Raw genomic sequence first — 144,179 nt, 5'->3', positions numbered from 1 at the left:
TTGGCTTGAATGATTAAATTTAAGAAAAAACTGATATATTCTATTTTTAACCTTTTTAATGATTAATAAATATAAATAAACGAAGATATGTGGGCTAATATTGTAATTTTCTATTAATGATATGATTGATGAGATAAATAATTAATAATTTGATTGATGTAGGATATATAATTAATGAAACCAAACATAAGATGAGATTGAATTAATCCAATGTCGCACCTCAAACACAAATAAGATTTTCATTCCAATGGACAACACGGATTTGGGCATGAAAGTGAGTCCAATGAGCAACTCAGTTATAAACCTGGATTATATGATTCATATGAACAATGTGACTTGGTCCGAAAATGTGAATTCACTTTGGCTAATAAAATGATTGATTGCACGAATCTCATTTGAGAACGTGGGAAAAAAAAATGCCAAATTAAATGTTATAGTGAGCCCATGTCTTTATTCCATAATATTCACTTCAAAGTCCTGAACATTCAGTGCATTATATTTAACACGATATTTTATGACATATGCTACATTGTTACATATCATCATATTGGAACACTACAATGATATATTACCATTTGACTTTATAAATATATAAGCACATGTATTCCTCCACTACGTCCCTGAAAATTTAACCTTTATTTTCTTTCAATTTTTTTGTAAATTTTAGATTCAGTATTACAGGACTATGAATAGGGAGAAAATCATGGAAATTGAAATGTTGGCACAGCAAAACCGTGACGTTACGAAATCCTACTATTATATTAATAATTTTGTTAATTTTTGTACAGATCAAGGATTGTGCAAGGTTCCACTACTATGAGTTAAATGATCCATAGAACCGAGCGTTTGTCGCTTGATCAAAAACTATAGCTGATGATAATGATGCAACTCAAATCTTTTTAAATCGTACAGCAGCCCAAGTGCCAGCAAGTACACCCTAACAATATAGTTTATTGTACGTTATGTTATATATTACCTGCGATATTTTTGAAAGGGGCATAAATTCTTCATGCAAAAATATCTATAGGCAATGTAGCATCGAACAAGGGATAAACAAGAAACTCCTCAATCGGATCCCACAATTTAAAAGATATCATTTATAAAATTTATAATTTAATATATTTGTGTTTAAAGTTATCAAAATGAAAAAATCAAAATAGACATAAATTACATTCAATATAAAATAAAAGAATAATCTTTTGATCTTTAATTTTAGTATATTTTGTATTTTGTCTCAAGCTTTAACAAATTTTTTTTGGGTAAATCAAAGTTTTACGATCCCAATGTATTTTGTGAAAAAACTGACTAAATATTTTGTATAAAATTGGAGAATGACATTAAATTTATTTTAAGAATAAAATAATGGTTTTTGGGTATTTGATATTTTAAAGCTCTTGTTGAAAAACAAAAATAAGTAGAGGATATAATATTGATTCACAAATAGCAATCCTATCCCTTCAAACACTCTCGACCACCACCCGCTCCACCACCACCATCAGCATCCCTCCTCCGCTTCTGCTAATCTGCCAGGTGATTTCACGTTCTGTTTCTTGTGGGCTCAGTGAAGCTGACTTCATCTCAATATGCGAACCAATTTACATTTTTTTTAGTTAAAATCAAGAAAATAAATGAATTGAACTTCTGCCGATTATGACCGGACTTCAGCTCAATATTTGTATGGTTTCTTGCCACCATTTTTAGATGAATTGTGATGTATGTAGTTAGTTTCTCTGCTCCATTGTGCCTAATTATGCCTTTTTCTCAATTTTACTAAGTGGTAGCGTAATTTTATCATCAAAGTGCTAGTGTGATCCTTAAATGTTCCTAATCTCCTTGAATCTTAGTTCTTTGCCAAAATATTTTTTGAAACCTTCCATAAATCCTGGCGCTTGTGTTAATCTTCCAGGTGATGAAGAAGTTGGTGAATGAGTTGTAGTTGGTCATTGGTTCCCTATCCACTTCAACTCAAATGGCTCCGGTACTTCCAAATTCCATCAATATTTCCCTTACAACCGGGAATACCTTTATAACCAAGAGGAACAACTTTATACCCAGATGCAACATCCCTAGAAACAATAGCAGACAATTATTACCGGCTCAAAACTACATTTTGCCTTTATCAACATCTTTGAGATTATTTCCCCAGTTTCGAATTGGGTTTAGATCTCCAATCAAGATTAGAACATGTATTGCATGCGCTACTGGGACTGATGTTGCGGTTGAGGAGGCAGAGTTATCTACTGCTGATAGTGATGCAGCAGAAGTAAGTGGAGAATCTTCTGCCAAATCAAATGTCCTTCCTGCTCAATCCAAGCGTGCAAGACCTGTTAGAAAGAGTGAGGTGCCTCCTGTGAAGAATGAACAACTTATTCCTGGAGCAACTTTTACTGGAAAAGTTAGGTCTATCCAGCCGTTTGGTGCTTTTGTCGATTTTGGAGCTTATACAGATGGGCTTGTACATGTTTCAAATCTGAGTGATAGCTATGTGAAGGATGTAGCTAGTGTAGTTACCGTTGGTCAGGAGGTGACAGTAAGACTAGTTGAATCAAACATGGAGACGGGGCGAATATCTTTGTCCATGCGCGAAAATGATGATGGGAAGCAACAGAAAGATAATTCTAGACCTACTAAAAAGACCGGTCAAAAATCTAATGATAGGAAAGATGATGCGAAGAAAAAGTCAAAGTTTGTGAAGGGACAAGATCTTGCAGGGACTGTAAAAAATCTAACTAGATCTGGGGCTTTCATTTCTCTTCCTGAAGGGGAGGAAGGGTTCCTGCCTACATCAGAGGAACCGGATGAAGGGTTTGGAAGCCTAATGGGTGGTGGTTCTTCGTTGGAAATTGGTCAAGAAGTTAATGTTCGAGTATTGCGCATCAGTAGAGGACAGGTAACATTGACAATGAAAAAGGAAGAAGATGCCGCGGAGTTGGATACCAAGCTCAGCAAGGGTGGTGTAGTACATACAGCAACTAACCCTTTTGTGTTAGCTTTCCGTAGTAACAAAGCCATCTCTGAATTTTTGGATGAAATGAAAATTGAGGATGGACCAGTTGTCAGTGCTAAGCAGGATTCCACAGATACTTTGGACAAGGAAGAGGAGCTAGAAACAGTCCCTGATACTTCTACAAGTGCTGAAATAAAAACTGAAACCTTCAAAGAATTTGAGGCTAGCTCTGTTGCACCAAGCGATGATGGAAGCCTGTCTCCTGAAGATCAGATAACTGAGGAACCGACACCAATAGAAACAAAAGAAAGTAATGAAGAAGTGGAGATATCTGGAAACATTGCTGATGGCACGTTGTCGTCAGAGATTGTTCAAGAATCTGCAGACGAAGAAGCTGATGATACCATTGTGAAAGGTGAAGGACAAAGTCCTTATGACATATTGTCGTCAGAGATTGTTCAAGAATCTGCAGTCAAAGAAGCTGATGATACCATTGTGAAAGGTGAAGGGCAAAGTCCAGATCCAGACACTTCAGTTCCTTCAGCCACACAAGAAGAATCAGAATCATCTAGTGAAATAACTGCACAGACCTTGTTATCCGAGAATACGGGTGTGGAGAAGGACACGGATGATGTGACAGCAATAAATGAAGATTCTGGTGAGAAACCAGAACACACTGCACCTTTGACCGCACAAGAGGAAGAAGAGAATGGTGAACCTAGCCCCGAGGAAAATTTCACATCTACAGGTCTGCAATTAAACTATGTTTGAATTCCAGTTGATTTGTATTTGGAGAATGCTCAGTTGAATCTATGCTTGTTAAATGTATTCTATACAATCAGCTGAGTTTATTTTCCTAAGAGTACACAGATAAATCCTTCCTGGAGAAAAAAATTCAACATCACCTTGTTCATGTTATCTTGCAGTATGAAGGCATTTATGATGATCTCGATGAATAATTAGCATGATGTGGTTCATGTTATCTGGGTGAAGTTCATTTTGAAATTTTCATGTTAGCTAGAAGTTTGCGCTCTAATAAATGTTCTAATTGTCATGTTTTGTATGCAGAAAGTCAGGTTACTACAGAAGTTACTGAAAAACTGGGAGATGATATAACCGCGACTGAAGTGCAATCACATACTTCTGCTGGCAAAGAGGAAGATGCGGAAGCTGGCCGTCAGCAAATTGAAAATGTCTCTATTTCTAGTGGCCCAACTGACGCTTCTGAAAATGGAACAACGAAAGGTCATTGCTTCCTTTTTAATTCATTCGCAAAGACTTTTTTTTATTCATTTTAGGATGGGGTATGTGATTTGATGTATGATCTCTCTCGCATTGGGAGTGACCGATATCTATAAACCTTAGTCGTTAGTGGTTGTTCATTCACGTGTAGTCAAGTGCTTCTATTAATCTGCATTGGCATTACACACAGCAGCAAATAAGAAACTCATTGACTTCAGGTCTCGAGCATGATGCAACATGATAAAATAATGAAAATGTGTATCTGGTGTGCGTGCTAAGCCTACTTAATTAATTCATGAGTTTCCGAGTAGAACTAGAGGAGATTTGTAGTTTGATGTTTTGTCAGGAGTTGTCACATTGCGTTGCTTACCAACTGGAGATGTTATTTAGCACTCGGCATTCAGTAGTTTCTTATTGCTTCGGTTTCTCCCTCCACTCCTACTAAGATCTATTTATGCCTTGTTGCAGCTGCTATATCCCCAGCTCTAGTCAAGCAATTACGTGAGGAAACAGGAGCTGGAATGATGGAATGTAAGAAAGCTCTAGCAGAAACTGGAGGAGACATGGTTAGAGCTCAGGAATACTTGCGGAAGAAAGGTTTAGCAAGTGCAGATAAGAAAGCTAGTAGGGCCACAGCAGAAGGAAGAATTGGTTCATATATCCATGATAGCAGGATTGGTGTCCTGATAGAGGTAAACTGTGAGACAGATTTTGTTGCTCGAGGTGACATTTTCAAGGAATTGGTTGAGGACTTGGCCATGCAAGTGGCTGCATGCCCTCAAGTACAATATCTCAACACTGAAGATGTTCCAAAAGAGATTGTTCATAATGAGAGAGAATTAGAAATGCAGAGGGAAGATCTGTTATCAAAGCCGGAGCAGATTAGATCCAAGATTGTTGATGGGAGGATAAAGAAGAGACTGGAGGATATGGCCTTACTGGAGCAACCTTTTATCAAAGATGATAAGGTAGTGGTGAAGGATTGGGTGAAGCAAACCGTTTCAACGATTGGAGAGAATATAAAAGTGAAGAGATTTGTGCGCTACAACCTGGGTGAAGGATTGGAAAAGAAAAGCCAAGATTTTGCTGCGGAGGTTGCTGCTCAAACTGCAGCAAAACCTGCAACCACATCCATAAAGCAAGAGCCTGCTGCTGCTTCTGAAACTATTGAAACCACTGAAACGTAAGCAGATGTGAAATATAAATGTTATTCCTAAATTCTTCGTGCGATTTATTTGTTATGATCGAGCATGAAATAAGATGGAAACTTCATAGAGGCCATGATGACTAGCCAGCTGTGGGTAATAACGAGTGCGTGTTTACCCCCTTTGCTTCTTAATCTGCATGTTGATCCTACAACATACCATTAAACTACTTATTCCTTGATTACATGCTTGATTGGACCATCAAGAAGTTCATTCCCTTACCCAGTTTGACTTATGTATAAATCGGTTTTTTATTTTTCTATCAAAACGATATTCATGGACTGCAAAATTCAAACATATTTAGTTCAATGGAAAATGTTATATAATCTATGGGTCTCCTCTCTCCTTTTCGTTTCCTTTACTGATACTGTATCTAAGGACAGGGTTTGTGATTTATGGGACGAACAAAAGGAATTAATGTTCTGTTAAAAGGATGATATCAGAGTTTGCTGCTTGAATGCTATTTGCCAAACATGATCAAGTGTGCTAATCATGTAGCTATGATTCGAGCTGCTAATTTCTGACCACTTGGTAAAATCCATGAGTATTTGTTAATTGCGCCCAGAAAATGATGCTGTTTTTCGTCGTTTTATAGTCAAAATTACATGTTTTCTAACAGTGTATATTGGTTTATATGCCTCAAATTACATGTTTTCTGACGGTGTATATTGGTTTATATGCCTAATTGTACATACAGGCCCCCGAAAGCAGTGGTTTCAGCTGCACTTGTGAAACAACTGCGAGAAGAATCTGGAGCTGGAATGATGGATTGCAAGAAAGCTCTAGCCGAAACTGGAGGAGACCTCGAGAAGGCAGTAGAGTACCTTAGAAAGAAGGGTCTTTCAACTGCAGACAAAAAATCTAGCCGACTTGCAGCTGAGGGAAGAATTGGGTCTTATATTCATGATTCTCGCATTGGTGTTTTAATTGAAGTAAATTGTGAAACCGACTTTGTGGGTAGAAGTCAGAACTTCAAAGAACTGGTTGATGATCTCGCAATGCAAGTTGTGGCTTCTCCACAAGTACAATACGTATCCATTGAAGATATCCCAGAAAGCATTGTTAATAACGAGAAGCAATTGGAGATGCAAAGGGAAGATCTTCAGTCTAAGCCCGAGAACATAAGAGAGAAGATTGTTGAGGGAAGAGTCCTAAAAAGGCTTGGGGAGCTTGCTCTTTTAGAGCAGCCCTTCATAAAAAATGATAGTTTGTTTGTGAAGGACTTGGTAAAGCAGACTGTTGCTGCCCTCGGGGAGAACATTAAGGTCAGGCGGTTTATCCGTTTCACTCTGGGTGAGGTAAGTGCCACAAAGTCGGTAGATGAAACTGAAGCTACAGTCGAAAACACAGTTGCATAAAGATTAGGACGTGGCTAAGTGGCATGACTGTTTTTACAATGAAGAGATGCATGATTTTATATTGGAATGTTCCAACATGAAGCAATCAGTGTGATTATTAAGGTACTTCAGATTCTGACGTTCGAGAAAAAGTCTCTGAGTTCGATACTTGTGTACGATTATTAACAACAAATTTTGTGGAAATCACACTTGTTTTTATCAGGTTTTACTAATTGAACACTCCAACTAAATTTTGTAAGTTGATTCATGTTTTCTAATATTTCTTTTTGTCCTTGTGTTGTTTTAATGTGTTTTTATTTGTTTTGGTCAAAAATTGAAGCCGGTAATCTCTGTTACAATTAGGGGTGGTTTTTCGGTATACCTTACTATAAATATTGGTATGAAAAAAATTCATATCGATATTAAAATTCCAAAATTTTGGTTCGAAAAAAATCCATATTGAAACCATATAGATACCGAAAAAAAATTCGGTATACCGAAAAAATGTCTGTATATCGAAAAAATTTCGGTACGATATGTCAAAATTCCGGTATTTCGGTACGATATGCCAGCCCTAGTTACAATGTAGTTGAAATTCATTGAATTTAATAAATTTCAAATCAATAAAAAATGAAATAAATTAAATAATGTATTTAAAACATATCATTTCCAATTCATCAATTTAAATATATCCAAAGATTTTTTAATCAGCATTTCAAAAGGTCTTGATTAGTTTCTTTTATTAGTTTCTGCACTCGTCAATTCTTCATCTCTTCCTCTATACTATCCTTAGGTAATAATCACCGCTTTCTGTGGAGGATAAGTGGATAACACATGATTGATAAGTCATTATTGCTTTGTTGATCAATGTTTGGCTTAAGTTATTTTTATAATTAGTGTCATACACCATTATTTTATCTAAGTATATTGATTTATCAACTTTATATTCAGGTTCCATTCAAACTAAATTCTCATGAGAGCTAAACTATCTAATTCAAGCAAAAAAAAAAAAAAAAAAAAACTCCAGGAGTCTATATATCTATTTATACTATAAAAGTATGAATGTAGATGTAAAATTTTTTCATTGTCTGAATACATGTTTACCGTTTTATTCTATAGAAATAAGATAGTAATGGGGGTTATATAAGTAAAATTACAAAAATTCTATTTTTACTATAAAATATCAATGTAGAGGTATATTTTTCCATTGTCTATATGCATGTTTACCTTTTTATTCTATATGAATGAGAAAGTAATTAGAGTTATATAAGTAAAATTCAAAAAAGGGACAAAGAAGGAAGAATGAACAAAACAATGGGGTGTAATAATTTGTCACATATAGCTTTCATTTGAATGAAGTCTATTTTCATTCTACAACTTCGACACTTTCTTCTTACGATCAATTGTGTCAAATTGTCACAAATATTGTTATACATAGATTTCATATGTTATATGATTTTTTTTCATTTCATCTATGTATTTGCAATATTCCAATATATAATTTTGAAATACATTACGTAATCATAAACATAAATAAAATCGTAACTTTATCATTGAAACGTAAATCTTACAGGCATGGAGGCAAACTCATTTGAGTTTAGGGTAGGGGTCTTCATTCGGTTTGAACCGAACCGAACTGAAATTTCGGTTAACCGAACCAAAATTCACCGAAAACCCAAACCAAAAACCGAACCGAATTTAACAGTTCGGTTCGGTTAAAAACCGAAATTTTTTCGGTTTTTTGGTTCGGTTTTCGGATTAACCGAATTTATATATTTTTTAATTATTTTATTTATTTTATATTTATTTATTAATAAAAAAAATAAAAAATTAATTAAAATATTTAAAAATACTCCTCCCCATCTCAATTATATATTCAACGTTTCTTTTTTTGTTTATCCAAAAAATATAGTCATATACCATATTTAGTAATATTTTTTTACACTTATTTACTAATATACCCCTATTAACTACACCTTGAAAATTGTGCAATCATTTTTTAATACATTAAATAGGGATAAAATAGGAAGTTTGTATAAAATTTATTTTCTCAATAATTTTTTCTTAATCTGTGTGAAAAAAAGCAAGACTATGTATTTCATACGGAGGGAGTAATAAAAAAAATCAAAAAAATCGGTTTTCGATCGGTTCAATGAACCGATCGAAAAAAACCGAACCGAACCGAAAACCAAAAATCCAAAAATCCAAAAACCGAAAACCGAATCGAATTTTCGGTTCAAACCGAATTTTCGGTTTAGGCTCGGTTCGGACGGTTAACCAAACCGTGAACACCCCTATTTGAGTCCTTGGCGAGATTACATGCATGTACTGTCCACAGAACCAACCTCTCTGAATACTAGGGGTGTCAAAAATGAACTCAACCCGTCAACTCGACACAAGTAGACCGAAAAAATATCGGGTTAGGATTGAGAGTTTTTGGGTTCGGGTCGAATCTGGTTGACTCGAAAGCTAACCCAAAAAATTAATCTGGTTCCGATTGGGTTCGGGTCAACCCGGATTGACCCGAGATAACCTGAAACTTTTTATTACTATTATTTTATATAAAATTAAGAAATATTTGCTAAATTTTTATATTTTGTATGTTTGAAAAAAAAATTATTTTATATGAATATAATATATTTAGTCATTTAATGTTTATTTTCTACGATTTTGATTTTTTAAAAGTATTTTTTATTTTTTGTAGTAAGTATATTTTAAATTTTCTACAACTAGACTTTCAAATTTAAATTATATATAAGCTTAGATTTTTTTATTATGTGTTTAAATTAGATATTACCATTATTATTGTGTGTTTTGAATTTTTATTTAATTATTTTTCAAAAAAATAAAAAAAATCGGGTTGGTTCGGGTAGATCGAGTTAGTCGAGTTAGCCGGGTTCGGATTGAGAAATTTTTAAATAATATTTTCGCCAACTTGACCCGAATCCACCGGAATTGATACTCATATATGATACCAACTGTGATGTGCCATATTTCTCAAACATGCTTAAAATTGCAAAATGCTTTTTTTTTTTTAAACATGCATCATACTTGTAGGCAAAAAATACCAAACGTAAAATTAAGTTCAATCAAGCGACTCAAAATCTCATGACTCAAAATTTGTATAAAACTTCCTCAATCATGAAAATTTTGAAATTATAAAATATGCGATCTTAAAATAACGTATTTAAAACATGATTTGATCTTAAAATGACATACTAAAACATGAGTTCAAATAATCATGCATAGCATTAATAAAAATGCATAAACTTTCGTGGACATGCTTGACATAAGGTTCTCGGACATCCGTGCCATGCAAATCCTTCTCGCCTCCTCGACTACTCAGCCCCATGATCAACTTTTAAATCATTAACTTCTTCATGTTCATTTGCAACATCCAAGCATAGTGAGTTTAAAGACTCAACAATATAATTATTAATAATGTATATATGATAACATCTTGTAACATGCATAGGACATGACTAACAAAAAAAATATGCATATAACATAAAATCAACTACTTCATTTTGAGGTGATGAAATATGTGTGGGTCATATCTTGCAATAAAATCAATATATCAAATTTATAGTAGCGGACAAATGTGCTCAAAATACTAATACAATCACATAAACTCGTGTCATCACGGAACCAACATTTCACTTTCCATAATTTTGTTCTTACCCGAGGTCATGTATCCTATAGATGTAAGTTATAATAAATAGAATAAAATAGATATTAAATCTTTAAAGACTTAGTGAGAGAATAAACTGGCTTTACACATTTATAACAAGACAAATGATATCAGTACGAAGTATCCAATCAAGTGAAATGCATTGACTATTCAGGATTCTGAAGTGAATAGCGTAGGCTAAATAGGTGGCTCCCACAAACATTCGGTGTAGAAGTTTTCTCACATACTCAAGTAAGATCCGTACAATCGATCATTTATGAGCCATGGTGAACTCATATTTCCAGACCGAAGTCACGTTGTTCATTGGACTAGCAATCCGGTACAAAGACCGTTGTCCAGGCACAATTGTGTTGTACAAAAATTTCCATTGTATCATTCACTCCGTTGGCTACTTCTCCCGCTCACGGTGAAAATCCGTCTAAAATTTTCTGGTGCCGACTTCAAACTTTGGCAGCAAAAGATGCTCTTCTATTTGACCACACCGAGTTTGTCCATATTCCCGAAGGAGGATCCCCTTGTTTTCATAGAAGGCGATTCTGACACCCAACGAAGGACTGCTGTTGATTTTGGGAACCACATTCTGAATGGAATTGATGATACAATGTATAGTGTCTACTGCTCTGTCAAAACTACCAAGTAATTGTGGGATTATTTGGAAAATAAGTACAAGATAGAGGACACAGGCATTAAGAAGTTTGTTGTCGAAAAGTTTCTGAACTTCAAGATGCTTGAAACCAAACAATAATGAACCAGGTGCAAGAAATGCAGATTATTCTTCATGACTTACTGGCCAAGAATGGAATTCAATGAACCTAATTTCAAAGTCGAATTCATCATTGAAAAATTCTCTCCTTTGTGGAAAAACTTCAAGAACTACCTCAAACACAAGCGAAAGGAATTAAAACTCGAGGACCTCATCGTCAGACTTTGAATTGAGGAAGACAACCGAAATACCAAAGCCAAAACATACAAAAAGGTAATGGAGGCTGAGGCCAAAGTCAATCTAGCAGAATCAAGCACTAGTCACACGAGAAAGCGCCCTTACCATGGAAATCAACAAGGGAAGGACAAGAAATTCAAAGGATACTTCTAAAACTATGGCGAGCCGAACAACATGGCTAAGGATTGTCGTCTTCCAAAGAGAGACAATAAAGTACATGGAAGAAATTTTTATTCCTTGAAATTCTCTGTCTTGTGAATATGGCATATTATTTGATTTTGATTTGTAGACAAGTTAAAAGATTTGGTAAATATATTTTGTATAATTTGAAATCTATGAGATTTATATTTACCATGTTCAAATATATCTTGATAAGGAAATTTATAGATATGTTCTTATATGATATTATCAAGATATGATTTGATATGATTAATAGAGTTTTATTCCTACTTACAATTGTTTTCTTATTCATGTAGGACTCTATTTATGGAAACCAACCTTTCTTGGATTCTAGTCTATAAAAGAGGATTTCCACGCACAAGTTAGACATGACTTCAGACGACAACTCATAGAGCATTCATTGAAGAATTCCGGTTGAAGAGTTGAAGGTTTCTGAAGATGATTTTTCAATCATTGTTATTGCATGTCCCCGTATTATCATTGGTGTTAAAGACATCGGAGACAACACTGTGGGAATAGTTTTGTTCGAAGATCTTTTTTGTATCTTCAAATTTAGGCTACGGGAGTTGCATCTATTTGTTTTACTCTGATTTATTTAGGATGCAAATTTGATTTCTCAACTTTTTGAGAAATTTAGGATTTATTGGCTTTTGGTAAAATCACTAGTATTGCTTTGTAAGATTGATCTTATCTTTTCTAGTGATATTTAGCCATAAGGCACCCGCACGAGTGTTTATACTCGTGCAAAATTATTTAATTGTGTTATTTATTTACGCTTTAATTTTCGCTGCACTGTGTTGTCTTTGGTGTTGTAACACCAAGTGCAACACTGACTGTTTTACATAACAAACTGCGTACAAAGCTTCTTTCACGTGGCATCAGAGACACCACTTGAATTTACTAAGTGAGTTCCTGGTTTTTTATGAATACTCCGTACTCCAATGTTGCAATTCGTCCACCAATCTTGGATGGGACAAATTACGGTCCATGGAAACTGAAGATGAGCATATACATACAATCTATTGATTTCAGGGCGTGAAAACATGTTCTCGATGGTTGGTCACCAGCAATGAGAGATGAAGAAGGGGGTGGACCCAAACCAAGAGCACAATGGACAGCCAATGAAATTTCCTATGCTAATTTTAATGTTAAAGCTATTAATGTTATTTTTACCTCTGTTGACATGAATATGTTTAATCTGATTTGTACTTGTGTTTCTGCTCAGGATGATTGGGACAAACTTTAGACTTATTGTGAGGGCTCGTCAAGTGTTAAGAAGAAAAGGATGTGTCTCTTAACTTCAAAGTTTGAGAAATTCAGAATGGAGGAAAATGAGACCATCATGCAATGCAATGCTAGATTGAAAAGTCTTGCTAATGAAGCATCTGTTCTCGGTGATCTTATCTCCAATGAACGACTTGTGTGCAAATTGTTTCGTTTTGTTCCAAAAGGTTCCATACTAAAGTTTGCGCTATAGATGAATCCAAAGATACATCTATAATGGGTTTGGATGAGTTAATAAGTTTTTTTTGCATATATGAGATGGAGATGGAAGTAGAAAATGAATATAAAGGTAAGTCCATTGCTTTTCAAGTGTCTAAAGATTCTTACAATGATTTTTTTAAGATGAAGCAGGAAGTAGTTGAATTTGATCTTGGAGATGATTCTATTGCCTTGATCACAAAGAAATTTGGTGATTATCTTAAGGTGATGAGAGAAAAAGAAGAAAAGTGAGAAAGGTGCACAACCTTCAAAATTTCCTAGTCTACCTAAATCAGAGAAGCCTCAAAAACCAGCTACTACTCGAGGACCTCGTCCAAAGTATGAGAGTAAGAATTAGTCCTCCAATAAGAATTTTGATAATATTCAATGCAGGGAATGTTGTGGATATGGACATTATGCATATGAATGTGTCAATAGACTTAGAAAAGGTATGAATGTCTCCCTGAGTGATGAGGATTCTAAGGAAGAACAGGAAAAAGGGTGAACAAGTAGATCTTATATCTTTTACTGTTTTGTCGAAAGGTAAAAAAAATTTTCAGATCAATCAACTCGGCATTGGCTCCATTGTTGCAACACCTAGGTGCAACACAGTTCAAAAATTTTTATGTTTTGTGGCTTCTAATTTTGATAATTCCAGTAATCATGAAGAATAGATAGCTGAAGAGTTTACTCTGGAAGGTGTCCATAAACTTTATGAGGAGTTGTTTACTGACTGGATCAAGAGGAACAAGTTGAATACAACTCTCTCTAAAGAGAATGCTGAACTACAAGCTGTTGTGGCTAGGCTGGAAGATCTCATGAGAAAGAAAGAACTGGAATTGGGGTTGATGAACAGTGAACTTGAAAAAGAAAAAACAACTCTTGCCCGATATAATTCAATTTCAACCAAACTTGATTCTATTTTGACTATGGATAAATATGATAAGTTTGGACTTGGTTTTAAAAACAGTGTGTTTGAAATTGTTGAATCTTCTAAATCACCAGTGTTTGTGAAGGAAGGTAGCAATACTTTGAACCATCCTTCAGTTGTTTTTCAAGGTAAGAAACCTATTTCTGAGAAAACTGTTCATGTCCCAAAGACAAAACAATGGAATCTTCCTTTTGTTTTTCATTACTGTCTCAAATCTGGTCACATCAGGTCATATTTTCGTAAGCTCAAAAGTGACTATCTTATGTGGGAGTCTAAGCAGATGCCCCCCCCCCTCCCATGCGTGTTGCACAACACCAACAAAAAAGGACCCACAACAAATAAAATTTGAGTACCAAAGTCTGATTCTAAGTGTTTTGTTATTTATATTTCCTTGAAAGCTAACACTTCAGAAAATTGGTATTTTGATAGTGGAAGCTCCCGTCACATGACAGGTTTGAAAGATCACCTCACGGACTACGTTGAACAAATAGGTGGTAGAGTGACCTATGGAGGTAGCGCAAAAGGAAGAATTGTTGGCAGGGTTTCCAAGGATTCACAATGTGTTGCATGTAGAAAGACTTAATGCGAATTTAATTTCGATTAGTCAGTTGTGCGTTGATGACTTGCATGTGAAGTTTGATAAGAATACATGTGAAGTTTTTGATAATGCTAACAGATGTATTCTTACAGGTACAAGATCAGCAGATAATTGCTACCAACTCGGTGAGGAATTGGCCTGTAGACACTAAAAAACCGATGATTTTATTTTATGGCACCAAAAGCTTGGCCATGTGAATTTCAAGACTTTAAATAATTTGTGTAAGTTTGAGGCTATTAGAAAGACTTCCAAATTTAAAGTCTGGTGTTCCATACATCTATGGTGCATGCAAAAAAGGTAAGCAAACCTGTTTGTCGCACCCCGTGTTACAACACTGTGGGACAACACGGTGTCTTGAACTTGTACATATGGACTTAATGGGTCCTATGGATATTGAAATCTATGGATGTAAGAAATATTATTTGGTATGTGTTGATGATTCTCGTTTTACATGGGTAAAATTTATTAGAGAAAAGTGAGATACCTTTGATGTTTTTAAGAAGTTGTTTAATGATATCACTAACTTGCATACCTCGACAGTAGCAAGGATCAGAACTGATCATAGAAAGGAATTTGAGAACTCATCTTTTTCGTCTTTGTGTGACAAGAAGGGCATATCTCAAGAGTTCTCTGCTCCAAAAAATCCTCAACAGAACGACATAGCTGAGAGAAAGAATAGGATGTTGCAGGAGATGGCTAGGGTGATGATGAGCTCAAAGAATATCTCCAAGAGATTTTGGGCAGAAGCACTAAACACAGCTTGCCATATTTCTAACCATGTTTATTTGAGAAATGGTTATACTATGACTTCCTATGAGATTCTTATGGGAAAGAGGCCAAATATCAATTACTTTCATGTTTTTGGCTGCGTGTTATGTTTTGAATAATAGAAATCATCTAGCAAAATTTGATTCCAAAAGTGATAAGTGTTTGGTCCTTGGTTATTCTACTAATAGTCATGCATATAGGATGTATAACCTAAGAACCAAAATAATTATGGAATCTATTAATGTTGTTTTTGATGATTTTGCAGATTTCAAGGGAAAAACTGCCGAAAATGATGTTGAAGGCTTGCTGGAAGTTACTGTCAAAGAACCTAGTGTTGTCCCTGATGTTACAACATCAAGAATAACACCAGTTCCACCAGAAACTGATAATGATAATAATCATCAAAGTGATAAGGAAACTGATTTAATTATTGAAAAGGGCATTCCAAGCAAGATACAGGAAAATCATCCTTCATCACAGATCATTGGAGATGTTCATGGAACTAGGCAAACTCGAGCTAAGGATAAGGTGAACTACCGCAAGATGGTTGGGTTAGTATACATGAGTTCTGTGTATTCACAGGTAATGCATTCTTGTTTTGTTTCCAATGTTGAACCTAAGAATGTCAATGATGCTTTAGAGGATGAGTTTTGGATAAATTCCATGCATGAGAAACTTGAGCAATTTGTCCGAAATGATGTGTGGTTTTTAGTTCCACCTTAAGATCATGGGAATGTCATTGGTACAAAATGGATTTTCAAAAACAAAACCGATGAATCAGGAAACATCATTAGAAACAAAGCAAGGTTGGTTGCTCAAGGGTATACACAAGTTGAGGGGGTTGATTTTGATGAGACCTTCGCTCCTGTTTCCTGCATTGAGTCAGTCCGACTATTGCTTGATATTGCATGTCATATGGGTATAAACTTTACCAAATGGATGTGAAAAGTTCTTTTTTAAATGGGATTTTAAGTGAGGAAGTGTACGTGAATCAACCCAAAGGCTTTGAGGATCCACACCGCTTGGATCATGTTTACAAGTTGAAGAAGACACTTTATGATTTGAAGCAAGCTCTACGAGCATGGTATGGTAGATTGACTGAATATTTGCTTGAAATTGGCTTCAAACGAGGTGAGGTTTACAAAAATATTTTTATTCAAAAGTCCAAAGGTGAAATTCTTATTTGTCAAGTTTATGTGGATGACATAATATTTGATGCTTCTTCTCAAAAGCATGTTGATAGTTTTGTTGAATGTATGTCTTCTACTTTTGAAATGAGCATGGTAGGAGAATTAACTTATTTTATTGGATTGCAAGTTAAGCAATTAAGTGATGATATTTTTCTTTGTCAAAGCAAGTATGCAAAGAATTTAGTGAACATTTTTTTGCAAAGAGAATGTTAAGGATATGAAAACTCCAATGGGTTCAAGTGAAAAATTGGGAAAAGACAGTGTTGCGGCTGGTGTTGACAACACCATGTATAACAACATGATAGAGAGTCTTTTGTATTTGACTGCTAGTCGTCTTGATATCATGTTCAGTGTGTGTTTATGTGCGAGGTATCAATCTGATCCAAAGGTAACTCATTTAAATGTTGTTATGCGTATTTTGAAATATGTTTTGGGTACAATGGAATTGAGATTGTGGTATACAAAAGAAAAAAACACTAATCTTGTGGGTTTTAGTGTTGTTGATTGGGCTGGTGATGTGAATGATAGGAAGAGCACTACTGGTGGGTGTTTTTATCTTGATAATAATTTGGTGTCATGGTACAGTCGTAAGAAAAATTGTGTGTCACTGTCGACTGCTGAATCTGAATATGTGGCAGCCTAAAGTTGTTGTTCACAACTTCTTTGGATGAACTAAATGATTGAAGATAACGGTTTTAAGAGTGAACCCTCCATTGTTTATTGTGATAATTCGAGTGCAATTGATATATCAAAGAATTCAGTTCAACACTCTCGTACAAAACACATTGACATTTGTCATCACTTTAATTGAGATTTAGTAGAGAAAGATGTGATTCGAATGGAATTTGTTGGAACCAATAACCAACTGGCAGACATATTTACTAAAGCCTTAGATTTTGAGAGATTCTCTACTATTCGGAGGTTTCTCATCATATGTGCATTATAATCCTTTAATGGTGTTGTCTCCAGTGTTACAACACCATAGACAACACTGTTATTTTTTTCATGCATTTTTAGGATTTTATGCATTTTGCATTTTTGTGCTATCTGTACTATTTAATCTATGTTATACCGATCCAGATGGCACTAAGTTTTTCTACAAAAAGTTTTTTTTAAACACACTGGTCCTTGTGTTTTTAAACTCTGACTAAACCACCAAGTAGTTGAGGAATGTACGTGTATTCCATGTTTTTATTTCATGTGAAACGTGGTTTCGCAAGTTCAGTGTTTGAAATTTTGAAAAGTTTGATGACCAATGTCATATGTACAAACTTGATAAAGAGCCGGAATAAAATGGAAAAAGCTACCTATTTGAGTCCAATGAATACTGTTCATTTAGTGTGCAGACTACCAATTCTGGATGTTTTTAATAACTGGTTCAAGGGTAATCAAGTGTGTAAAGTTCAAATATTTTGAAAAACTTAGGTGTTGCTGGTGATGTTGCAACACGAGAGGCAATACTACACTCGTGAACATATCATGTGCATGTGATTGCATTTTTTATTTTATGTTACATTCTATTTTAGGCATAAAATAGGACATGCATATGCATTTTTATATTATAAGGATCCGTTTTTGGGTAAGGTTTCAAATAGACAAAATTCGATGAATTACCCTATTTACTGAAAATCGAATTTTTGTGATTGATTTTGTTTCAGTGGAGTTAAGCCAAAGTGGAGTTAATTCTTGAAAATTTGGGCTGATATCTATCTCGGATTGTTGTTATATTTATGGGATTTTATTTCTTTTTCCCAAAATTTTTCGGCCGTTAGGAAAAGTTACCGTTAGTAACTTGGTGAGATAAGCAAATTAGGGTAATAATGAGTTTGTTAGGAAAGGATATTACTGTTTGTGATTTTATATCATATATATATATATATATATATATATATATTTCCTTTAATATCGGGTTTTATCATCTTCTCCAAAATTTTGATAATCCTGATTGTGATTTCTGCAAACCCTACCCTTCTTTCACTCTCAAATTTTACTTTCAATGGCAGGCTTTGATCTCCAAGATATCCGAAGCGATATGGGCTACAAAGAACCCGATGTTGCCATCAGTGTTGCAACACCGGAAATCCCATCTTCTTCTTCATCTCTGCCAATCGTTCCAGTGCCAGAAGAACCAATCCCACTCGCTGTGGTTGCACCTGGTGAACCTGGAAACGAGATCGATGTAGAGAATCTTCTTGATTTCTCTGTTTTAAACCGGGTCCATCCTGCTCCACCTATTTCCCAAAGATCGAAAAAACAAGCAAGGTACAATCCCAATTTTACACCTTCCAAGAGGTTTTACAAAGGCCCTTGTCTCTCCTTGGCCGATGATGATCACACCTCTGGTGATGATTAAGAAGATGATGATTACGAGTTTGTGGCGAGGAAGAAACCCGTCTCCACTGTTCCATCTGCCTCCGCCTCTGCTGCTGATCCTGAATGAAGTGATTAAAGTAATTTTCGCACATTTACAGAGTTTTTTCCTGCTGATACTTCTGAAAATACCTCCCATGAAGGTCTTGCCTTTTCTGATGAGGATGCTACCCTGACTCAAATTCTAGAGAGCCTCAAGCAAGGGAAGGCTGCTTCCTCTGTTCCTCCTACTGTTCATCACTCTGATGATGAATTTGATGCTGAGATGATGGAAGAATTTTTTGTTGTCCGCAATCCTCCATCTAATAGTTCATCCTCTTCTACTGCCTCTGAGGGGAGTTCCACTGATAAAAGTGCTGATATTGGTGATGAAGAAGATTCTGAAGATGTTTCCAACATGGATGCTGATGAAGAACCTCTTGAGAAAGAAGTTATTTCTGCTGCTGAAACCAGTGTTGCAGGTGATGTTGCCAACACCACAGGCAACACTGCTGATGATGGGTATGACGTTGATGCTGCTCGTTCCCTTCAATTTTTCTCTAGAGATGCTGTTGTTGTTTGTTCCCTCTATGTGCACAGAGGGATGATTGATGAAAAGAACATAGACGTGGATGCCTACGGCAGGTACAACTTTATTGAATTTTTGAAACTTTGCAAGCTATATTCTACTATTGTTGCTGTCATGCCATACTGCAAAAGAGCAGTCCTGGAGTTTTATGCAAATATCACAACAAGCATTGAAGATCCAGACACGGCGAAGTATGGATTGGTGTACCTTCGGGGAAGGCTGTTTGAAATTTCTCTAGCCCTTATCAATTCTATGTATGCCATAGGGACTGGGAGTCCTTGAAATTTTGGGAAAATGGCGTTTCGGACAGTACTCCAATTGGCTGATGGAGGCTTAAAGTCCACAAAGTTGCACTTCCTATCTCTGATCTATGGTGTTTTGGAGTCTCAAGGGTTCATTCGCAATATCACTGAAGATTTTACTGACCAACCTGAGATTCTAAAGATAGTAGCTGGACTACTCAAAGGGAATCGAATTCTTGATTTGCCCTGGAATGCCGCTCCTACTCCTGCTACTAATCCTGATGTTGTACCCCGTGTTCCCAACACGGGTGACAACACTGACGAAACTGTGCCTACACCTTCTCCTCTGGAATTCTCCATGACTACTATCCAGCTGTTGACGAACCATGCTGAAGAAAAGATTGCTCAAGCACAGGAAGATATTGCCTTTTACAGCACGTTTCTCACTGATTTTAGGAGTCAACTTGGCCTTTCTGGCCAAAAAAGGGGAGATCATAGTGCACAAGCTGAAGCTGGTCCATCTGGGACAAACGATGATGAAGATGAAGCTGCTGATCAAGAGGGATCTGATAGTGATCAGTTTTAATTTTTTTTGTTTCTTCTCTCATCTTTGTTTGTCTTCGCTTTTATGATTAATATATCTGTTTTTGGTTTTGTTCTAGTTATGTGCTTTAATTTCTTATATATGGTCTAACTAGACTAACCTCTTCTACCCCACTTATGCTCTGATATATAAATTATAGAATCCCTAAGTGGTAATGTTCATGTTGTCCTTGGTGTTTCCAACACGAGAAACAACACCTTCAAAGGGAAACTTACAATTCTGGGGGAGAAATATTTTAAACTCAGGGGGAGTTTATGTTTATTCTTACTTGTGCTATGTTTTGTCCAGAAAGCAAAAAAAAAAAGGGAGATTGAAAGGAATTTTTATTCCTTGAAATTCTCGGTCTTGTGAATATCGCATATTATTTGATTTTTCTTTCTAGAAAAGTTAAAAAATTTGGTAAATATATTTTGTATAATTCGAAATCTATGAGATTTATATTTACCATGTTCAAATATATCTATATAAGGAAATTTATAGATATGTCCTTATATGATATTATCAAGATATGATTTGATATGATTAATAGAGTTTTATTCCTACTTAAAATTGTGTGAGGACCTCAGTTCTAATCGAAATTAATCATACAATAAACCAAAAAAATAATAATCAATAAAGATTTTTTTTTTAAAAAGGAACAATTTCTCGCTCGACAATTAAAAGTCTAAACATGCTTTCAAATATACAACAAGTTCAAAAAGCTATTCAACTTCTAAACCGACGCCCCACTTCTATCATTCGATCCCGAGCCATTCATGCCTTCTCTAACTAGCTCCTGCCCCACCTGTTACCATGCACACATACAAAGCAAAGCAATAGCCGGGTAACTCCGGTGAGAATAAAATCCCAATATAAACAAAAATATCAAATAATATATCAATATCATGATATAATGACAACATATTCAATGCTAATAAGAATGAAATGCATGTATTTAAAACAGGGATATCAACTCTGATAAACGAAGGAATTTATGTTATTCTTTTGGGATCCCAAGGATGAATCACGTAATTAAATCACCGACTTTGGTGTGACTATAAGGATGAATTTACGTATATTCATCCTCTAGACTTTGGTGTGACTATAAGGAGTATGCTGACACTAGGTAAACTTCTACAACCTAGGCCACTCATGTGAGACCCCGATTCTAAACTCGAAATAATTAAACATAATCGAACACGGTAAGTCGCGGGAACAAATCAAAATTTTTTTTTTTTTTTTTAAAAGACAAGCCTCGCGCCCGCGCGAGCTATCGCCTCGCGCGTGCGCAGGAAAAAGGGCCAGTGGCCTCGAGGGAAGCTCGCGCCCGCGCCAGGAAGGGGCTCGCGCGCGCGTGGGCAAAAGTACCCGAGCCACTCCAGGCAGCTCGCGCGCGCGCGAGGACAAGCCTCGCCCGCGCGCAGGCCAAACGAACAGAAAACAGGGAAACCTGGAGAAAATCAAGCCAAACACGAATCAAATCAAATCCAAGCTCCAACATACAATACAACACGAAATCAGAACATACCACAAGTTCTAAATCCTTCCCACAATACAAAACAAGTCGAGTTCTAAAATCAGAGTTCCAACGACTCAACAAAACTAATACAAGTTCAAAAGACTCGACCCTACGACGCGGAGTCTCACTTCTATCCATCTCACCCCAAGCTAACCAAGACGACTCGGTCCAGCTCCTGATCCTCCTGTTGCCAAGTTACACATACAAAACAAAGAAAACAGCCGGAATAATCCGGTTAAAAATATAATTTCTAAGTAAAAGAGACAAGCATGCAATATCAAATAAACACCTCGTATCAAAATCCACAAACATCAACAACTTCAAAGAAAAGGGATGTATGCATGACTTTAAAACTCGGGACTATCAAATCAGATAATCGAAATGTCAATCGATACTCGGTTGGGATCCCGGGGCTAAGTATTCACAACAACTCACCGACACACCCATTCGGGGTGGATGTCGCTTAACTCAACCCCTAGACTTCAGAGCAACTATAAGAAGTATTCTGGTACTTAGAAAAACTCGAAATCTAAGCCCACTTCAATATAGCTCTCTAAATCGTCTAAATTCAAACGAATTGAATAATCGGCTCAATATGAATGCAAGTGTAACAAGATAATCAAACAAGTTCACACAAGCAAATAAACATGTAGTATGTGATTTTCGGGGCTCGAGAATCAATCGAACTCGAGTATTCAACCCCATTCAATTCAAAGTCATCTTTTACCTTTCGAGTCCGTCGAAGATTCAAATCTGAAAATAATAACGAACTCAAATAAATAATCAATCGAATCACAAAACTTCATAACAAGGAAATTCAATCAATATACCGTCTTCAATTCTCGACACGACTCAACTTCCAAGTTCAATCCAATTCCAAGACTCCAATCCAAATCTGAAAATGAAGAATATACGGATTCGGTAACAATCTACCAATTCAATCAAACCCGGAAGTCAAACCGAAACAAAACAACCAATAATCCAAACTCGATTCCGACGGCATAACGGCTATAATCGGTCAAACCAAAAATCTCCGATAACAACCAACAATCCCAAATCATCAAAAACAACTCCTAAATCAACAAAACAAATCAAAACCATCAAAATCCAACAAAATCTCACAACCCCATTTTCGAATTTAACTCCAAAAATCATATAAAATCCAAACTTTGTTCTTTTTCCGATTCGACTTCGAATACACGATCTATGCTAGCTCAAGAACAACATACTCCAAGATTATCAAATTCTAACAACCCAACAAAAACGAAGTTCAAGAGATCGTAGCAAAACTTACGTCCAAATGAAGTTCTCGTTGCGGTGATCGTGAAACTCAACTCGGAAAAGAAATCTAACGGTCGGATCGTGCGAATCGAACAGAAAGAAAGCTTGAAGAAACAGTTTCCATGGCTTCCGGGAGAGAGAGGAATCGAGAGAGAGAGTAGGGGAGGAAGAGAGTATGGGGGGTATGGGCTTAGTCAACTAGGAGGGATAAAGTAGTATAAAAAATCCATTTTTTGCATTTTGGTCCCTGAAACTCCCAATTAAATCAATTCAGTCCCGGCTCAAATAAATCTCCAAAATAAAAAAATAATCAATTTTGCTAATCCGCAATAAATAATTTCAGGGCCTTACAATTCTCCTCCTCTAAGATTCGATTTCGTCCTCGAAATCTGACAGATCAAAACTGAAACAAGTAAGAACAAACTGAAGACGGACTCACCTCAATCGAACAACTCGGGAAAACGTAGCCTCATCTCGGATTCGGTCTCCCAGGTTGCTTCTTCAACTCCGTGATGACTCCACTGAATCTTCACCAACAGAATTGACTTGTTTCTGAGCTGCTTTTCTTTTCTGTCAAGGATCTGAATCGGTCTCTCGAAGTAACTCAGAGTCTCATCCAACTCGGCCTCATCTGGCTGAAGAACGTGGGACGGATCCGGATGATATTTACGAAGCATGGAAACATGAAACACGTCGTGGATTCCGGACAAAGAAGGGGGAAGAGCCAATCTGTAGGCAAGATCGCCTAACTTCTCCAGAATCTCATAAGGACCAATAAAACGAGGCGACAACTTCCCTCGTTTCCCGAATCTGACAGTACCTCGAAAAGGAGAGATCTTTTAGAAAACTCGGTCTCCTATTTCAAAACTCAGAGGTCGACGTCGAACATTCGCATACTTGGCCTGCCGATCCTGGGCTGTCTTCATCCTCATCTGAATAATCTTCACCTGATCGGCCATGTCACGAATCATATCGGGACCTAACTCAGGTGACTCTGAAATCTCATCCCAGAACAACGGAGATCTGCACTTTTTCCCGTACAAAGCTTCAAACGGTGCCATCCCAATACTCGTCTGAAAACTGTTATTGTACGAAAACTCTACTAAAGGCAAAGAATCCTGCCATCCTGAGCCAAAATCAAGTACCACGGCTCGAAGCATATCCTCCAAAGTCTGGATCGTACGCTCGGACTGACCGTCGGTTTGAGGGTGATACGCTGTTCTCAAGTGCAAACGAGTACCCAATGCCGCCTGAAGACTGTGCCAAAAGTGAGAAGTGAACCTCGGATCTCTGTCTGATACGATCGACTTCGGCACACCGTGCAATCTCACCACCTCTCTAACATACAACTCGGCCATCTGGTCGTGGCGGTACGTCATGCGGTACGGAATGAAACAAGCAGACTTCGTCAACCGGTCAACCACTACCCAAACTGCATCACAACCTCTGAATGAACGTGGTAGCTTCGTGACGAAGTCCATAGCGATGTGATCCCACTTCCATTCCGGAACAGGCAAACTGTGCAATAATCCTCCGGGCTTCTTCCTCTCGGCTTTCACCTGTTGACAATTCAGACAACGGGACACAAACCTCGTGACGGCTTCCTTCAACTGCTTCCACCAAAACTGAGTCTTCAAGTCGTTATACATCTTTCGGCCTCTAGGATGAACACTGAACCGACTGCAATGCGCCTCTCGAAGAATACTTGTCTCAACTCAGAAACATCGGGCACAACAATACAGCTATTCACAAATAGAACATCATCCCTGACCTGAAACTCGGACTGGTGGCCTGATCGGACTCTCTCTATCGAACTCTGAATACTCGGATCTGACCTCTGTGCCTCTCTGATCAACTGAAACAACTCCGGCTCGGCCTGAATCGCAAAAACTCTGATGGATCTCTTATCGGTCTCAAACTCCAACCCAGAAGTACAACAATCTTCAATCAGACGAGAGACACCAATCGTAGAAAGAGATAAAGAACAAAGCTTCCTACTAAGAGCGTCTGCAGCTGCATTCGATTTTCCAGGATAATACTTGATCTCACAGTCAAAATCCTTCAGCAGATCCATCCATCGCCTCTGTCTCATGTTCAGCTCGGACTGGGAAAACAAGTACTTGAGGCTCTTATGATCAGAAAATATCTCAAACGACTCGCCATACAGATAATGGCGCCAAGTCTTCAAAGCAAACACGATTGCAGCTAGCTCAAGATCGTGGATTGGATAACGAGTCTCGTGAGGCTTCAGCTGCCTTGACGCATAAGCTATGACGTGCTTCCTCTGCATCAGAATGCATCCAAGACCACGGTGAGAAGCATCGCAATACATGGAGAAACCTCCAATACCTGATGGAATAGACAAGATCGGAGCGCTGGTCAATCTCTTCTTCAGCTCAATGAAACTGGCCTCACACTGCTCGGACCAAACAAACGGTGCATTCTTCTGGGTCAACTGGGTAATCGGATTTGCAATGGAAGAGAAGCCCTCGATAAATCGACGGTAATACCCTGCTAAACCCATGAAACTGCGAATCTCTGGCACTGATGTCGGTCTCGGCCAATTCATAACTGCCTCGATCTTGCTGGGGTCAACAGATATTCCCTCTCCTGATACAATGTGGCCTAGAAAGACGACTCGGTCCAACCAAAACTCGCACTTTGATAACTTTGTATACAACTGCTCGGATCTCAAAATCTGCAACACAGTCCTCAAATGCTCGGCATGATCTGAACGGTTCTTCGAATAGACCAGAATATCGTCGATAAAGACAATGACGAACTCATCTAGATACCGCTGGAAGACACGGTTCATCAAATCCATAAAAACCGCTGGAGCGTTCGTCAAACCGAAAGGCATGACTAAGAACTCAAAATGCCCATATCTGGTTCTGAAAGCTGTCTTAGGCACATCCTCGTCGCGAACTCTCAGCTGATGATACCCTGATCTCAGATCTATCTTCGAGTACACTGCAGAACCCTGTAACTGGTTAAAAAGATCATCAATTCGAGGGAGAGGATATCTGTTCTTAACGGTAGCCTAATTCAACTGGCGATAATCGATACAAAGTCGCATAGAACCGTCTTTCTTCCTCACAAAAAGGACTGGGGCACCCCAAGGTGATACGCTAGGTCGGATGTATCCCTTGGAAATCAGATCCTCCAACTGTTCCTTCAACTCTTTCAATTCTAAAGGAGCCATTCGGTAAGGTGCCTTGGAAATAGGCTGAGTACCTGATGCAAGCTCAATGCTGAATTCGATCTCTCGAATCGGCGGCAATCCGGGAATCTCTTCTGGAAAGACATCAGGAAACTCGCTAACCACTGGTATCTCTGTCAACTCAGGGCTAGACCTCATAACATCCACTGCATAGATCAAATATCCCTCTGCTCCTTTCTGTAACAAACGAGTCATGGACAAAGCAGAAATAAAAGGGATTCGGGATCGAGAACCCTTACCGAAAAACTTCCACTCATCTGCCATAACAGGTCTGAATCGGACTACTTTTTGAAAGCAATCTACCGTTGCCCTGTACTTGGTCAGTGCGTCAATCCCAATGATACAGTCAAAATCAGATTACTCAAGTACAATGCAGTCAATCTCAATCGAATTCCCCTCGGATTCTAAGACGCAGTTACGGACTAATCTCACCGAAACAATTCCTCCACCCAAAGGTGAAGTAATAGAAACAACATCATATAAAGGCTCAGCAAATAAATCATGCATCAAGACAAACCTTTCAAAAATGAAACAGTGAGAAGCTCCCCTATCAATCAACACAAACACAGGATAACCAAAAATCGAACAGTTACCTGCTATCACGTCATTCGGGGCTGCATTGGCTTGATCCTCTGTCAATGCAAACACTCTCGCCTATTGTCGAGGAGGTTGGTTCTGATTCTGATTACCTCCCTGACGAGTCTGCTGCTGGGGCTGAAAGGAATGAACTGCAAAAGATGACCTCTCGGGCTGAGCGGACGGTCGAGAAGAACTACCGCTCTGAGCTCTATCGGATCCCCGCTGAGGACATACTCTAGAAAAATGACCCGGTTGCTGGCAGATATTGCAACTACCAAACACACCACGGCACTGATCCGATGGATGGCGTCCTCCACACTTGCTGCATGATACTCCAGAGAACCCTGAACTCTGCCCAGAACTGAACTGTCTAGAACCACTGGAACTCGAGGAACTGTTCCCAGACTTCTTAAAAGTCTTCCCCTTCGGTCGATACTGATCTCGCCGGTTTCTGCCACTGTTGCCTCCATCAACCCTCTGAGACTGATTCGGTTGCGGAGAAGGTTGGTACTGATATTGAGACTGTTGAGACTGAAACTGAATAGGCAGATTCTGAAAAGATCTCTGTTGCAGCTGAGGAGCTGCCTGATTTCCTCGTTGCATCAAAATCCCAGCTTCGGCTCCCTTCGCCTGATCCATGGCATCTGCAAAGTTGTTGGGTCTCCCGGTATTGACTAAGGTAAAGATCTCCGGGTTCAAGCCATTAATGAAATGGTCGGCTTTGGCTTCCTCGTTATTGGCGACATGAGGTGCGAACCTCAAAAGGCTGTCAAACTTGCTCACATAGTCCTCGATGCTCAAATTTCCTTGCTTCAGATTCAAAAATTCGGCACCTTTCTCCTTACGATACGAGACAGGGAAGAACCGCTTGTAGAACTCAGTCTTGAATACACCCCAAGTAATCACGGTGCCTCGGTTCTCGTTCGCCCTCTTGGTCGTAGTCCACCATTTCTTGGCAACACCCTGCAACTGATGACTGACTAACCTGATTCTGCGGTCATCGTTGTAGTCAAGAGAATCGAAGAGTTCATCCATGTCATCTAGCCAACTCTCACAGTCGATGGAGTTCTCGGTACCAGTCAAGGTAGGCGGTCGAAACGATCGGAATCTTTTCAAAAGAGTCTCCATCGGGGTTGCAGTAGCATCAAACTCATCCATTCCTGTACTGTCCTGATCATTCGGAGGAGTTATCACTGGCGGCGGATTCTCAGTCGAAGGAGGAGTCAAAGGTGGTTGGTTCCTTCTCAAAGATCGTCGAGGTGCCATCTGATACCAAAGGGTTAGGACACAAAATCTCAAACACAATCTCAAACACATAACCTTGGTGTCCAAAACTCTGCTCTGAGTACCCAAGAATCTCAACAATATTCGGAAACGGATAATAGCACACGGACAAATATATCTCACGAAATTCATGCTTTATAACTTAAATCACAACTCATGTAATTTTAATTAATTCAAGAATCGATAAAGCATGCTCGCACGTATTTAAAATAATCATTTAAATAAATCAAACACATGCGAGAATTCAATTCATGCAGACTCGATCTACCCCGCTCACTCTAGTTCGACTCCAAGAATCTTATGGCTCTGATACTACTTAATGTGAGACCCCGATTCTAAACTCGAAATAATTAAACATAATCGAACACGGTAAGTCGCGGGAACAAATCAAAATTTTTTTTTTTTTTTTTTTAAAAGACAAGCCTCGCGCCCGCGCGAGCTATCGCCTAGGAAAAAGGGTCAGTGGCCTCGAGGGAAGCTCGCGCGCGCGGGCAAAAGTACCCGAGCCACTCCAGGCAGCTCGAGCGCGCGCGAGGACAAGGCTCGCCCGCGCGCAGGCCAAACGAACATAAAACAGGGAAACCTGGAGAAAATCAAGCCAAACACGAATCAAATCAAACCCAAGCTCCAACATACAATACAACACGAAATCAGAACATACCACAAGTTCTAAATCCTTCCCACAATACAAAACAAGTCGAGTTCTAAAATCAGAGTTCCAACGACTCAACAAAACTAATACAAGTTCAAAAGACTCGACCCTACGACGCGGAGTCTCACTTCTATCGATCTCACCCCAAGCTAACCAAGACGACTCGGTCCAGCTCCTGATACTCCTGTTGCCAAGTTACACATACAAAACAAAGACAACAGCCGGAATAATCCGGTTAGAAATATAATTTCTAAGTAAAAGAGACAAGCATGCAATATCAAATAAACACCTCGTATCAAAATCCACAAACATGAACAAATTCAAAGAAAAGGGATGTATGCATGACTTTAAAACTCGGGACTATCAAATCAGATAATCGAAATGTCAATCGATACTCGGTTGGGATCCCGGGGCTAAGTATTCACAACAACTCACCGACACACCCATTCGGGGTGGATGTCGCTCAACTCAACCCCTAGACTTCAGAGCAACTATAAGAAGTATTCTGGTACTTAGAAAAACTCGAAATCTAAGCCCACTTCAATATAGCTCTCTAAATCGTCTAAATTCAAACGAATTGAATAATCGGCTCAATATGAATGCAAGTGTAACAAGATACTCAAACAAGTTCACACAAGCAAATAAACATGTAGTATGTGATTTTCGGGGCTCGAGAATCAATCGAACTCGAGTATTCAACCCCATTCAATTCAAAGTCATCTTTTACCTTTCGAGTCCGTTGAAGATTCAAATCTGAAAATAATAACGAACTCAAATAAATAATCAATCGAATCACAAAACTTCATAACAAGGAAATTCAATCAATATACCGTCTTCAATTCTCGATACGACTCAACTTCCAAGTTCAATCCAATTCCAAGACTCCAATCCAAATCTGAAAATGAAGAATATACGGATTCGGTAACAATCTACCAATTCAATCAAACCCGGAAGTCAAACCGAACAAAACAACCAATAATCCAAACTCGATTCCGACGGCATAACGGCTATAATCGGTCAAACCAAAAATCTCCGATAACAACCAACAATCCCAAATCATCCAAAACAACTCCTCAATCAACAAAACAAATCAAAACCATCAAAATCCAACAAAATCTCACAACCCCATTTTCGAATTTAACTCCAAAAATCATATAAAATCCAAACTTCGTTCTTTTTCCGATTCGACTTCGAATACACGATCTATGCTATCTCAAGAACAACATACTCCAAGATTATCAAATTCTAACAACCCAACAAAAACGAAGTTCAAGAGATCGTAGCAAAACTTACATCCAAATGAAGCTCTCGTTGCGGTGATCGTGAAACTCAACTCGGAAAAAAAATCTAACGGTCGGATCGTGCGAATCGAACGGAAAGAAAGCTTGAAGAAACGGTTTCCATGGCTTCCGGGAGAGAGAGGAATCGAGAGAGAGAGTAGGGGAGGAAGAGAGTATGGGGGGTATGGGCTTAGTCAACTAGGAGGGATAAAGTAGTATAAAAAATCCACTTTTTGCATTTTGGTCCCTGAAACTCCCAATTAAATCAATTCAGTCCCGGCTCAAATAAATCTCCAAAATAAAAAAATAATCAATTTTGCTAATCCGCAATAAATAATTTCAGGGCCTTACAACTCTCTTATAGCCCCCAAAACGTCTAAAACAACTGGGACATCTGCCCTCTGAAATCAAGAGTATAGGCTCAATATGAATGCATATGATGCAAATGCAATTGAACAAAATCAAAATCATACATATGTTTTCTTAGACATCAAAATATCATAGATGTCGTCTCATTCAACTCGTATATTCAAAATCATGAATATAATCGATAATCATCGAACAATTCAAATAAACAAACTCATGCTTTTTCAATCAAGTATACGCATCAATACTTCAATCAAATTCATATAGACAGACTCATGTCTTTCAAATAATATCGAAATTCAAACAATTCAAATAATATCACATAATAATACAAGTATGTGATTTTAACGGGAACTCGAGAATCTCAATCTCTCTTGAGTATTCATTCCCTTTGAAATCAAGTTCATACCTCAATTTTTCAAATCTGGAAAAGCTCAAATATCTAGACTGCTGATTTCTACATCTAATATCATAAACTGGCTTTCGATATGCGAAAATCACATAATATACAAAAGTCAACCTTAGTCAACTCTGGTCAAACTTTGACCGATAAATTGCAAACTTTATTGCGTTCTCACCTCTTCACGACTTTGAATCTCGAATCGAAACTTGGATATTTGAATCTATCACGTCGAGACGATCAATAATGGTTACCAAAGCCACAACCGGAAGAGAGCTCAGACGCGCCGTAGATCGAAGAAAAACCAGACGGCGGTGGTGGACTTACAAGCTTCGATCTGCACAATATACGCCGGAAAAAGCTACCAAAAGCTTAGAAAATGCTCTACACAACTCAAAGAATCATTTTCTAGCTTTAAAACCAACAAAAACGAGCTCGAATCGCGAAATTTCCGATGAAGAAGACGATGAATAGTTCCTGCGCAGAAACCGTCTGTTCTTACTCACTTTCCCGGTGATCCAACCGTCCGATATTTGATTTCTTGGTACCAATAGACTCGTCTTGATCTTGGCTACAAGTAAATTGTTCGAATTTTTTATCGGAGCTCTGGTGAACGGCCGGCGAAGGCAAACGTCGCAGCTGCTATAGTAAATTCAAAAATTCCGAAAAAAGGGGCAAAAATCTTTGATCTGAGTTTTCTTAGCGCGACTTGCTATTTATAGTAACTCGATATTTTTGGGTCCTGAACTAATTTATTTGATATCCAAATGGTAAAATTAGTCTCTAATCTGATATTTTTCCGGTACACATCCAATATCTATTAACATCATTTTCTAAAATTATTGACTTTGACCGGTCAATTGGACTCATAATTTCCAAATTAATTACTAAGTCCAACTTAGACTTTGACCAGTCAACTCGGTCATATATTCTTTCAAATTAATTTATCTGGTATAAATAATTATCTTTATTTCAATATCTCAATAATACCAGATATCCAAAAATAGTCAAATTCATTGATTAACTGGCACGTGTATTTTGTAAATACACTCTGTAACTCATTAGCAATAATAATTATTTTATCAACTAAATAATTATTTTAATTTTCAATTAATATAGTAATTAATTTTTGGGGAGTTAAAATTTTCCCCCTCTAAGAAATGATTTCGTTCTCGAAATCATATGAAATCTGAGCACATTATAAATTATTTGAAAGATTCTGTACTCAAAAATATCTCAATAAGGATATTCGGATATCTCTATCTCTTATCTTGTTCTAGCTTTCAGATGACTTCATCAACTCTGATCTATGTCACCATACTGTAATAACTAGAATAGACTTGTTCTTGAGCTACTTCTCTTTCTGGTACTTAATCTGTATTGGCTATTGGTCTCTCGAAGTAGTTCAAAGTCTAATTCAGTTCGGCCTTATCTAACTGAAGTACAAAATAACGAATCTTGCTCATATATCAAAGTCTGAATCTAGACTTACAATTCTGACATATCTGTCTCGCACTGTTCTGATTCTATTCTAAATAATATTCACTTTCTCTAACATCTTTGACCATATAAGGTCAAATTTAGTTCTACAACTAATACAATCAGAAAAATCATTTCCGAAACAAGAAATTTTGCATTTTTTATCGTATATCGCTTCGAAAAGAGTCATCTCTAAACTCTTCCGGTATTTGTTCAAATCAGAACATTCAACAAAAGATCATCAATCATGCCGATTTGAACATTCAACAAAAGATCATCAATCATGCCAACTAGAGCCATAATCTAGCACTACGGCTCGTAGCATATTCTCTAAATTCTGGATATTCTGCTATGGCTATCCGTCAGTTTGATGATTGTATATTGAACTCAACTGAAATCAAGTATCAAGAGCTACTTGAAGACACATCTCTGACAAAGATTTCGGTCATCTGATCACATCTGTCGGTCAGCTGAAAAGGTAACAACCAAGAGTACTTCAAAAATCTCTAATGAGTCAACAATTTAATCTTCAATCAATTAATCTTTATCTAAACCCTATACAAAGTTTAGAATTCAAAGGAAACTTACGTCAATCAGACAGTTCCTAAACTTTCAAACTCATATACCGAGTCAATATCAAACAAATCATCATTCATCCAATGTCCTTTTAGTCAAATTCGATCAATCAACATTTCGCACAATCTGAAAATTCGATATCAGAAAGTTCTTTATGCGCTGTCATTTCATAAGATCACACAATCATCTGCGAGTCAAAATCTATTCCCACAATCAAGAGACAATCACAATAAAAAATTCAAAAATTCTCATCGAAGTCTTCCAACCTAAATCAAATAATCAATCAGACAGGCAAAACCCAATGCCAAAGTCTCTCATCCAATCATAAATCGAAAACAACATCGAATTAATATCATCAATTGGAAGAACAATACTCAGGTATTCCTCTGCCTGCTCTGGAACTTATTCATTACCAGTTTAGTGATTCAAGTATCTTCTTTTTATTCCACTCTTTCTGTTCCCAAGTGTTAGCAATTCACTCAATCGGATTTGAATGCCACAAACGAGATTCAAAAATCTCTACTAATAATGAAATTTCAATCTTATTTCTAAACTCAAAATTCTGCTCTTAGTCTAACATGGAAAATTTACCGCAAAATTCCATAAAATTCCCGAAACAATCGTCACAAAATCCAAAGATTCAAAGGACTAAAACAGTTCACATCACACTACATCTATTCAAAACGACTGCAATCCTGTTTCAAAATCTCATCCCAAAATACCAAAAAAAAATTGAACTATCTTCGTACTTAATCTTTATCTGAATCGGTCAACCATTAAATTTTAATCGTGCTATCAATCTCTATCAGTTACGAGCCAACCAAATCACATATATCGAAGATATACATCAAATAATCAATGACTCTCAAAGTCAGAATCAAATTAATATCAAAGAAACTCGCTCAAATCATGATTATCAAATAGAAGAAATTCTGGACAACAATCTCTGCTAAGTGAAAACAACTCACTTGCATTTTACAACCAAGGGCGAGTGAATCAAATTAGGGCTCCATGCGAGCCAATCAATCAATATCAAATCAGGTGATTACTCATCAATAGGTACGAAAACATGCACATCATCAAGACAACCCAAAATCATGGCTATCAACGTGGCCTCACTCACGAGGAATCCGCACGCACTCATCGATTAGGACTTAGTCCTAAGGCATATTCAAATGTCGCAACAAAGAAATCTAGATTCACCCTGAAATAAAATAATCAAAACTCTCTCGAATCAATATCAATGTCCAGAATTAAAAATTCAAGTTCTCAAGAATTACGAATTTCTGAAATTCAAACTCGAAATGCCAATCGATGCCGAATGGCAAGAATCATCGAAGTCAATGTCATAAGAATTAAGAATGCATAACTACAATAAGATTCAAGTGTTTCAAGATTAATCGAAAGAAAGGCTCAACTGTAACTGAATTCGGTGTCAACCCAAAGACACTAATTTCAATCTCTTATTCTAAAGGAAAAGAGTTTCCCCTCAATATTTCTCAAATTCATATCTTTTCCACAATTTCAACCACAATAACTCCTCGAATCAATTCAAAGCATAAATTCATACATGCCCTCTTAGGACCCAATAAAAACATCATTATCGCAAGAACAGTATCGGATCAATTAATCAATTCTCGATCCCAACGATTTGGATCTAATAGATTGTCAAAATATTCAATTAATCATACTCATCCCAAAAGTTTAGCATAATAGTGTTGATATTCTTACATTCACAAACAACTTTAAAAAAAATAGCATACTTAGATCAATTCCCGATAATTTAATCTATTATCAAAATCTAAGCACAATAGATCCAAGAAATCTGATACAATCTGTTCATTCATTAACAATCTCATAATGTTATAAACATAAACATCAACTCAAAAGACATAATCAACTTAATTTCCTTACTGAGTACATCAGGATCTCAATTCATTTCTACTCAACAATCAAAATAGACTTCATCTAATCATACTCTAGATCATCTCATCTCTCATCATTACTGGTTCTCAATTTCTTGATCATACATTCTCTGCTCAACAGGGAGATATAGCTGCTAATGACAATGATATAACAATTCAGAATATCATAATTAAAATCTCACCTGCAATCATAACTGTTCAACAATTCGAGAACATCTATCTCTTTTCACAACTTCAATTCTCAAGACCGTGCAATCTTTCATCATAATCAAATCTGTTGCTTGATTTCTCAATCCTATCGGCTTTCACATAATAATCTCAAATAGTCACATAAATAAAAAATAAAAAAAAATCAAAATCATCAATTCTATTTCGATCGTCATCCGATCATCATAATCATGTAGTCACATGAGCGTTCAAATTCTCATCTCGAATCGGTTCTGATTCTCTATTCATATCATGCATGCTTTAAAATCAATTCACATAATCATAAGGACATAATTCTGAATCAGTAAATCAAGCTCGCATGTAATTCATGTAATCAAACAATGAAATCAATCACATGAAAAAGAATAAATCAAGCAGACTCGATTTACCCCCGCTCACTCATTTCTATTTCAGTCCAAAAATCTAATCACTCTGATACCACTTAATGTGAGGACCTCAGTTGTAATCGAAAGTAAATCATACAATAAACCAAGACAATAATAGTCACTAAAGATTTTTTTTAAAAGGAACAATTCCTTGCTCGACAATTAAAAGTCTAAACATGCTTTCAAATATACAAGAAGTTCAAAAATCTATTCAACTTTTAAACCGACGCCTCACTTCTATCATTCAATCCCGAGCCATTCATGCCTTCTCTGACTAGCTCCTGTCCCACTTGTTACCATGCACACATACAAAGCAAAACAACAGCCGGATAACTCCGGTGAGAATAAAATCCCAAAATAAACGACGTAAACATGCAATATCAAATAATATATCAATATCATGATATAATGACAAGTTATTCAATGATAATAAGAATGAAATGCATGTCTTTAAAACAGGGATATCAACTCTAATAAACGAAGGAACTTTTGTTATTCTTTTGGTATCCCGAGGATGAATCACGTAATCAACTCACCGACTATCCCGATCGAGGTGGTGTTACGTATCTCCATTCTCTAGACTTTTGTGTGACTATAATGAGTATGCTGACACTAGGTGAACTTCTACAACCTAGGCCACTCGCTTATAGCCCCCCAAAACGTATAAAACAACTGGGACATCTGCCCTCTGAAATCAAGAGTATAGGCTCAATATGAATGCATATGATGCAAATGCAATTGAACCAAATCAAAATCATACATATGTTTTCTTAGACATCAAAATATCATAGATGTCGTCTCATTCAACTCGTATATTCAAAATCAAGAATATAATCGATAATCATCGAACAATTCAAATAAACAAACTCATGCTTCTTCAATCAAGTATATGCATCAATACTTCAATCAAATTCATATAGACAGACTTATGTCTTTAAAATAATATCGAAATTCAAACAATTCAAATAATATCACATAATCATACAAGTATGTGATTTTAACGAGAACTCGAGAATCTAAATTTCTTTCGAGTATTCATTCCCTTCGAAATCAACATCAGTTCATACCTCAATTTTCCAAATATGGAAAAGCTCAAATCTCTGTACTGCTAATTTATGCCTCTAATATCCTCAACTGGCTTCCGATCTGCGAAAATCACATAATATACAAAAGTCAACCTTAGTCAAGTCTGGTCAAACTTTGACCGATCAATTGCAAACTTTATTGCGTTCTCACCGTTTCACGACTTTGAATCTAGACTCGAAACTTGGATATTTGAATCTATCACCTCGAGATGATCAATAATGGTTAACACGTCGGAGGTCGGTGGCTCGCCGGAGAAGATGGCAGCGGCGCGGCGGTGGTGGCGATGCAAAACTTCTCCAAAAATTTTGAAATTTGGCAGGATTGTAGAGCTCGACGAGACAATTCCAACCACCTAAGCCACGACCGGAACAGAGCTCGACGCGCCGTAGATCAGAGAAAAAATAGACGGCGGTGGTGGACTTTAAAAGCTTCGATCTGCACAATATATGCCGGAAAAAGCTACCAAAAGCTTAGGAAATGCTCTACACAACTCAAAGAATCGTTTACTAGCTTTAAAACCAACAAAAACGAGTTCGAATCGCGAAATTTTTGACGAAGAAGATGATGAATAGTTCCTGCACAAAACCCGTTGGTTCTTACTCACTTTTCTGATGATCCAACCATCCGATCTTTGATTTCTTGGTACCAATATACTTTTCTTGATCTTGGCTACAAGATGACCGTTCGGATTTTTGAGCGGAGCTCTGGTGAACGGCCGGCAAAGGCAAATGTCGCAGCTGCTATAGTAAATTCAAAAATTCCGAAAAAGGAGCAAAAATCTTTGATCTGAGTTTTCTTAGCGCGACTTGCTATTTATAGTAGCTAGATATTTTCGGGTCCCGAACTAATTTATTTGATACCCAAATGGTAAAATTAGTCTCTAATCTGATATTTTTTCGGTACACACCCAATATCTATTAACATCATTTTCTAAAATTATTGACTTTGACCGGTCAATTGAACTCATAATTTCCAAATTAATTACTATGTCCAACTTAGACTCTGACCAGTCAACTCGGTCAAACATTCTTCCAAATTAATTTATTTGGTATAAATAATTATCTTTATTTCAATATCTCAATAATACCAGATATCCAGAAATAGTCAAATTCATTGATTAACTGACACGTGTATTTTGTAAATACACTTTGTAACTAATTAGCAATAATAATTATTTTATCAACTCAATAATTATTTTAATTATCAATTAATTTAGTAATTAATTTTTGGGGCATTACATAAGTACTGCTTATCATCCTCAGACTGACGGACAGTCAGAACAAATGATTCAATATCTTGAGGATATGCTAAGAGCTGTAGTACTTGATTTGAGTATAAACTGGCAAGTTTCTTTACCACTTGTGGAGTTCTCGTACAACAACAATTATCAGACTAGTATTGAGATGGCTCCATTCGAAGCATTGTGTGATAGGAAGTGCAGATATACTTGAGATTGGTCCTGATATGATTAGAGAGATGACTGACAAAGTGAAACTCATCCAGAAACGAATGAAGACAGCTCAAGACAGACAGACAAAGTATGCAAATGTGAGATGTCGATCTTTGAGTTTTGAGCAGGAAGACAGAGTATTCTTGAAGATTTCACCTTTCAGGAGTGTTGTTCGATTTGACAAGCGAGGGAAGTTGTCTCCACGTTTTATTGGACCGTATGAGATTCTGGAAAATATAAGCGATCTAGCTTATCAACTTTCATTGCCTCCAGCTTTATCTGGTATCCACGACGTATTCCATGTTTCGATGCTGAGGAAATATCAGTCTGACTTATCCAATATTATCCAAGTTGATGAAGCTGAACTCGATGACACTCTTAGCTATTTTGAGAAGCCAATACGGATACTTGATCGAAAAGAAAAACAACTCCGAACCAAAACCATTCCATTGGTGAAGATTCAATGGAGTCGGCATGGAGTTGAAGAAGCAACATGGGAAACTGAAGACGACATGAGACAGAGATTTTCCTATCTATTCCATTGATGTGAGTTCTTATTCAGTTTCTGTTATTTTTTTTATCTTATGTGTCTATACAAACTTATGAATTCGAGGACGAACTCATGTCTTAGAGGGAGAGAAATGTAAAGCCCAGAATTATTTGATTTAATCCGAGATTATTTAATTTTAATCCGTAAATATTTAATTTGAGAATTTTTAGAGTTTAGATTTAAATTCTAATATTCTTAAATTATTTAGGATTGAAATTGAATTTAAATAAGGGCTGAGGACCGAATTGCAAATTATGAAGAATTGAGGGGTTAAAGTGCAAATTTTGGTTTTGGTGGATTACACTTGTCCATACAATGTTATAAGCTGCATAATTAAGTGAATCACCATTATTTAACAGCCAAGGAACCGAGAAGCTTCAGAAATAGATTTCCAAGTTTCATTTCATTCTTCAAAGTTTGATATCTTCTAATCCGTCCGACCGATTTTTGATCTGAGCTTAGTTTCGGAATCCTTGCGGAAATAGCTTCAATTTGATGTAAGTATCTCTTTAATCCAACTGGTTTTAAAATTATGTTGGGGCAAATAATAATTCACTTATGAATTAGTGTCCTTGAGCTTATATGTATTGGATATTCGAAACCGGATCGAAGAACGGTCAACGTATGAATTTATTATGAAATTTCAGCTTATGTTCGAAATTATCTCTACTGAATTATGCTGGTTTTCAATGGCTTATTGATGATATGAGTTGGTTAGGAGTTTTATATGATTGTTAGAATGGATTTGATATAGTTTCGGTTACCTGTTTTCAGCCGTTACGCCACGGGTTTATGATTTGAAGCCGTTTTGTTATTTTTTGAATAAGATGAATCTCATATGATGCTATTGCTGATTTCTATGGTGTATGATCACTTCATTTTCAGCTTGATTAAGAGGTTGACGAACTCGAGAAATCCGTATTAGAATCGACAAAGAAGGGAAGAAGGTTTGAAGTCGATTTGGTTATGAAGATTGAATGATACTTGAGTTAGTATTGAATTGAATTGTGATATGAGTTCTTGGTGCTAAATTTTAGATTGAAGTCGTCAAGAACCGAGAAGGAAATAAGAAGGTATAAGACAACATCGAGAGTCAGGAATTCAATACTCCAGAATGACGCTTCTTGAGTTATTCCGCAAAAACCACATATTTGTTTATCGTTTGTGTTTATATTATTGACGTTGTTGATCCATTTCGGGTAGTGGATCTTTATTTGATATGATATGATATGAGATATGAATTGATTCTTATGCCAAGGTCAGATGAACCTTATTTTCAAGTCTGATGAGACGACGATAGATGGATATCCATGTCAAGATCATATACGAATCTTGATGACAAAGAGTGTGATAGGAATCAATTATTTATATATGAGTTTACTCTATTCTTGAGTCGAAATGTTTAGAATCGATATGAATTTGTTTTAACACATGTATATATTGATTATACTGAGGATTATATTCTTACCGGACGTTTTCGGCTGTTGTCTTGTTTTGTATGTGTTTATGACAACAGATGGGGCAGGAGCTAGACAGGGACGACGAAGGTAGCTCAAGAGAGAGTCTAGAAGTGTGGACTCGGGTTGTGGTAGCTGATGTGAAGTTCTTAGATGTTTGGCAAGCAGGATAGAATATTTATATCATGTTGTAGTTGATTTGAGATACACTTTGGACATGTTTGTAATTCATGCTTTTCGCTAGACTTTGAACTTGTAGTTTGTTGTAAAGGCTAGAATCTTGTGCTTAAACTTGACATCTATGTATATACCTGTGTTGGTATTGAGTTAGCAAGATTTGTTATTGATTTGTAATGAAAAAACATGATTTGTATAACCTTTGACAGCAAAAGAATTCTGCTGATTTTTCGAGCAGAGTGTGCTCGCTTGATCGGTAGAGTTTGACCGATCGAGCGAGGCTTGGCAAATTCCAAACATAAAGTTGTAATGTTTTTGCTCACTCGATCGGTAGAGATTGACCGATCGAGCGAGACCATGTTTGCTCAAACCCGAGAATTGTTAAGTTCTGCTCGCTCGATCGGTTAATGTTGACGGATCGAACGAGATGCCTACTTTAAAAAAAAATTAGTTGTTTGAATAATCTTGATTTATTTATTTAAGATTCTATTTATTGCCCTAATTTGAGAGTAGCAACCCGAGGCCCCACACACAACATGAGAACAAAATATGTTAGAATTATTGTTGTGTAAATACTATTGACTTGGGTTATATAAACTGTTGATTAGTTCAAGACATCATGTTACTAAGCAACTAGTAAATCCGATAGTATATAACTAAGGTAATTGGAAAGTCACAAGGTACCTATACTGATACAATAATAATTCACAAGAACATTCAAGTGAGTCTGTATACATACATTAATTTCATTTTTGTGGGTATTATTGGACAAAATTGAATGAAAATGGGATATGAAGTTGTCCCACAATGGAAGATTTACATATCAAGTTTGCCGAAATCAAGTGATTTGTTGTGCTGCTATATCTTGATCATAGTCTCTATATATTAGGGACGATTTCCAACATAAAACACTATAATACGGGTAATTTCGTCTTGCGGACAAAAGATCTCATCCTTGCCCCGATTATATCAAACTTTGTTGCTACACTGTTCCAGAATCATGATGATATTATCTTAATAATAGTTACTAGTGTCAGCCATGATGAATTGAATGTCAGCAACAATGATCGGAGAAATTTTTTTTTTTATGCAGTTAACATGAACAATAAGAAAAAATACCGAGCTTTCAACCTATGAACAGTGACAAGAGACACACTGAGACTTGTCGCAGAGACAGGAGAAGTCTGTGTTTGGTTTTATTTACAGCGTTATTAAAGAAAAGTTTACCTTTGCAATTTTGGTGCCTCGAAATTGAGTATTAGTCTTCAATTTTTTTTTTTCATTTTTTTTTAAAAATTTTAATCATTGATATTTTTGTTTTGCAATTTTATTATTTTTGTACGGAAATGCTTTCAAGGAAATAGTTAGATGTTACCTTAAAAGTATATCTAGTATATCTAAGTGACTTTTTTTTTTGTAATTATAAAAAATAATTGATATTTTGTTTTGCAAATTTATTTACAATTTTCCAGTGAAGCTCACATCTAAGATGCATCATTAATATATAATATATTATATCTAAACGTAGCAGCAAGTTTTTCGTTGACATCATATAAACGTCATATCAATGTTACATGAAAAAAAATACTAGATTTTTCATTAAAAAAATTCAAAAATAACGAAGTAAAATTGAAATTTCCAACCTAGAAAACCAATTTTTTTTTTTAAAAATAAGCATAAGGGGCTAAAAGTGAAATTGTTTTCTAAATATATTAGAATAAAGGTACGTCTGCAGGTTTTGATTTTTCGAAAAAGAGAATTTTAGATACGCTAAATCCTTTTTTCGAAATACAGAGAATTTTCGATACGGGCCGAATCTTTTATATATTTTTTGGACTCAGTTAATAATACGTGGAACAATTAAATATTTTAAAATATCTTGTTAACTTCATATTATTATTCTTTATATTTATTTAATGAAAAATCTATCATTCTTAATAACAAGTAAAATTTATTTTGGTATACGAAATATTAAATGAATATATGCATGAACTATTGAAAATGATTTAATTATTACATTATCAAGTTATGAAATCAATTTTACCTTTTATTAAAATTATTTTAAAATTCAATATTTTTGTTAAATTCAAATAGATATTTTATTTTTCAAAATAGTTTTATTGATTACAGTTATAAGCATAAATTTATATTTATTTAAATTTTATACTATAAAAAATAGACTGTACTCATTATACGAAAACATTATAGATATTTAATTAATACCCATGTATATGCATATAAAACCTAATAAATTATATATGTATATTCAAAAATATATATATTAAAAAATATGTATAAATATATAATAAAATGATGTTTTTATCTTTATCTATGTTATAATATTATCATTTATATTAATAAAATTAAAATTCATTAACAAACCACAATATACATAACTAAAATATAATTTATTATATTTATAAAAATATTTTAAAATAATATTTTTTATATTTAAATATTTAATTAAACATACAATTAAAACCTTATAATTTTTCAGAAATTTGTAAACCAAGTACAAAAATTTTCAGCAATCATAATCGTACAAATCGAAATAATAAGCAAGATCCACATGATTTTGTGTTGTTGTTTCGACCTCCATAGACTACTGATTTATTTCCAATGATATATGTGTGTGTGTGTGTGTGTGTGTGTTTTTTTTTTTTTTTTGCATTTATGAATACAAATTTCACATTGAACACTTTTCGGATGCATGATATACAATTTTTTTTATAGTAGAGTAAATATGAATTTTTTTTTACAATTTTCATCAATAAAATAATTTAATAAGCGAAATATGTATCTAATTGAATTTAATAATAATATTAGATTTAAAAGTAATTTAAATAAAGGATAAAATTGACTTTCGAGTTTGATCATATATCAATTAAATCATTTTCAATAATTCATGTACCAATTTGACATTTTATGAATAGTTCATGTACTAAAATAATCTTTACTCCTTAATAAGTAAATTTTAATTAATTTGGTGAAGTCTAAAATAAATTTATATTAATGTTTAGTATTTGATATTTTTCCCTTTTACCCAAAAAAATTGAAGTAATTTCTCCATTGATAATTTGAAACTTATTTTCTTCTAAAACATTATTATTATTTTTTTTAATTTTTTAGACTATTTTTATCTATATTTTAAAAGTATGTTTCATGTGAGACGGTTTAACGACAAATGCTTATTCGTGATACTGGTAACTAATCAGTATTTTTGACATAAACAGTAATAATTTTAATGGACAAGTAGAATAGGAGATCCGTACACAGAAATAATATAACTCAAGACAGTCTCAAAAGAATTTTGTTATTTTCAAATTCAATAATTTTTTTTTATCTATATGTTTTAATATTTGTTAGATAGTTCATTTTATAAATTTTAAATCAGATAGTTTATCATTTCTAATAAAAAAATCACTAACTTGAAAATAAAAAATATCACTGTTGAATAAATATTTGAGATATATTAGTCTTACCTCATATCTAATATTTGAATAAAAAATTGAAGACTAATACTAGCAAAAAGTCACTAGTATAGTAAACAACTACCATCCAATCAATTTAACAAGGGTTAAGTTGAAAACTATTATTTGGAAAGTCTTACCTCATATATATGCCAAATGAAAAGTGTTTTCAGAATGAATATGTTTATTAGAGTGACTGCAAATTTAGACTCTCGACTTGCCGAGCTTGCGTTCGAAGAGACTTTGAAGGAGGAAAACTTGGAGCAGACTAGCGCCAACAAGTATAACCGATTCCAAAATTGCTTTATGGGCTGCTCTTTTACCCATTGCTTCATTAACTGCATCATAAATATAATAGAATGATTTAAAAATAACGACGTCTCAATATATGTATGGATTGATTAGCTTAAAATTTAATCTACAATTATGTATTTTGGAAAATAACAATAAAATTGTTTACTTTTAACTATCAAATAAATTAGTTGATATTTAAATCGATAAAATGGACAAATATCCTATTACTAATAAAGTATAAGTTAAACATGATTAAGACATTATTAATTAAATAAATTTAATTAGGTTTATGTCAATTATTGAGATTACCAAAGACATGCATGTTCGGAACCACCAAAAGCGCGCAGTTCGGATCTTATGACGGTAGATTGGAACTTCCGAAGCTAGTGCAGACCTTCCGAACTCAACCAGCCAACAAGACATCTACGTGTTAAATTTCGTTAAAAAATAGCACTTCGGACCTCCCGAATCGAAGATTAGAGGAACCATGTGTCAAATTACGCAACAAATGGAGTATGACATGTTCGTTGCATGCACAATTTATATCATCTGAACGGGAGTTCGGACCATCCGAACTTTCCTTTAAATAGATCAACATAAATTTAGAATTTGGCATGAATTTCAAGGATTTTCTCTCTTTACATCTTATATTAGAGATTTTTTAAGTCATATCTATCGGTCAGAACAGTTAAAAAGTTCTTATAGATGCGACAACAACATCTGGAGTAACAAGTGAAGTTATTCTCCAAACACTAACGAAGGACAAAGTATAACCTATAGCCCTAGTTATAGTTGGGGATAATATAGATTATTATAAATGAATTATGACTATTTAGTAATACTATCATGTTTGATTATGGTGTCTAGCACTGGAACTTAGGTATTTCCTAGACTAGTGTTAGAGGTATGTAACGTATTAACTGAGATGTCCAATGTAATGTATAATCTTGGGTTAATTGCATTCACACCCCCTGTGAAAAGTCTAAAAGACATAAAACCCCCTGTATAAAATTAATAGCATGTTAGACTCTATGTTTTAAAAAAATTAGCATAAAAACCCCTATGAGAGGGTATAAATGTGCCCGAAGTTGTATAACATAGGGGTGAAATGTGCTACATTTTAAAAAACTGAGGGATGCATTAGCCTATTAATATTTCTTAAGGGGTTTTATGCCTTTTACACTTTTCACAGGGGGTGTGGATGCAATTATCCCGTATAATCTATTATGTTTATTTAACTTGTCATATGAACACATGCTTATTTCATATTTTATCACATATCACGTTGACCTTTGTATCCTTGGCATAGGTGCATAGCCATGTTGAGTAGGGCTGCTCAGCCATGTTGAGTATGGCTTTGTGGACATTGGTACCGAGAGTTACAGTCTTTGACAGGACGAGCAGCTTGTAACAAGAACATTCCAAGTCCACTTGATGAGAGTGTGTTGGTGATGGCTTATTGTAGCAATTACACATTTCATGTATCTCTAGATTGAGCATAAGATTCCATATTTGATCTCTAAGTAACAGAGCATACATGTACATGCATTTGAATATAGGTTTTTATCCTCATGCTTTATGGCGATTTACCACTCATATGCTTGATTTCATCTTAGAAAGCCCATTCTACTGGACAGGTCTCAAATTGGATGGGCAAAACAGACACGATAGTGGCTAGGTGAGATCGGTTGGGATTAGGAGGTGGTTTTTTCAATTTTTATTTGTTTTTATGATGTTATTTTTAAGTTTATTATTGTTTATACTTTTCTATGGGGTTTTCCAACAACTTGAGTCAATTGATATTTCACTATTTATTCGATGTATTGTTTAATTAAGTTTATCATTCTTGCATTTAGTATAATTTTAGGCAACCCGATAAGGTCCATACATCCAAGTGTTATTAGAAAATGAAAATATTTTTGGGATATAGTAATTATTTTGAGGGCTTAGAAATTTTGTTCAGTTTCCTTTCAAATGCAGAAGGAAATCATGGTGAAAGGAGCAGCCATGGTAGTGTTGAACAAAGTCGTCGCGATGAAGACTTGAGGCAGGATTCCCGTCGTGAGGACCATGGCGAGAGATAACATAAGAATCATGGCAACATGATGGATTTTATAAAGAGTAAACCTTCACCGCTAGCGGGAGAAGAGAGTGACAATACAACTAAATCATGGGTAGAACACATCGAACAGTGTTTTAGGGTCTTCCATTATGATGAGGATAACATAAGAAGGTTGACGATTTCATGATTCAAGGAAAAACTTGGAAATGGTGGAAATCCACATTTGCTATTCCAATTCATGAGTAGCATAGATATTTCCTATAGGAGAATTTCCGCCAGGCTTCATGCATAATTTTCTACAAGTTCTCTGCCAAGCGAAGGAGATGGAACTTCTGACTATTAAACAGGGAGATTCTGATATCGAGTAGTATCAGAGGTGTTATATAGATCTGTTTCATAAGCACCACACATCAGCGAGAGCTTTGCAGCTAAGTATTCACATTTTTCGAATGGTTTGATCAAGAAATTTTTGACCGAGTATTTGTGTCTGATGATCCAACCTTGTATGAAGGAGTAGTTACGTAGTGACCCGAATCATCTACTAACCAAAAACTTAAATATGAAATTAACTTAATGAAATAAAATCAGTTTAAACAACGGTCTAATGGTAACCTCTTATCCCAGGCACTGATCACTGACTGGTCACTAATCCAAATCCTAAGCTCCTTGAATTGTTCGGTCGAATAGGGGTCCATGATAGAACTAGGGACATGAGACATGAGCGACACACACCCGGTACATAATGTATGAGAATACAAGGCTATGCAAGCATGCAACACAAATGATTTGTTAAAAAGGGATCAAACTCTGGAATATCATGCTAGAATGAAGGCATCACCAATATACGCACGTTGCCCTTGAGGATCTTGGACTAACAATGTCTTGGGTAATCGCACACATTGTCCCATCGATCCATTTGGTATCACATGGTACACGATTGTACAAGGAAAACTTAGGTTGAGCGACCTTATACAACTGGCTATCTCCAAAGGATAACATTCCTAACAATATGGTATGAAAATTCCGCATAAATAGCATGACTGTAGTAGCCCGACTCTTAATTAAGCTAATCTACTGCCTAAAAATGATTAAGGAGTTAAAATCAGATTCAGAATGATCAAAAATGGTTCCGAGGGTTTCAAATGTTGGGACAGTTTGGAAGCTCCAAAGAGTAGTTTGGAAGCACCGAACTGCTTCGGAAGACAGAGTTGGTGAGCGCACCAAACTGGAGATCGGAAGCTCCGATCTCGGGTTAATCAGACAGGGTATGGGTTTTTGATTAGGTGATTAGACTTGAGATAGTTCGGAAGCTCCGAACTAGAGTTCGATAGATCCGAACTGTGTCGGCAACAATGTGTTGTCCAATCAGAGACATCGATCGGTAGAGGAAGCTCGGAAGGACGATCGAAAGTTTCGAAGTACGTTCAGAAGCTCCGAACTAGGGATCGAACGTTCCGATCGATGGCTATATGTAGGGGCCGAGAGCTTCATTTTCTTCACTCATTACCACAATTTTCTCTCGATTCTAGCTAGCTTTTATGGCTTTTCGGGCGTCTTATTCAAGGGCTAGGCGGTGACGAAGAGCTATCGGGATCGTAGCAGTGTTGTGCCTTGAGTATAGGTCAATCATCATCAAAGGACTGACTACGGATGCAGGTATATTGCTAGACTATGATTAGCTTCGGCGAGTAGCTGTTAGTCTAGTTAAGGATTTTAGTAAAAGTTTTGTGATACGGTGATTGTATGTTTATAGGCTTGGACTAGGGAGTTAGTATCGCTAGGTTGCTTATTCTGAGGTATGAACGAGCTATCTGAGATACCCTGGTTGAGTATGCATGTTCTATGTTTTCATGGTTTATATGACATAACTTAAGTGCATGTATTATGTCACGATTATTATGTTTCATGCATTATCATGTTGGGCCAACACTTTGATATTACCTGTAGAGGGGATGCTCAGCCTAGAGGTTTTGTGGATGAATTTCATGGATTTGGGTTCTGATATTCCACTTATTTCTTATGGTATAGGAATACCTCCTGATGTGACGGCCTAGTGTGCTACATACCATGGTGCCATTTGTTGATCAAGAGTTTCTACTGTGATAGGTTTCCAGTACTCGTTTATTTGCATTTAGCATTCATAGCATGTGTATATTCGTACTTTCGTACTGGGCGTTGTTAGCTCACGTTCTCGTTTTGGTTCTGGACATCCCATTCTACGTGACAGGACTTAGGTTGGACGGACACCATACTTGGCCTCCCGATGATTATGATAGGTGATGATCACCGACAGTACTCACCATAGGTACGTGCGTTGTCTTTGTTTTTATTGTTTTACTGTACACTGAGGACAATGCATGGTTTTGGAGTTTTGGGGGGTTATTCTATTTTAGTTGTTAGTTGATTTCCAGAAATACTGGTACATTTGTTCAAACTTTTACTTGATTTTAGTTCAGTACTGTTTGTGACATTTCTTCGTTTCAAAATGAAAAAAGGAAAATTTTTGTAGCTTATTGAGACTTCCTGTGAGAAAACTGTTCTTAGTCATGTCAAGTCATGAAAGAATCAATTGTCGTGGCTAATGATGAAAATTGTGATTTCCTGTGAGAAAATTTTAAATAAACTAAGCAACTTACTCTGGTGTTTATTCGCATTTTCTCTTGAGTTTTATCAAAATTTGATGTACTTAAAGCCACGATAACTAATACTCTCGATGTTTAGAGACCTTTATGTGACTTTGTGATGCAGAATGGATAAATAGATTCTATAACTCTAGTTATTTCCACGTCATGTTGAGATGAATGTTAATGAGCATTGAGATTATTTAGGTATTTATTGAATCTATCTGGACTTGTTTTCATTGGTTAAAGTAATCCATTTGAAACAATTTTGAGCCTATTTATGAAAAAAAATGAGATATGTTTAAATTATATTAATCTTTTTAGAAGGCCATTCATTTTTTTAGACACACTTGAGCACAATGTTCAATTTGTACAGTTTGATTGTGAACTGAGAATAGTCTAGAACTTTTTTTAGTACCTTACGAGGCAAAATATATATATAATATATGAGTTAGGAGTGATATAGACAATTTTTTAATCCGTTTGATTCCAATCCAAATGAGATCATTTATTCATTAGTCACCCCATTTGAGCTTATCGAAAACAAATGACATATGCGAAATCATAAGAAAGTTTAAATACTAGTGATAAATTCAAATTAAAAAAGGAAGTTAAATTTTAAAAAGAAAGAAGGTTAAATAGTTAATACTATGGACACTTGAGATAAACTTTTAATGGGTATAGATCTTGATCAAATTACAAATAAACATCTCGATGATTCATAAAAACTTATGGTAAACTTGTCTTCAGTGAGTTATTGAACTGAATGTCTACCCAAAAAAATCCTTTTGATAAGTGTGAATAAAGATTAATTTTAGTGAGTTGTGGTCTGAAAAATAAGGAGTCTATAAGCACGTTTGTGAAGTTCATTGGTAGCATAAATCTATCAGTACTGTATATTAGGTTGGTTTTACGAAACTGGTAAAAAACACACACACACACATGAGAGCTCTTGAGTATTATGTGTCAAGCACTTGGCTTGAAAAAATTTCATGTTTAATCCATGAGATCTAATAAAATTAAACAACTTTAGGATTTAGAATCTTTATTTTTCGTTATTCTTTTCTTTATTTTTATCGTTTCTTTTCATTTATCTCATTCTATTTTGTTCGAGACTAGCACGGTTGAAGCAAATTTTGTCACAGAAGGCAAGTAATGTGTTGGAGTTACATTATCTATCAAACTGAAAAATAAAAAACGGAGTACTGGTGTTAACACACTTTTTTTTACAATATAAATAACAGTTTCCTTGAAAATATAAATGAATTGGTTGAGATTTGTCCCAAATTAGAAAAGAAATGAATAGAAATCTTTATTTTATTGTAGATAGAGCTAAAACTCATATTTTCAAATCAAGTATGTCCATGCCAACCAAGAGTGTGACAGATGAAACACACCTACCGAGCCTATGCCTGGTTGAGGCTGAGCCATGCTCATGCACGAATGCGGAGTTCGCAAAGGGTGCAATTGATTGATAATTTGTCACGATCAACAATGTGAAGTCTTTCATTATATAAAATTGAAATCAGTCTCGTACGTTGACATGACATGTACAATCATGTCACGTGCAGAGGACTCAGATGATGTGGTAGGTGATTAGGAATTGGTTAGACGCACAAGATTGAGGGTATTTAAGAGCTGTTGTATTGCATTGGATGCATTGGTTCATGATCAGGACCCTTGGATAACGAATGGGTAGATCGCAATCCGAAGTGAACGTGCGCATACAAAGGAATGTACACCATTGTGAGGGATGCGATTAGGAATACCAAATTCAAATAAGATATATATCTATTATGCCTTAAATAGTTGTTATCATACGTAATAGGTGCGATCTAGATCATTTTTTAAGATGAAAACACGAAATTCAATATGATGAAAGGATGTGATTCAATTGTCGTAGCCCAATAATTGAATCTAAGGAAAGAGACATGATCGTGAAAAGCGTCTCGGGTTTGGCCAATAGGACGGGTCTAGACCTGCCTAAACGGATTCAAGGAGCGTCTCGGGTTTGGTCAAACCCGCCCCGCCAAACTATATATATATATAAGTTTAAAATATATATGTATATATATAAATTTAAAAAATATATATATAATATTAATAATATATAATTATATTTTTATACTAAATAATTAATATATTATTCATAATTTGAGTGTATAATATTATTGGATTGAAATGAATTTATTTTATTATGATAGTTTATTATAAAAATGTATCATTATAAAGTTTTTTGGCTAATAATTATTAATTAATAACAAATTGATAAATTTAACTTGTGAGAATATTTTTTTTGTCTTAAATATTATCAATATATATTTGAAATTAAATTTAATGATTTTTATTAATTTTTAAACTTTTAAAATTTTAAATTTAATAATTTAAAATTTATTTAATTTCTGGCGGGTCCAATGGGTCTAACCCAGATTGGACCCGCTGGGTTCACAGGACGGGACGGGGCGAGTTTCGGGTTTATCCAAACCCGCCCCGTTGCCATCCCTCATCTCTAGTTGAATGGAGGAGAGCATCAGGTATTCTTAATGATTGTAAGATCCTTTTTGCATCCCTAGACCCCAATAATCTCTATTATATTGATTGTATGTAGTGACCAAATATCATTTTATGTGATTAAAATTTTATGCGATATTAAAGGGTAATTAATTAATTAAATCAAGTGATTACATAGTTCGGAACCTTCGAAGAATTCGGATCCAACAAATTGAGTTCTGATAAGTGCATTTTATGTACTTAATTTATATATTATTTGACTTGGCTTTTGTGATGTATCGAGTGGATATTATGCATATTTGTTGTTGTTGTTGTTGTTGTGAGATGCAAGGATTGGAGAAAAATTACCAAGAAGAAGAGGAAAGATGAAATACGAAGCAACAACTTCAGAAATTACTGGGAATTTTTCATACAATCAAATCCGATCTCACCGTTCATAATAAATTTTAGCATGTTTTAAAGCTGCTGTCAAAATTTCATCTCGATCCGACGGTTATATTGTGAATTATGATTTTTTGAAATTTTCCGCCAGAAAAAATCAGAGAAGAATGCGCGGGCGCCCCTATCTGACTGAGCGCCCGCGCTGTCGCGATTATCAGATTTCAAAGTTTGATTTTGGAAGGAAACTTTGGGTTTTCTTTGGGCTTTTCTTGGATGATTTTAGAGGAATATAAAAGGTGATTTTTATACATAATTAAGGAGAGCCGCCGCACAATACAACAATAATTAAGATAGAAAAAATAGTGAGAATTGAGAGCTTGATTGTGCTAAAGAAGTGAAGAACAAAGAGAACAAAGACGAGAGTCAATCAACCGGAAACGGAAGAGCGACCACGGCTTTGTTATTCTACTCTAAATTTTCTTTTTGATTGTTGAATGATGTTTGGATTTTTAAGCATGTTTTGGTTTTATTCAAGTTTGATCACGAACTAAACTTTTATTAGTCTAGAGGGATGATGGAACTTGGTGTAAACACTTCTACGAATATTTGATTTTATTGTATTGAATTCCCCTAGATTAATTGTTTTTCTAGTATTGATTGTTTTTTCAATTAATTGATCACTAATTGATTTGTCATAGTTATTTGAAATCATTGCTCGGGAAAGGGATTTTGAATAGGACCAATAGAAATTATACCGTTAATTGTTTATATAACTTGGGAGAGTGTATAACGTTAATGGAGCTTTAGGAAGAACATTGTTTTACACATATCACTAAGACTAAATTTTTAATAGGGATATTGAAATTGAATCTTAGTTGATACATATTATTTGTTGCTCGGAAGACGAAAATAATACACTTAAGTGTTTTTGACTATTAATTGAATGGAATTCATGAAAATAAGTTAATTAAGAATAGTTGTTGTCGAAACCAGGTGAAATCTGAACCTCTATACCATTATTTTCACATTGATATTTATTTGAAATTGTGTGCGTGCTAGCTATAGTTTCTTGCTTATTTAATTTTTCTACAAATCTCTCAAACTTTGATTTTCTAAATAAAGTTCGGACTATTTTAATTACACGTACTAAGTAATTTTCAATATTACTCCTCGTGGGAACGATACTCTACTCAAACTTTATTAAAACTTGACACTGTATACTTGCGGGCACAAAAATACGCAATAAGTTTTTGACGTCGTTGTCGGGGAGTAATTTGTTGATTTTATTTTAGTCTTGTTACCAATTAATCTAGATTTTAATTTATAATTTTAATTTATTTTTATTTTTGTTACTAATTGATTTTTAATTCTTCTTACGTGCAGTGTATGCGAATGATAAGTGTATTTTATACACTTAATTTATATATGATTTTAATTATTAATTGTTTGTTTCGAGTAGATTTATGTGGGTATTTTGTTGTATTTGTGTTTACAGTGAATTATGGAATTTTGTGGAGAAAAAAAAAATTATTGAATTTATTTGGAATTTAGAAGAGGAAAGAATAAAAGAAAGGAAAAAAAAAAAAGAAGGAAAGAAACGTACAGAGAAGAGAAGAAAAGAAAATAATTGGAACAGAGTTGGGATTTCACAATTGGGCCTAGAGATTAGCGCTTCCCTTTAGTGCTTCAAGAAGTGCTATCGCGCTGCTGCTATTTTTCTGAAGATTGGAATTTCGAGATTAAGGCGCGCCCGCCTCGTTGGTGTTTGGAAAGTTTTATTATTCGGGCAATTATTTTTATGGGCTTTTGAGTGGGCTTTTGAAGACAGTATAAAAGGGAATTTTTCATCTGACTTGGAAAGGGGAGCCGCCACAATCACACACATATCAGAGAGAACAGATTTTGATCGTGAAGATTTCTGGAAGGAGATTTTGGAGCTTAACTTGAAGAACGAAGACGGAGTTCGATAGACCGGACACGGCGTCAACGACGGATTTGTTTCTTTTATCTTTTATTTATTTAATTCTGAATATGTTTGGATTTTTTAACATGTTTTGTTTTATTCAGAATTTTATTATGAACTAAATTTTTAGAGTCTAGAGGTCGGATGGAACCTGGTGTAGACACTTTGATGAATTCTTGATTTTATTGAATTGAGTTTCTTCTAGATTAATTGTTTTTTTTAGAATTGACTGTCTTTTCAATTATCTGATCAATAATTGATTTGTTATATTTATTTGAAATCATTGCTCGGGAGAGAGGATTTTGAATAGGACCATTGAAAAATACACTGTTAATTATTTATACAGCTCGGGAGAGTGTATAATTTTAACAGAGCTTTTAAAGAGAACATTGTTTTGTGATAGATCACTGCGATAAATTCTTAATAGGGATATTGGAATTGAATTGTAGTTGATAAACATTATTTGTTGCTCGGGAGAGGGAAATAATAAACTTAAGTGTTCTTGGCTATTAATTGACTAAAATTCATGAAGATTAATTAATTAGGATTGATTGTTGTTGAAACCAGGTGAAATATATACCTCTAGACCATCTTTTTCTGATTGATTTTTATCTGAAAATTGTGTGCGTGCTAATCAAAATTCCATTGATATTTTATTTTTCTGCAAAAATTCTGAAATATTTATTTTCTAGATAAAGTTTAGACTATTTTAATTACAAGTACTGATTATTTTCAATTTACTTCCTGTGGGATCGACACTTGATTCATTCACTATATTAAAACTTGACACTCGTACGCTTGCGAGAAATTTTCACAACAAGTTTTTTGCGTCGTTGCCGGGGAGTAAATTTTGATTATTTTTTAGTCTTGTTACCAATTAGTCTACATTTTAATTTAGAGTTTTTATTTTATTTTATTTTAAGTTACTAATTAATTTCTTCTTATTTTTAATTGTAGTCTATGCGGCGATCTCAAAGTGTTAATTCTCTACTGTTTGATCAAGAGATCGAGCGCACTGCACGTGCTTTAAGAAGAGCTAGAAGAGAAGAAATTGAAAGAATGGCTGAAGAAGTAAATCAAGCTCCCTTGGTTCCAATTAGAGATCACTTCAGGCCGACGATCCAAACTCACTATTCTGGAATCGCTCTATTAACTATCAATGCCAACAATTTTGAGCTGAAACCTGCTTTGATCAACATGGTTCAACAGAACCAATTTAATGGGAGCGCCACTGCTGATCCTCACCTACACCTACGCACCTTCTTGGAGATAACTGATACGGTAAAAATTAATGGTGTGTCTGAGGATATTATTCGCTTACGCTTGTTTCCTTTTTCTCTCAGGAATTAAGCCAGAAGTTGGTTGCAATCACTGCCGCTAGGAAGCATCACTACTTGGGAGAGAATGGCAGAAAAATTTCTTGCGAAATATTTTCCACCTGCCAAATTCACCCAACTGAAGATAGAGATCAGCACATTTCGGCAGTTGGACACTGAACAGCTATACGAGGCGTGGGAAAGGTACAAAGAATTACTTAGAAATTGTCCTAACCACAATTTTGCAGATTGGGAACAGATCGAGTGGCTTTACAACGGACTGAATGCGCCTACAAGGATGAGCGTGGATTCTGCTTCTGGAGGAACTATTTTTGCAAAGGACCCCGTACAGGCCTACGATATGCTGGAACAGATGATGGTTAATAGTTTTCAATGGCCATCTGAGCGTATGGGAGTCAAGAAGCCGGCTGGAGTGTATGCAGTGGATCCTCTCACATCCATCACCGCTCAATTATCTGCACTGACTACACAGGTAGCTTCTTTGAATAAGATTAATGTTGCAGATTCAACTGGAGTTTAAGGATCACACGCCATAGAGGAAGTTAATTATATCACTCCTAATGGTTACCGAGGTTATGGAGCTTACAGAGGTAACCCTTGAAAGAGTGGGTGCCCGGTTAGCCAACTTGTGGCTAAGGGCTTTTATGACTCTATGTATAAACAATCTTTGTTTAATATAATTTACATTCATTAATGGCATTTTCTTTGTCTTTCTTCATATTGTTATATTGTGATATACTATTGATGTTTTGATAAAGACCTTGAATATACTATAGTGTAAGTAAGATGAGATAGTGAATAAAGAGAGATCACTATTATGAAACACATCTTATAGTCACTGTATATTCTAAACAGTTCCTAGTCAATTGAGCCGTCCGCTAATAAGGATAAGGATCGCTCGAGATTGAGACTAGCATTTGTGATGCCAAGTACCACGTTTCATTGGTAATGGACATGGAGATGTTCAAAGCATGCAAATGGATATTCATATGATGAATGATCGAACTACCCTATTCGGACTTTCTAAGTTGTTATCACTTATCGAGTGGATAAAGTCCGCGGTTTTGGTTGTACACCATTAGTCCTTACTACTTGAAACATCATTGAGACTCTATATGCTAGTACTGTACTTTGACTCGTTTACCGACTCTATTGGGGTCATCAGGTGTTGGGATTGGGTACAGTTACGACACATATAGGAGTCGATGCTTTGTTGTCAAAGATTCACCACATACTTGCGAGTGTGGATATCCTATGCAATCTGAGGAGATATTAGTGTGACGAATCTCTGGCCAGAGTACATGATGTGTTTTAGGTTACTCGGTTTTCCTAGTAACACATGCGATGTCACTATTTGATCTCCAAGATGTAATGCATAGTTATCGAATCTCGAACGACTCTCGATGCACCAATGGTTGTTGATTCGATCGGGATATATGGATGAAGGGACCGTACTGTACGCTAACCAAAATCTACTGGTTCTTGCAGGCACTATCACTGATACCTAGGGAATCATGGGGCGATGTTGCTAGGCGCTCTTACCATGATTCGATGGGTAAGTCGAAAATTATTGTTCCCAGTCACAAGGAGTTGTGAGCCCACGGCTAGCTGTATCCCTGAACCATTGAGGGTCACACAAGTAATGGATTACTAAACCCCGTTGAGATAGTTAAATTTAAAGAGTTAAATTTAATGAAAGAGAAGTTGGACTTCTTAACTAAAAGGGAGTGGAATTTCCTAAAATAACATAGGGATGGGCATTTTTGGAAATCACTATATTCGGATTCAGAAAAATTATCTTGACTTTAAAAGATGCAGAAATGGTTTCTGTGCACATTGGTAAAATCAGTTTATCAATCGGAGTCACGATAAATTTTATATTAATTTCTATAATAACAGGCTTGGCTTGTTGGGCTTAAGTTATGGATTGTGGGCCCTAAGGAGTTAGAGTCCTAATACAATTACAACTTAATCTAGTCTAGAAATTATCTATAAATACATGTGTAGTGTTCGAAAATCATAAGCTTTCAGTCTTGCAATTTTCGAATTACACACATATATTTTCAAGAGGAATTTTCGAAAATCCTCTGCTCCTTTTTGAGATAATTCAGTCTGTAATTTTTGTGAAAAATTACATTCTGAATTGACAGATCAAATTTGTTTATTCTCTTCGATAAACATCTGATTGATTTCTAATGCAATCAATCAGAGGGTTTTAGTTTTCTATTCGTGGACTTAATTCCGGAGGTTGATCGTGATAGTCATTGGTTCCCAGGATTTACAAGAAGAGCAGATTAAATTCTGTTGGAGTCCATAATCAAGCCTTTGCTTGAATAGGTAAAATATTTAATTATTTATATATTTTACTTGCAACAATTTTAATCGTTAGGATTTGATACCCACGATATGGAATCGTTCCATATCGAAAAATAAAATTTTTAAACTTCCGCTGCTTCGGGTATCACATCCGTGTGATCAGAGAACGCGTGTTCCAACAGTGGTATCAAATACAGGTCGTAATCTTTGATCAAACGATTAAAATTAATCGATTGTACAAAATTTTTAGCCTCGGTTTTTGAAAAACAAAACGAAAATCTTAAACGATAATTAAATTTGAAACAAGGGCAATAGGGCAGCGATTGTCGCTGCCCACCTCCATGTGGGCAGCCCTGTCCAACGTGGAGGAGGGGCTGCCCGGGAATGTCCCGGGCAGTCCGAAAATTTTAAAATTTGATTTTTTGGATTTTTTGAAATTTGAAATTTTAGTTTTTGGTCCGATCGAAAATTATTTTTGATTGGTCCACGAGGAATCGGATCAAATTGTTTGAGTACGAAATTTTTAAAATTGATTTTTGGATAAATTTGAATTTTTGGAAAATTTATAAATTTTATCCGTTAAATTAGATTTTATAAAATTAATTATTTTGGTACAATTGATGATAAGATATGATCTTATGAAAGGATAAAATTTGATTTCATATTTTTAATTATGACGTCATTTCATGTTATCTAATTATTTAATTGTTGAATTAATTATTGGATAAAAGGATGATCGATTGTCATTACCAATATTATAGGTGTATGTTAGGTTGTTTACATTTGGTTTTATTGTTTTTGGGTTTTATTAATGGGCTTGGTTTATGGTCCAATTTGAATTGTCATTTGTAATAAAAGTGGGCCTGGTTTATGGCCCGTTTCCACCCTTAAAAATGTATCCCCTACTTGTCATCGAAATTTATTGTAAATTTATTAGACGTAGTGGGAGATAAAGATTTGAAGACAAAGGTGGGCCCAGCAGACAATAAAGACCGAAGAAATGTAAATTGGAAGCTCAATGTAATAGGATTGCATTGCATACTTGCATATCACCTAGGATTGGACTTAGACTCGTGATTGGCAACCACGGGTCGATTATTGATTGGGATCGATCATCCTTTAAATAATATATGATATTATTGTTGTATGCATGTTTAGACTAAATTATATGAATCCCGCAAGCATACAAATATTGCATGATGAGACAATTTTCAAAATTAAAAATCCCTCATTTTAAATATGATTTAAAATTGATATCAAGATAAACAAAAGGGAATTTAAATATTGTTTAAATGTTCCTACCTTCCATCAACGATCAATGTATGAGATGCTACTCGCGGGCACGGTCCGGCTCATATTATTGGGGGGGGGGCCCATTCGTCGGAAAGCTGTACATTGGATCGACACATGTTGTAAGTTGGGTGGAACTCCCATGGGATTGACTCATATTATTGGGGATCCACATGACGACCGTCCATCACAACTTAATATTGATGGGTCATCTTGACATGTCACATTAAACGGCGTCATATTATTGGGCCCTTATTGGACATGAGGTAAAAACATGGGGGTTGCTTTGGAAGCAATTGGGCTCTACCTTTTGAAAATTATGGTTGGCTGATATTATTCGGGACTATAGTTTGTCAATTGGACTCCATGTTCCCACTAAGAAAACAAGTTTCCCGTTTTCATTAGAGGGTAGTGAAATCGTTAAAATAGTGGGAGTGAAATTCATAAAATTAAATCTCGCCATATTTTATGTCTTAGTATGATGGAATTGAGTAGGGGACTTCCTTACTGAGCTAACGAAATTAATTAAACAATCACTGATTATTGTCTGTTTCTTTTCAGTATTTCATTACAATGAATTCGCGAAATCCACTATACTCAATTCTCGAACAAAACAAATTGATTGGCGCAAACTATACGGAATGGTTCCGTAAATTAAATATTGTTCTAAACTCGGAGAAAATTTTCTACGTGTTAGAAAAGAATCCTCCAAAGGAAGCACCGGCTAATATAATTCCGGAAGAATTCACAAAACTTGATCAATGGTGGGACCATGATATCAAGGCTAAATGCTATATGCAAGCTTCAATGTCTGATGAACTCCAGAGGCGATTTGAGGATGCCGTGAATGCTGCTGACATACACATGCACCTCAAGGAATTTTTTGGAGCTTAGTCAAGGTCGGAGAGGTATGTCACCGTCAAAAAGCTGACATGCCGCATGCGAGATGGGACTTCGGTCCGTGAGCATGGGGTACACATGATTGGGCTCATTGAAAAATTGGTAACACTCGATTTGACTTTGGAGCATGAACTAAACGCGGACTTGTTACTTCTTTCTCTTCCTTTGTCGTTTGATGAATTTGTGGTGAACTTCAATATGAACGAGATAGAGGCCACCCTTGAAGAGATGGTCAATATGCTTGTGTCTTATGAGGCCACATTAAAGAAGGATAAACCGGTACTCTTGGTTGGCTCCTCTTCTTACTCCAAGAAAGGGCCAAGTGGAAAGGGTAAGAAACGTTCTGCCCCACCCAAGAAAATTGTACCACAGAAGAATGGCAAGACAAAAGCTTCAAATGTGAACATATCTGGAGATGTTTGCCATTACTGCAAGAAACCCGATCATTGGAAACGTAACTGCAAGGAATACCTCGAGCAGTTACGAACTGCAAAGGGTATGTTTTACATTGAAATAAATGTTTCACTTAATAATACTTCTTGGGTATTGGATACCGGATGTGGATCTCACATTTGCAATGATTTGCAGGTGATGACAAAAAGTCGTAAGCTTAGGATGGGTGAGACCCAGCTGAGGCTCGGAAATGGTTTCGGAGTTGAAGCCAAAGCAGTGGGAGACGTTTATTTAGTTTTGCAGAACAATTTTAAGTTATTATTGAGAGATGTTTTATTTGTGCCAGATTTAGTTAAAAACATTATTTCTGTTTCTATGCTTGATAGAGATGGTTTTTCTTGTAATTTTGTAAATGAGATTTGCAATATTTACAAGAATGAATGTTTGATTGGAAATGGACAACTTGAAAACGATCTATATAACTTAAAATTAAAAGACGTTCCAATTAATTATGTTGATAAACCGGTAACAACAAATAAAAGGAAAAATGATAGTCAAAACCCGGCAAACCTTTGGCATGCTAGGCTAGGTCATTTTTCCTCATGGAGGATGAACAAGCTAGTGGGAGAGGGCATGTTTGATATGTCTGATATTAACTCTCTACCTACTTGTGAGTCCTACCTAAAAGGAAAAATGACTAAATCTCCTTTCAAAGGGAAGCCTGAGCGTAGTCAAAATCTGTTGGATTTGATCCATACAGATGTTTGCGGACCATTTAGTATCGGTACTAAATTTGGTCACACCTACTTCATTACCTTTACTGATGATTATTCTAGGTATGGGTATTTATATTTAATTAAATATAAGTCTGAATCATTTGAAAAGTTCAAAGAATTCAAGGCTGAAGTAGAAAACAAACAAGGTAGAAGTATTAAAGCACTTCGATCGGATCGAGATGGAGAATACTTAAGTACCGAGTTTTTGAGCTATCTAAAAGAGAATGAGATTCTCTCTCAGTGGACTCCTCCTATGACACCTCAGCTGAATGGTGTCTCGGAGCGTCGCAATCGAACTTTGTTGGACATGGTTCGATCTATGATGAGCTTCACTGAGCTCCCTCCTTCGTTTTGGGTCTATGCACTTGAAACGGCGGTGTTGTTGTTGAACAATGTTCACACCAAAGCAGTGAATAAAACTCCATACGAGTTATGGAATGGAAAAGCTCCTAAGTATTCGTACTTGAGGATTTGGGGATGTCCTGCTTACGTGATGCAGACAGAGGGAGATAAGTTGGATAGTCGATCCACCTTATGTTATTTTGTAGGATATCCGAAGAATTCAATCGGATATTATTTCTATCAACCCACTGAAACAAAAGTGTTTGTTTCGAGGAATGCCACCTTCATGGAGAAGGAGTTTTTATTAGATAAGAAAGGCAAGATGATGGAACTCGAAGAAATTCGAGAAGAACCTGAGATACAAAATAACGATCCCACACCTCAAGAACCTTCAGTGGACACGCCTACATCTAGGAGATCCGAGAGGACTTCTAGACCTCCTATTTGATATGATCTTCTTCTTGAAGGGGATCAAAGTGAACCCGACATTGTATGTGATCCAAAAAACTTCAAAGAAGCAATTTCTGATGCGGATTCGAATTTATGGCTTGATGCTATGCAGTCGGAAATAGACTCGATGCATACAAACCAAGTTTGGTCTTTAGTAGATCCTCCCGATGGAATTGTTTCAATAGGGTGTAAATGGATCTACAAGAGAAAACTTGGGCCTGATGGCAAGGTACTAACTTACAAGGCACGATTGGTAGCAAAAGGTTATACTCAAAGACAAGGAGTTGACTATGATGAAACCTTTTCACCAGTCGCAATGTTCAAGTCCATAAGAATCCTTATTGCCATAGCAACATGGTATGACTATGAGATATGGCAAATGGATGTGAAGACTGCATTTCTTAATGGAAACATTAAGGAAGAAATCTATATGATGCAGCCCGAGGGATTCACATCCATGGGAAGCGAGCATAAGGTATGCAAGCTTCAGAGATCAATTTATGGTCTCAAACAAGCATCAAGAAGTTGGAACCAGAAATTTGATGAAACAATAAAGGACTTTGGTTTCATCAAAAATCCGGAGGAACCGTGCGTGTACAAGAAAGTAGTTAAGGATGCGGTGACGTTCTTAGTGCTTTATGTTGATGACATCCTAATCATTGGAAATGACGTAGGGATGTTGTAGTCAACAAAGATATGGTTATCAGGTAGATTCTCGATGAAGGATTTGGGTGAAGCCTCCTATATTCTAGAGATACAGATCTATAGAGATAGATCTAAGAGAATGATAGGACTCACTCAAGCAACCTACATCGACACCATATTGAAAAGGTTTTCTATGGATGAGTCCAAGAGAGGACATCTACCTATGTGTCATGGAGTTTCTCTATCTAAGTCTATGTGTCCCAAGACTGACGAAGAGATAGAGAAAATGACACACATACCATATGCGTCAGCCATAGGTAGTATTATGTATGGGATGATATCTACCAGACCGGATGTAGCCTTTGCTCTAAGTGTCACGAGCAGATATCAGGCCAACCCCGGTCAAATGCATTGAAAAGCCGTGAAGGATATTCTTAAGTACTTGAGAAGGACAAAGAATATATTCATGGTTTATGGAGAAAGAAAATTGAAATTGGAAGGCTATACCGACTCTAGCTTCCAAAGCGACGTGGATGACTCGAAGTCAACTTTTGGATTTGTATTCATGCTCAATGGCGGTGCTGTCTCTTGGAAGAGTTCCAAGCAGGACACCACAGCGGATTCCACCACTGAGGCAGAATACATTGCAGCATCAGCTGCTGCTAAAGAGGCCGTTTGGATGAGGAATTTCGTCCAAGAGTTGGGCGTAATTCCTAAAGCTGTTGGTCCAGTTCCGGTGTACTGCGACAACATTGGTGCCTTTGCTCAGGAAAAGGAACCAAGGTCTCATCAAAGATCCAAACACGTACTGAGGAAATACCACATCATCCAGGAGATTGTGGAAAGAGGAGACATCACTGTCGAGAGAGTGACCTCTACAGACAATATCGCTGATCCACTTACTAAGCCCTTGCCAGGACCATTGTTTGACAAACATCGCGAAGCAATGGGATTGCGTAGTATGACTAGTTGGCTTTAGGGAAAGTGGGAGATTGAAAGAGTGGGTGCCCGGTTAGCCAACTTGTGGCTAAGGGCTTTTATGACTCTATGTATAAACAATCTTTGTTTAATATAATTTACATTAATTAATGGCATTTTCTTTGTCTTTCTTCATATTGTTATATTGTGATATACTATTGATGTTTTGATAAAGACCTTGAATATACTATAGTGTAAGTAAGATGAGATAGTGAATAAAGAGAGATCACTATTATGAAACACATCTTATAGTCACTGTATATTCTAAACAGTTCCTAGTCAATTGAGCCGTCCGCTAATAAGGATAAGGATCGCTTGAGATTGAGACTAGTATTTATGATGCCAAGTACCACGTTTCATTGGTAATGGACATGGAGATGTTCAAAGCATGCAAATGGATATTCATATGATGAATGATCGAACTACCCTATTCGAACTTTCCAAGTGGTTATCACTTATCGAGTGAATAAAGTCCGCGGTTTTGATTGTACACCATTAGTCTTTACTACTTGAAACATCATTGAGACTCTATATGCTAGTACTGTACTTTGACTCGTTTACCGACTCTATTGGGGTCATCAGGTGTCGGGATTGGGTACAGTTATGACACATATAGGAGTCGATGCTTTGTTGTCAAGGATTCACCACATACTTGCGAGTGTGGATATCCTATGCGATCTGAGGAGATATTAGTGTGACGAATCTCTGGCCAGAGTACATGATGTGTTTTAGGTTACTCGGTTTTCCTAGTAACACATGCGATGTCACTATTTGATCTCCAAGATGTAATGCATAGTTATCGAATCTCGAACGACTCTCGATGCACCAATTGTTGTTGATTCGATCGGGATATATGGATGAAGGGACCGTACTGTACGCTAACCAAAATCTACTGGTTCTTTGCAGGAACTATCAGTGATACCTAGGGAATCATGGGGCGATGTTGGTAGGCGCTCTTACCATGATTCGATGGGTAAGTCGGAAATTGTTGTTCCGAGTCACAAGGAGTTGTGAGCCCATGGCTAGCTGTATCCCTGAACCATTGAGAGTCACACAAGTAATGGATTACTAAACCCCATTGAGATAGTTAAATTTAAAGAGTTAAATTTAATGAAAGAAAAGTTGGACTTCTTAACTAAAAGGGAGTGGAATTTCCTAAAATAACATAGGGATGGACATTTTTGAAAATCACTGAATTCGGATTCAAAAAAATTATCTTGACTTTAAAAGATGCAGAAATGGTTTCTGTGCACATTGGTAAAATCAGTTTATCAATCGGAGTCACGATGAATTTTATATTAATTTTTATAATAACAGGCTTGGCTTGTTGGGCTTAAGTTATAGATTGTGGGCCCTAAGGAGTTAGAGTCCTAATACAATTATAACTTAATCTAGTCTAGAAATTATCTATAAATACATGTGTAGTGTTCGAAAATCATAAGCTTTCAGTCTTGCAATTTTTGAATTACACACATATATTTTCAAGAGGAATTTTCGAAAATCCTCTGCTCCTTTTTGAGATAATTCAGTCTGTAATTTTTGTGAAAAATTACATTCTGAATTGACAGATCAAATTTGTTTATTCTCTTCGATAAACATCTGATTGATTTCTAGTGCAATCAATCAGAGGATTTTAGTTTTCTATTCGTGGACTTAATTCCGGAGGTTGATCGTGATAGTCATCGGTTCCCGGGATTTACAAGAAGAGCAGATTAAATTCTGTTGGAGTCCATAATCAAGCCTTTGCTTGAATAGGTAAAATATTTAATTATTTATATATTTTACTTGCAACAATTTTAATCGTTAGGATTTGATACCCACGATATGGAATCGTTCCATATCGAAAAATAAAATTTTTAAACTTCCGCTGCTCCGGGTATCACATCCGTGTGATCAAAGAACGCGTGTTCCAACAACCCGTTTTTTGGATGGGGCTTTGGAGTTGGGAGACATGAAATCGACTAAGATTTCATTGCAATTGGCGGATCGGAGCATTACATATCCACTAGGAATTGTTGAAGATGTTCTAGTCAAGGTGGATAAATTTATCTTCTCAGCGGATTTCATGATTTTGGATATTGAAGCGGATCATGGTGCTCCGCTGATTTTTGGACGCCCGTTTTTTGCTATTGTTGATGCCAAAATAGATGTCAAGAAGGGTGAATTATCGATGGGTGTGAAGTACGAACGAGTGGTCTTCAACTTATTTACGAAAGCACCCACTTCACCCATTGAAGAATTGTGCTTAATTGAACCGGTTGTGAAGTTGGAGAGCTGTCCAAGAGCTAATGTTGAGGTTGAATCAAAGAGTAAAGCGCCAAATTTATCGACGAATAAAACCGCGAAGAAGAAGAAAGAAAAATTTAATAGGCGGTTCGTGGAATTTATTTGGCGAGTGAAAGAGAAAGGGAAGAATTAATCCGGTGAAAGTCAGGCTGACGACTATAAACCAAGCGCTACTTGGGAGGCAACCCAAGCATTTTTTTTATTTTATTTTATTTGCTTTTATTTTCAGTTTATTTAATTTTTGTTATTTATTTATTTTTTAAGTATTTTGTTATCAATTTTTGAAGCCTAATTTTTCTTAATTTTCAAAAAAAAAAAATCAGGCTCCAGAAATCTCAAATTCGAGCAAGCGGCGCGCGCGCCTCATTTATCAGAGCTCCCGCGCCTTACCTGGACGAAATTGGCGATGCTTTGCGAATTAAAGGCGCGCCCGCGCCTCCTCACTGCATGAATCTTATCCATTAGCGCATCTTCTTTGCGCAATCGCGCAACAACCAGCGCAATCGCGCATCTTCCCATTCCTCAGCCCTCTGCGCAAACAAATCTCCCCAAGAGCGCTTAAGCTTGCGCTATCGCGCTACCAGCATTCCCATCTGCGCTAGTTACCAGCACAATCACGCTCAAACAACCACCATCAGCGCTAGAAAATGCGCAAACGCGCTACCCTATTTTGCACTAACAAGCCTCCTCCATCCGCGCCTACTTCAGCGCAAACGTGCATCCAAGATTCATCCTTGCGCAAACAAGCAGTCAACAGTTCGTACTCATGTGCACTTGAAAGTTACAGCAGCAGCACCTCTCCTGTGCAAACGAGCTTAAGCATACACCATCAGCGCTTCCTCCACTCATGCGGAATTTGCTTCATCTACAGCTGCTCCTTTATGCGCACTTTCAATCCACAGCAGCAACACTCCGAGAGCAAACAAGCTTCTCAAAGAGCTGTCTCAAACCATGCAAGATCGAACATATGAAGCGCATGATGCCTCGCATTTTTTCCTTAAATTCACATACATTAAGCGAGTTATATTGTCTTGTTTGTTTCGGAATTCAATTTTGTATACTATCTTATCGTGTGCATGTGCTCTTTTCAGGTTAAATTGGATGCTAAGTCGTATATCTCCACCACCTTCTCTAATAGTTGCGGTTGCGAATTATTTTCCATGAAATTTATAATGCCGAGTCCTGATGCTCGGTGTCGAAGGTATGAGTCTCTTGTTCGTTCTCTTTGTTTTTAATCATTAAGGACAATTATTATATTAAGTTTGGGGGGGTGAATCAGTGTATGATATTGTTGATTGGTTGAGTGTTGTTTGGTTGAATATTATGTGTGCTTCATAGATAAAATTTTTTGTTGAGTTTAGTAGTGTTAGTTGAGTTGAGTTGAAAAGAAGTTGAGAAAGAAATGGATGCATGGTCAATGATGCAAAAAAAAAAATTTGTGCTATAACTGAAATCCATGATTGTCCACCTATCTGAAAAATATTTTTGAAAAAAAAAAATGGAACCAAGTGAATGAACAATTTCTTATATACTCTGTGATTAATACTTGAATCTGATTTTTGAGACATACAGACATAGATATGATTGAGGCATTGTTTGGATTTTTTGGGCCTGATTTTCATTGAATTAATTTATCCCTAGTTGCCCATTTGAGCCTACACGTATATTAGTACATTGAGGTGCGAAAATCTGAAATTTGTGAAAATCATCGTTTACTGCTGATGATTATTCTTTTCTGCACTGATTGAGATTCGTATGATTTAATTGTGGATTGAGACTTGTCTAGAACTAGTTCGAACACTCTTCGAGGTGAAATACGGGAAATACTGTGATTAGGAATGATTTAGGCGATTTTTCTGAATTCGTTTGAGCCTTTCAAGCTACCTATTAATTTATTTTATCCCTAGTACCTTGTTTGAGCTTTATTGAAAATCGAATGACATGCGTGTAAACGTGTGATTAAACCCCCATTCATCATTATTTCAAGGTCCTACATTGATTACCTGAATAGCCTAAACACTAATTCCTACCTTTAAGGGAGTAATTTGAATGCTAAAATGTTTTATGCTCCTAGTTTTATTAGTGAAGAATGGAATGGTGTGGTGAATGAATTGAAAATGATGAAAAGAGGTAGTAGAAAAAAAAAAGAGTTGAAAATTGTGGTTGAAAAAGTTGTGAAAGAAAGAAAAAAAAAATTTGTGAAAAACAATTTGTGAAAGAAGTTGTGAAAGGAGTTGAAATTAGAGTTTAAGTGAATTGAGAAAATAAAGTGTGAATTTGTGAAAGAAAAGGAGTCGTAATTAGAGCATAAATAAATTACTACTTATTTTGAATTTTTATCCTTTATTTGTAGCCATAAGCCAGGCCTTACACTATAAGCTGATCAAGTCCTATTGACCGAGTCTCAGTTGCCCAATATACTAGTGGAGAAAAGTTGCGAGAATTTAGCCTATGGACTATTGATTGAAGCTTTTAATGATTATGAATTTTGATCTAAACAAGGACACACTATTATTCTTTGCATTTACCTAATTGTGAGTGTTTTTGATATCTTTTATATTTGATCCCTTGTTACATTGAAAAGTCCTCATGATCTATGAAGTTTTGAATTGAACTTGGATAATGGTGTTTTGAAAGTGAGTTGCGGAGATTGTAAGTTTATGCGGTTATTTTGTTATGACTGAAAATTTTCAAGTGTTAGTTGGGTGTGATATGATTGGATTTGAAATTTTTTGAAATCATTGCCGAGTCCATTGCTCCATAATATTTCTTGGCTATTCGTATGGGTTGAGAGATTGAGTTTTTGGAATTTATTGGTTTTAATAGTTTTGCTCGGGACTAGCAAAAGTCTAAGTTTGGGGGTATTTGATAAGTGCATTTTATACACTTAATTTATATATGATTTTAATTATTAATTATTTGTTTCGAGCAGATTTATGTGGGTATTTTGTTGTATTTGTGTTTACAGTGAATTATGGAATTTTGTGGAGAAAAGAAGAATTATTGAATTTATTTGGAATTTAGAAGAGGAAAGAATAAAAGAAAGGAAAAAAGAAAAGAAGGAAAGAAACGTACAGAGAAGAGAAGAGAAGAAAAGAATTGGAACAGAGTTGGGCTTTCACAATTGGGCCTAGAGATTAGCGCTTCCCTTTAGCGCTTCAAGAAGTGCTATCGCGCTGCTGCTATTTTTCTGAAGATTGGAATTTCGAGATTAAGGCGCGCCCGCGCCGTCACTAGCGCGCCCGCCCCGTTGGTGTTTGGAAAGTTTTATTATTCGGGCAATTATTTTTATGGGCTTTTGAGTGGACTTTTGAAGACAGTATAAAAGGGAATTTTTCATCTGATTTGGAAAGGGGAGCCGCCACAATCACACACATATCAGAGAGAACAGATTTTGATCGTGAAGATTTCTGGAAGGAGATTTTGGAGCTTAGCTTGAAGAACGAAGACGGAGTTCGATAGACCGGATACAGCGTCGACGACGGATTTGTTTCTTTTATTTTTTATTTATTTAATTCTGAATATGTTTGGATTTTTTAACATGTTTTGTTTTATTCAGAATTTTATTATGAACTAAATTTTTAGACTCTAGAGGTCGGATGGAACCTGGCGTAGACACTTTCATGAATTCTTGATTTTATTGAATTGAGTTTCTTCTAGATTAATTATTTTTTCTAGAATTGATTGTCTTTTCAATTATCTGATCAATAATTGATTTGTTATATTTATTTGAAATCATTGCTCGGGAGAGGGGATTTTGAATAGGACCATTGGAAAATACACTGTTAGTTATTTATACAGCTCGAGAGAGTGTATAATTTTAACAGAGCTTTTAAAGAGAACATTGTTTTGTGATAGATCACTGTGATAAATTCTTAATAGGGATATTGGAATTGAATTGTAGTTGATAAAAATTATTTGTTACTCGGGAGAGGGAAATAATAAACTTAAGTGTTTTTGGCTATTAATTGACTAAAATTCATGAAGATTAATTAATTAGGATTGATTGTTGTTGAAACCAGGTGAAATCTATACATCTAGACCATCTTTCTCTGATTGATTTTTATCTGAAAGTTGTGTGCGTGCTAATCAAAATTCCATTGATATTTTATTTTTCTGCAAAAATTCTGAAATATTGATTTTCTAGATAAAGTTTAGACTATTTTAATTACAAGCACTGATTATTTTCAATTTACTCCCTGTGGGATCGACACTTGATTCATTCACTATATTGAAACTTGACACTCGTACGCTTGCGAACAATTTTCACGACAGCGAAGATCTCAATACTCTAATCCTTTACTGTTTGATCCGGAGATTGAACGCAGTGCAAAAGCTTTGAGAAGATTGAGGCGAGAAGAATTTAATAGGATGGCTGAAGAAAATGCACAACAAGCTCCCTTGGTGCGTATCAAAGATCACTTCCGGCCTACTGTCCAGGCTCACAACTCTGGAATTGCTCGAGGAACCATAAATGCTAATAATTTTGAGCTGAAGCCGACATTGATCAATATGGTTCAACAGAACCAATTTAATGGGAGCGCTACTTCTGATCCCCACTTACATATTAGAACTTTCTTAGAAATTACTGACACATTAAAAATGAATGGTGTTCCTGAAGATATTATTCTCTTACGTTTATATCCGTTTTCTCTTAGGGACCAGGCGAGGAGGTGGCTACAATCACTGCCGTTGGGAAACATAACTACATGGGAGGACATGACAGTCAAATTTCTTGCGAAGTATTTTCCACCTACTAAGTCTACCCAAGTGAAGATCGAGATCACCACCTTTCGGCAGATGGATTCTGGGCAATTATATGAAGCGTGGGAAAGGTACAAAGATTTATTGAGACGTTGTCCTAACCATAATTTTGAAGATTTGGAGCAAATAGAGTTATTATACAATGGGTTGAACACACCAACAAGGATGTCAGTGGACTCTGTGGCCTGAGGAACCATTTTTTCTAAAGATCCCATTCAGGCCTATGATATGCTGGAACAGATGACCATCAATAGTTTTCAATGGTCGTCAGAACATATGGGATTCAAGAAAGCTGTATATGCAATGGATCCTCTCACCTCTATATCGGCTCAGTTATCTTCTTTGAGTACACAAGTGGCTGCATTGAACAAGGTGAATGTCGCAGATTCAGCAGGTGTGTCGGTCGCCATCGAGGAATCTCATCCTCTTGAACAAGCTCAGTACATCAACCAAAGAGGTTATGGAGGCTATCGAGGTAACTCCTTTCCAAATTCTTATCATCCTGAATTGCGTAACCATGAAAATTTTTCTTATGCAAATAAGTGAGAAGGGAAGCCTTCTTTGGAGGACGTGGTTAGTACTTTTGTGCAGGATCTGGTAAGAGGATGGCGAGAACTGAGTCTCGCCTTGATAGTTTGGAAACGCATGTGGTCAATATGGGTGACATGATGAAATCTATGGAGACTCAAATTGGGCAGCTGACGAATGCATTGAAAGACAACAACAGAGGTTAGTTTGCAAGTAATACCGAAGTGAATCCCATGAAACATTGCAAGGCGATAGAGTTGCGGAGCGGGAAACAAGTAGGTACTAAAGAAAGAAAACTGGAGAGTGAGACATCTGAGAGGACTAAAAATGCTATAGTTGAAGAGAAGAAAGTGGAGGAAGAGGTTGAGGTGAAGCAAAGTGAACCTGAGCCTAAACCGATGTATAAACCACCAGTTCCATATCTGCAGAGATTCAAGAAGAAGGCATTGTATGAGCAGTTCCCAAAATTTCTTGAGATCTTCAAGAAACTTCACATCAATATTCCGTTTGCGATGCTTTGTTGCAAATGCCGAATTATGCTATATTCTTGAAGGATGTGATGTCGAGGAAGCGGAAGTTGGAAGAATTTGAGACAGTGAACCTGACTGAAGAGTGCAGTGCTTTACTACAAAAGAAACTACCACAAAAATTAAAAGATCCAAGGAGTTTTACTATTCCTTGCACTATTGGTTCTTCTAATTTTAATAATGCACTTTGTGATTTAGGAGCTAGTATTAATTTGATGTTTTTGTCTGTTTTCAGGAGCATAGGACTGGTGAGGTGAAGCCCGCAACAATCATGTTGCAGCTAGCTGATCGATCTATCACATATCCGCGTGGAATAATCGAGGATGTTCTGGTAAAAATAGATAAATTTATATTTTCTGCGAATTTTGTTGTGCTAGATATGGAGGAGTATGGAAATATACCATTGATTTTGGGGAGACCGTTTTTACTACTGAAGCCAAGATTGATGTAAAGAAAGGTGAGTTGTCGATGGGATTTGATGGTGAGAAAGACAATTTTAATGTGTTTAAGAAAGCTGGAAATCCATCCACGGAAAAAGTTTTCAGGATTGAAAAATCAAAGAAGATGAAATGTTGCTGCAAAGTTGTTAGTTCTGTAGAATTGCCAAGAGAGAATGATCCGAAGGTGGAAATGAAGAATAAGAGAAAGAAAGCAAAATTTAAGAAGATTGTTGAGTATGTTTGGAGGGTAAAAGAGAAGGGAAATACCTCCAACAAAGTGGAACCGGGCTAGAACTGGTGAAAGTCGGGCTATGGACTATAAACTAAGCGCTTCTTGGGAGGCAACCCAAGCTATTTTTGTTTATTTATTTATTTTTTATTCTTTAGTTGTTTTTGTTTTTATTTTTATTATTTTTGTGCATGTTGAGACTAGAAATCAATAATAATTTTGAGTTGTGTAGGTGAAAAAGGTGAAGCGGTGAGAGTTTAAAAGCTACCCCTGAAGAAGAGCATTGAGTGCCGAGTACTAACGCTCGATGCCCAAGGTACGTGTCCTTGTTTTAATTTAATAATGTACATTGAGGACAATGCAAAATTTAATTTTCGTGGGGGTGTTTAAAAATTTTTAAAATTATGAAAAAAATTTATGATTTAGTGTTAGTTAAATGCATGATGTGTAATTGTGTTGGCCTATGACGAAAATAATTTTTTGTGCTGAAATGTCAGTATTAGCTATATTTAATCTTGAGTTCTCACTCATATGCAATATGCCTTGATTGTTTAGACTCTAGTGATTAGAGAAGCTTTGTGATTTTGTGAGTGGATTGGATGATTCGATTCTTAACTTTGGTGATTTATACTTGAAATCAAGGTAGACTAATACGAACTTGAAATGAAGTAGTCAATTTAAATGAGTAGCTAAAAATTTGCAAAAGCAACAGAGAGAAAAAAATTTAACAACTCCATTCGGGCCTGGAAAGGGATTGAAATCCTAATTACCAATCCATGGCTAAGTTTGCGGACAAAATGAGGTTGATGCTCCATCTAGGCTATAGACGAGGGGATTGAAATCCGAATTCTATATTTAGTTATAGTTAAGTTTGCGGATAATTTATGGGACTAAAATAAAACTGGGTGCAAAATCCAGCAGTGTTATGAAAAATCTTTGATATACCATGAAAAGTCTTTTTGATCTTAGTAAGTAGAAGTTGAACTTAATGGAGAGTGTTTTGAAACTAGAGAGCGGAATTGATGAATCTATGAAACAAACTTGTTGCATTAGTGTATCGAAAGCGAGGATGATAGACAAGATTGGAAAATCACACACACACGAGAACTCTTGAGAAAGTTAGCATACATGTGTATTTAATCTTGGAATATAAAAATTCGGAGGTCAACTATATTACATATTATTGTTTTGCTCAAAACTAGCAAAAGTTTAAGTTTGGTGGAATTTGATAAATGCATTTTATGCACTTAATTTATATATTATTTGAATTGGATTTTGTAATGTATAGAGTGGATATTATGCATATTTGTTGTTGTTGTTGTGAGATGCAAGAATTGGAGGAAAATTACCAAGAAGAAGCGAAAAGATGAAATACGGAGCAACAAATTCAGAAAATTACTGGGAATTTTTGAAACATCCAAATCCGATCTCCACCGTTCATAATGAATTTTGGGATTTTTAAAGCTTCTGTCAAAATTTCAGCTCGATCCGACAGTTAGATTGTGAGATATGATTTTTTGAAATTTTTCGCGCAGCAGAAATCAGAGAAGCATGCGCGGGCGCCCCTATCCTTCTGTGCGCCCGTGCCAGTTGAACAATTTTGAACCTAAAAAATCAGAGAAGCATGTGCGGGCGCCCCTATCTAACTGAGCGTCCGCGCTGTCGCGATTATCAGATTTCAGAGTTTAATTTTGGAAGAAAACTTTGGGTTTTCTTTAGGCTTTTCTTTGACGATTTTAGGGGCATATAAAAGGTGATTTTTAGACATAATTGAGGAGAACCGCCGCATAATACAACAATAATTAAGAGAGAAAAAAAATAGTGAGAATTGAGAGCTTGATCGTGCTAAAAGAGTAAAGAACAAAGAGAACAAAGACGAGAGTCAATCAACCAGACATGGAAGAGCGACCACGTCTTTGTTATTCTACTCTAAATTTTTTTTGATTGTTGAATGATGTTTGGATTTTTAAACATGTTTTGGTTTTATTCAAGTTTGATCATGAACTAAACTTTTATTAGTCTAGAGGGATGATGGAACCTGGTGTAGACACTTCTACGAATCTTTGATTTTATTGGATTGAATTCCCCTAGATTAATTGTTTTTCTAGTATTGATTTTTTTTTTCAATTAATTGATCACTAATTTATTTGTCATATTTATTTGAAATCATTGCTCAGGAGATGGGATTTTGAATAGTACCAATAGAAATAACACCGTTAATTGTTTATATAGCTCGGGAGAGTGTATAAAGTTAATGGAGCTTTAGGAAGAACATTGTTTTACACATATCACTTAGACTAGATTTTTAATAGAGATATTAAAATTGAATCTTAGTTGATACATATTATTTGTTGCACGGGAGAGAGAAATAATACACTTAAGTGTTCTTGCCTATTAATTGAATGAAATTAATGAAAATAATTTAATTAAGAGTAGATGTTGTTGAAACCAAGTGAAATCTGAACCTCTAGACCATTATTCTCTCATTGATATTTCTTTGAAATTGTGTGCGTGCTAGCTATAGTTTCTTGCTTATTTAACTTTTCTTCAAATCTCTCAAAATTTGATTTTTTAAATAAAGTTTGAACTATTTTAATTACAAGTACTTAACAATTTTCAATAATAATCCTCGTGAGAACGATACTCTACTCACACTTTATTAAAACTTGATACTGTGCACTTGCGGGCACAAAAATACGCAACAAGTTTGGAAGAACCGAACAAGATCGGATCCACCTTACATATATCGGAACGTCCGATAATAAGTTAGGTCATGTAGATTAGTAAGGTTTCAAAAGTTCATGGACACATGGGGGATAGGATCTAACGATCTAGGGTTCAAACCTTTGAAACACAGATGTCCACATAGGTGTCAAGACGTTGTTGACACGTTGACACATGCATGAGATTGATCGTCCTAATTGGTATCCGATCGTCCGATTGTGGTCTATAAATAGGGCTCGGATTTCACATAATGATGTGTGTTTTACAGGTGTGTATCTCGGTTTGTATATATTATTGAGTGCTTCTATCCATATTATTGAGGTTCGGGCACTAATGTGGTGCTACTGGGCTTTTAGCGGAGCTATGTTGGAGTTGTGGCCTTCGACGACAAAAGTCTAGAAATGGATGCAGTTATGAGTCTGGACTCTTAATAGATTTTGGGGAGTAACTAGTGATCTAGTTAAGGTTTTCAAATAAGTATAGTGATTACGTGTTCACTTGACTTGTAAGCATGGACTTTATGCTATTGTTTCTAGACCAGTGAGTTGAGGTACGTAAGTACTAAGATATCTAGTCGATTATGAGTGTTTATGTGTTGCATTATTATATGTTGCATTATTACATGTCATATGATGCATGTTTATATTTTCATGATTATGTATGCGGTATTTGAATACAATATTAAGCCAGTTATCCTTTGCATTATTACATGTCATATGATGTATGTTTATTATATGTTGCATTATTACATGTCATATAACACCAAATGTATCGATGAGGCAGCGTGTGTGGTTACCCAGGACGGTGACAGTCCAAGATCGGCATCAATATGTGTTGGATCCAACTATATCCTTGAGGGTAGCGTATGTATACTGGTGGCGCTGTCCTGAGCATGATATTTCAGAGTTTGATCCTTGTTTACCAGATCATTCATATTACATGTTGCATGCATTGCATAGACCTATATACATATATTTACGTATTGGACATCAGTGCTCACATACTTGCTTTTATCTTGGAAATCTCATTCGACGAAGCAGTTTGCAGTTGAATAGAAGATAGATCAGTGATTGGTCGGTGACCAGGGTCTGGGAGTGGAGGTTGTCGGTTTCTTAGTTTAAGTTTATTGAGTAAATTGTATTTTATTCGATTGGGTTCTATATTATTTTATTTCTAGTTTTCTAGTTTTTCAGTTGAATTTATACTGTAATTCTGTTTTTTTTTAAATTAATTGTATTCTTAAAGTTTTTGATTAGTAGGTGATTCGGGCCGGATCACTACATTGTATAAACTCAAAAATGGTGAAATCAAACTTTTATATCAAGTATGATATCAATGAATCGAGATCTTTATACTTTATAAAAAATTATAAATAATGAAAAAGTTTTTAAAATTTAAGTTTTGGCTATATAGCCATGGTGTTGCCATTGAATCTAATATACACATGAAATTTTGTCAAAAACATACAACTACATAAAATACTTACTCAGCACCTGGCGATCAGTGTGTGCTTCCAACCAATGTTGTTCGAACTGGATATTATATAGAGCTTCTTCCAACTTTGAGATTTGTTCCTTCAATGGATTGAAATGCTCTGTCCACATTTTCACGTTTTCACTGTGTAGGAAACTAACAACAACAATAATAATAACACTACCTATACTTGAAAATTTTATTCATTTTAGGATAAAATTTATTTTCATCCATCTTAATTCATCATGCCCCCGTTAAATATTTTTTTTAAGATTAATTATCATTGGGACTGAAAAAAGCCTAAAATTCATTCATTCGAAGGATTTCGGCACATCAAAAAAATTAAAATATTTTAATATAAAAAATAAAAATGAAATATAAAACATATCCCAACTACTATCCTACAATCGGTGTAGATCAATAATTTAAAAAATTTACATTTCTTAGTTAACCACTTACCATCCTTCGCATGTTGATCATAGTGTGTGAAATGACCAACATGAACATCAAAATCAATGGTCTCATGATATGGAGATTTGTTGGTGAAGCAAAATCGATACACGCCCTTTTTTTGGGCCATAAACTCATATTTTTCATTTGTTGTCTCTTCAAATTCGTGTATCCGATCACCTGTTGGTCCCTTTATCTGATGCATAATAAAATATTTGATACAAGTTATGATCTTAATATTGGTTTCCAGTTGATTTTGTACTAAACTTACAACTGAATAAAATTTTATACGAGTATATCTTTCATCACACATGTCATATATCACACCACTAATTATTACAAATAAATATTTTCATCACATATATTTTTTCGTTCATATTTCTAGGTTGTAGTCAATGTTATTTTCATCACTCTTATTTTCGATGTGTCTAAAATGTCTTTCGTCTTATGTAACTAGACGTTTTTGCCACCACGTTGTTCATTGTCAAACACTAATGGTGTGAGGGTATACTGTTGGAATAAATGTCTTGCAAGTCAATTTTTGTGTTATTATATAACTTACTCTTGACATTTCATATTTTGAATATTAGTATTATATGGCTCCTTTCTATACACATATATAAAGACTTTAATACTGTTAATAGCCCATGTGAAATGTGGTCGCACAATTGTTGACAATCATGAAATAATTTTTTTAGTGATCGCAACTCTAAATCGATTCCTAGTTGATTATCTACTTTCAAGAAAGATAGTAACATACTCGCTTGAGACCAGTATTTGCGATGTCATTTAAAGGTTTTGTTAGCATAAATATAGAGATATATGCATGCACGAATAGGTATTTATACGATGAGTTCACTAAGAAAACCATTACCTTAAATTCCATATGTGGTTACTAATAATCGATTACTGAATTCATAGTTATAGTTGTGTACTATTAATTCTCATGACCAAATACACCCTATGACCCTACTAGAAAACCACAATACCATGGCTTGTTTTCATCTCTGAGAGGGTAACAAGGTGGAAAATTCGGTGATGTTAAAAATAAAGTAAGAGCTTGTGCATGATAGATGGGGATTTTTCTCTAGCATGTGTGTTTGGATATCATATGTGTTCTATTAAGTGAATAACCTAAGGAGTCTCTGGCCAGAAAATATTTTATACATATATAAGATAAAATATCTCCTTTAGCCTCATACATGTGTTATGAGACTTTATAATGTATGCATAGTTATTAGATTCATATTCACCAAAGATCCGATGGAGATAGACCGATTGCACGCTAACTATAACTAGAGGTCTTGAAGATACTATCCGTTTGTATCTATGAGATCATGATGCGATATTAATAGAGTTAATATATGTGTGGAGGCTAATTATTTATTTATAAAAGTGTATTTTAGGTGTTTTACATATATTGATGTATCTCTAATACTATATATACATATTGGTAATCGTTATTGTATAGAGGACTTGACATATATATATATATATATATACCCCGCACCCTAGGGTGCAGGGAATCCATGCACACCCGTGCTCAAATCAACTCCGATTGATTTGAAATTTTTATGGTTGGATCGTCTCAAAAATACAAATCCAACGATATATCATATGACACAAATTGCAAATTCGGTGGCCGAAATCGTTAAGATGACCGGAAATTGCACATTTAATCCTATTTTCGGCCATTTTCACGATTTCGGCCACCGAGATTGAAATTTGTGTCATATGATATATCGTTGGATTCGTATTTTTGAGACGATCCTACCATAAAAATTTCAAGTCAATCGAAGTTGATTTGAGCACGGGTGTGCACGGATTCCCCGCACCCTAGGGTGCGGGGGATCAAGTCTATATATATATATAGTTCTTTTATGATGTCCAACACTATATGCCCACTTCATGCCCACCATGTACAAGTCAACTCATCTATTGTATATGATGGGCATGAAGTGGGCATATAGTGTTAGGCACCATAAAAGAACTCTATATATATATATGTATATATATATATAGAGAGAGAGAGAGAGGAGGAGGAGAGAGAGAGAGAGAGAGAGAGTGTGTGTGTGTGTGTGTGTGTGTGACAATAAAATAGTTCTGAAAGAGGACATATTCTTTTTAAAAAATTATTTTATTTCTTTGTTTCATTAAAGTGAAATTTTGAAGTAGAAAGTGGACGCAACTTTCACATCGAGAATGAATAATAAATCTTGTGTGTTTTTGTTCTTATCTTTCGTCATCTTTTATCACCTTCGATAATCAAATCTGGGATCATAAATCTTAACAATTGATATTATAGTGTCGGGTTGAATTTGAAAGTGATGACTAGTGAAAAAGGTTTGGCACATGAGATTGAAAAATTTTGATGGCAGTGATTACGCTTCCGGAGGATGAAAATCGAGAAATATCTATATCTTAAAAAGATCCATCAACCAGTTGCAGGGAAGAGATCAAAAAATTTGTTAGATGACGAATGTAATGTAACGCCTCAGTTTCGACGATTGTCCTCCTGTATCAAGATGAGTCTTTTCAGCGTGATTATATCCTCACTCAAACACACCCTGGAAAACATCCTAGAGGGTCACCCATCCTATAATTGCCCCAAATCAATCATACTTAATTTTGGAGTTCTTATGTGGTGGACTTTCGAAAATAAGACGCACCTTCTTGATATGAGGAGTACCTATCAAATCTTTTAAACCTCCTCAACTGTGCAGTCCCATACCTACACATTATCAAAATTCCTCTCATTCTGGTACGGGATCGATTCATTCATGTCTCCCTTCACCTAAAAGTCTTCCAAGAGCCGCTCACTGTCTGTGCAAGCTCTTGGCACCGACGATCACTCCCCGTCCTCTTGTCAGCCCGAGCGTCATGTGTAATCTCCTTGATAGAAAATTTTTGGGTGTTATTTTATTAACAACATCGAAGAACGTGGATCATAATTTGAAAAAGGATGAATCGACTTCAGGTTCATTGAAGGTTTTTTCAGATATGTACTAGAAGCCTTTCACAAATAATAAGGTATTTCACACGAAATTTTTTTAATGTGAATGTAATTGAAGGGGCTTCTATGATAGCACATTTAAATGAGTTTAACACAATTATCAATCAATTTTCTTCTGTTGAAATTATTTTTATGATGAGGTTTGTGCCTTGATACTTTTGGCGTCTCTACCAAACAGTTAGGGACTAATGTGATCTGCAGTTGGTAATTATATTGGCAGTAAAAAATTAAAATTTAAAGATGTCAAAGGTATAATTATTGTAGAAGAGGCCCGCAAAATTGATTCTGGTGAAATTATGACATCAATTCTGCCTAATATTGAATGCAATGGCAGATGAAGTAATATGAGTTCTAATTGGAGAAAATACATATCACAATCAAGTAATTGTAGAATTAATTACATATTTGTAGAAATTTGGATTGCTGAAAGTCTGAGGGACAATGTCATGTGAAAAAGACTTGTGTGACACCAAAGAAATACATACAAGGACAATCCTATAAATATGGCAACGAATGAGATTTAGGATGCACTAATTTTTTCCGTTTAAGTCAGGTTGATACTTGGGTTTTGGATTCAGATGCGTCATTTTATGTGACTACTCAGTCATGAAATTATGAAAAATTATGTTACTAAAAATTATGGAAAAGTATAGTTGACTAATGGAGAGCCTTTGGATATTGTAGGTATCAGATATATTAATTTCAAGATGTCAAACGGGAGTGTGAAAAATAAAAAAGTTGAGACATATACCAAAATTGATGAAAATATAATTTCGGTGAAACAACTAGATATAATGTTACATTTTTGTGGTAGTTCGTGAAAGATTAAAAATAGTTATATAGTTGTTACACATGCATATACTACCGGAAATCTTTACATGACTTTAATTCAATTGTAGAGATATGATTGTTGTTAATGATATCTATGTCAAGCCAGATTTATGGCATTGCAAAATCGGACATGTGAGTGTAAAAAGGATGAAAAATGCTTGTGTCGAATGGTAAAATACCAGAATTGAAATATGTCGATCTTCTTTTATGTAAAGTTGTGTTCTTGAAAAGCAAAAAAATTTTGTTTCTCTACATCTAAGAAAGATATTATAGAAGGAAAACTAGAGTTGTTGAATACTAATGTTTGAGGGCATTCAACACTGAATTTTTTTGGAGGATCTAACCACTAAGTGACATTCATAAATGATTCTATCAGGATGAAGGTATGGGTAAAATTTCTAAAAATAAATCTAATATATTTGATACTTTAATAAGTGTAAAGTGACGGTAGCAAATGAGACAAATTTAAAAGTTAAGCGCCTTTAATATGATAATAGGTGTGAATACATAGCTGATGAATTTAAACATTAGAGTGCTGAGAATGAGATCAAGATGATGAAAAATTTCCTGGAAATCTTCGACAAAATGGTGTGGCCGAAAGGATGAATAGGACTTTGAATGAGTATGAAAGGAGCATGCAGATTCATGCAGGATTTCTTAAGGCATTTTAGGTTGATACAATTAGTACGTCAACTTATTTGATTAATAGGGGTCTTGAGTGGCTCAAATACCAAATGAATTTTGCGGAAACAAATAGGTAAATTATTCTTTTCTGAAAGCTTTTGGTTGCCTCTCTTATAATCACATTGATGATTCTATTGGAAGTAAACCTGATCCTAAGTCTAAGAAATATTTCTTTATTGGATACGGTGATACCGTGTTTGATTACAGTTTCTGGGATGACAAAAATCAAAAAATTATTAGGAGTAGTGATGTTTTTCATTGAGCAGGTTGTACAAAGACAGATTACATAAATATCCAAAAAATGATAATTCTGAAGTAAAAATCCTGAAAGAAAATCCATTTGAAATATTTTCCAGTGAATGATTTACAAAAAGATGCTCTAATTAATGAGAAAATTTTAATTTGGATGGAGAAAGAGAATGTAGCCCTAGAACCCACTCATGCGTCAGAATTAAGGAGATGTTGTAAAGTGTCAAGGACACCGGTGAGATTCTCTCCATCTCTCAAATATATTTTGTTGATTGATAGAGGTGAACCAGAAAATTATTAGGAGACAATGTAGGTTGATGAATCAATCAAGTGCGAGTTGGTCATGCTTGATGAGATAGATTCTTTGATGTCTAATCAAACATAAAAGTTAGCAGAGTTACCACATGGGAAGAAATAATTGCATAATTAATGGGTTTACGAAAAGAAGAGCACGACGGTAACAAGAATTATAATGTAGTATTGGTGGGGAAAGGTTTTCATGAAAAAAAATAAAAGTTGATCACATTGATATTTTCTCTCCGGGGATTAAAATAAACATGTTCAATAAAATATTCTTGAGTTATTGGTGCAAGAAAATCTTTATCAATCTTCAGCGTAAGGATGTAAAAATAGAATTTCATCATGGTAATTTGTATAAAGAAATTAGCATCTGCATGGTTTTAATAATAAAAAAAAGGAGAAGATGGTTTGTAAACTTTAAAAGTGTTTGTATGACTTGAAATAGGCACCTAGAAAGTGGTGTTATAGGTTTGAAAATTTTATGAGAAGTAATGATTTTTTTTAGATGTTAAACACATCACTGTTGTTACATCAAAAGGTTTGGTATCTTTTATAGAGTTTATTGCACCAAACCCCTTGTGAAATATCTAAAATACACATTTCTCCCCTGTAAAAATTTTAATAAGCATCCCACCCTTTAACTTTGTAATAGTTGCACGTTTAACCCTTGCTGCAACGATTTTGTTAAAGACGCGTTGTTTTTGCGTCAAAATAGCCATTATTTTTATAATATTAGGATTATGATACGAAAATGATCTTCTATTATTGTAATATTTTTTTATCTACTCAAATACATCACCTACATCAGAATACATGATTTTTCTTCACAAATACACGTGATATATTTGAGTAAATATGAAAAATACTACAATAAAAAAAGATATTTTCGTACTATAAATCTAATATTGTATCATAGACCAAATATTATTTATAAAAAAATGGTTGATTAGGTGCCATAACAACGCGTGCTCAATAACTCGTCGTGACAAGGGTTAAACGTGCAACTATTACAAAAGTTTAAGAGTTAGGGTGCCTATTAAAATTTATCAACGTAGAAGTGTGTATTTTTAATAATTCACAGGGGGGTTTGATGCAATAAACTCATCTTTTATATCATTTTACTACTCTATGTTGATAATATGTTTATTGTTGGAACTAGCGGACAAGACATTGATAAGTTGAAAAATAAAGTTTCTAAAGAGTTTGTGATGAAGAATCTGGGCTCTTCAAAACAAATTCTTGTGATAATAATAATTATTAGAAATAAAGATGTCCTATACTGAAAAGGGATGATTTTGTTGAAATATTTTCTTAAATGGTTGGGTCAATAGAATGAAAAGAGTGTGTTATATTGTGACAGTGTGAGTACGATTTATTTGGCAAAGAATCATGTTTATCTTGAGGAAAAAAATATATATAAATTTGATATCACTTTATAAGATAAAAATTGGAGGATGATATTCTAGCTTTTGAGAAGATTGAAGAAAATTGTAATCCAGTTTATATGTTGACAAAGACTGTGATAGTTGAGAAACTGGAGTCTTGTGCAACTTCAGTTTGACTTCTCCACTAAGAAGTGGTGAGAAGTCGCTGCTAATGTACGTAGGTGGCAATGGTCAATGGTGGTGTATTAGTCTCCAAGTGAGATATTTATTAATTAAGTATATTTAAGGTATTTTACAGATATTAATTTAACTCTAGTACTCTTTATATTTATAGGTAGCCTCTAATTTTATAGAGGATTTTACATACAGAAAGAGGTAGAGAGTCACATGAAAATAGTTCTGAGAGGGACAGATTCTTGTAAGAAATTCTTTGTGTTTTCTTGGTTTCATTATAGTTGAAATTTACAGCGATCATAGTGTATGTAACTCTTACATCAATTGTAAACCGTTGTACCTTGTGTGTTCTTATGTTTATCTTTCTCATCTAATATGGCTTTCGATAGTCAAATTTGGGATCATAAATCCTAGCAACTAGGCGTTGTTTACGATTCAATGGTTTAAACCAAAATTTACTTCGTACATTGGAGATTATAAGAGATAATGAATCGACAGAGTTACTTGGTGAAAGGAATTTTAATTCCTTGAAATTATTTTCCTTAAGCATGTTAATTATAATATTGAATTTTGCCTTCCAGACAATAGATTTGATATGATATGGTTAAATATTCTATGATCTCGAGATTGACTAGGATAAATTTTTAATTAGAATGAATATTATATCTAGATTAGGAAATTAAGGGATTTATGTTTATAAAATATTATCAAGATATGATATGATAGGTTGAATATTTATGTGTTATTATCAAAAATATTGAGATAGATATTTGCCTAGATTAAATATTATCTTGATAAGAAATTTATGTGTATCATGGTTATTAAATATTATAAAGATATATTTAAAAGAGTTTTATTCCTAACAAAGACTTATTTCTTTATTTGTGTAGGACTCTACAAGGAAATCTTTTTCATGCTTGGACTCTCATTTATAAGTAAAGGATTTCCGCGCACAAACTAACGAGAAATTCAGAGGAGAATTCAGAGAGCTTTCAGAAAAAATTACATAGAAGAATTCGAAGATTCTGAAAAAGTTTTGCAACCATCGTTGTTGCTTGTTCCCGTGCTGCCGTTCGTGTTGAAGACATCAGAGACAACACTGTGGGAACTGTGTTGTTCGAAGACTTTTATTGTCTCTTCAAATTTAGGCTACGGGAGTTGCATCTGATTTGTTTTATATTCTGATTATTTAGGATGCAAGTTTGATTTCTCAAGTTGAGAAATTTAGGATTTATTGATTTTTCGTAAAATCACTAGTATTTCTTTGTAAGACTGATCTTACGTTTTCTAGTGATATTTAGCCCTAAGGCACCCGCACGAGTTTTTATACTCGTGCAAAATAACTTCTTGTGTTATTTATTTTTGTTTATTTTTCGTATTTATTTTCCGCTGCACTATGTTGTCATTAGTGTTGTAACACTGCGGACAACACTGACTCTTTATTTTAACCTACAATTACAATACGATTTCTGTCAAGTGGCATCAAAGCCAACTCTTGACTTTACTAAGAGAGATTCTGGTTATTTTTGTTTTGTAGGTTTATCATGGACGTGCCGGTTGTTGACGTTAGATTCCGACCACTGGAAGTCAATATGTCAGATTTATGTGAAGATTCAATTTATTTGATCACCCAGAAGTTTGAAGATTATTTGAAGAGAAGAAACAAACAGAAAGATGGACAAAAATCTAAGCACCCTAGTTTTCCTGCTCCTGAAAATCTGTTGAGGGTGTCACCTACTCGAGAACCATCTCGACCAAGGTATGTTTTTAATTATGAATCTAATACCAAGAATTTTGATTATGTGCAATGCAGGGAATGCAATGGATATGGACACTATGCAATTGAATGTGAAAATCGATTCCACAAAGGTATGAATTTTTCATTGAGTGATGATGACTCTGACAGAGATCGAGAACAGAATGATGAAGAAGATCATACCTCCCTGGCTACATTGTTGAAAGAAAAGAGATGTTTTTAAGTCAACCCATTGGGTGTTGCCTCCGGTGTTGCAACACCAGGCCGCAACACCAGTGAAAAATCAGTTTGCTTGAATACATCTACTCTTGGTAATTTTGGTGATCAAGAAGCTGTCAATGATGATATAACTCTAGAGTGTGCACAAAAACTTTATAAGGAGTTGTATGCTGATCGGATCAAACGGAACAAGTTGAACACAACTCTCTATAAAGAAAACTCTGATTTGAAGTCTGCCATGGCCAAGCTTGAAGTGATTCTAGGTAAGAAAAATCTTGAATTCTGCAAGGATAAGGGGGAGCTTGAAAAGGTAACTCTAAAACTTGCTAAGTTTAATTCAAGTACATACAAGCTTGATTTTATAATGGGTAAAGATGGCAAGGCTGGTCTAGGGTTAGAAAACAGAGTGTTTGAAGTTGGAGAATCATTAAAACCAACTGTGTTTGTGAAAGAAAGTAGCAATACTTCTAGCACATCCACTGTCGCTCCGCCATTCAAGAATTCTCCATCAAAAGAGCGTGTTCCTCCTCAAAAGCCAAAGAAATGGAAGCGCCATTTTATCTGTCATTACTGTTTCAAACCAGATCACATCAGGTCTTTTTGTTTCAAGGCCAGGAATGACTGCATGTATTGGAAGTCAAAGCTGATTTTGCCCCCCGTGTTGCACAACACCAGGCGCAACACCAACAAAAACAGACCCACAGCAAAGAAAATTTGGGTATCAAAGTTTGAATTTCAATATTTTGTTGTTTATACTTCCTTGAAAACTAACATTGCAGGTCACTGGTACTTTCATAGTGGAAGCTCACGCCACATGACAGGTTAGAAAGAACATCTCATGAACTGTATTGAACAAAAATGTGGTAAAGTGACTTACGGAGGTGGTGCAAAAGGAAGGATTGTTGGCAAAGGAACACTGAACGTGGAAGGATTTTCAAAGCTTCATAATGTGCTACATGTCGAGGGACTAAACTCAAACTTGATATCCATTAGTCAATTGTGTGATGATGATTTTCATGTCAAGTTTGATAAAAATACTTGTGAAGTTTTTGATAATGCTAACATATATGTTTTGATAGGTACAAGATCAGCAGATTACTACCAAATTGGAGAGGAACTTGCCTACAAACACATGAAAGTGAATGATCTTGATTTATGGCACCAAAATATGTGTCATGTAATTTTGAAGACATTGAAAAATCTGTGTAAGTATGAAGCTGTTCGAGGTATGCCTATTTTGAATTCTAAAGTTCCATATGTTTGTGGTGCATGCCAAATAGGTAAGAAAACTCTTGTGTTGCACCTCGTGTTACAACACTTTGGGACAACAAGGTTCCTTGAAATTTTGCACATGGATTTAATGGGTCCTACTGAATTGGAAAGCTATGGAGGTACGAAGTATTATTGTGTGTGTGTTGATGACTTCTCACGTTTTACAAATGTAAGATTCATTAGAGTGAAGTCGGATATTTTTTATGTTTTTAAGAATTTACTCACAAAGATTACTAACCTGCATAACTTGAAGGTTGGAAGGATCAGGACCGACCATGTTAAAGAATTTGAGAGCTATTCATTTTCATATTTGAGTGATAAGAAAGGCATATCACATGAGTTTTCTGCCCCAAAGACTCCTCAACAAAATGGCATAGCCAAAAGAAAGAATATGACGTTGTAGGAGATGGCTAGGGTGATGCTGAGCTCAAAGAATATCTCAAAAAGATTTTGGGCAGAAGTCGTCGATACAGCTTGTCGGATACTTAAGGAGTGGTTCTACTATGACTTCCTATGAGATTCACATGGGAAAGATGCCAAACCTTAAATTCTTTCATGTTTTTGGCTGTATTTGTTTTGTTTTGAATGAAAGAGATCACCTAGCCAAATTTGATTCCAAAAGTGAAAAATGTTTGTTTCTTGGATATGCTTTGAATAGTCATGCATGTAGGATGTATAACCTTAAGACCAGAACAATTATGGAATCTATTAATGTTGTTTTTTATGATGGTGCAGATCTCAAAGGAAAAACAGCTGAAGATGATATTGAAGGCATGCTGGAAATTTCCCTCGAAGAACACAGTGTTGTCCCGGATGTTAAAACACCAAACACAACACTAGTTCCTCCAGAAACTGCTCATGAAGAAAATTCTCAAAATAATGAGGAAACTGAGGTCATTACTGAAAAAGGCATTCCAAGCAAGATACAAAATAATCATCCATCATCACAAATTATTGGAGATGTTCATGGAACAAGACAAACCCGAGCTAAGGACAAAGTTGACTACCGCAAGATGGTTGAGTTAGTATGAATGAGTTTTGTGTACTCACATGTAATGCATTCTTGTTTTATCTCCAATATTGAACCTAAAAATGTCAAAGATGCTTTGAATGATGAATTTTGGGTAAATGTCATGCATGAAGAACTTGAACAATTTGTCCAAAATGATGTTTGGTTTTTAGTTCCACCTCCTGATCATGGTAATGTCATTGGTACAAAATGTGTTTTCAAAAATAAAACCGATGAATCAGGAAACATCATTAGGAACAAAGCAAGGTTGGTTGCTCAAGGGTATACGCAGGTTGAGGGGGTTGATTTTGATGAGACATTCGCTCTTGTTGCCCACATTGATTCAGTTTGACTATTGTTAGCTATTGCATGTCATATGGGTATAAAACTTTACCAAATGGATGTGAAGAGTGCGTTTTTGAATGGTATTTTAAATGAGAAAGTGTATGTAAAGAAACCCAAAGGCTTTGAGAATCCACACCACTTGGATCATGTTTACAAATTGAAGAAGGCACTCTATGGCTTGAAGCAAGCTCCACGAGCTTGGTATGGTAGGTTGACCGAGTATTTGCTTGAAATTGGCTTCAAACGAAGTGATGTTGACAAAATCCTTTTTATTCAAAAAGTCAATGGTGAAATTCTTATTTGTCAAGTTTATGTGGATGACATTATCTTTGGTGTTTTTTCTCAAAAGCATGTTGATAGTTTTGTTGAATGCATGTATTCTAAGTTTGAAATGAGCATGGTAGGAGAATTAACTTACTTTCTTGGATTGCAAGTTAAGCAATCAAGTGATGGTATTTTTCTGTGTCAAAGTAAGTATGCAAAGAATTTGGTGAAAAGGTTTTGCAAAGAGAATGTTAAGAACATGAAAACTCCAATGGGCTCGAGTGAAAATTTGGGAAAAGACTGTGTTGCGGCTGGTGTTGACAACACCATGTATCGCAGCATGATAAGGAGTCTTTTGTATTTGACTGCTAGTCGTCCTGATATCATGTTCAGTATGTGTTTATGTGCTAGGTATCAATCTGATCCAAAGGTAACCCATTTAAAAGCTGTTATGAGAATTTTGAAATATGTTTTAGGTACATTGGATTTGGGATTGTGGTATACGAGGGAAACCAACTCTAACCTTGTAGGTTTTAGTGATGATGATTGGGCTGATGATGTTAATGATAGAAAGAGTACTACGGGTGGATGTTTTTATCTGGGTAATAATTTGGTTTCATGGTATAATCGTAAGCAAAATTGTGTGTCACTTTCGACTGCTGAATCTGAATATGTGGCAGCCGGAAGTTGTTGTTCACAACTTCTTTGGATGAACCAAATGATTGAAGATTATGGTTTTAAGAGTGAAACCCTCATTTTTTATTGTGATAATTTGAGTGCGATTGACATTTCAAAAAACCCAATTCAACACTCTCTCACAAAACCCATTGACATTCGACGTCACTTTATTCGAGATTTGGTAGAAAAATGTGTGATCCGAATGGATTTTGTTGGAACTAATAACCAACTGGCAGTTATATTCAAAAAAATTTTAGATTTCTAGAGATTCTTCAATCATGGGAATTCTCTCAGCATGTGTGCATTATATCCATTTATTGATGTTTTCCTCGGTGTTCCAACACCATAGACAACACTGTTGTTTTTATTTTCATGCATATTTAGTATTTTAGGCATTCTGCATACACTTTGTGATGTGTAGTGTTTTAATCTGTGTTGCAATGATTCGACTAACGCCAAGTTTTTTTGTAGAAAATTTTTATTGAAACACACTGGACCTTGCAAATCAAACTCTGACTAAACCACTAAGTAGTTGAGGGATGTACGTGTATTCCATGTTCTTGTCCCATGTGAAAGGTGGTTTTGCAAATTCAGTGTTCAGCTTTTTAATAAGTTTGATGACCAATGTCATATGTACAAACTTTATCAATAATCGAAAGAAAATGGAAAAAGCTACCTAATTGAGTCCAATGAAGACTGTTCTTTTAGTGTGCAGGCTACCACTTCTGGGAATTTTTTGAAATAAAGGGTAATCAAGTGTGTAAGTTTCAAATACTATTTGAAAAACTATGGTGTTGTTGATGATGTTGTTAACACGAGAGGCAACACTACACTTGTGAACATATCATGTGTATGTGGTTGCATTTTATTTTTATGTTACATTCTGTTTTAGGCATAAAATAAGACATGCATATGAATTCAGAATTGTGAATATTTTCTGTTCAGGGTTTGACATTCTAAACAAACAAAATTTGGTGAAATACTCTATTTACTAAAAATTGAATTTTTGTGATTGACAATGATTTAGTGGAGTTGAGCCGATGTGGAGTTATTTATGGAAATTTTGTATTGCTTTCAATCTCGGATTATTTTTTATAATCTGGTGGGATTTTATTTCCTCGATTTGAAAATTTTTACCCATAAGAATTTTCGTTGGTAAGTGTTTCTGGATGAGTTTGTTAGAAGGTGAATGGTTGATTGTGAATTTCTTTTTACTGTACAATGGATTTCTTTTAAGCACATATTACTCATTGATTTGATCATTCTTATGCTTAATAGGTCTTTGCAGTAATCAAATTGCCTTCGTACATTCTCTCGCTTTGATTATATTTAAGCTTAATTGTCTTCTTTCTGTGCTAATCAGATTGTCTTTTGTTTTGGTTTTTTCCAAACATGTTCCTACTTCTGCTGTCTTTGAGGAAGAATCTGATGCAGATATGCAACAGAAACTTGCAGATAATAGGCCTAATATTTCTGGTATTTCATCTTCCATCTCTGATAATGATGCATTTGAGGAAGCGAATACTAAAGATTCTGCTGGTGATGATGTTGATGCTGGTGTTGCTGATGGTGTTGCCAACATCACAGACAACACGGATGCTGCTGAGTTTTATTTGACTACTGTCTTTTCCCACAAGTTCTACTATGGAGAAGATACTGCTGTGTGGCTCTTGTATGTGAATCGATGTTGATTGATGAGAAGAATATCGATGTGGATGCCTATGAAAGGATCAATTTGGTTGAATTTTTTAAGGATCAAAAGCTATTTTTATTGCAGTGGTGCCCTATAATAGGAAACCAGTGCTGGAATTTTTGTGAGAAAAAAGCTTTTTGAGTTAACCCTACCACAATCAATACTCTTTTTGGCATGCCGGAAGTTGAAGAAGGGAACTACCCTCATATTCATGAAGTTACTATTGTACTCACCGACGGTTTGCTCAAAAGTTTCATGGACAAGTCTATGTTGCACAGCTCACATCCTTTTACTCTATCGTAAACAAAACAGCTTTACGCAATTGGATGCTTTCTACACGCTCCACTGTGGTGACTAGACCACAAGAGTTTGTGTCATTTTCTATTGTGACGGAGAGCACTTTCAATTTTAGCAAGCTCGTATTCAAGACTATACTCCAGTTTGTAGATGGAAAATTAAAATCCATCAAGCGGTCTTTTCCATCTTTGATCTATGGAATTTTGGAGTTTCAAGGTTTGCTTTGTGATTTTGGTGAAGGTATCTCTGAACTGACTGAAGATCTGCAGGTTGCAGCTGCTTTAATAAGAGGGAAGAGAAACCTTGACCTTTCTTGGTCTGAATCTACTGATGTTGTTACTGGTGCTGGTGTTGTTCCCGGTGTTGCCAACACGGAAGACAACACTGAAGAAATTGAAGAAATTGTGCACACACCCTCTCCTATAGAATTCTCTGTTCAGGTTCTCATGGCTCATGCTGAAAAGAAGTTTCCCAAGCCCAGGAGGACTTGGATCTATATGGAGCCTTGTTAGGTGACTGTTGTACAAGATTTGGCATTTCTGGCCAAAAAAGGGGGAGAGAATGCACAAGCTGAGGCTGGTCCATCTGGGACTAAGGACGATGAGGATGAGGACACTGAAGATCGGGAGGGATCTGATGCTGATCAATTTTGTATTGATTGGTGTCACCCCATATTTTTTCTTATCTCATCTTTGCTTTAATTTTTTGATTTTTTTAATTTTGCTTTAGTTATTTGCCTTAATTGCTCTGATATGCTTTAACTAGATACCCTACTTATGCTATGATATACGAATTTTAGAATCCTTAAGTGTCAAGGTGCATGTTATCCTTGGTGTTGCCAACACGAGGGACAACACTTTCAGGGGGAGACTTACTAATTCAGAGGGAGAAGTGTTTTAAACTCAGAGGGAGTTTATGTTTATAATTGTTTGTGCTGGTTTTGTCCAGAAAGGTAAAAAGGGGGAGATTGAAAGGAATTTTAATTCCTTGAAAATCTTTTTCTTAAGCATGTTAATTATAATATTGAATTTTGTCTTCTAGTCAATAGATTTGATATGACATGGTTAAATATTCTATGATCTCGAGATTGAATAGGATGGATATTTAACTAGAATGAATATTATATCTTGATTAGGAAATTAAAGGATTTATGTTTATAATGAAAGATTGGGTGCCCGGTGAGCCAACTTGTGGCTAAGGGCTTTGATGACTCTTTGTATAAACAATCTTTTGTTTAATATAATTTACACTTTTATTAATGGCAATGACTTTATCTTTCTTCATATTGTTATATTGTGATATACTATTGTTGTTTTGATAAAGACCTTGAATATACTATAGTGTATGTAAGATGTGGTAGAACATGGGATGTCTATCATGAAACACATCTTATAGTCACTGTATATTCTAAACTGTTCCTAGTCGATTGAGCCGTCCGATAATAAGGATAAGGATCGCTCGAGTTTGAGACTAGCATTTGCGATGCGAAGTACCACGTTTCATTGGTAAGGAACATAGAGATGTTCGAAGCATGCAAACGGATATTCATATGATGAATGATCGAACTACCCTATTCGGACTTTCCAAGTGGTTATCACTTATCGAGTGGATAAAGTCCGCGGTTTTGGTTGTACACCATTAGTCCTTACTACTTGAAATATCATTGAGACTCTATATGCTAGTACTGTGCTTTGACTCGTTTACCGACTCTATTGGGGTCATCAGGTGTCGGGATTGGGTACAGTTACGACACATATAGGAGTCGATGCTTTGTTGTCAAGGATTCACCACATACTTGCGAGTGTGGATATCGTATGCGATCTGAGGAGATATTAGTGTGACGAATCTCTGGCCAGAGTACATGATGTGTTTTAAGAAATGGTTTCTTAGTAACACATGCGATGTCACTATTTTATCTTCAAGATGTATTGCATAGTTATCGAATCTCGAACGACTCTCGATATACCAATGGTTGTTGATTTGATCGGGATATATGGATGAAGGAACCGTACTGTACGCTAACCAAAATCTATTGGTTCTTGCAGGCACTATCAGTGATACCTAGGGAATCATGGGGCGATGTTGCTAGGCGCTCATACCATGATTCGATGGGCAAGTCGGAAATTGTTGTTCCGAGTCACAAGGAGTTGTGAGCCCACGGCTAGCTGTATCCCTGAACCATTGAGGGTCACACAGAGTAATGGATTTTTAATCCCCGTTGAGATAGTTAAATTTAAAGAATTAAATTTAATGAACAAAGAAGTTGGACTTCTTAATTATGAGTAGAGGAGTAAGATTTCCTAAAATGACATGGGGATAGGCATTTTTGGAAATCACTGAATTCGGATTTCGAAAAATTTATCTTGACTTTAAAAGGTGCAGAAATGGTTTCTGTGCACATTGGTGAAATCGGTTTATCAATCGGAGTCATGATGAATTTTATATTAATTTCTGAACATGCGAGCCTTGCTTGTCGGGCTTGAACTTATGACTAATGGGCCCTAAGCTGTTAGTGGCCTACTGTAGTAGCCCGTACCCTAATTGAGTAATTAAAGGATTAATGCTAATTAATTGAATTGGGTATTGGACAGATCGGAAGCTCCGAAGGCACGATCGGAAGCTCCGAACAGGATCGGAAGCTCCGATGAGCAATCGGAGGCACCGATGTTATTACGTCAGGCATGACGTGTGGTTGGATCGGAAGCTCCGATCAGGACCGGAGGCTCCGATCACCCCTATCCGGAGTCAACAAGTGATATTTTGACACGTGGCAGATCAGGATCTTCGGAAGCTCCGATGGCAGGATCGGACGTTCCGATCGGGGTTCGGACGTTCCGATCAAGGATCGGAAGTTCCGATCGTTGTCTATAAATAGAAGGCCGAGGCTTCACTTTCAATTGCCAATTCCGAGTTCTCCTTTCTATTCTAGTCCTTTTGGAGTTGTTCTAGTCTTCTTAGGCTTGTTCCGGAGGTCGACGGGGCGTTCGGTAGTCGTAGCGGAGTCGTGCCCAAATTCTGGAGGCATCGACATCAAAGGGCTAACGACGGACGAAGGTATAGCTTTGCTCCCTATAAATATTTAGGAGTATGCAATAGCTTAGTTAAGGCTTTTAGAGCACTTTAATGATAGTAGTATCATTTGGCAGTGTAGAGCAGACTATAGGCGTGGACCTAGAGTTGGTAGAGCTTGCACTGTATTGAGGTACGAAAGTACTGTTCGAGATATCCTGACTGAGTATGCATGTATTATGTGACTGCATGATTTATATGCCATGATATTATGCTGCATTCATTTGCATCTTGCTGTATCTCTTTCGAGATGTCTGTTAGTAGGGTTGTACCCTATCCTGTTAGTGGATGGACTTCCATCGATTTGGGTCTGGCGTATCCACAGTTATCTCGGTATGGGAGCCACCTCCTGAAGCGACGGCACAACGTGCTACATACCAGGGCCCGGTCTGTCTCTGTTATCTGATCCTTGACCTCGAGTCTATAGGGAGTTCACTTTGCATGCATGTATACTCATACTCTCGCACTGAGCATTTTATGCTCACGTCTCGTACTCTGTATTTTCTGGACACCCTATTCCATGGGGCAGGTTTGCGATTGGACGAGGAGGGTGGATCCAGGAGGGGCTAGTCAGCGGTTGGCCGGCTGGAGCTTCGCTTAGGTTTTATTACTGTTGTTTGGGTTTATACAGCTATTCGATTTGATTGTATATTATTGGATAAATTACAGATTCCTTTACTTGGGATTGTATATTGTTTATGGATTCCGCAGTTTTATTCTGATATCTGTTTTATTAAGTTAATTGCATGCCTAAGTTCTGTTTAGTAGGTGATCCGGGTAAGGGTCACTACATTTATGGTATCAGAGCGTGCAAAAGAATTCTTGGGATTTAGTCTCATCTTGAGGTATTTTTGTAGATGTCAAATCGTGACGACCAGAGTTCTCATGGCAGTGTTGGTGGGCGTTGGGGTGATGCCGACCGGGAGCCTCGTCGAGAACGGCGTCATCGTCATCATGACGACGAGCATTTCACTGTGCGTCGATTCTTAGCTATGGGTCCCAAGCCCTTAGTTGGAGGTGAGTCTCCGGAGGATGCGGAGAACTGGTTAGACCGCATAGAGACGACTTTTCAGACTTTCCAATGCACCGATGAGCAGAAGGTGGAAACCCTTGGCTATCTTCTGGATGGGCGTGCGCGCAGGTGTGGAGGTTTACTTCTGCACCTTTTGTTACGGCGAGAGGAGTGGCCACCTGGGCCGAGTTCCGCACAGCTTTCCAAAAGCGGTATTTTCCTCCTGCACACCGTCAGTCAAAGGCAGGCGAGCTACTGAGTCTGCGACAGGGAGCCATGTCTATCGATGAGTATCAGCAGAGGTTCTTTGATCTGCTATCCTATTGCCCCGAGATTGCTGATAGCTCAGAGATGAAGTATAATCTGTTTCTTCAGGGCCTTAACCCTGAGATCCATGACCGTGTGGCGGTTGGCGACGACATGTCCTACGAGGGTTTGGTGAGCCGTTGTCATCAGGCAGAGGACAGCATTCGGTGGAACAGGTCTTTCCCTCAGTCGAGGCCTGCTAGTTCTTTGGGTCCCCGTGCCCAAACTTTCAATAAGTCTGGATCTTCTTCTTCCTCTGGTTCTGGGGGTGTTGTCCGTTTCGGTAAGAAGGACAAGTGTGATCACTGTGGGAAGAACCATCCATACGACAAGTGCCGCAGGGCTTCTGGAGCTTGTTTCCGTTGTGGAGAGACTGGTCATATCCGGAGGGATTGTCCACAGTCTGGGGGAGGCGGTTCTGGTTCTGGTGCAGGATCGGGTTCTCAGGCCACCGTTCAGCAGAGGTCGCAGGGACAGTCTGCTAGGAGTTCTCATTTGAGGCCACGAGCTTCTGGCCAGGTGTTTGCCCTGAGACATGATCAGGCTGTGGAAGAGAATGAGAAAGTCATCGCAGATACATTTCTGCTTTATGGTATACCTGCTCTTGTACTTATTGACACTGGTGCATCTCATTCCTTCATTTCTGCACGTTTTGTTAAGAGGCATAAATTACCATGCATTGCACTAGACGTAGTGATGTCTGTTTCTACTCCGACGGGCCAATCTGCTTTGGCTAAGCGTCTAGTGATGGGTTGCCCTTTAGAGTTCGAAGGGAACATTCTGTTAGCGAATCTCATGGTCCTGGCGATGGACGACTTTGATTGCATTCTGGGAATAGATATGTTGACTACCTATCGAGCTTCAGTGGACTGCTATCAGAGATTAGTACGCTTTCATCCGGAAAGGAGTGAGAGTTGGTTTTTCTATGGTGAGGGAGCGCGACCCCCGATGCCTTTGGTATCAGCTTTGAGAGCCTGTCGAGCTCTGGAGTCTGGCGGGGAAGGTTACCTTATCTATGCAGTTGATTTGTCCGCTGAGAGTATTGGGATAGAGAGCTTTCCTGTTGTGGATGAATTTCCAGATGTGTTTCCTGATGAGATTCCGGGTTTTCCTCCTGCTAGGGAAGTCGAGTTTGGCATAGAGTTGATGCCGGATACTTCGCCTATTTTCTAGAGCACCGTATCGTCTGGCTCCGTCAGAGATGCGTGAGTTGAAGAATCAGCTACAGGATCTTTTGAACAAGGGGTACATTCGTCCTAGTGTGTCTCCTTGGGGAGCTCCTGTTCTCTTCGTAAAGAAGAAGGATGGGTCGATGCGGCTGTGCATTGACTATCGGCAGCTGAATCGAGTCACTGTGAAGAACAAGTATCCGTTGCCTCGTATTGATGACTTGTTTGACCAGCTGCAGGGCACGTCAGTTTACTCCAAGATTGACTTGAGATCTGGGTATCATCAGTTGAGAGTCCGTGATCAGGATGTAGCCAAGACTGCATTCCGTACTCGCTATGGGCATTACGAGTTCCTAGTGATGCCATTTGGTTTGACTAATGCGCCGGCTATATTCATGGATTTGATGAACCGTGTCTTCAGGGAGTATTTGGACAAGTTTGTCGTGGTATTCATTGACGACATCTTGGTGTATTCGCGTAATACGGAAGAGCATGTTTCTCACTTGCGGTTGGTACTGCAGACTCTTCGAGATGAGCAATTGTACGCCAAGCTGAACAAGTGTGAGTTCTGGATGGATAGAGTGGTTTTTCTTGGCCATATCATATCCAGGGAGGGGATTTTTGTTGATCCAAGCAAGATTGAAGCGGTACTTAATTGGTCGCGTCCGACGACAGTTGCTGAGATCCGTAGTTTTCTGGGTCTAGCAGGGTATTATCGTCGCTTCATTCTGAACTTCTCTCAGTTAGCTCGACCGTTGACGCAGCTTACCCGCAAAGGTGTGGATTTTGAGTGGTCCTCCGAGTATGAGGAGAATTTCCGTGAGCTTCGACGGCGGTTGACTTCTGCGCCGGTGTTAGCATTACCGTCAGGATCTGGAGGGTATGTAGTTTACACGGATGCTTCTCTTCAGGGGTTAGGTTGTGTCCTGACTCAGAATGGGCATGTGATCGCATACGCTTCTAGACAGCTGAAGCTTCACGAGGACAACTACCCAGTCCATGATTTGGAATTGGCAGCCATTGTGTTCGCTTTGAAGATCTGGCGTCATTATCTTTATGGCGAGAAATTTGAGATCTTCACCGACCATAAGAGTCTCAAGTATTTGTTCACTCAGGCAGAATTGAACATGAGACAGAGACGTTGGATGGACTTGCTTAAGGACTATGATTGCGAGATTAAGTACCATCCGGGAGCTGCTAATCTCACCGCTGATGCTTTGAGTCGCAAGGTGCGACTATCCGCACTTCAGACTTGTTCGATGTCTAGTGCGATCAGTGACTGTTGTACTTCAGGTTTTACCTTCAAGCATAAGAAAGGTATGCAGAGTATCCAGATGTTTGCGATATTATCTGAGCCATCCTTGTATTCGCGGATCCGAGATGCTCAGATGTCTGATTCAAAGACCCAGCGTTTAGCTCGTCTAGCTAACAAGGGTAGCTCGTCTGGATTTCATTATCAGTTAGATGGCTTTCTGTGTTTGTCTGGTAGGCTTGTGATTCCACAGGATGAAGAGTTGCGAGAGGAGATTTTATCTCAGGCACATCGCACTAAGTTGAGTATTCATCCTGGGAGCAACAAGATGTACAAGGATCTACGTACTCATTTCTGGTGGAAGGGAATGAAACGCAGTGTTTATCAGTTTGTTTCGAAATGTTTGGTGTGTCAACAGGTCAAGGCAGATCACCGACGACCTGGAGGATTGCTTCACAGTCTGCCTATTCCTGAATGGAAATGGGAGTTTATCACTATGGACTTTGTGACCCATTTGCCGGTATCCCCGAGGAACTGTGATGCTATCTGGGTGGTGGTGGACCGACTCACCAAGTCAGCGCATTTCATTGCCTATAGCCGAGAGTACTCTGTGGATCGCATGGCACGGATGTACATTCAGGAGATCGTCCGACTTCATGGAGTGCCTGTGAGCATTATCAGCGATCGGGACCCCAGGTTTACTTCTAGATTCTGGGGGAGTGTTCAGCGTGCGATGGGTACTACTCTCAGTTTGAGTACAGCCTATCATCCGGAGACTGATGGTCAGTCAGAGCGCACTATCCGTACGTTAGAAGATATGCTTAGAGCGTGCGTCATGGATTTTGGTTCAGCCTGGCAGGATCATTTGCCGTTGATCGAGTTCGCTTACAACAACAGCTATCACACTAGTATTGGGATGGCACCTTTTGAAGCGTTGTATGGGCGACGTTGTCGTACTCCACTCTTCTGGGAAGAAGTGGGGGAGAGACAGGCTGAAGGACCGGAGTTTATCCAGCAGGCGATAGACATTGTTGATCAGATCAAGAAACGGATTAAGACTGCACAGGATCGTCAGGCCAGCTATGCTAATATCAAGCGTAGGCCTTTGCAGTTCGAGGTCGGGGAGAAAGTGTTTCTGAGAGTGTCACCTTTCCGCAAGATTCTCAGATTTGTCCTTAAGGGCAAGTTGTCTCCCAGATTTATCGGTCCGTTTGAGATCTTGGAGAGCATTGGCGATTTGGCTTATCGACTAGCTTTGCCACCGCATCTGTCCAGTATTCACGACGTGTTCCACGTATCTTTGTTGCGACGGTATGTGGCAGATGAATCTCATATTCTGCAGCGGTCTGAGGTTCAGGTAGACAAGGATTTGACTTATGTTGAGAAACCTCTTCGTATCCTGGATTATAAGGATAAGGTTTTACGGAACAAAGTCATTCCTTTGGTTTTAGTTCAGTGGCAGCGCAGAGGCACTGAGGAAGCTACTTGGGAGCTTGAGGACAGGATGCGTAAAGACCATCCTGAGTTGTTTTGATTTCATTCTTTAAGTTGTATTCAGTTGCAAACTCTGTAAACGTTTGATTTGAATAAAGAATGTTTCTGATTTCTGTATTTGCATTCGGTACTTAAGATCTGTTTTCGAGGACGAAATATCTTAAGTGGGGGGGAATGTAGTAGCCCGTACCCTAATTGAGTAATTAAAGGATTAATGCTAATTAATTGAATTGGGTATTGGACGGATCGGAAGCTCCGAAGGCACGATCGGAAGCTCCGAACAGGATCGGAAGCTCCGATGAGCGATCGGAGGCACCGATGTTATTACGTCAGGCATGACGTGTGGTTGGATCGGAAGCTCCGATCAGGACCGGAGGCTCCGATCACCCCTATCCGGAGTCAACAAGTGATATTTTGACACGTGGCAGATCAGGATCTTCGGAAGCTCCGATGGCAGGATCAGACGTTCCGATCGGGGTTCGGACATTCCGATCAAGGATCGGAAGTTCCGATCGTTGTCTATAAATAGAAGGCCGAGGCTTCACTTTCAATTGCCAATTCCGAGTTCTCCTTTCTATTCTAGTCCTTTTGGAGCTGTTCTAGTCTTCTTAGGCTTGGTCCGGAGGTCGGCGGGGCGTTCGGTAGTCGTAGCGGAGTCGTGCCCAAATTCTGGAGGCATCGACATCAAAGGGCTAACGACGGACAAAGGTATAGCTTTGCTCCCTATAAATATTTAGGAGTATGCAATAGCTTAGTTAAGGCTTTTAGAGCACTTTAATGATAGTAGTATCATTTGGCAGTGTAGAGCAGACTATAGGCGTGGACCTAGAGTTGGTAGAGCTTGCACTGTATTGAGGTACGAAAGTACTGTTCGAGATATCCTGACTGAGTATGCATGTATTATGTGACTGCATGATTTATATGCCATGATATTATGCTGCATTCAATTGCATCTTGCTGTATCTCTTTCGAGATGTCTGTTAGTAGGGTTGTACCCTATCCTGTTAGTGGATGGACTTCCATCGATTTGGGTCTGGCGTATCCACAGTTATCTCGGTATGGGAGCCACCTCCTGAAGCGACGGCACAGCGTGCTACATACCAGGGCCCGGTCTGTCTCTGTTATCTGATCCTTGACCTCGAGTCTATAGGGAGTTCACTTTGCATGCATGTATACTCATACTCTCGCACTGAGCGTTTTATGCTCACGTCTCGTACTCTGTATTTTCTGGACACCCTATTCCATGGGGCAGGTTTGCGATTGGACGAGGAGGGTGGATCCAGGAGGGGCTAGTCAGCGGTTGGCCGGCTGGAGCTTCGCTTAGGTTTTATTACTGTTGTTTGGGTTTATACAGCTATTCGATTTGGTTGTATATTATTGGATAAATTACAGATTCCTTTACTTGGGATTGTATATTGTTTATGGATTCCGCAGTTTTATTCTGATATCTATTTATTAAGTTAATTGCATGCCTAAGTTCTGTTTAGTAGGTGATCCGGGTAAGGGTCACTACACCTAAATTATAAATAAGTTATTGCAGTACAAAAATTACAGACAACAGGTCACAATTTTCGAAAAAACCCTATTTTTCTCTCAGTAGTGGCCGCCCCCCTTCTCCCCTCTGCTCGGAAAATCCAGTCTGTGAATTTTGAATTGCAGTCTGGTTTAACGGATCAAATTCGTTAATCTCTTCGTAGAAACTTCTGATAGATTTTTTAGTGCAATCTATCAGAGGGATTAAATATCCGTTCGTGGACCTGATTGAAGAACAGTTCGTCCATCAGTTCCAGGGATATACAACAAGAGCAGAGCAATCTGTTGGTGTCCAAAATCTCGATTCGAGATTGGAGGTAAAAATTTATAATCGTTATTTAATTTTTACACACACAATTTAATCGTAAGGTTTTGATACCCACTATAGAATCGTTTCATATAAAATTTTTAAACTTCCGCTGCACCGGGTATCAATCCTGATTGATCTGATCGCCGCGTTTTCCAACAGTGGTATCAGAGCCAGGTTGCTCAGATCAAGCGATTAAATTAATCGATTGTACAAAAAATTTTAAGCCTCGGTTTTTGAAACAAAATAAATATTTTAAAAATAAAAAAAAATAAAAATTTTCGGGCAAAAACCCGGGCAGCGATCGTCGCTGCCCTAGGGGCAGCCGGGCTGCCCGGCCCGACCCCATTAGGGCGTGGGCAGCCCAGGAATGTCCCGGGCGGCCCGCGGGAAAAATTAATTTTTTAATTTTTAAATTAAATTTTAATATGTTAAAATTCTATTTTTGGTCCGATCGAAAATTGTTTTTGATTGGTCCACGAGGCGTCGGATCGAATTGTTCGAGTCCGAAAATTTTAAAATTGATTTTTGGATAAATTTGAATTTTTGGAAAATTTAAATATTTTATCCGTTAAATTGAATTTTGAAATTAATTATTTTTGGTACAATTGATGATAAGATATGATCTTATGGATATATTGAGTAAAATATGATTTTATGTATAAAATTGGATTTTATAGATAAAATATGATTTTATTTGATAAAAAGATAAAATATGATTTTGTATGTAAAATAAGATTTTATATATGGAATATGATTTTATCCTTTTAAATTTAAATTGTCATTGCATGTTATCCAATAAATTAATTTTGAATTAAATGTTATTGGATAAGGATGATCGATTGCCATGACCAATTTTGTAGGTGTATGTTAGGAATTTACATTTGTTTTTATTATTGTTGGATTTATTAATGGGTCTGGTTTATGGCCCAATATGAATTGTCATATGTAATAAAAGTGGGTTGGTTTATGGCCCGTTCCCACCCCTTAAAAATGTATCCCCTACTTGTCATTGTTATTTATTGTAAATACATTAGATTTAGTGGGAGATGAAGATTTGAAGACGGTGGTGGGCCCAGCAGACAATAAAGACAGAAGAAATGTAAATTGGAAGCACAATGTAATAGGATTGCATTGCATACTGCATATTACCTAGGATTGGACTAAGAATCGCGATTGGCAACCACGGGTCGATTAGAAATGGAATCGATCATCCTATATAATATGTGATATTATAGTTGTATGCATGTTTTAGACAAAATTGTGTGAATCCGACAAGCATACAATATTTTAAAAAACGATGAGACAAATTTTTAAAAATAAAATCCCTCATTTTAAATATGATTTAAAATTGATATCAAGATAAATAAAGGAAATTTAAATTTGTTTAAATGTTCCTACCTTCCATCAACGATCAATGTATGAGATGCTACCCGCGGATACGGTCCGGCTCATATTATTGGGGGGGCCCGTTCGTCGGAAAGCTGTACATTGGATCGACACATGTTGTAAGTTGGGTGGAACTCCCATGGGATCGGCTCATATTATTGGGGGATCCACATGGCAACCGTCCATCACAACTTAATATTGATGGGTCATCTTGACATGTCACAATAAACGGCGTCATATTATTGGGCCCTTATTGGACATGAGGTAAAAACGTGGAGGTTGCTTTGGAAGCAATTGGGCTCTACCTTTTGAAAATTATGGTTGGCTGATATTATTCGGGACCATAGTTTGTCAATTGGACTCCATGTTCTCACTAAGGAAAACAGTTTCTCGTTTTCACTAGAGGGTAGTGAAATCGTTAAAATAGTGGGAGTGAGATTCATAAAATAAATTTCGCCTATTTTATGTCTTAGTAAATTACTTAAACAATCACTGATATTTGTCTGTTTCTTTTCAGTATTTCATAAAGATGAATTCGCGTAATCCACTTTTCTCGATCCTCGAACAAAATAAGTTGACTGGCGCAAACTATACGGAATGGTTCCGTAAGTTGAAGATTGTCTTGACTTCGGAGAAGATGCTCTACGTGTTAGAAAAATCTCCTCCGAAGGAAGCACCAGCTGACATAAGTCCGGAAGAGTTACCCAAACTTGATACATGGTGGGACCATGATATCAAGGCCAAATGCTATATGCAAGCCTCGATGTCTGATGAACTCCAGAGGCGATTTGAGGATACCGTGAATGCTGCTGACATTCACGTTCAACTCAAGGAACTTTTTGGGGCTCAATCGAGGGCTGAAAGGTTCGCTACTGTAAAGGAGCTAATGACGTGTCGCATGCGTGAAGGGACTTCGGTCCGTGATCATGGGGTACGAGTGATTTGGCTCATATAGAAGTTGGTAACCCTTGATTTGGTGTTGGAGCATGAACTCAACGTGGACTTACTACTTCTGTCTCTTCCTTCTTCGTTTGACGGATTTGTGGTGAATTTCAATATGAACAAGATAGAGGCCTCCCTTGAAGAGATGGTCAATATGCTTGTGACATATGAATCCACATTAAAGAAGGATAAACCGGCTTTCTTGGTGGGCTCCTCTTCTTCTGCTAAGAAGAGGCCAAGTACAAAGGGTAAGAAACGTTCTGCCCCACCCAAGAAAATCGAACCCGAGAAGAAGTATAAGACAAAGGCTTCAAACATGGAAAAATCCAAGGATGTTTGCCATTACTGCAAGAAGCCCGGTCATTGGAAGCGTAACTGCAAGGAATATCTAGAGCAGTTGCGAACTGCGAAGGGTATGTTCTATATTGAAATAAATGTTTCACTTAATACTACTTCTTGGGTATTGGATACCGGATGTGGATCTCACATTTGCAATGATTTGCAGGTGATGACAAGAAGTCGCAGGCTTAGAATGGGTGAGACCCAGCTGAGTCTCGGAAATGGTTCCAGAGTTGAAGCTAAAGCTGTGGGAGATGTTTATTTATTTTTGCAGAACGGTTTTAAGTTACTTTTGAGAGATGTTTTATTTGTTCCGGATTTAATTAAAAACATTATTTCTGTTTCTATGCTTGATAGAGATGGTTATTCTTGCAATTTTGTGAATGGGATTTGCAATATTTACAAGAATGAATGTTTGATTGGAAATGGACAACTTGAAAACGATCTATACAACTTAAAACTAAAAGACTTTCCAATAAATTATGTTGATAAACCGGCAACAACAAACAAAAGGAAAATCGATAGCCAAAACCCGGCAAACCTTTGGCACGCTAGGCTAGGTCATATTTCCTCAAGGAGGATGAACAAGCTAGTGGGAGAGGGCATGTTTGATATGTCTGATATTAACTCTCTACCTACTTGTGAATCCTGCCTGAAAGGAAAAATGACTAAATCTCCTTTTAAGGGGAAACCTGGGCGTAGTCAAAATCTGTTGGATTTGATCCATACAGATGTTTGTGGTCCATTTAGAGTTGGTACTCAATATGGCCACACCTACTTCATTACCTTTACTGATGATTATTCTAGGTATGGGTATTTATATTTAATGAAATATAAGTCTGAAGTATTTGAAAAGTTCAAAGAATTCAAGGCTGAAGTAGAAAACAAGCTAGGTAAAAGTATTAAAGCACTTCGATCGGATCGAGGTGGAGAATACTTGAGTACCGAGTTTTTGGACTATCTAAAAGAGAATGGAATTCTCTCTCAGTGGACTCCTCCTATGACACCACAGCTTAATGGTGTATCGGTGCATCGTAATCGAACTTTGTTGGACATGGTTCGATTCATGATGAGCTTCACTGAGCTTCCACCTTCGTTTTGGGGCTATGCGCTTGAAACGGCGGTATTGTTGTTGAACAACGTCCACACTAAAGCAGTGGACAAAACACCATATGAGTTATGGAATGGCAAAGCTCCTAAGTATTCGTACTTAAGGATTTGGGGATGTCCTGCTTACGTGAAGCGGACAGTGGGAGATAAGTTGGATAGTCGATCCAGCTTATGTTATTTTGTAGGGTATCCGAAGAATTCAATCGGATATTATTTCTATTATCCTGCTGAAACAAAGGTGTTTGTTTCAAGGAATGCCACCTTCTTGGAGAAGGAGTTCTTATTGGATAAGAAAGGCGAGATGATGGAACTCGAAGAAATTCGAGAAGAACCCGAAATACAAAATAACGATCCTACACCTCAGGAACCATTGATAGACACGCCTGTACCTAGAAGATCCGAGAGGACTTCTAGACCTCCTATTCGATATGGTATTCTTCTTGAAGGGGATCAAGATGAACCCGATGTTGGATGTGATCCAAGAAACTTCAAGGAAGCAATTTCTGATGCGGATTCAAATTTATGGCTTGAAGCTATGCAGTCGGAAATAGATTCGATGCATACAAACCAAGTTTGGTCATTAGTAGATCCTCCCGATGGAATTGTTCCAATAGGGTGTAAATGGATCTACAAGAGAAAGCTTGGGCCTGATGGTAAGGTATTGACCTACAAGGCGCGATTGGTGGCAAAAGGTTATACTCAAAGACAAGGAGTTGACTATGATGAAACCTTTTCACCAGTTGCAATGTTCAAGTCCATAAGAATCCTTATTGCCATAGCTGCATGGTATGACTATGAGATATGGCAAATGGATGTGAAGACTGCTTTTCTTAATGGAGACATTAAGGAAGAAATCTATATGAAGCAGCCTGAGGGGTACACATCCATGGGAAGCGAGCATAAGGTATGCAAGCTTCAGAGATCAATTTATGGTCTAAAACAAGCATCAAGAAGTTGGAACCAGAAATTTGATGAAACAATAAAGGATTTTGGTTTCATCAAGAACCCGGAGGAACCATGCGTGTACAAGAAAGTAGTTAAGGATGCGGTGACATTCTTAGTACTTTATGTTGATGACATCCTACTCATTGGGAATGACGTAGGGATGTTGCAGTCAACAAAGATATGGTTATCAGGTAGATTCTCGATGAAGGATTTGGGTGAGGCATCCTATATTCTAGGGATATAGATCTATAGAGATAGATCTAAGAGAATGATAGGACTCACTCAATCAACCTACATCGACACCATATTGAAACGGTTTTCAATGGATGGGTCCAAGAGAGGACATCTACCCATGTGTCATGGAGTTTCTCTATCCAAGTCTATGTGTCCCAAGACTGATGAAGAGATAGAGAAAATGACACATGTACCATATGCGTCAGCCATAAGTAGTATCATGTATGGGATGATATCTACCAGACCGGATGTAGCATTTGCTCTGAGTGTCACGAGCAGATATCAAGCTAATCCCGGTCAAATGCATTGGAAAGCCGTGAAGGACATTCTTAAGTACTTACGAAGGACTAAGAATATGTTCATGGTATATGGAGGAAGAGAACTAAAATTGGAAGGCTATACCGACTCTAGCTTCCAAAGTGACGTGGATGACTCGAAGTCAACCTCTGGATTTGTGTTCAAGCTCAATGGCGGTGCTGTCTCTTGGAAGAGTTCCAAGCAGGACACCACAGCGGATTCCACCACTGAGGCAGAATACATTGCAGCATCAGCTGCTGCTAAAGAGGCCGTTTGGATGAGGAATTTCGTCCAAGAGTTGGGCGTCATTCCTGAAGTTGTTGGTCCAGTCCCGGTATACTGTGACAACACGGGTGCCGTTGCTCAGGCAAAGGAACCAAGGTCTCATCAAAGATCCAAACACGTACTGAGGAAATACCACATCATCCGGGAGATTGTGGAAAGAGGAGACATCACTGTCGAAAGAGTGGCCTCTGCAGACAATATCGCTGATCCACTTACTAAGCCCTTGCCAGGACCATTATTTGACAAACATCGCGAAGCAATGGGTCTACGTAGTATGACTAGTTGGCTTTAGGGCAAGTGGGAGATTGAAAGAGTGGGTGCCCGGTGAGCCAACTTGTGGCTAAGGGCTTTGATGACTCTTTGTATAAACAATCTTTTGTTTAATATAATTTACACTTTTATTAATGGCAATGACTTTATCTTTCTTCATATTGTTATATTGTGATATACTATTGTTGTTTTGATAAAGACCTTGAATATACTATAGTGTATGTAAGATGTGGTAGAACATGGGGATGTCTATCATGAAACACATCTTATAGTCACTGTATATTCTAAACTGTTCCTAGTCGATTGAGCCGTCCGATAATAAGGATAAGGATCGCTCGAGTTTGAGACTAGCATTTGCGATGCGGAGTACCACGTTTCATTGGTAAGGAACATAGAGATGTTCGAAGCATGCAAACGAATATTCATATGATGAATGATCGAACTACCCTATTCGGACTTTCCAAGTGGTTATCACTTATCGAGTGGATAAAGTCCGCGGTTTTGGTTGTACACCATTAGTCCTTACTACTTGAAACATCATTGAGACTCTATATGCTAGTACTGTGCTTTGACTCGTTTACCGACTCTATTGGGGTCATCAGGTGTCGGGATTGGGTACAGTTACGACACATATAGGAGTCGATGCTTTGTTGTCAAGGATTCACCACATAAGTTGCGAGTGTGGATATCCTATGCGATCTGAGGAGATATTAGTGTGACGAATCTCTGGCCAGAGTACATGATGTGTTTTAAGAAATGGTTTCTTAGTAACACATGCGATGTCACTATTTGATCTTCAAGATGTATTGCATAGTTATCGAATCTCGAACGACTCTCGATATACCAATGGTTGTTGATTCGATCGGGATATATGGATGAAGGGACCGTATTGTACGCTAACCAAAATCTATTGGTTCTTGCAGGCACTATCAGTGATACTTAGGGAATCATGGGGCGATGTTGCTAGGCGCTCATACCATGATTCGATGGGCAAGTCGGAAATTGTTGTTCCGAGTCACAAGGAGTTGTGAGTCCACGGCTAGCTGTATCCCTGAACCATTGAGGGTCACACAGAGTAATGGATTTTTAATCCCCGTTGAGATAGTTAAATTTAAAGAGTTAAATTTAATGAACAAAGAAGTTGGACTTCTTAATTATGAGTAGAGGAGTAATATTTCCTAAAATGACATAGGGATGGGAATTTTTGGAAATCATTGAATTCGGATTCAGAAAAATTTATCTTGACTTTAAAAGGTGCAGAAATGGTTTCTGTGCACATTGGTGAAATCGGTTTATCAATCGGAGTCATGATGAATTTTATATTAATTTCTGAACATGCGGGCCTTGCTTGTCGGGCTTGAACTTATGACTAATGGGCCCTAAGCTGTTAGTGGCCTACATTATAAATAAGTTATTGCAGTACAGAAATTACAGACAACAGGTCACAATTTTCGAAAAAACCCTATTTTTCTCTCAGTAGTGGCCGCCGCCCTTCTCCCCTCTGCTCGGAAAATCCAGTCTGTGAATTTTGAATTGCAGTCTGGTTTAACGGATCAAATTCGTTAATCTCTTCGTAGAAACTTCTGATAGATTTTCTAGTGCAATCTATCAGAGGGATTAAATATCCGTTCGTGGACCTGATTGAAGAACAGTTCGTCCATCAGTTCCAGGGATATACAACAAGAGCAGAGCAATCTGTTGGTGTCCAAAATCTCGATTCGAGATTGGAGGTAAAAATTTATAATCATTATTTAATTTTTACACACACAATTTAATCGTAAGGTTTTGATACCCACTATGGAATCGTTCCATATAAAATTTTTAAACTTCCGCTGCACCGGGTATCAATCCTGATTGATCTGATCGCCGCGTTTTTCAACATATAAAATATTATCAAGATATGATATGATAGGTTGAATATTTATGTGTTATTATCGAAAATATTGAGATAGATATTTGGCTAGATTAAATATTATCTTGATAAGGAATTTATGTGTATCATGGTTATTAAATATTATCAAGATATATTTAAAAAAGTCTTATTACTAACAAAGACTTATTTTCTTATTTGTGTAGGACTCTACAAGAAAATCTTTTTCATGCTTGGACTATCTATAAGTGGATTTCTGCGAACAAACTAACGAGAACTTCAGAGAAGAATTCAGAGAGCTTTCAGAGAAAATTACATAGAAGAATTCAAAGATTCTGAAGAAGTTTTGCAACCATCGTTGTCGTTTGTCCTCGTGCTGCCGTTCGTGTTAAAGACATTAGAGACAACACTATGGGAACTATGTTGTTCGATGTTCTTTATTGTCTCTTCAAATTTAGGCTACGGGAGTTGCATCTGATTTGTTTTATATTCTGATTATTTAGGATGCAAGTTTGATTTCTCAAGTTGAGAAATTTAGGATTTATTGATTTTTCGTAAAATCACTAGGATTACTTTGTAAGACTGATCTTACGTTTACTAGTGATATTTAGCCCTAAGGCACCCGTACGATTTTTTATAGTCGTGCAAAATAATTTCTTGTGTTATTTATTTTTGTTTATTTTTCATATTTATTTTCCGATGCAATGTGTTGTCATTAGTGTTGTAACACTGCGAACAACACTGACTTTTTATTTTAACCTAGAATTACAATACGATTTCTGTCACTTGGGTTATGCTCATGAAGAGGAGGTTGACTCTAAAATAACAAAGAGTCATGATATCACTACTAACACACACCTGAACCATTGAAGGTAACCAAATATTGATTGTGATTTACCCGAAGCTCATTATGTCCAAGGAGTTAGAATTTAACCATTTTTAACTTAATATGAATTAAGTGTCTAAGCTTATAATAGTGATTAAAAATTAATTTTGTGTTGACATAAAAATCAATTGAACTTTCCATCTTTTGAAATTTTTTCGTTTTCGAAAGGTCCTGAAAATGTAAGTAGTGAAATAAATATCATAATAACGAGTTCGTCGTTCTTGTCATTTAAAAAAAAATTGATTTATTTTTCTAAATTACAATTTAAATGTTTTGGAATATTGTAAAAAAATAATTTAATTATTGATTGGTAAATATTAAATTATTTTTTCGTCGAGATTTTTTTATGGATTTGTTTAATTAATTAAATAAATAAATAAAATATCGAGACTTGTAGAACAAGTCAATAATTTTATATATTTTATGTCTAACATTTAGGGATTATTAAGTACTTTTTTACCAGAACTCTAATTAAAGAAGAATTTGTTTGTTTATTTATTTTTTTTTTGATAAATTGCATATATCACCCCGTGACGTTTTGTGTTTGCTGATAATCTCCTATGAAAGTTTTTTGAGCTAATAGCCCCTTGTGATTTTAGATTTGTAGCATACACACCCCTTCCAGCTAAGAAATGACAAAAATACTCCTACTTAAATAAATAATTAAATTATTTTTGTTTTATAATTCTATATTTAATTGAATAAAATAATCAAATTTTAGTTAATAACTGTGAAAATTATATATAATTATTTTATCTTAATATTTGTTATAAACGAAATATATTTTAATAGTAAATTATATTATTATATTAAATTAAGCAATAAGTTTTATTAATTTAAATAAAATTTAATATTTAAATTAATTAAAGTGATTGTATAAATAAACTTAATTGAAAATGTAAGTTAATCTATTGATGTTTTAATTTAAATTTTCAATAAAAGGTGATAAAAGAGTTTATAAAAGTTATTTAAGTGCAGTTTAGTCATTTTTTAGTCAGAAGGAGTGTGTATGCTATACATCTAGAATCATAGGAAGCTACTAGCTCAAAAAACTTTCATAAAAGATTATAAGCAAACCTGAGATTTCATAGGGGTGATATATGTTATTTCTCTTTTTGAAGAAAAACATTTTTTTTGTTTCTTTTCTTCCATTCAATTTTTTTAAAAAACAATATTTACAATAGGAGAGTGGAATGCTTGACTATATAAAGCTTGATTTTCTTGATTTTTTATTTATTTAATTTTTTATATTGTTGCTTAGTTTTTAGAGTGTTTTTCTTTCCAAACACACGAAATAATTTATGTTAAATCTTAGATAAATTAATATTTTAATTATTTTAAAATGGAAAAGGAAATATGAAAGATTAGTTATAAGTAGTAAAAAAATATTTTTTTAAAAAAATAGTAAATAATAAATTTATTTATCAAATTATATTTTTTTCACCTATTAAAATGATCGGATAATTACTCTATAGAGTTGATGCATCATATATAGTATATATGTATAAATTATAACAAGAAAAAAATGATTAAAAAAATGTACAAGATAAAAAAGAGGAAAAAATATTTGTTTAAAAAAAGAAAATAGGAAGAATTAGAATATAAAATGGTCGAAACAAATTTTAAAAAAAAAATTAAAAAAATTTGTTAGTTTTACTTTTACCCCCCACAGTTGGGATCCGTTCCCATTATTTTAATGCATTTAAATGATGTATCAATTTTAATTTATTATTCTATAAATAGACAGTCAATCATCTCCGGAATTTGAGAAGTTGAGAAAAATTTTAACTCTCGATGCGTTCTCTGGGGAACACATGCTTTTTTGTTTCCCTTGGTTTTGAAAAATGAATTATCTTAGGTGATCAAAATTCAAAAGCATCTAATTAACATTCATAAATTGATAATATATATATTTTTGACAAATTAATCGCAAATAAGATGGCCCAAATGGGTTTTGGACCGATTTAATGTAGACCGAATCATAATTGTGCATGCATACTCATACATATTACTAAAGAAAAGAAACAAATACAATAGAATGATTGGCTTACCGAAAGATCAACGCCCTGATCTGAATAATGCAATGGAACATCCGCTTTGATGGCAACAAAAGAAACATGAACAATGTCACCCTCATACTCCACACGCTCAGACAATCACTCTTCTCTATCTATCACAAATCTTATACCAAACCCTCTTTTTAATAATAACATCCAAATATTCAGAACAAACATTTTTCTTGAAAATCCCATCTCAAATATATATGTATACGAATATCAAATTTTCATAGGATCTGAGAGAAATAAAAATATATACATTTTTTAGGTGTTTGAGGATGGAAATAAATAAATAAATAAATAAATAAAAAAAAGGCCACAGCTGATTGGTTATGTTATGTGTCAAATTTTGCAATTCACGCACACGCGCACACGTATTTGATCTCTTTGATTTATTCAATTTGGCAATAACTAACTAAATATTTATATAGCATATTTGATACATGCGTAACGTAAATGGAACACGTACTTTCTAAGAAAACTGAGGAAATTTTATGCTATTTTTGGGATACTATCTGAGGGTGGATCTAATTTGAACATTTAATAATAGACCTGAGATCCACTGAAAAATTATATTCTTAACAATGCAATAAACATATATATATATTAAAAAAAAAAAAAAAAAAACCTCTCATCAAACAATATCGCAGATTGATTTCACCTTATCAACCCATTAAAATATATTTACTTTTTATTGAAAAAATATTACTTTTTATTAAAGATATAATTCGACTCTTTTTTCTCATTTAAGTCCTACACTGCAATTAAAACGGCCACTCTCCTAAATCAATTATGCCAACCAAGATTTGCGTAAGTTGATTACTCAAAGTAAGAAATTTTCTTACCCCATATTTTCTCAATAAATTTGTATTGTATTCAGTTCATCATTCATAAAATTGAAGAATTCAAATACTTGCACTTCTTTCTGAATCAGCTGCCTAAATAACATTTTTCAGCACAAATTAATCATCTACCGAACCTGTCAATTCTCCTCTGACGCAATTCGTCTGCGGGTAGAGTCTGAGTACCTTGATCATTAAAGCGGGGCAAGTCAGTATCATAACGACCCATCCCACACATTTCACATTCACTCATCAAACCTGAATTATCGAATGTACACGCTTGACATCTCCATATACCAGCTATATTGCCTACCCCACTCCGGCCAAGAGTTCCTCTACCAGAAATCCTGCTTCGTGAAGAACGCGACATCATCCTCCTGACATATCTTAAAGGCCAACTTAAAAGGCCTGTGAAATTGCTGATTAACCGCAACAGCGGATTTCGACCGGAATATAAAGATCTTATGTATAAATACAAAAGCCCAGCAAGTACTCCCCCAAGATGGCCGAGAAAAGAGACACCAGGTACAAACATTTGGATGAGGATAAGTTCTGCCCACGCGGCATAGCGTGCTGGAACCATGAGTCCATGCACGTATGTATAATTATTGTACCCCTCGGAATAGAGGACAACTTTCATTGCAAAAAGCACACCAGAAAAACCCGCAGAATATTCGTTGTAATAGGCTCTATCGAAACCAAAAAGAAGAAGAGCTTTTGCAAGTAATAGTGTGATGCCCTGAGACATACCCACGAGTGAAGCAACCATAGATGCAAATTTCACGCTTCCCATTGTTCTCTCCAATTGTATCCCCTTCCATAATAGTGAAGACATATTGTAGAAAAGGTGAGACTCACTGACGTGGTAAAATGCTGACAAGAGAAACCGGTTGAGATCCTTGTGCTGTTCAATGAAATTTATATAAATTACGTTATCATACAAAACATGTACATAAAATTAGAGGGTGGTTAAACACTTAAAATTCATTGGCATAAATAAAAGTCTCCTTTGTTTCCAAGTTCTAATTTTAAAAAATGTAACAGATAAAAAGAGCACGGTTTATAATAACATGACAAAAGGCCAATAAAAGTCCATGAATTAATCTAGGAGAAGAAAAGCATCAATTGAAAGAAAAGTAACAAAAAATTGTGGTAGATGGTTGTGGCACACTTTGTTATACAGTCCACTCTATGTGATAGGATGAGTTTTCCACGTATCACTACCTCAACATTCACAATGAAGAGTGCACATCACCCTAAAAGTCATCACCCAAAACACATTTAACCAATTAATTGCCACATTATACCATTTACTCAACAAAATATCTATAAGCAGAGGTTATGGATTACACGATCTTTCAAGCTTGTCATCTGTGAGTGATAACCTGCCGAAAATATACCAATATGGGCCAAGTAAACACCAAGGAGCCATGCTATTGACTTGGCAAGTCAGAGACACTTGCTACAAAGCCCAACTTAGAAAGTAAACATGCTTAATACATTATTATCTTGCAGAATTACGAAAAATTATACAACACCGCTTGCTACGAGTATGGAGATTAAAATATAACACACATTGAGTTTCATTTCTAGAAACAAATGATTAAACGCACATTAAGAAAATAAGACATCGAAAAAGATCAACTACCTGGTGCTAAAATAGAATTGATTTATGCACGACTAGATCTCACATGAACACATAAATAGGAATTACGAGTTCCGAATATTGACCAAAATAGATATTGAGTGCACTTTATAATCTGCATCGTATTGCTGGGCAAGAAAAGATAGGAGACAAAATATAAGGCTAAAACAAGGAAAGACAGTAGCCCCTGGACAGCCAAGTAAATGCTACACACAATTTTGAGTTGTTAGAGCAGGAGCAAGTCCAACCCAAGGATGATCAGAAACGATGAATAAGACACTCAAAAATTTAAATACTAATAAGTCTAATCAAATATTTCAGCATTACACCGGGAATATTAAGTCAACTTTGCACTCCATACCCATGTCTAGTTCTGATTCTCCAATGGCTTATATATATATATATATGTATATAATAACCCTGAAAATACAAAAAATTTGGGAGGCAGAAGGCAATGGAACATTAGAAAGCTTGAGATACCGCACGTTATGACTTCACATCCTAAAGGTTGCCTGAATATGATGATGGAAATTTATGCCAAAACCACTTTTCTACACATAGTTTCGAACACAAAACTAAAGCAACCGATAAGACAATGCGTTTATCAGAAAAGAATATTGAATTGGTCCAACAAATATCACAGAAAATGTACACAAATAACACCCCCAATCAAGGTAAAAACTGGAAAACCATGATAGTCAAACATGAAAGAAAGGGGAACACAAAACGGTTTCGTATCACAATTACCTTGATAATAAGATAGGGGTTGAACCAGACTTGGTTAATGGTAGGCAGAATCGGCTGCAGAAACCTGGGTCGCAAGTAAATAAGCGTATTAGCAGCTAAAAGCCCCGCCGTGACAGGTGGCTTCCTGTCCAAGCGCCAATACTCGCCGAACGCGTGCACCAAAAGCAGCGCAAGCATCCTCCCTTTTCCCCTTTCTCCATCCATCTCCCAGCAACACTAGTTCAAATTTTGATCAATCAAAACTGAATTTCTTGATACTTTCACCAGCTGAATGCTAAATCGGAATTGATTTGGGAACAATTCTTCAATTTCAAACTGATTTCTTTCACTCCCTTTTCTTTTCTTCATCCCTACGCTATGGTATGGACTGGACTCTTCGAGACGTTTCCTTCGTTTCACCTTTGGGCTTTTTGGGCTCTTATATAAATCCGCCGATCCACTAAAATCAAACTCATCGAAGGGTTTTTAAATAAACCTGGACCAGATCTTTAAGCTGGTGGTTTTTCATTCGGAAACTGGCTTTTTTTTTATTATTAATTAACTTTTTTGAAAAAAAAAATCAAATCAAATTTTTACATTACAGATTAACCAACCTAAGCTGATAAATTGCTCTTTTTTTCTAGTTGCATTGGATCGCGAGAAGCGAATTTCACCAATTTTAATATTTGAAAGTGAGTTTATTTAGTTTAATCATTTGGTTTGCCACACTATTTTCAGGTTTTACAGAAATGTATTTTTTGGAATATTTATTTTATTTAAATATCGTATCGATCGTCGTGAATATAATTGTGGTTCCTGAAAATATAATGTCTTTCGCCTCGCACGTAATATCGGTCGCCTTTCATGTCATGTCTTCTTAAAACTTTGTCCCGGCTATATGGAATTTTTATTTTTGTTGGTCGATTCCAGCAACATGTTTTTGATTATTTTATTGTGTTTTATAAATGTAATGACATTGACTAAGATTATATTTAAATTAAATATGATAGTGAGTGAAGAATAGATGAACGAGATATTTGTACGTGGTGCCCGAGATTCAATTCTAAATGGTTAGCAATCATTGTGGATGAGGATAATTGTGCATGTGAAGAAGTGGTGAATCTGAAAAGTATGTTTTGGGATTGAATATTGATAAATCAAAAATGACATTTAAGTTATTTGCCATGTATTCGTGATTGTAATCCTCGTCCTATTTAACAATGCAGTATATGTGAAGACATATTTATGTTTTGGGGATTCACATAATAGACATGTGCTTCATGTGGAATTATCGAAAAATAATAATGTTGAAATTGATATGATTGTAGATGACACAAAGATTGGAAACATCAAAGATAGATTTGTTGATGTGATGATGAAACATTATCATGTGATATGTTAGTTAATAACAATGAGAAAGAGCTGCATGATGGATATTTTGATCGGGATTTTATCCTAGACGTTGCCACTAACATTCAAGAAGCAAATGATATAGTCGATGATGACACTGTTGCAAGAGCTAGCGATGAAGTCACTCCGACAAATTCACCAAGTCAACGTGATGAACTGAGCCTATTGAAGATGAACAAAATATGTTTCTTGTCGATAAAAATAGATATTGTTTCACAGATGGATAAAATTTAGCAATTGGTCAAGATTTTGATACCAAGGAAGAGGTTAAAAATGTATTTTCCGAACTTATAATTATTGCCTCTTTTGAATTTGATGTTGTGAAATAAACTATACCACTTTACTCAATCAAATGTGTAGTGCAGTTGGAGAGTACATGTTTTTTTTATTAAAAAAAAAAAAAAAGGGAAGTCGGTCTGATTCTCCATTCGGAAGTACTGCAGTACACACAATTATGATATTGTTGACTGCGTAAAAGGCTTCACTAAGCGAGTGCTGTTGTAGTATCAAAGATGTTGCTAGATAATTTTATTGAGAAACAGGTCACCCCAAAACCTAAAACAATACTCGAAAATACTATATCAAGATATTAACAAATCTAGTTAATTATTCAATCTATAGATTTTCAATAATATCAAGTATAGAAAAGAAAAATTCTTAATCTAATCTTTTCAAACATAGAAAAATATCATCAAAGAATTAATATTCCTTTCAAATATCATCTATTACAAGGATTGGAAAGGTAAAGAACTAGCACTTAATAAGCTAAGAGGTGATCTTAATGAGAATTTTCATATGTTGCCTACATAGTTGAACATGGTCAAGCAGGTAAATCCAATTAGTATCACACATGTTGATGATAGTAATAGGTTTAAATAAATGTTCTTAGAAATGAATATAAATTAATGAGAAAAATAGTTGCAGATTATGACACCTTTCTAAAGGGAAGTACAATGGTGTTTTCTTGTTGCTACAACATAAGGTGGTGAATTTCACCATTGTCAGCTCTGAGACCGTGGATTCGTGGACATAGTTTATGTTGAGGTTGCGGGAAGTGGTACCAGATTATGAAAAACTAGTAATAATTTTATATATACATCAGTGTATATTTTCTGTTGTGACAAATATTTACAAACAAGCACATCATGGTTATTGCCACAAAATATAAAAGCAAGGAGTAAACAAAAATGTGCTTCATAGTTGTTCATGTGTATAGCATATGCATACAAACAAAGTGAGTTTGATTCGTTGTATAGTGATATGAGAAACAGGTACCCAGTTTCTGAGAAATATTTGGAAGAGCACACTTATCCATAAAAGTGGTCTAGATCTCATTGCCCGAGAACAAGATACAACATATTGATAACCAATGGAGTAGTGTCAATAAATTCTAGATTGTGCGCTGAAAGGGAATTTCCCATTGTTTCATTGTTAGATACACTTCAAAAATTGACTTATGTTGGTTTAGCCGATATCGTAATGTCGCCGCTGCATCTACGACTCTAGTAACTCCGCATGTTGAGTCAATTCTTAGTGAAAGGTTCTGTTGGGTCCGAAAATGCAAGAAATATTGATTTTGATGGAAAAAAAAAAATTTATTATGTTTCTAACATATTTACTCAAGTATGTATTTGGTAGATCAAAGTTGAAAGTTTTGAGAAGTTGAAACTCAAATTAATTAGTCAACTGAATTTCTGGCGAGCTGAAGTCTTTCAAGCATATCTCACAGCTCAGTGATCAAATAACTATACACCAAGACGGTTGAAAAGCAAACTAAAAACTCTACAATTCATATTTTAGACCAGGCCAGTTAGTTTGGATTTTATCTAGGTTATATGGTGGTTGCAATATCAAGCTGGATGCAATTGATATAACAACCAGATCAAAAATACCAGCTTTGGTAGTTTTTCCGTATCTTTCAGATAGGTTATCCAAATAAAAAGATTCAGCATGAGTTACGAAGCTACGACAATGATATATAAATCATATTAACAAGTGGAAATCTGAATCGGAACTTAAAAAGCTGATAAATCACGATGAATTTTCTGGTTCTGCACAGGATAAAGAAAGAGCTCAAGTTTGTATATAATCTTGTATTTCGAGCATATCTCTCTCGTAAAAACACAAAATCGAGTTATTATTGATCTTGTGGAAAGCCAAGACAAAGGGATACAACTTTTGTGTTTATCATTTTTTTTCCAAAAATCAGTGAATCAAGAGTTATAATCAAGTGAATATATCAGATCATTTTGGACCGGACCAGACCAGCTCAAATTGGAACAGATTAGTTCGAATGGACCAGATTTGTTCGAGCAGACCATATAGAAATTGGACCAGACCAGATAGGTCAAACCACTCTGATGAATAGTAAAATCAGCTCACCTTCAGAAAATTGTCAGCAACTCAAATATGATAGTTTCAACACCAGAAATCATACAAAAACATTCCAAACAGTCATATTCTTGAATCTAACGTTCATATAATTTGTGGATACCATAAATACAACACTTTGAAGATCATTTAAAATATTTTGATGGGGATTAAAAGCATGGGAAGATTATAGAATAAAAACAAACAGAATTAGAGCAATCCCAAGAAAGTGAGGTGTGAGGAACAAGAAGATATATGGGCTTTCAAAATTAAATCCTCCACACCAAATCAAGTTTGTAGAACACTCTTCCATGTTTAAGTATTGAAGAATACATCATTTGAAGAGAGCTCACCCACGCAAAAGAGAGATGCATTTTATAGAATAATTGAGTGAGAGCTAGTCTTTGCACAAAGGCATTAAAGAATGTGTAATTGGTAGTTGTATTGTTTTCAATAAATATTGAGAGTGTTTCTAGCTAGGAGTTTCGATTCGGCGAGAGATAAGTCCTAAGTCGAAATGGGTTTGTACAAATGGTTTATATAAATCAAAGTCCTTTAGTAGATCTTTCCGAAAATGGAAGAAGGGAAGATGTAGAAAGATTTGACCTTCGAACTTTCATAAATTAAAAAAAATTGTGTCTCTTTATTTCTTGGCTTTTTAACTCTTTTTACTTTTTTGACATGCATTGTTGAAGTATTTTATGTGTTTGATAAAATACCAAAATGTTGTATGCAAAGTATTTTTGATAAAATACTTCAACCAAACTGTTTTTATCAATTCAACTTTCATTCATTTCAAACAATTTCTAAAATATTTAATCGGTTTTTATAGATATTATTTTGAGTGTTTTCCGCTCGGTTTGAAAACCGAACTTGATATAATCTCTCGGTGCTCTATTTATTTTTTGAAAATTTAATGAACGAGCTATCGTAGCTCAAAAATATTTTAATGTGTGTATTCATCCTTTCTCCTCTACGCACATTTTCGATCCTAACAGGTTCAATGATTCTATTTAAAAAAATCATTTCTATGAATTAAGTATCTTGTCATATCATGTTTATGCTCAAAATGATCATGAAATTGTTGATTTTGTAACTAATTCATGTATTTGTAGAGTTTATAATTCCGATATAATTCCATGTTCTCATGTCATTGTAGCTAGTAGCTATGCAAAAATTTTAAGAATTTTTTAGTTATGCTCGGAGTACTATATTACTCATACAAGGGCTCTTGATTACTCCAGTATTATATATCATGTGCCTCAATGTACGATGACTGATGTAGATGATATCTAAGAGATCATTTTCATTTGTTATTTAGATTTATTTTAATTTTTATCTCTAAAGACTCTGGTTTTATTTTAATTCGTTTAGGATTTGATTTTCTTATTAATTTAATATTTTGCTCTTTTAGTAGAATTAGGACTCTAGTTATTATTTATAGGTCTTGAATTTCTATTTTGGGACAGTTTTTGATATTTAATAAATTGAAAATCGAGAGATTCTCTCAATTCTGGTGTTGTGATACTTTGATTGACATCAGTTGGTATCCAGAGCCAGCGATTCTACCCCAAAATTTTGCCCTTGCTTCGTGTTGTGAGAATCGCCTTGCTTTGCCAGGAAATCGCCGACCTACGCGCAACTAGGGAATCAAATGCCTCGCAGTCTGATGTGGGCGATGATGATAACCCTTTCGCGCCTCCAAACAGTCGGGCATGACATCATCGCGGTGCCCATCAAGGGGGTGACGATCGTCATTGGGAATATGTTTTTCGAGTGGAAATCCCTGAATTTTTGGGCACTTTAATCCTTGAGGAATTGCTGGATTGGCTTGTGGCAGTGGACGAAATTCTGTCGTTCAAAGAAGTTTCGGAAATACGGCAAGACGCTCTGGTGGCTACGCGTTTTTGAGGACATACGGCTGCCTGGTGGCAACACCTTAAAGCATCACGCACTCGTAAGGGAAAATCTTAGATTCAATCGTGGGTTAAATTGCAAAAATACTTGCGGTATATGTTCTTACCCTATAATTACGAATGAATGCTTTATCAGCGTCTACAAAATTGGCGCCAAGGCTCGCGTACGGTGGACGAATATGCAACCGAATTCTTTTTACTCCTCACACGTACTGGTATTGCTGAATCGAATGATCAATTGGTGTCTCGGTTTATTGGTGGCATCCGTCCACATTTTCGAGATGTTCTTAATCTATTCGATCCGCTAACAGTCTCGGAGGCCCACCTGTTGGGTCGATCAATCTGAGGATGTAATTATTGATTTTATGCTTCAGTAATTTCAATTAAATTAAGAGTTCAATCATGTTCTTTTAGTGTAGTAGAATAAGATTAATAAATTATCTTGATTAATCATGAGTTTATTAGATCAAATTAATTTATTGGAGCTTAATTTAATTGGGTCCGATCAGGTCCCTTTGGTGGGTCAAATATAAACTCGAATAAATTATAAGAGTTATAATTTATGAAATTCGTAAGAATAAATTAATATGATTATAGTATCTTTATCTATGGAAAGTTTGAATTAAAACTTTACCGATACGATAAGATATGATACGATTTGATAATCTTTTAATTTATGGAAAGGAGATAATTCCATATTTGAAATTATCTTATCTTTCTAGACTACTTCATATAACGTAGTCTGGCAGAAAGTTGTGACCACACACAATTATCCTACGTTTGAGTTTGAGAGAACACCGGAGAAGGCTTGAAGGTTTGAAGCATTGAGTTGCAGATCTGTATCAGACAAGACAACGTTAAAGCACGCTTCAAGGGTAATCAATTCCTTTGTGTGTTAAATTAATTAATTCGTGTTAAATACGTAAAACAATCATGATCCTGTTTTATGAGCTTATTGGAATCACATAAAATTAATTTTTGTGATTCGATTTTATCAGTCTTGGCTAACATATGGTATCAGAGACACAGGTTTTGATAGTGTTTTGCGTATTTTGAATTAATTAATTTATATGCATGTTTTAGTTTAAAGCGGTGTTAGATTTATGTGATTATGGCTTGATGAATGAATATATTTTTGAACAGTTTATGGCCATAGATTTTGGTGAAATTATATTTCGTAATTATCGAGTCTGTAACCAAGGGGGTGGATTACGACTCCATGTTTCCCCTTGTTTATTTTATTGCAATTTTTATTGTAATTTTTGAAACTGGATTATTTTGCCAATGTTTCCAACTTCTGGAGGGTCAATCTGCAATTTCATCCTATGACTCATGGACCAGACTGTATCTTCTTCAAAAATTCGGGGGCCTGTTTGGTAATTTACAAAATTCACCTTGGAATCTTTGGATTTGGAGCGCAGCACCCAAGAACACCGTCGCAACTCCACCAGAAGTCTTCGCACGCCACAGGAGATCGAAGACATGGCCTGAAAGAAGGCAGCATGACCATTGATTTCGCTGGAACAGAGAAGATCGTGGCTGCGTTTGATGGGAAAATTGCGACTGGTTGCTTCGAATTCGAAGCAATAGAGAAGTCACGGTGGTTTCTCCGTGTGTGGCGCAACAACGAGCGGTGTGATGTTCACAACTGTTTCCGACAAATTCCCAAGGCTATAGCGGCTACTCGTACATGGCGTCGGCGTGGCTAGGGCAAAAGAGAGATCCGGGTTGCGGGTCGCGGGTTTTGGTCCATGGATATTCGGGTTGTGGACTATGAACCGGTCGCGATCATGGGTTTCTGTTTTGGGCCTTGGTTATTGTTTTGGACCAAGATCTGGGCTGGATACAAAAGCATTTAAATTGGAAATTGGACCATTTTTTGGTTCAATTAATTTATTTGTATTTTTTTTGTGTGTCTAGGATGGGCCATAAATTTGTTCTTGTTTAATTATTGCTTATTGCTTTAATTATTATGTGCATTATATGTCATTCATGTATCATATCATGTAGATTGCATAAACACCGCTTTAGGTACTACATTGTCATGCATAAAATAAATTTTTATTTATTTTCTATTTTTATATATAAAAAATAAATATTTTGATTAATAATTGAACTGTTTTATGAGTTAAATAGTTAGGATATTATTAATCGTATAAAACCCAAAAAAAAATTTGAAAAAAATATTAAGTGTGAGGGCTCATTTTATATGAGCCCATGGTCTCCCTTATTAGTCCATTAGTAAGAATTTGTGTATGTCTCGTGCCAATTTTTATTGGTCTCCCTATAGGAGGGCTGCATTGTTTCAGTTACTTGATTGGACCCAACATGGTGATAATTTTAAAGTACAATTAATTTTGATCACCCTATAGGTGACATAATTAATTAAGTACTTGAAAAATAATCAATATAAGGATATACACTTAAGTCAATGACATTGTGAGAAATTCCTATAGAATAGTCAAACAAAGTATTTTTGATGGCCAAAATCAAGAAATACAAAATTAATATTGCATGAGATGCTAGATATATTGAATTTAGTGGGAGGGTCCCAGCCTAGCTATAAATCGTGTTTACTTTTCCTAAAGAAGAGTATAATTTGATTTTAGAGTTTTAGGTCATTGCTGTGTTGTAGTAGTTTTTGGGTCTACTAATGCATTTTTTCATGCATAACACATGTCATTTTATTTATTGTATGTGTTGATCATTTAATTTATTTTAATTTCACAAAAATGTCTTCAAATTCATTGTCACTAACCATGCTTTTAACAAACAACCAACTAGTTGGGGGAAATTACATTGATTGGAAACGCAATTTGATGATTGTCTTAACTGTGGAGAAACATAAATATGTGCTTACTGAACAATGTCCCTCGGTGCCTACGGCGGAGTCCACTGCTGCACAAAAGCAGGCTTATGATAAGTGGATCCGTTCTGATGAGATGGCTCGTTGCTACATTTTGGGATCCATCTCAAATGTGTTGCAACAAAAACATTAGAATATGGAAACTGCGGTAAAAATCATGGAAAGCCTTCATGAAATGTTTGAGCATCAAGGACGCCAGGCAAGTTAAGCGGCCATTGGGAACATTATGAACATGCGCATGAAACCTGGGACGCCCGTGAGGGATCATATGCTTGCATTATCGGTCAACTCAATGTGGCTGAGGTTTTAGGGGCTGAAATCAAATTAGAGACTCAGGTTGACATGGCACTTGAGACTTTTCCTGAGATGTTCTCACAATTTAAGGTTAGCTATAATATGAACAAGCTAAACATGTCCCTGACTGAGTTGATGAAGGAACTCCAAAATGTTTAAAGTGTTCTTAAAACTAAAAGTAGTGATGCACTTGCTGTTGCTTTTGTTGGACCATCATATTCCAAACCGAAAGGTAAAATTGGAAATAATAAGAGGAAGAAGCCCAACAAGAAGGGTCCACAGAAAAAGGCAAAGAAAGTCAATATAGATGGCAAGCCCAAAGGAAAATGTTTTCATTGTGGAGAGAAGGGTCATTGGAAGAGGAACTGCCAAGAACACCTAGCTTCCAAAAAGTAAGGTGGCGGTGAGTTATCATTTATTGAGTTTTGTTTAGTGGTTGATTCTGGATTGTAGATTCTGGAGCCACTAATCATATATGCAATACATTGCAGGGGTTCCAAGTAACCAAGGAGCTAAATGAAGGGGAACATACTCTTAGAGTTGGCACAGGAGCTGTGGTATCTGCAAGAGCTGTTGGTTTTGAGAAATTGTTATTATGTTCCTGACATTACTAGAAATTTGATTTCTGTTGCTTTATTGTTTAGACAAGGATATTTTGTCCATTTTTCACAAATGGTGGTTGATATTTTCTTGAATAAAGCTCCTATATGCAAAGGACATTTGAATAATGATTTGTATGTTTTAAAACATGTTGACAACTCTTTGTATCACACTCAATCCAACAAACGAATAAAATTATCTCCCACTAATGAAACTTATTTGTGGCATCTGAGGCTTGGTCATATCAACCTTAATAGGATTCAAAAGTTGGTAAATGATGGTCTTTTAAGTGATTTAAATGTGGAATCCTTGCATGTATGCGAATCTTTTTTTATGGGTAAAATGACTAAGAGATCCTTTAAATCTAAAGGACATAGAGCCAATGAAGTTTTGGAATTAGTGCACACTGATGTATGTGGACCAATTAGTGTTCAAGCTAGAGGCGGATTTGAGTACTTTATCACCTTAACTGATGATTACTCTAGATACGGTTATGTTTACCTAATGTCCCACAAATCTGAAGCTTTTGAAAAGTTCAAAGAATTCAGAAATGAAGTATAAAAACAGTTAGGTAAGAGCATAAAAACACTTCGATCAGATCGAGGTGGTGAGTATCTATCTAGTGACTTTAGAGCATACTTATCAGATAATGGGATTTTATCCCAATTGAGAGCACCATATACTCCTCAACAGAATGGTGTCTCGGAAAGGAGAAATAGGACTTTGTTGGACATGGTTAGATCCATGTTAGGTTTCTCTAAGCTCAGTACATCCTTTTGGGGATATGCTATTCAAACTGCAATATACTTATTGAACATGGTTCATTCTAAGTCTGTCTCTAAAACACCCCTAGAATTGTGGAATGGGCATATACCTAATCTAATACATATTTGGATATGGGGTTGTCCTGCGTATGTGCTCAAGAGAAAGATGGATAAAATAGAATCTAGATCAAAAGCATGTGTGTTTGTTAGATATCCTAAAGGAACGAGAGGATACTACTTCTATAGTCCTCAGGATAAGAAGGTATTTGTGAGTACAAATGCAACCTTCTTAGAGGACAGATACATAGAAGATCGTGAATCAAAGAGTAAGGTTCTTTTGGAAGAGAGTATTGAAAAATCATCTACTCCAGAGATCCGCACTGAACATACTCAGTTTGACTTCACATATATACCACCATTAATCACTGATTTTAGAACAACTGAAATGGTGGAAGATAGTGTTCCTATTGTTCATTCACCTCACCGTACCAAAATGGAGAATGAGGCATATGGTGAAGAAGAAAACTCAAGGAACCAACAATCGAATCCAATCAACCAAGAACCTGCACAACTTAGACGTAGTGAGAGGGTCATTCGACCACCTTCTAGATACTTGCTCTATGGAGAGTCCTTAGAGGCAGTCTCTATAGAACAAGAGGAGGATCCCATTACGTACAAAGAAGCTATGGAGGATATAGACGCTGACCAATAGAGGAGTGCTATGGAATCAAAAATGCGATCCATGTACACTGTCTGGGATCTTGTAGATATGCCTGAAGGGGTAAAACCTATTGGGTGTAAGTGGGTCTACAAGAGAAAGAGAGGAATAGATGGAAAAGTAGAAACCTTTAAGGCTAAATTTGTAGCTAAAGGTTTTAGCTAACGAGAAGAAATCGATTATGATGAAACCTTCTCACCTATCGCTATGGTAAAGTCTATTCGAATTCTCTTATCAATTGCAACTCATTTTGATTATGAGGTGTGGGAAATGGACGTCAAGACAACATTTCTAAATAAAAATCTTGACGAAAGCATTTATATGATGCAACCAGATGGTTTTATCCAAAACGGTCAAGAGCATAAAGTATGCAAACTTAAAAGGTCTATTTATGGACTTAAGCAAGCGTCTAGATCTTGGAACATCAGATTTTATCAAACTGTGAAGGATTATGGTTTCGATCAAAATCTTGATAAGCCTTGTGTCTATAAAAAAAATTTAGATGACAAGGCAATTTTTCTCGTGTTATATGTAGATGACATCCTACTGATTGGGAATGATATGGGGGTGATGACATCTTCTAAGAAATGGTTGACTCAAAATTTTGACATGAAGGACTTGGGAGAAGCAAATTTTGTTCTAGGTATCCAGATCCTTTGGGATAGGAAGAACATGCGGATTGCCTTATCTCAAGCTTCATACATTGATAAAATATTGGTGAGATATGCAATGGAAATTCCAAGAAAGGTCAAACACCTTTTAGACATGGAATTCACTTGTCCAAGGAGCACAATCCTAAGACTCAAAATGAAATAGAATACACTCGTTTCATATGCTTCGGCTGTAGGAAGTCTCATGTATGCTATGCTATGCACTCAACCAGATAATTGTTATGCTATTGGGATAGTTAGTAGATATCAGTCAAACCCAAGACCAGATCATTGGAATGTTGTAAAGCATATTCTCAAGTATATTTGTCGAACTATAGGGAATATGATTATTTATACAGCTTCTGAGTTGGCACCTGTGGGATATACTGATTCTGACTTTCAAGCTGATAGAGAGTCTCGTAAGTTTACATCAGGATCTGTGTTCACATTGGGTGGTGGTGCCGTTATTTGGAGAAGTATCAAGCAATATGGCATTGCTGATTCCACTATGGAAGCGGAGTATGTGGCGGCTTGTGAAGCATCAAAAGAAGCCGTTTGTCTGAAAACGTTTTTGATCAGCTTCGAGGTTGTTCCTTCTGCATCAAATGTCATTACTTTATACTGTGATAATAGTGGTGTAGTGGCAAATGCTAAAGAACCCAGAAACCATCAACGTGAAAAACACATTGAACGAAAGTATCACCAAATGAGAGATATCGTTCAACGAGGGGATGTGACAGTGTGCAAGATAGCATCTGCTGAAAATCTTGCCGATCCGTTTACTAAAATCTTACATGCTAGAGCTTTTGAGGAACATATTCGAAATATGGGTGTGTTGGACATGTCTCATTTACTCTAGGGCAAGTGGGAGAAGAATGTTTAATAGTATTTGCCCATCGAGTAATTTCTCATGTATTATGACATTTTAAAATTATAAATGTTTTATTTATTTATTATTAAATAAATTGTTTTGAGCAATGTATATGTTCATTGGATTGTTGTATTATTATAAATTGAGTGTTTATGTTGTTAAACACAGAAAGATTCAATTTATAATTCAATTCATATTTTTAATGTCCACGATCGGAAAATAAATAGGGACAAATTATTTTGGCAAGATCGTTTTAATTTTATTGAAGTCTATCTTTGGATTGGTAATAAAATTGGAGATACATTTTGATGTATTGGACTTGACCACGTGAGATTTGAATTTGAATTGACCATACTAATTCACACCCACTAGGTTATCGTACATAGCACCTTAATCCTGAGCGGGTAATGAACTTTGATTACTAACTTGAAGTTCTTTGAGACATCAATGAGTGAGATCAGACCATTGGTCAATATCTCGATGTTTTGGGAATCAAAGTGAAATAACAAAGAACATATATTCGCAAGATGGAATCTGTCACCTACATGATCATGAACTCACGAGTTCTTCTAAAAGACAGTAAAATCTGAGCTCAGTAATTCAATATTATTTGTTGAATTAATTATGTGATGCGATCACATGTGACTGTCAAATATAAGATGAGGGTGAGTGGTTATGAATATCTAATATAGACAACATGGTCATGGTATCCTATTTTAGATATTCTATTTGATCGACGGGTGTGATATGTTGGGTAGATCAATCTGAGGATGTAATTATTGATTTTATGATTCAGTAATTTCAATTAAATTAAGAGTGCAATCTTGTTCTTTTAGTGGAGTAGAATAAGATTAATAAATTATCTTGATTAATCATGAGTTGATTAGATCAAATTAATTTATTGTAGCTTAATTTAATTGGGTCTGATCAGTTCCCTTTGGTGGCTCAAATATAAACTCGAATTAATTATATGAGTTATAATTTATGGAATTCGTAGGAATAAATTAATATAATTATAGTATCTTTATCTATAGAAAGTTTGAATTAAAACTTTACCGATACGATAAGATATGATACGATTTGATAATCTTTTAATTTATGGAAAGGAGATAATTCCATATTTGAAATTATCTTATCTTTTTAGACTACTTCATATAACGTAGTCTGGCAGAAAGTTGTGACCACGCAAAATTATCCTACGTTTGAGTTTGAGAGAACACCGGAGAAGGCTTGAAGGTTTGAAGCGCTGAGTTGCAGATCTCTAGCAGACAAGACAACGTTAAAGCACGCTTCAAGGGTAACTCAATTCCTTTGTGTGTTGAATTAATTAATTCGTATTAAATACGTAAAACAATCTGAAACCACCCTAACTCTCTAAATATAAATAAATATGCGGAAATTTTTTTTTTTTTTTTTATACTTACTAAGTAAAAATATGTACATACATGCCCATACATATATGCACAGAATAATTAGATTTAAAAAATAAATAACTTAAATAAAAATGCAACCTTTAATAAATTAAATATTTGAGTCTAACATTTAATAAAATACTGACATAAGCAAAATAAATAAAATTTGCATGCACTAAAAATATTTAAATAAGATGAGTAATAATATCCACCACTGAAAATAAATAAAAATGTATAACATGATAAAAATATTCAAAACATGACGTAGACTCAGACAACGGTCACGGGGTTACTGCTTGTCCGCTCATAGGTCCTCGCCGCCGGTGGGTACTACATCCTCCTCTACGTACTCACCTGCACCATATCAGTGTAGTGAGCCTAGAGGCCCAACATGCTAACATAACAAGGGTTCAAAATAATTTAAATCACTTTAATACTAATACATAACATATAGATGAATGAGCATGCTTAAAAATATCATGAACATAACATAAACTTAAATTAAACTTGAATATCATAATAATACATAAACATTGTTGAGCAAAGTATTTTCTAACATCGAAAGGTCGTATCCATAGTGTAACCATACATACATTAAATACTGATCAGCGTAGTAAACCAACGTACGTGGCGGTGACGAATCACCTCTTAAATTGGCAGTAAACTGCCCTTCAATAGTTCACATATGGGGACGAATCTCCCTTAAATTGTCACACTACTTCAACTTCCAACATAAAATTATTTTCTTTTGCTCAACCTTAAACATTAAATCGTGCATAAAAATTATTTCATGAACGCATGTACTTAAATAAAATGTGTGTCCTTCATATATATTTAATTTAATTTCATACTAACATATAAAAACTAAAAATAGCTTCCATGCATAAAAATAATTAAATATATATTCAGGACACATGCAATTTCTCATGGGTTGTACTGAACTGCTGGCCCTAACACTCAAGCCCAATTTCTTAAATTCTGGCCCATTAACACTGAGACTGGCCCATTAACATACTTAAGTCCATTAACACATTTCTAAGCCCAATAAAATTTCCTGGCCCAATAACACTCTATTCTGGCCTAATGGGCCCAAAAGCCCAAAGACTGGCCCAATAATTTCCATGGGCTCCCAAGCCCATAAAAATTATTAGGCTAACTTAAAATAATTATTCAAGCCCATTAATAAACTTAAATGTAGCCCATTAATTTAATTAATCTAATTAGCCCAATTAAAACACTTTAACTTAATAATTAACTTAAAAATAAAATACCGAGCCCGACTAACTTAACCCGGACCCGGACCCAACTAACATAACCCATGACTTTTCAGACCCGACCCGGACACAACAACCCGACCCGGACCACCCCAAAACCCTACAACCCGTCGCCCCCTTTCCCTGTTCTGCTCGGCCGCGAGCAGCAGCCCTTCTAGGGCTGCTGCCGCCCTGCTCCGGCCGCCCCTAGCAGGAGCTCCGCCGCCCAGACGTAGCCCACGTCTGGGCGGTCCTAACCTGGTCCCTGAACCCGAGCCATGCATCCCAGTCCCTAGCCAACCCGAGCCCTTTCCGTGAACCCTAATCTGTGCGCACAAGGACCAATCCTTGCACCAGCCCTTACCTGGGCTCGTTTGGCTCGAACCACTCGAGCCACTCGAGTCCAGACCACCCTCACACAGCCTAGGGACCCTTGGCCAGCAGCTAGATGCACCCATGGCTAAACAAACGTGAGCATGCTTCCACAAAACATGAATAAAGCACATAATCAAAGCCAACTCGATTTTTCTGAAAAATTTTCTTGAATAAATCTTATGATCACACACACACACGCATAAACACTGATATAGCGAAAAAAAATTCGAAAGGAAACAGGTCTTGCACCGTTAAAAGAAGAGGTAGGAGCGTGTAGAACGAATTCGGGACGACAGGACGACGAACAACCTTGAAGCTTAGAAAGAAAAAAAAAACGTCTATGGAGCCTTAGGCTTGCTGATCGATGAATGGAGAAGGAGAAGAGTGGAGGAGAAAACTGATGGAGGCGGCTAGGTTTTAATGTAGGGTAGAAAATTTGTTTTTGATTTAATTAGAATATAGGGTAATTAAAATATTAATAAGGGTTTTAAATATACAATATATATATAACTTAAAAACTCTAAATAATAAGTAAAATCTGATAACTAACTTAAAAATCCCGAAATAATTATTTTAGGGAATTTTAAAGGTAATTAAAAGTCAATATTTTGGCTAAATTTGGATAAAAATGGACTCCTAAAATTATATAAAATTAAATACTGAAAATTTTGAGGAGATAAAACTCAAAATAATATTTTTGGGCTCTTAAAAGGCTCATGAAATAAATTGGATAGAAAGTTGTCATCTCGTCCGTCCACGGTCCCGTCTACGCGATAAAATAATTAAATTTCCATAAATCATGAAAAATCACTAATTATGGGTTAAATGCTTAAAAATAACTTAAAACATGCACAAATAATTTCACATAATTATTTAACCCATAATCTAAAATTCTAAATAAATAAAATCCCTAATTATGCATGCGAATTTACGTACTAAAAATACTGGGTGCTACAATTCTCCCCCCCCCCCCCCCCCCCCCCCCCCCCCCCCCCCCCCCCCCCCCCCCCCCCCCCCCCCCCCCCCCCCCCCCCCCACCCCCCCCCCCCCCCCCCCCCCCCCCCCCCCCCTTAATTTGAATTTCGTCCTCGAAATTAAAGTACTTACCCGAACAACTCCGGGTAGCGAGTCCTCATGTCTGCCTCGGTCTCCCAAGTAGCTTCCTCCTCCGAATGATTCAGCCACTGGACTCTGACCATCGGTATGACCCGCGTCCTCAATCTGCGCTCCTCCCTAGCCAAGATCCGTATAGGCCTCTCCTCAAATGCTAACTCCGGTGTCAACTGAAGAGGCTCAAAATCCAACACATGTGACGGGTTCGAGATGTATCTCCGAAGCATGGATACATGGAATACATTGTGCACTGCCGCTAGCCCTGGTGGTAGAGCTAAACGGTAGGCCAACGTGCTAACTCTCTCCAAGATCTCGAATGGCCCTATATATCTAGGGTTAAGCTTGCCTCTCCGGCCAAATCGCACTACTCCCTTCATAGGTGACACTCTCAGAAACACGTGATCACCTACTGCGAACTCCAAATCTCGTCGTCGAGTATCTGCATAACTCTTCTGACGACTCTGAGCAGTCCTCATTCGATCCCGAATCTGAGTCACAATGTCAGCTGTCTGCTGCACGATCTCAGGACCAAGTAAAATCCTCTCACCAACCTCATCCTAATGCACAGGAGATCTGCATCTCCTCCCGTACAATGCTGCATAAGGAGCCATACCTATAGACGACTGAAAACTGTTGTTATAGGTAAACTCCACTAATGACAGTCTAGTCTCCCACGAGCCCTGAAAGTCGATGACACAAGCTCTCAGTAGATCCTCAAGAACCTGGATCACTCTCTCAGACTGACCATCTATCTGGGGATGGAACGCTGTACTGAACAAAAGTCTAGTCCCCAATGCAGTGTGCAAACTCTTCCAAAACACAGACGTAAATCTCGGATCTCTGTCTGACACTATCGACACTGGTATGCCATGCATTCTAACAATCTCCTTTATGTAAAGCTCTGCATACTGTGTCAACGAGTAAGTAGTCCTCACCGGTAAGAAATGAGCTGACTTGGTGAGTCTATCCACGATCACCTAAATAGCTGTGCAACCTCTGGCACTCCTCGGTAAACCAACTACAAAGTCCATCGTAATGTTCTCCCATTTCCATTCCGGAATAGGAAGAGGTCTAAGAAGTCCTGCTGGACGCTGATGCTCAGCCTTGACCTGCTGACAAGTCAAGCACTCTGACACAACTCTCCCGATGTCTCTCTTCATCCCGGGCCACCAATACAATAGCTGCAAATCTCGGTACATCTTTGTACTTCCGGGGTGAATGGAGTACGGAGATGTGTGAGCCTATGCTAGAATCTCAGCTCTCAACTGATGGACGTTCGTTACTCACATCCTACCACGGTACTGAACAATGCCATCCACAACTGTATACAGAAGACCACCCTTGGCCTCATCTCTCTGTCTCCAACGCTGCAACTCCTCATCAGTAGACTGTCCCTCCCTGATCCGATCCCGTAAAATCGGCTGCACTGTCAACACTGACAAGCTCGGTGCATGACCACTCGAGTAAAACTCCAAATCAAACCTCTGAATCTCACTCTGCAGTGGTAACTGCACTGACACACACGATACCACTGACGACTTCCGACTCAAAGCATCGGCCACTACATTAGCTTTACCCGGATGGTAGCTAATGTCACAGTCGTAATCCTTAACCAACTCCAACCATCTCCGTTGCCTCATGTTCAACTCCTTCTGAGTGAAGAAGTACTTGAGGCTCTTGTGATCAGTGAAAATCTTGCACTTCTCGCCATACAGATAGTGCCTCCAGATTTTCAAAGCGAAGACCACTGCTGCTAACTCCAAGTCATGTGTCGGGTAGTTCTTCTCATGAATCTTCAACTGCCTCGACGCATAAGCAATAACCTTACCACACTGCATAAGTACTGTGCCTAAACCTAGCTTAGACGCGTCGGTGTACACCACTAACTCCTCGTGTGGTACTGCCATCGCCAAAACCGGTGCGGTAGTGAGTGCTTCCTTCAGCTGATCAAAGCTCCTCTGACAGTCTGGACTCCAAACAAACTTTGCATTCTTCTTGGTTAAGGAAGTCAAGGGTACTGCAATAGAGGAAAAACCCTTGATGAACTTCCTATAGTATCCTGCCAAACCCAAGAAACTGCGAATCTCCGAAGCATTCTTCGGAATACCCCATTTCTGCACTGCCTCAACCTTCGACTAATCCACTGCAATCCCATCTCTAGAAATAATGTGGCCAAGAAATGCCACCTGCTCAAGCCAAAACTTGCACTTGCTGAACTTGGCATACAAACGATGCTCCCTCAAAGTCTGCAAGGCTGTCTGTAGATGCTGCCTATGCTCCTCAACGCTCCTAGAGTAGATCAAGATATCATCAATGAAGACTATGATGAATTAATCAAGATACGGCTGAAATACCCGGTTCATGAGATCCATGAAAACCGCTGGAGCATTGGTCAACCCAAATGGCATCACGAAGAACTTGTAATGCCCATAACGTGTCCGGAAAGCAGTCTTGGACACATCTGCCTCTCTAACTCACAGCTGATGATAACCAGATCGCAGATCGATCTTGGAGAACACTGAAGCTCCCTGTAACTGATCAAATAGGTCCTCTATTCTCGGCAGTGGGTACTTATTCTTCACTGTGACCCTGTTGAGCTCTCGATAATCGATGCACAATCTCATACTGTCATCCTTCTTCTTCACAAATAATACTGGAGCTCCCCATGGAGAAAAGCTAGGACGAACAAAGTCTTTCTCTAATAACTCCTGAATCTGCTCCTTCAACTCTTTCATCTTGGTAGGAGCAAGTCTGTATGGTGCCTTAGAGATAGGCACGGTGTCTGGCACTAAGTCGATGCTGAACTCCACATCTCTCACTAGTGGAATTCCTGCAACATCCTTCGGAAAGACGTCCGAAAAGTCACGAACCACCTCTATCTCTGATAATGATCTGCTAGATGGTCCTGAGGCCGTGACAATACTTGCTAGAAAACCTTGACAACCCCGTTTCAATAGCTTCCTCGCCTGAATAAGAGATATCACCTGAGGAATATCACTGCTCTGAGATGCATGGAAGGTAAATGGATCGCCTTCTGATGGTTTCACTGACACTGATCTCCGACGAAAGTCAATCAAAGCTCCATTGACTGTCAACCAGTCCATACCCAATATCAAATCAAATCCACTCAACGGCAAAACCACCACATCTGCGCGAATGGAGTGCCCCTGAAGCTCCAACTCCAGTTCTCGAATGACACTAGAGGTAGAAATAATCTGTCCTGACGGCATAGTGACATCATAACCACTGTCAACAATCTCAGGTGTGATGCCTATCCGTCTGATAAACTCCAGGGAGATAAACGAATGCGTAGCCCCTGAATCTAGCAACGCAAACGTGAAGTTGCCTCCAACTAGAATTCTCCCTGCACGTAGAAGAATCCCAACAATTTCATACCACTACTAAACTTTCCCCCAAAGATAAGTCACTAATAACCCTTAATTCTAATCACAAGTAAAACATGCTTCTTATTCTAACATGCAGATAGAAAAATCCCAAATACAAATTATTTCACAAAGAAAAATCGAAATTCTTAACCAAAGGAAGAAATTATAAAATACTAGGGGTAAGATATACCGATGATCAAGGAGGTGTCTGGGTCTGCCTCCTCTGCCTGCATAACGAACACTCTACCAGCAGTGTTCTTCTTCCTCCGGCAATTAGCTATCTGGTGCCCTGGCTCTCTACAGTGGAAACAAACTCCTGCTCCCAGAAGACAAGGTCCCGAATGCATCTTCTGACACTTCGGGAATGTAGGAAAACCTCCAGTATTAGGGGCCCCGCTCCTCGGCTGCTGTGGCCTCTGCTATTGTGGCCTCTGCTGCTGGTTCGGGCCCTTAGACGGCCCAGTATATTGCTTCTTCGCATGAGGCTGCGAAGATGGTCGCTGAAATCCAGACTGAATCTGTCTCTTCCCCTGTTGCTCTCGCTGTATCTCTCTCTTACCCTCCTCTGACCTCAGTGCTCTACTAACTGCCACCTCATATGTAGCGACGTCCATCATACGTACGTCATGCTTGATATCCGCCTTCAGTCCCTCCACAAACTGCCTCATCTTCTCCGGTGGACTGTCTGAAATCAGAGGCACAAAATGACAGCCCCTCTCGAACTGACTCACATACTCAATCACTGACCTGTCCCCCTGCCGGAGACTCATAAACTCCCGGATCATGCGACTGCGCACATCCTCCGTGAAATACTTGGCGTAGAAGATACGCCTAAACTCCGCCCAAGTCAATGTAGGAAGATGTACTCCCCTGGCAGCACCCTCCCACCAAAGAGCTGCATCTCCCTTCATCATATAAGTCGCGCAGTTCACCCTGTCGGCGTCAGTAATCCTCATGTATGCAAAGATGAACTCCAAAGAGCGAATCCACCCCTTAGCCACCAATGGATCGGTGGTACCAGTGAACTCCTTCGGCCCCTTCTTCTGGAACCGCTCAGCAACGTCCTCCTCGTGGGACAGTCTAGGACGTGCAGCCTGCTGCTCCAACAGAGCAGTAATCCCTGCCATCATATTAGCATTGGCCTGCTCCAATGCTGCAAGTGGGTTCTGCGGAGGTGGAGGTGGAGGTGGAGATTCCCCACGTCTGTTCATAGGTCTCGGAGGCATTCTGCACCACCACATATTTCTTTACGTAAATCGCCATGCATAACTAAGTGTTTTAACATTAATGCTAACTTAAATTCTTAAAAGTAAATCATGCTATAAACACTTAAAACTTACAGACCGGTAGCGTGGATTTCTGAGCTCGCATAACAGTAATGACCCCTCCAAGGACCGTGCTTTGATACCAACTGAAACGACCCTAACTCTCTAAATATAAATAAATATGCGGAAATTTATTTTTTTTTTATATACTTACTAAGTAAAAATATGTACATACATGCCCATACATATATGCACAGAATAATTAGATTTAAAAAATAAATAACTTAAATAAAAATGCAACCTTTAATAAATTAAATATCTGAGTCTAACATTTAATAAAATACTGACATAAGCAAAATAAATAAAATTTGCATGCACTGAAAATATTTAAATAAGATGAGTAATAATATCCACCACTGAAAATAAATAAAAATATATAACACGATAAAAATATTCAAAACATGACGTAGACTCAGACAACGGTCACGGGGTTACTGCTTGTCCGCTCATAGGTCCTCGCCGCCGGTGGGTACTACATCCTCCTCTACGTACTCACCTGCACCATATCAGTGTAGTGAGCCTAGAGGCCCAACATGCTAACATAACAAGGGTTCAAAATAATTTAAATCACTTTAATACTAATACATAATATATACATGAATGAGCATGCTTAAAAATATCATGAACATAACATAAACTTAAATTAAACTTGAATATCATAATAATACATAAACATTGTTGAGCAAAGTATTTTCTAACATCGAAAGGTCGTATCCATAGTGTAACCATACATACATTAAATACTGATCAGCGTGGTAAACCAACGTACGTGGCGGTGACGAATCACCTCTTAAATTGGCAGTAAACTGCCCTTCAATAGTTCACATATGGGGACGAATCCCCCTTAAATTGTCACACTACTTCAACTTCCAACATAAAATTATTTTCTTTTGCTCAACCTTAAACATTAAATCGTGCATAAAAATTATTTCATGAACGCATGTACTTAAATAAAATGTGTGTCCTTCATATATATTTAATTTAATTTCATACTAACATATAAATACTAAAAATAACTTCCATGCATAAAAATAATTAAATATATATTCAGGACACATGCAATTTCTCATGGGTTGTACTGAACTGCTGGCCCTAACACTCAAGCCCAATTTCTTAAATTCTATCCCATTAACACTGAGACTGGCTCATTAACATACTTAAGTCCATTAACACATTTCTAAGCCCAATAAAATTTCCTGGCCCAATAACACTCTATTCTGGCCCAATGGGCCCAAAAGCCCAAAGACTGGCCTAATAATTTCCATGGGCTTCCAAGCCCATAAAAATTATTAGGCTAACTTAAAATAATTATTCAAGCCCATTAATAAACTTAAATGTAGCCCATTAATTTAATTAATCTAATTAGCCCAATTAAAACACTTTAACTTAATAATTAACTTAAAAATAAAATACCCGAGCCCGACTAACTTAACCCGGACCCGGACCCAACTAACATAACCCATGACTTTCCAGACCCGACCCGGACACAACAACCCGACCCGGACCACCCCAAAACCCTACAACCCGTCGCCCCCTTTCCCTGTTCTGCTCGGCCGCGAGCAGCAGCCCTTCTAGGGCTGCTGCCGCCCTGCTCCGGCCGCCCCTGGCCGGAGCTCCACCACCCAGACGTAGCCCACGTCTGGGCGGTCCTAACCTGGTCCCTGAACCCAAGCCATGCAGCCCAGTACCTAGCCAACCCGAGCCCTTTCCGTGAACCCTAATCTATGCGCACAAGGACCAATCCTTGCACCAGCCCTTACCTGGGCTCGTTTGGCTCGAACCACTCGAGCCACTCGAGTCCAGACCACCCTCACACAGCCTAGGGACCCTTGGCCAGCAGCTAGACGCATCCATTGCTAAAAAAACGTGAGCATGCTTCCACAAAACATGAATAAAGCAAATAATCAAAGCCAACTCGATTTTTCTGAAAAATTTTCTTGAATAAATCTGATGATCACACACACACGCATAAACACTAATATGGCGAAAAAAAATTCGGAAGGAAACATGCCTTGCACCGTTAAAAGAAGAGGTAGGAGCGTGTAGAACGAATCCGGGACGACGGGACGACGAACAACCTTGAAGCTTCGAAAGAAAAAAAAAACGTCTATGGAGCCTTAGGCTTGCTGATCGATGAATGGAGAAGGAGAAGAGTGGAGGAGAAAACTGATGGAGGCGGCTAGGTTTTAATGTAGGGTAGAAAATTTGATTTTGATTTAATTAGAATATAGGGTAATTAAAATATTAATAAGGGTTTTAAATATACAATATATATATAACTTAAAAACTCTAAATAATAAGTAAAATCTTATAACTAACTTAAAAATCTCGAAATAATTATTTTAGAGAATTTTAAAGGTAATTAAAAGTCAATATTTTGGCTAAATTTGGATAAAAATGGACTCCTAAAATTATATAAAATTAAATACTGAAAATTTTGAGGAGATAAAACTCAAAATAATATTTTTGGGCTCTTAAAAGGCTCATGAAATAAATTGGATAGAAAGTTGTCATCTCGTCCGTCCACGGTCCCGTTTACGCGATAAAATAATTAAATTTCCATAAATCATGAAAAATCATTAATTATGTGTTAAATGCTTAAAAATAACTTAAAACATGCACAAATAATTTCACATAATTATTTAACCCATAATCTAAAATTCTAAATAAATAAAATCCCTAATTATGAATGCGAATTTACGTACTAAAAATATTGGGTGCTACACAATCATGATCCTGTTTTATGAGATTATTGGAATCACATAAAATTAATTTTTGTGATTCAATTTTCTCAGTGTTGGCTAACACCACCAACGTGATCTCACCCTTGAGTCGCAGTTCCACCGTGGACCGCTGTGGACATCTTCCTCGCCATCTACTTTTCGCTCTTCTCCCGCCAAGCAACCCCTCACCGACCATACTCCTACATCGCGTGGGCCGCCTGCTATCTCTGCTCTGCCAAGAACCACGCAAACAACCCCTGCGGGTCGCACTGTTCTACCTGGCCAAGGATTTTGTTGCTTTACATGTGGTGAGTCTGGGCATTGCACGTCAGCTTGTCCGAACCCCGGTCGTCGTGGCCTCATGACAGATGAAGCCCATGCAGACTTGGAGAAAACCGATGATCTTCGTGCAGAGGAACTACCTACTCTCGCAGAAATTGTAGAGGGTGACGTTGGTCAATATTTGATCGTTCGTTGTTCTTGCTTATCTCCAAGTCAGATCGTCGACGATTGGTGTCGTTCTACTTTGTTTTATTCCACTTGCACTATTGGTGGTCGTGTTTGCCAGTTCATTATCGACTCAAGAAGTAGCAAAATGTTGTTTCACTGGCCTTCATTGAGAAGTTGCTGATCCCGACAGAACCCCACCCCAAGCCTTATAAATTATCTTGGCTCATTCGGGGTTCCGAGATCGTGGTTAGTCGGCGAGCCCTGATTTCCTTTTCTATTGGTGTTCATTATGCGGATGACCTTTATTGTGATGTTGTGCATATGGATGTGTGTCACTTGTTGCTTGGGCGCCCTTGGCAATTTGATCGTAGTACCATACATGATGGACGCGCTAACACTTATTCGTTTAGCTTCAAGAACACAAATATTATCTTGGTGTCGTCACGTGCAGCTCTCCCTCCTATTTTGCCTCTGCTGGTGTGCCGTATCTGTCTCCTTCGTTTCTGTCGCGCTAAAGCCTCCAATCCGCCTTCTTGGATTCTGGGGTCGTGTTCTCTCTAATTACTAAACCCACGGTGCGGCCACATGATGCTCCCTTGGACCCCCCGTTGTCGGTTCGCCCTATCCTTGAGGAGTTTCCCGATGTGTTCCCATCATACCTTCCACCTGGGCTTCCACCACTGCACGATATTCAGCACCGTATTGATCTTGTCCCTGGTGCCTCCTTACCCAATCGGCCGCATTACCGCATGAGTCCTATGGAACACGCCGAATTGCTTCGCCAAGTTGAGGACTTGCTGTCCAAAGGGCATTTACGGGCTAGCTTGAGTCCGTGTGCAGTTCCTACCTTACTGGTCCCAAAGAAGAATGGTTCGGGCATATGTGTATTTATTGTCGTGCCACTAATAAGATCACCGTCAAGTACCGCTTCCCGATTTCTCGTCTTGACGACCTTCTCGACCAGCTGTGTGGCGCTATTATCTTCACTAAGCTCGACCTTAAGAGCGGCTACCACCAAATTCGCATTCGCCCTGGTGATGAGTGGAAAAAAGCTTTCAAAATGAGGGAGGGCCTTTTTGAGTGGCTGGTGATGCCGTTCGAACTCTCAAACGCCCCCAGCACTTTCATGCATGTCATGAACCAAGCCCTACGCCCCTACATTGGTAAATCTGTTGTCGTTTATTTTGACGATATCTTGATCTTTAGTGCTTCTACGGACGATCATATCAACCATCTCCGAACAATTTTGCATATCATGCGTCAGGAAAAATTCTATGCTGCCCTTGATCAGTGTTCCTTTATGGCTTCGTCAGTACCTTTTCTGGGGTATGTTATTTTTGGCACCGGAATCAAGGTCGATCAATCTAAGATATCGGTTCTTTGTGATTGGCCTACTACGCAGTGCCTTATGGAGGCGCGTAGCTTCCATGGTCTTGCCTCTTTCTACCGTCGGTTCATTCTGCATTTTAGTTCTATTATGGCACCGATCACTGATTGTTTACGCCAGGGTCAATTTGTTTGGACCGACAAAGCGGCTACGGCTTTTGAGGATAAAAAGCATCATCTTATTTCAGCACCAATTTTGGTTCTTCCAAATTTTTCTAAGCCGTTCGAGGTTCACTCCGACGCCTCCAAGCTTGGGATCGGTGGTGTCCTTAGCTAGCCAGATGGGCCTACCAATCGCTTACTTTAGCGAGAAATTGCATGACACTCTTCTTCGCTACAACACCTATGATGTTGAATTTTATGCGATTATACAGGCTATTCGGCATTGGCGCCACTATTTTTTTCACAATGAGTTCGTTCTCTATACTGATCATAATGCCCTACGACATCTTGGGAGTCGGGACAAGATTTTTTCTCGCCATGCCTCGTGGATTGCTTATCTCCAACAGTTTTTGTTTGTTATCAAGCATAAATCTGGTGCACTCAATAGGGTGGCCGATGCGCTTAGCCAACGCCGTTCCCTTTTATCTGACATGCGGGTGTCTACCGTTGGGTTCGATGCTCTTCCAGAATGTTATTCTAGTGACCTTTATTTTTCAAAGTTTTTACCCGACGCCAGGGATGGTTCTTCTCAGGAATTCGTCCTACTTGATGGTTTCGTCTTTCGTGGTTTGCGGTTATGTGTTTCGGATTGTAGCTTGTGTCTTTGTTTACTCCAGGATATTTATGGTGAAGGCCATGTGGGCAAGGATCGCACGTTTCAGCTCCTGCATGCTTCCTATTTTTGGCCTTCCTTGTGTCGAGACGTGAATCATTATATTTCACGTTGTCACGTCTGCCAGGTTTCAAAGGCCACAACCACAAACGCAGGGTTGTATATGCCACTGCCAATTCCAAATCAGTCGTGGACCAATATTAGTATGGATTTTGTCGTCGGTTTGCCACGCACTCGCCTGCGGTTTGATTCTATTTTTGTAATCGTTGATCGCTTCTCCAAGATGTCCCACTTTGTTCCGTGCCGAAAATCTACGGATGTTGTCCACGTCGCTCAGCTTTTCTTTCGGGAAATCTACAAATTGCATGGGTTTCCCCGCTCTATTGTGTCTGATCATGACACTAGATTTGTCGGTCATTTTTGGCGCAGTCTTTGGCGCCTGGTTAACACGAGCCTCGACTTCAGTTCTGCCTACCCTCCACAGACTGATGGTCAAACAGAGGTGGTAAATCGTTCTCTTGGAAATCTACTACGTTGTCTTGTTGGTGAAAATGTACGGACTTGGGATTCTAGGCTTCCCCTGGCCGAGTTTGCTCACAACCATGCCACCAACCGCAGCACCGGGTTCAGCCCTTTCAAGGTCGTCTATGGTTTCATCCCTCGCTGCCCTGCTGATTTGGCCCCAATTTCAGATGTGCAGCGACCCCATCAAAATGAGGCGGCCTTCATTGATGATTTACGTGCTATACATGCACAGACTTATGACCGCTTAGTGGCTGATGCTTCACGGTACAAAGCCTCCGCTGATGTGAAGCGTCCTCACGTGGAATTCAATGTTGGTGATCTTGTCTGGGCAGTTCTTACTAAGGATCGTTTCACTCCTCATGCTTATAACAAGCTCGCTGCCCGCAAAATTGGACCGCTCGAGATAGTGGAGAAGATTAACCTGAATGCTTATCGTCTCCGACTTCCCCCTGGATACCGCACCTCAGATGTGTTCAACGTTCGTCATCTTGTTCCTTATGTGGGTAAGGTGGCGACGGAATCCGATTCGGGGACGAATCCTTCCGACCCCCGAGAGACTGATGTAGATGATATCTAAGAGATCATTTCCATTCGTTATTTAGCTTTATTTTAATTGTTATCTCTAAATAATCTTGTTTTATTTTAATTCGTTTAGGATTAGATTTGCTTATTATTTTAATATTTTGCTCTTTCAGTAGAATTAGGACTCTAATTATTATTTTTAGGTCTTGAATTTTTATTCCAGGACAGTTTTTGATATCTATTAATAAATTAAAAATCGAGAGATTCTCTCAATTCTGGCGTTGCGATACTTTGATTGACATCAATGACACTGGCCTATTGGAATGAAATTTGTTGCCATCTAATGTGAAACGAAAACGTGGAAGGAGAAAAGTGAACATAAATTCATCTATTAGTGAGTTTGGAAAATGCTGAGATTGACTACTAGTTTGATGTTTGATGGTGACATGTTATATGTTAGGTTAATTTTGCATTTCAACATACATTTTAATTACTTTTACGTGTGTAGTGCAACAATGATGTTATTTAATGATCAAATTTCTGAATTTTCACTTTCATGATCATTTGAAGAGCTAATTTATGGCTACTGATTTTCAAATTCATGGCTAGTGATGTTAATTAATTGGCGACCATTTTCAAGTTCATTGCAACCAATTTTACACTAAAGATAATTTTTGCAATGACGGCGTAATTTCAAAAAAGCATACCAAAATTTATCACGTCATATAGTGTGTGATTCTTTTAATTGTTACTTAACATTTGAACAATTTAATTTAATTTTGCATTTTCATGATCATTTGAAAATGTTGATTATATAAAAATCACGACACGTGTTAAAGAAAAATAGTAAAACGAGTTTGAAAAAAAAACCGAAAACTTAGTAGGCGACAAAGTCTCACATATTGGACAACCGATATACCATTCACAACAACTGAATTTATATAAACGATAATCTCTTATATATCAAGGATAATTTTCGCAATCAACGTGCATTTTCATCGATTTTATAAATTATATTATATTTTATTTGCTATAAATTTTTCGCACATCATCAAAATTATATTTTTATATACTGTGATTGAATAAATTATATTATAGTATTTGAAAATTATGCAACCAAGAATATTGAAGCAAATAAAACTATAACATGTCATATGGTGTGTGATAGTTTTACTTGTTACTCAACATTTTGATTATACAACATGAATAAAAATAAAAACCCAATAAACCGATTATACAACCTAATAGAAAAAAATAAATACCACAAATACACTTAAACTAATTCACCGGCACCCTCTACTCCTAGGCTCTGTTCGTACAAGTAGGATCTGAAGTATCGGACTTATTGGGTAGAATGCCTTCCGCTGTCGGTTATCAACCTACTCTGAGTACTGAAATGGGTTCTTTCACCGATCAACCACCGAACCAAACCTTGGTCAATTGCAAATCTGCCCCATCAAATAGGGTGTCCATAATAAAAACACAGATGTGGGTGATACTCGCTCAGTACTTACGTACCTCAACCCCTGGTCTATGTATACAAGTGTTTGTAGTTCATCACTGCAAGACAAGTGAAAACCATGTCACCATTACTTATCTAAAAGCCATTAATAAGCTAATAGATACTCCCACCAACTCCTAGGGATCTCGGACTATACCTGGGTCCGTCGTCAGTCTGCTGATATCGAAGGCCTCCAGCACAGCTCCGCTACAATCCCAGTGGCACCTTTCTAGTGCCCATCATTGAATACAAGGCTAAAAACACTCTGTTGGGTTGAACATGCATGTGTAAGAGTAGTATTAAGATGGGTGACTTCCTAGGAATCTCTAGTACGTCAAATTGCCGAAGTTGTGCTATTTGATCTGGTTGGCTAGGTGGGCCGTAAAATAGGGATATCGGATCTTAAAGGGTAATATTGTCTCTGTTAGGGATAGGACTGACGATAGAAAAAGGATAAAACTGATCTTGAAGGGATATGAGACAGCATAAGTAGTAAGGCGCCCCCCTCCTTGGACTCATAGGCTTAAC

At 36.8% G+C, this 144,179-nt stretch overlaps 3 protein-coding genes and 1 pseudogene across 4 annotated transcripts; 2 read left to right on the top strand and 2 right to left on the bottom strand.

The window, feature by feature from the left end:
- The first annotated feature begins 1,406 nt into the window (after positions 1–1,406).
- On the top strand, positions 1,407–7,011 carry LOC140863275 (polyprotein of EF-Ts, chloroplastic). Of its 2 annotated transcripts, XM_073266586.1 has the most exons (6): positions 1,407–1,530; positions 1,907–3,362; positions 3,450–3,695; positions 4,016–4,192; positions 4,658–5,372; positions 6,092–7,011. In XM_073266586.1, the coding sequence occupies exons 2-6, from the start codon at positions 1,970–1,972 to the stop codon at positions 6,750–6,752; spliced, it is 3,192 nt and encodes a 1,063-aa protein (XP_073122687.1). In that variant the 5' UTR covers positions 1,407–1,530; positions 1,907–1,969; the 3' UTR covers positions 6,753–7,011. The 2 variants fall into 2 exon arrangements, with proteins under 2 accessions (XP_073122687.1, XP_073122686.1); XM_073266585.1 differs by having other exon boundaries at positions 1,907–3,695.
- A 36,811-nt stretch (positions 7,012–43,822) lies between these two features.
- LOC140867633 (transmembrane emp24 domain-containing protein p24beta2-like) lies at positions 43,823–111,410 on the bottom strand (annotated as a pseudogene).
- A 642-nt stretch (positions 111,411–112,052) lies between these two features.
- On the bottom strand, positions 112,053–114,827 carry LOC140865513 (rhomboid-like protein 14, mitochondrial). The gene is made up of 2 exons (XM_073270181.1): positions 114,468–114,827; positions 112,053–112,979 (listed from the first exon to the last, which is right to left on the bottom strand). The coding sequence occupies exons 1-2, from the start codon at positions 114,669–114,671 to the stop codon at positions 112,200–112,202; spliced, it is 984 nt and encodes a 327-aa protein (XP_073126282.1). The 5' UTR covers positions 114,672–114,827; the 3' UTR covers positions 112,053–112,199.
- Positions 114,828–123,240: 8,413 nt separating this feature from the next.
- LOC140861552 (uncharacterized) lies at positions 123,241–125,378 on the top strand. The gene is made up of 4 exons (XM_073264574.1): positions 123,241–123,311; positions 123,485–123,651; positions 123,756–123,878; positions 124,756–125,378. Exons 1-4 carry the CDS (start codon positions 123,241–123,243, stop codon positions 125,376–125,378), a joined length of 984 nt encoding a protein of 327 aa, XP_073120675.1.
- Positions 125,379–144,179: the final 18,801 nt, after the last annotated feature.

This window comes from Henckelia pumila, chromosome 4 (assembly GCF_033568475.1).
Source record: "Henckelia pumila isolate YLH828 chromosome 4, ASM3356847v2, whole genome shotgun sequence".
Taxonomy (NCBI): Eukaryota; Viridiplantae; Streptophyta; class Magnoliopsida; order Lamiales; family Gesneriaceae; genus Henckelia; species Henckelia pumila.
This window is presented reverse-complemented; position numbering and strand designations above follow the sequence as displayed.

Excerpts from the sequence above, each read along its gene's own strand:
- LOC140863275 (XM_073266585.1), top strand. The coding sequence starts at position 1,970 with ATGGCTCCGGTACTTCCAAATTCCATCAATATTTCCCTTACAACCGGG. Across the intron at positions 4,193-4,657 it reads TGAAAATGGAACAACGAAAG|CTGCTATATCCCCAGCTCTA; the intron begins GTCATTGCTTCC and ends GCCTTGTTGCAG. Across the intron at positions 5,373-6,091 it reads ACTATTGAAACCACTGAAAC|GCCCCCGAAAGCAGTGGTTT; the intron begins GTAAGCAGATGT and ends TTGTACATACAG.
- LOC140865513 (XM_073270181.1), bottom strand. The coding sequence starts at position 114,671 with ATGGATGGAGAAAGGGGAAAAGGGAGGATGCTTGCGCTGCTTTTGGTG. Across the intron at positions 112,980-114,467 it reads ACCCCTATCTTATTATCAAG|CACAAGGATCTCAACCGGTT; the intron begins GTAATTGTGATA and ends TTCATTGAACAG.
- LOC140861552 (XM_073264574.1), top strand. The coding sequence starts at position 123,241 with ATGCGCATGAAACCTGGGACGCCCGTGAGGGATCATATGCTTGCATTA. Across the intron at positions 123,312-123,484 it reads GTCAACTCAATGTGGCTGAG|TGATGCACTTGCTGTTGCTT; the intron begins GTTTTAGGGGCT and ends AACTAAAAGTAG. Across the intron at positions 123,652-123,755 it reads TTTTCATTGTGGAGAGAAGG|ATTCTGGAGCCACTAATCAT; the intron begins GTCATTGGAAGA and ends TCTGGATTGTAG.